The following is a 115,480-nucleotide window of genomic DNA, read 5'->3' on the forward strand; positions in this document are numbered from 1 at the left end:
CAAATTTCTTTATTTAAAATATTTCGAATTATTAAAGTATTTCGTAAAAATGAAAACAATTTCTTGAATGTTTCACAATGTTCCATGGATTTCTTTTTTTTTTTTTCAGTTTCAGCAATCGAAATTAATGTTATAATTATTTATTTTATAAAATATTTTTATTCGAGTAAAGAAAAATACTTAAGAAATAATATACGCTCCCTAAAAAAATTTCTTATTTTATTAAATCTTACGTCAAGAAAACTAGTAATTAACTTTTATGCATTACACGAAGAAAGTGACTGAATAATTAAAATGTCGACTCATGTTTTTTCACAGCAGATGTTGCCATCTCAAAAACAAAATTCTTAAGCTGTACAAATCGTTTGCATATTATTTTCTACATAAAACAGCATCCATAAACTTCTGGATATGTAGAAACGCTGCAATAAAAAGAATCAAACTTCAGCGCTAAGTAATAAAATTTATTTTTTATAGATCACAATCTAAACCTCAGATGTTTGCATACAATTAGCGTTGTGGATAAATGAATTTTATTGCCGAATCTCAGAAGTTTCGTAAAAGTAATATGTGGCCTACCTAAGAAATGATTTTCTCTCTTAAATCACAGAAGACATTTTTAAGCTGACGGTGACTTAAGCTTAAGGTGACTACAATATGATCATGTATATAACTAATGAAAAAATACCAGATGATATAACGCGTAAGTCAATATTTTACTAATATTTCATTCCGCGTTTTACTGATATATTTCAATAAGATGTATTTTACCACATATTTTTGTTTTCAGTTCAGTTGGAACAGAAAAAAAAGCTATTAGTTTGATTTTTACATATTTATTATACATAACTTTTACAATGGGGAAAAAAACTGGCAAAAGATTGGTAAAATATAATTTCAAATTAAGTAAAATTTTTATTAAATGACATTTTTCTTCTCATTGAGTAATGTTATGACTTCACAACTTATTCTTTAGTCCAGTAGTTCCTAATTTGTTTGGACTATGGAACCCTAAATGATCGATCATCTTTTGACGGAAGCCCGAAACTTAATTAATAAATTTATAAATGAATACAAATAGTTGATTATTGAATAAAATAAAAAAAATTCATCGCGTCGTTTTATCAATACTATTATGTCAGACAATTAAATTTACAGGTCTGGAGCGGCATATAATTCAAATTAGATTTTAGTGCATGCATAAACTGAATATACATGAGCTAAAACTTGGTTCTTACTGAAATAAAGAAGAATAAGCATCGAAATAAACATTGAGAATGATTATTAGAGAGACATATTTCTTCATTGTTGAATTTTGTAATTTTTATTCCATGCAAAAATACTAATGCATTTTTCCATAAAGGTGTCCTTTTCATTATTCATTCAATATATTATCATAATTTTTTTTTAATTTTGCTTTTCTTTCTTCACAAGCATTTTAATTAAATAATTTCGTAAAAATAATGAAAATATTTTTTTAAAAAATGATAGATAATTAATAGGATATAAACTCAATTACAGGTTTCGAAAATCATTACAGGTAAAAAAAAAAATTTTAACTCTCGGAACCCCTGTGATCCTTTCACGGAACCTTTGGGTTCCGCATAACACCATTTGGGAACAACTTCAGTCATTGAAAAAGGAATTTTTGTAAGCTGCAGAAAGTTTTTTCGGTGTACATGTTTATTTTAAGGTTTTTAAATCGGATATACGCATACCTTAACGCAAATTAGTCCAATTTCATGAACAATTATTGGCATGGAGAAGTTATACGTCACTATATAACAGACCTAAGTTTTAAGTATACTGTTTTGCAAGCGTAGCTTTAATTTATATTTTTAGAGAGAGTCCTTGTACGAAATTAAATCAAAAAATTTATTAGAGTTCACAAATTGATAAGTAAGAGGGGCAGAGTGAAAACTTTTCTTCACTCAGATCTAATTTTAATTAAGGTAGAAAAAAGCAAAAAAGGGATTAAAATCATCAAAAACCAGCCTATTTGCAGTGACATAGAGGGGGTAGACATAAAGAGAGGACATATGTCCCTAGGCGCAAACTTGGTGCAGCGCCAAATTCATGAAAAATAAAAGGATAAGTCTTTAACAATTCAGGGAAATATTGATTGAAAAATTTTCTTAGAAGAAAAGCTTATCATTTAATCATCAAAAACAATAAGAAATTATATTAACATATACTGTTAAATTGTAAATATTTCGAAATATAGTATATAGTTAAATTATATAGTTTTTAGTTGTATAAATTATATAGTTTAAATAGTTTTGTTTCATAGTTTATTTTTTTCTCAGCTGAAGAAACCTACTCAAGATATACTAATTTGACTGTAAGTCGAGCATAAACCTGCACTTCCTCAGAATAAACAAACCTTTTTAATTTTTTCCCCAAGGTGAATTTGAATGTTTGGGCGCTTCAATGTTATTTTAACTTTTTGCATTTTCCCCTATTATTGTAAATAATGTAAACAATTATAAAACTCATTCACCTTAAGATAATTTAATGCAGAAACTGTATTTTGATAGTTACTTTTTTATTATATTATTTCGCAATGATCAAGAAAGTTTTGAGCTATTAGGTATGCCAATTTTTGCACAATCAATATTAAATGTCCCAGTTAAGAGTTTAAAAAATCAGACAAATAATGCTAGAGATAGAAAAAGATAAGATCTAATCTCTTTCACATATTTTTTACTTTATTTTGTATAAACAATTTTTTGTAATTTTTGACAAGGTCAAGCAGGAACAGCTAAAATAAAAATCTCGAAAGAAAGGAATTTTTTCATAATAATGGATAAGTAATCATTAATTAAAGCAAAAAAAGTGGAAAAAATAACAAACTTTACTGCACTAATGTAACTAAACTTACTAAATAACTAAAAACTAAATTTACTTAACTGCAATAACTTTCGAACAAATTGAAATTTCGAAAAAAAACTGCTAATAAATGAAAATGGCTCTTTCAGCACGTCAAATTCCAACTCTGCAGTTGCTTTTTAGTGAGGTACAGATCTACCAAAAAGGTTTTGCTCTTTTTACTACATGTTTAACAGTTAGTAATTCTGGAACAAATCGCTCATGTGCTGCAATAGTAGCACAACTCAAAAAACACTCGTTTTGGACTAAGAGCAGGTGTAAATATGAAAATACACATTCTTTCAGTAGTAATGCTTGCACAAAGTCATAATTCAACTTGAAGGTAAACTTCGTTTAAGCAAACGAAAGCATTTCCTATGCATTTTGCTTAGCAATGAAAACTTTAAACCCACTTATCTCAAAACTTGATTTTTTTTAGTTGTGCCTCTATTGCAGTAATAATCAAACTTTTAATTTTTTTTAAAATTCTTTTCTGCTCCTTATAATTTTTTTTAACAAACATTCACAATTTCAAGTTTTTAGCCTTAGATTTTATGCATCAAAACAAAATGTAGAAAAAGAGTAAAAAAATCGCAAAGGAAACGCACTTAAAAATGCAATAACTTTCAAACAAATAAAAATTTCCAAAAAAAGCTCAAATTACGTACATAAATAAAAATGGCCTTTCCAGCATGTCAAATTATAATTCCGTAGTTGCACTCTCAACGGTCAGTAGAATGGTTCGGGTAGTATTTTTCAATACACTTGTTTAACAGTTCTTGAACATCTTCGAACTAATTATTGAATTTAAAAAAATTTTTACTATATTATAAGCCTTGTCCATTTTTCTAGAAATTTTCGTAATTTCAAGTTTCTAAGACTTAATAGTTTTTGGGCAGCAAAACAAAATGTAACGTTAAGCACCCAAAATAGCGGAAACCATTACGATTTTTTAAAGTAGAAAACAATGTCAGTTATTTTTCACAGAATGATAGATTTTTTTAACTTTTATTGCTCAGTAATTATTGGACCCATTTATTTCAAACTTTGGATATCTAATAAAACAAAAAATTATATTTCATAATTTAAAATTTTTGATTTGCATCAAATTATTTTTTTTTTGGCAAGCAAACTTTATAATTGAGAGAACTTTTTTGTTTCTTCGATATAGTTTTAGTCATGACGGAAAATTCTGTAGATAAAATTAGTAAGGCCCATAGACTTTTTAATCATGTCTTCTTTTCCCCTCCTCTCAAATTTAAATGGTAAAAAACATAAATCCATGGAAAATATATAGATTCCTTCAGAGAAAGAACCTTTTTCGCAGCTAACTTTGTTACTTAATTAATCATTCCGCCATTCCTACTCACATATGTAAAGAGACCTCTTCATATAATTAAAATTGCATTTAGCAAGTGAAAAATCCAAACATTGAAATAAAAGCTACTCAGGGTATAACGTTTTATCAACATAGGGTTTATGAATTCTTATATTTTTCGTTAACGAATGTTATAAAAACAGCATTGCTACAAAAAGTTTTTTTTTAATTTAAAAAGAAATAAAAGCAGGTAACATCTATAAACAAAAATTTTAAATAACTTGGTAGACTCAAAGAAAAGTTCCTTAAGAGTATAAAAAGATAAAAATCTGTACTATTCAATACAAATCGTCATACAAAATTTGCACTATTCATTATGTTAATAAAAACATTTTATACCTTCAACTATAAAAAGTTATTGTGAATTTGAAAAAAGTTTAGTTTATGTAGATCTGGACATTTTTCATTATATAGACTATGAGGATGATTTGTTATTGATGGTAATCACTTGAGGGGTTGTTGAAAAGTATATCTTGTTTTGTAGGTTATGAGGAAGAAAGTTTTTGTGTATTAAGGGAAATACTGTTCTTTTTTAAGACAGCAAAATCCAATATTTGCAATTGATATATCTTACATTATTATACTATAAAATATAAAGTCTAGATATTTACTAGTAAATAAAATCTTACAAGCTTATTTTTTTTATTATTTTACTTAAAAATCTTAAAATATGCGTTCCATTTTTAACCATAACTGGTAAGCTTTATAGTTTGGCTCACAAAAAAAAGTTGAAACAATTGTCACTGGTGCAATATGATTCAAATGTTATAAACTTGTTTTTTGTTAAGTTCATTCAAATTTCAAGCTCTAAGAATTTAAACTAAGAATTGTTCTTAGACAATTGGTAATAAATAAAATCTCAATTAAAATTTATTACACAGAATTTAAATTATTAAAAATTATGCACTTTTTTGTACACAAATTAGCATAGACAAAACAAAAACAAATTTTTTTATTGAAAAATTTTTTGAATAAAAAAGTAAAAATGCAAAGGTAAAAATCAAAAATTTTAAAATTGCACAAAATAAGGGTGTGATAAAAAAAAACAACCAATAAATCTTGCTCATACTAAAATTTTCTGACAGCTAACGCAATATTAACGCGATTTAAATTTAAAGCTTCAATGCAACTTAATGTACTTGTGGCTTAAATGTACGTAAATTTTACCTATATGAAAAGCAAAAAAATATAATTGCAATTAAGGTATGATCATGAATCCATTAATATTCATTTTTTATAACAATTCCAATAATTATTGCTTGATTCGTAGAGTAAATAAAAAAAAATTTACATAGAAATTATGGGCGTAGTTCAGAACATAGTTGGGATTTCATACAAACAGAGCCTTTTCAACCAGGACAATGTAAAAAATTGTTCAAAATTGAAGAAACTAAAAATGACTAATATACTGTTTTGGTAAGTATTATAAGATAGTATGAATTTAAACAAATTAAATTCTAGGTAATTCCAGTTATAAGTTTTTGGCATTTACTATTTTTTAAAAAAAGATAACCATTTTTATATTATTTATTATAGTCTTATACAGAATTTTAAAATCTATATAACAACTATTATAATGATTTTTAAACACGATTTATGCTATACCTATCCTTCTAAAAAAATACTAGGTATAGATATGCGCATATATTGATTAATTATGTATACTTGCATTAGTTTAAGTAAACATTGTTTTTGAAAAAAATAATAAATTGTAATAATAGCACACAAACAGACATATAAAAAAATATTTTCTTTAAAATAAAGCCATTTAGATAAGAATTTTCTAAAGTGGTTACTTCTTTTTCAAATATTTTTAATTTTTTTTTAATATTTTTCAGGATTTCGATGTAGATTCACGATTGTTTTTATAACCTTGCATAATAAAATGTACATTATTAATTCTAATAGATTGAGATTGTTATTAAATGGATATTGATAGATTCAAATTGTGCTTAAAAAAATTAATGTAAAATTTCCTTTTTTTTGTTTTGGAAAGAAAAAAAAAAAGGTCTTTTGTATTTCTTCCACTTTGGTCAGAAGAAACCTGTTTCTTCTGGTACAGCTTTTTTTACAATAGAAGAGGCTTCTCATTCCCTCACTTGGAAAAACACTCTTTAAAGATCATTACATAGCACAAGGAATTTTATGAAGGTTATAAAAAACATGAAAATTAAAACTACAATTAAAGCACAATCATGTCCAAAAAATATATTAAAAATAATTATTAAAGATAACAAAAAGAGTCCTGGCATTAGCCTTAAGAAGAATATTTTCCTATATTTAGGGTATAATCTTAAAATGTGTACTGTTTTTTACGACAGCTTAAAAATTATGTTTGATCAAAAAAAAAATTTCTCCATTTTCTTACTGGTGCTTGAACTAGAGCCCCTATATCTAAACAAAATTTAGAGAGTTGCAACAAATGCTTAATAATCTGTGATTTGCTGATAACCAAAATTTACAGTCAAGAACTAAAATACAATTTTTTTTCTCTATAGAGTTTACATTGAACACATCAACATTGTAGCTTTAATAAGTCAATTACAGATTTGTATTTTTTTTCTTATTTTTAAAAGTATTCATAGCTATCTTAAATATCTATTAAATGCAAAATCATATATTTTGCATTTAATGCAATCAATGAATCATATATTTTGTGAAATAATTAACTTTCAATAACTATGGTAGCTATAATTATCAGGATATTTATGTTATCACATGGCCGATAATTTTTTTTTCATAAAATATTAGTTTTCTTGCCAAGCAATTTCTAGTAGAAATTTTTTTAAATAAACTAAAAAGGAAGGGTTTTTTTATTTTCAAAGAACTGAACCTATTTATTAAAAATTTAGGCAATTAATGGTATAATTATGTTTCCTTTTTTGGAGGGGAGCGTTCTGCTACTGGGTTCATAACTATTAAAAAATTTCATTAAAAATTCAAATTTTTAAAAGAAAAACCTTTTGCAACTATATAATAAATAAATGGCAATACACTTTATTAAGTACATAAATTTATTTCTATAAACAATAAAAAAACATACAGATGACTTAACTTGAGATGCGCTATGAATAATTTTCTGCCCTATTTACAATTTTTAATAAAGATTTTAATGTGTAAAATTTTTTGGCACTTTTCAATTGAACAAAATGTAAGAGAGTCTAGTTTTGTACACAGCTTTGCTTAATCTGTTTGGTGTGCTTTGTCGGGATAGATTACTGACAGCCCTATTTGTGATATCTGTGATATGAGAAGTGCGAGAAGAATCTGAGGTGGGTGATTGAGTTATCCAAGTAAACCACAGTTCACGAGTAGATTTTTGACGAAATACCTGAAAAATGAAACACCTAATACAGATCTTTGTAAAAATGATTTATTTAAGTAATTAAAAGTGTTAGTTGGATCTAATTTATGCTCAAGCATTTAAGATTATAACAAGTTAGTTTTTGTCAATTTGCACACAAATTCATTAAAAATTAATGTTTTGATTTTTTTTTTCTTTTTTTGAAAAAATATGTAAATAAAGCAAAATGTAAATATTACAGAATTGTTTGCGTCTCTTCAAATTTAACACTAAATATACATAAAATACTCATTACTATAATACATTAACAAATAAGAAAAATGATGCATGTGTGATTCTTAAATTTATGTTGGATTTTTTTTAACAATTTAGTTTAAAAATAAATTCCACAAAGTGGACTTGAAGAGTATATTCTATGATAAAGAATTTTTCAAGTTGCATTAAGATAATGAATTGAACTAGTAATGAAAATGAAGATTTGTAGATTGCATAAAACAACACTGTAAAAGCAATAGTGTTGAATTGAAAGGTTTATTGTGAGATTATAAATTTTTAAACACTGTGTAAAGATAATGAGTTAAATTTTGTTAGTTAAGATTGTTTAAACTGAGTTAAGATAAAGAAGCGAATTTTTAATGATAATGGATTTTTATACACTCTTTAAAACAATAGCGAATAAGAGGAAAGCAAAATTGTGGAATTGAAAGGTTTCTTCAGATTTAATAAACTCTTAAAACGTAAAGATAATGAATTGAATTTGTAATGAAAATGAATTTTTGTAACTGCTTAAAGAGTAAAATATAGTGTAACAAGAAAATAATTCAATCAATTTTTACAAGATGAGACCACACATTATTTAAAGAATGACAAGCCACATCATAATGGCTACAACAAGCAAAATTTGTATTCTGTACTTAATCAATTCTTTAAATTATGTTGGTTTAATTCTTTTCTCTTGTTCATTACCCCATCTATCTAAATGTGAACCAAATATGAATTTGAATAATTGATGTTCTATTGTAGCTATCTTGCTCAATGTCAATTTTACTAAGCATATGTAGTACCTGGACTACATATGCTTAGCAACTAAGTACCGGAGACAAAATTTAGCTGTCTTTTGTATCATAAATATATTCAACAGCTAATTAAACAAATAATGAATGAGAAATATCATATCCACCTTAGGCATCTGCAAACTTACCTAATAACACTCCTAAGATTTTGAAATAAAGATTAAGATAATGTGTAGAAACTTTATTATTAAATTTAAAAAAATTCAATAACAATAATTTTTCTCGATATTAAATTAATATTGATTGATCATAAAAAATGCATGTATCAATTTAATTCTAATGCTATTCATTTAAATTTAATGGCTATTGGTCCATATTAATTTCTTTTTTTTACGAAAAATTAAATGAATTGAAGAATTTAATTCTGAAATAAACCTTATTAGAGTTAAATTTTAAAAATAATAATTGCTAATTTCATAAAAGAAGTTTTTAAAAAAATTTAATTATTGCATAAAAAGCACAGTTAGTTTGATGTATTAAACTCGTAACTGTCAAAACCAGAGGGAAAACATACAGAAATGTTTCTTTTGTAAACACTTTATAAGTTGAAAAACACAGTTAAATCCAATTTGTAGCAAAGGAAAAGGTTTGGGTAACACACTCAAACTGTATTTTATGGTTTTAGATTAAAATAAATAGCAATGCAAATATTAAAGAGAAAAAAATAAATGGCAAACAGATAGATATCACAAATTAAAAAAAAATAAAATAAAAATAAGAGTAATTACACTTACAAAGAAGACACACATAAAGAATCCTTGTAAAGTAGTGAACAAGGCAAATAAATACTGAAATAATAGTTTAGCACCATCTACAGCCAAGAAACCAAAGATCCAAGACAAACCTAAAAATAAATTAATTTAAGTTTTCTCAAAATGAAAATGTATATTTAATACTGCAGTAATATTACAAAATAATCATGAACAGACCAAATATTTTTAGGCAATTTTTAATTATTTACCAGCAATACAAATATAAATGGCCTATAAATAATACTCATTAACTAGGTTATCTTATTTGATATTCTTAGACCTGTATAAACTTTATAATATTTTATATATAATTACAAATAATCTGTACCTTAAATATACATTTACATTTTTATTCAGAGCCCCAAAACTGCTAGTGGTTATTTTTAAACAATGAAAAAACAAAATTTATGCAAAATGGTTTGAAATAATATAGATCAAAAAAATTAAAAACATTCAACTGAGCAACTAAAAAAAGACAACAGTTAAAATGTTAATATGAATGTAAGAAAAACGTAATTCATTCTATGGTTTACTGTTTATAATATCTGACTACCGTATATTCCAGTGTATATGTCAACTTCCCAAAATTTAATGAAAATCAGGAAGTAATGCGATTACAGTCAGATTGGTCGATTATGAAATATCTATGCATTATAAACAATGAGATAGATATGAATTACTCTGTATTAATTTACTCTTTCAAAGACTATATACTACATTTTTAATGTTATATGCGATTAATTTTGCCTTTTCTCTCAACATATTTTCGATACACATAAAAAAAAAATTCTTTCAGAAACAATACTTTACATTGTGTTCAGGCAGTACCGTCTTCACACATGGGCACACACGGGCGCGACTTTACACATTGTCGACTCCCGGGCACTTCTTTGGCACCGTATTTTGAAATTCGCCAATCTTACATTCGCCAAGTCAGCTTTCAAATTTTCTCGCGAAAATCTTCGAATATTAATTCGCGCATGTTTCACTTGCGACATACGATTTAAAAAACGCATGAGTGAACATGAGGTGTGAATAAATTTAGCTGCTTTAAAAGTTTTTGTGTATTATCATTCTCTTTTTATTCGGACTTCCTGAAACACATATTTATTTCTTACTTTTTTATTTCCTTTTTAGGATAAAGTTTTGTTGTGGGTGTAGGATATATGAGAAGGGTATAGCTTTTTAATTATTTTTATAAATTTATTGCAAATAATTTATGGTGTCTTTGCCAAGTATGTGGACACAATATTCAATAATGCAGCAGGGTTTTGTACCTTATTGTTTAGTTTTTAAAACCTTTAATTTAAGTAACTACACAATTTATGAGTTTTAAGCATTTTCTTTTTATATACGTGTAATGAAGAGGAGATTGCTGCTGTCAGCTTTATGCATGAATTTATTCTTTTTTATTTTTCTGACATTGATATCTATGATTAAATTTGATGTCATGATTCCCATTTGCAGTGCCAATAATATTTGCGTCCAAACAATTGTACTTAGATTTGACACTTTTTTGTAAATGTTATGTCCCAAACGATAAATTCCTTCATACGTCCACAGCTTTGGTAGCCAAGACTTAAAAATTTGTGGCAGTTAAAGTATATTTATGAGGTGAACACAATTTTGATTAAAGAAAACTTTTTATGATTTGTAAAATAAGAATATAATGTAAACAGTAAGCATCAACTTTGACATTCTCATATCATAACTGTATAACAATTTAAGGACAATCTGTTTATTTATTTCTGTTTCATTAAAGACAAGATATTGAGTCAAATAAGAGAATCTTAACAATTTTTAAATTTAATAATTTACTTTAAATAAAGAAAGTAGTTTTAAAGCAATTGCGTTGAAAGGCTGAGGACTTACACTTTTCTCAAAAAAAATTAATCGATGTTATGATAAAAAAACAAAACTCTTGCGATCAGTTATCTCAGCAAAAGTAAGATTTTTATTATCAAATAAGAAACAATTATTACCATTCTGCAGGGAACAAATAAAATAAAATAGGTCATGCAGTTTTCAGACACACAGACTGCATGACAATCTCAGAATAAATATTTGAACTTTTAAAGCAAATTACATACAATAAAAGCTATTGTGTAAAAAAAAAAATTAAAAAACAAGTTGTTACAAATGAGACTATTATATGATTCCAGCAACTAAAAAATTCTTTTGGAATTTTAAAGACTAATGAATACTATTAAATAATAACAGAAAAATTTTCTGTGTCTCTTTTGTCTCATTTTTGAAGCAGAATATAAATTAAAATACACATCTCACTTTTTCTGATCCTGCTTTTCTCTGAATCGTTCTTATTAAAATAGATGAATGGTGTTAAATTATGTTACCTTAAGTTAGTAAATGTGTTTTCGCACTTAGGAAAAAAAGGCCTAATTTTAGATTGACAATAAATGTAATAATTTTAATAGTATTTTTTTCCATATCTTATTTAGAAGCCAAAAAATTGAATAAAAAAATTATTAAATATATAGACCAATTGTTGAGTTATAGAATCTAATAAGCTAAAGTTGTTATAAAATTATGAATAAAAAGTTACAAGATGGATAAGTTATGAAATTAATGAAGCATAGAATGAAAGGATAAATATATATAGCAAAGTATATGATAAAATTAATTAGGAAACAATTAAAACGAAGGTGTGTAATTTCAGATATATACAAATAATAGTGATAGAAGCAAGAAAAATGGAAAATATCGGAATTTTCCCTGACAAATTTAAGAAACACTAAAAAAAGTTAAGCAGCCACAACTTTAAGTTTTAATAAATATGATTTGATGTTATGAAAAATAAATTAACTATACGAAAATAGTAGTGAGTATGTCAGAGATTTGTTTCTTTATGTCATGGCTTTACTAAAAATGTTTTTTCTCCTTGTTTTCATAATAGCACGCATTTTACAGAAAATATTTGAACAAATTTAATGAAAATATTTTCAAATTTTTTTAAAGACTCTCTTATGAAGGAAATATTGTCAATCAAAAGTTGTTCAGTATAAAATATATGCAATTTTTTTAAGATATTGTAAGCATTTTGAAGAATACATATTTTTTCCAAAATAGAAACAATTGAAAAAACCTGGTAAAAATGAAGGAAATGAAAATAATTATTTTTCAAACTGCGTAAATTTTTTTTAATAGTTTTATCTTTAAAAATATGTACACTTAATAATGTGATGATTTATATAGGGGATTATTTTTTTAAACTTTGTTTATTAATTGAGATATTCAAAAGAAATTGATTATTCTGAAGATATAAATATTTTATTACTCCAGATTTTTATTTAATTTACAAGAATAGTTTCTATTTGAAAATTTTTTTAACCGAAATATGTATGCAATTAACTGAAATAATTGTGTGTATGTAAATTTTTCTTCCTCTTTCTTTATAGAAGGACGAAGTATTTTGTTCTCGATATTTGAATTTTTCTAGTCTTGAACGAGGATAAAATTTTAACTTAATTCAACAAGCAACTTTTAAAAATATCCATGAGCGTGAAGATTTGTGTAGGACTTTAGCGAGTGCTGTATTGAGGCGAGCGTAGGGTTGCCTCTCAGTGAGGGTTACTAGATAAGGCGGTGAAACAGTTGACAAATAAAACTGCGGCGAGTGGAGGTGCCCGGGAGTCGACAAAGTGTAAAGTCGCCACCCGGGCAGTGCCCGAGGGGCCCAGGCATTCAGGGAGCCCTTGAGACTCTTACTTTTTAAAAATTGTATTAATAAAAAAAATAAGACTAAACAAAATTACCTTATATATTTTTTAAAATAAATATATTATATTGTATAAAGTGTGTATTTTGTTTTTCTTTCTACAAATAGTGATTGATTATCTTGCAATCAACAATAATTTGAATAGTTTATCAACAGGGAAACTTAAAAAGGTAACGGAAATATTTTTTTCTATGTTCCAATGAAATTTTTACGTGAATTCAGTTTTTTTGGGTTTACTAAAAACAAATTTAAGTCAAAATGTATTTAAATTTGTTCAAATTATTGCATATGTTAAAAATGCTTTATTTTATGTATGTGAAGTTTTTTAGTTAAATTTTCAGCAGTATGACATGTTATAAGGACCCAAAAAATTTTTTCGTCCGGGAGCCCTGCATGCTATTAAAACGGCCCTGTGTTCAGGAAGAAAAAAAAGTTAAAATAATTTATTCAAGGGTATTTTGAAAAATACAATAACAATTAAACCTTTTAAACAGACCATAAAGCTACAAATTTAAAAATTCCAGGACATAATCTGTGACAGACATTAGCAGTGTCGTCATACGGATCTTACTCTACAATGGATTTTATTTCATCCTTGTCTACTGAGCACTACAAAAAACTCTCTTCCCCAACCATCCATAATAATTTGAAATTCCACCCTTTTTAAAAGATTTCATAATAAAATAGAAGTTTTCGTATTTGGTTTTTTTTTCAGTGGTTAGCTTCTGCACGAGAACATACCAGAAATTCACTAACTCGTAATCAAAAATAGGGAGTCTACTTATACACTGAGATATATGATATCTGGCACTGTATTCCACTTTTGTTTAAAATGCCACAATCATTTGAATTAAAATTAACAATGACTTCTCATACCTAGTAATACTGATACACAGAACATGGCTCTAGCAGTAGTGATTGCTTCTTTTCTTTCATCCCGATTACTTCTGAGACGCTTACTTGGTCTTCCACAAGTATTAGAATAAAGAATTATGATGAAGATGAGAAAATTTAAGATCAACATGGACAAAACTGGAGTAGCAACTGCATAGTAAAACATATCTCCTGACAGCCAACAACTGAAAGAAAAGTAAATAATGTACAAAAAAAGTAGAAGGTAAAGAAAAGTAGGGAAAAAAAGTTTAAAAAAAAGAAAAAGTACAGTTTATAAAAGCATTAACTAAAAGGAGGTAAAAACTTTTTATAACTGATTACATTTTCATAACATTTTCTATCAATAAAAGGTCTTCAAAACAAAATCACAAAATATTTGTGATTTTGTTTTGAAGACCTTTTATAGATCACAATCTTCAAAATAAAAATATTTGCATCAGTACAAATGAAATATTTATTTTCTTAAAAATTAAATATGATGCAACTTCATTTCAAACATTAAGTGAATTGATAAAATAAAAGTTATGTCTTTAGAAAATTATCAGAACTTTAACCAGTTTTTGCAAGGTATCTTTCAAAAAAAAATTAATGAACTTACATGAATTTACTCTGTTATTGGTAGAAATCTATATGGATGCTCTGAGATAGCATTGTCTTTTTAGATATGTTTTTTAAACTTTTAATTGGCTACATTCACTACATTACTAAATATTAAATCTGAAAAATCAGAATTTAGGCTATATGACTCTATAACTTTTTATTTTAGACTAGTAGTTTAACCAGGGATGAGATTAGCCAAAACGCAAAAAAGCTGAATTTCCACAATAGTAAATTTTACGCAAGAGCAACCCTTTAATAATAAATTCCAGACAATTTAAGGTAATAAATAATGTGTTGACATACAATTGTGTACTAATCTATTATTATAAAAACGATTACATTGATACTTAACATTCAGTGAAGAAAAAAAATTACCAATTGAAAAAATAAAGCTGGAAATTATATTTTTCCTCAGTTCACATAAGAGACAATTAGTACTACTTGAAAAACTACCTAGTTTAGCAAATTAAAACTACTGAGAATATATATTAATATTTCATTTCTTTTAATAAATACTGTTATGTGATTTATAGCAAATATATCAGTAATATTACTTTTTAAATCATATTGGGAAAAAAAACTTTAACAATGGACCGAATCATTATGTTCATATTATAGTCTAATCTAACTACAGCCCTCTGAAACATATCAATAACAGTGAAGTAGAAATATATAGTAACTCCTTAACATACAAAAATTGCTATTTTAGTTTGAAAAATTACATGACAATCAGCAACTGTTTAGATAATTGTTTTTTATTTGATAAGAATTTTGTATTTTATAGCATAAATAACAGCAATTATAAATAAAATCTTGATGATGAGTTAATCAACTCTTCCCCCCCCCAAATTTTTTTTTAATTAAATCCCTTTTTAAGTTATTGCTTTTGTTTGCTATATTTAGTCGTTAGTTCATCTTCAAACATCTTGCGACAAATTCTATTTTTTCTTCTTTGCAAGCAAAGAATGTAAGTTTTGAATATATTCCCTTCCAGTTTCTCTGATGTTGTAACACTCACATATACTAATAATTGTAGTTAGAAAAACAGTCACCTTTATAATAACTAATTTAAAAAAAATTTTACTTCTTACAAAAATCGCGATAGTTGATCTTAAAATTGCGTGAATATGAATAGTAATTATGGATTTTGAAATCACATGAATATGAAACTAGATATACGATTTTGAAAATGAGAAAATACAAACTGGGATATAGAATTTTTAAAACGTGTAAATACAAATCACGATTCATAATTTTTAGATTGCGTAAATACGAATCATGATGCGTAATTTTTAGATTGCATAAATAAGAATTATGATGCATAACTTTTAGAATGCGTGAATGCGAATCCCAATGCCTTATTTTAAAATCAAGTATAAATACGAAAATTAATGTTTGATATTATAAACCGCATGAGCAAATCAACACATCGAATTTGAAACTTGCTTGAATACGAATCGCTACATAGGTTTTTAAAAAGACGTAAATACGAATCACAATATCGGATTTTTAAATCTCGTAAATAAGAATCGCAACGTACAATATTCAAATCACGTGAATAAGAATCGCAACACGCAAATATGAAAAGCTATATTTGATATTACAATCGTGTGAATAAGAATCGAGATATTAGCAGATTCCAGGCTTGGGACCGTTTGAACTACGGTCCCAACAGCGTCGTTTGAACTACGAAAATCGGATCTATCTGGAGAGCGGGTAAAAAATTCAGAAAATCTTATCTGCTGAGTGTAAAGGGGGAGAAAATAGGTAAAATAAGTAAAAATGAGAAAGGATAGGTAGCTATGTAGTTTGAATTTTCTGTTTCTCTTTGAAAATCGGTGAATTTTCTGAAAAAGCGGAATACTTATAAAAAAAAAAAAATGAAATTTTTAGAAAATCTGAATTTTTGATAAAAAAGCTGAAATTTAAGAGATAAAAGTGAAAAAAGCGGAAATCCGCTAAAAAGCGGAAAAATCTCATCCCTGAGTTTAACCAAAGATTTCAATGCAATATAAATTACTCATTAAGCCTCTATCAATTATTAAATGTGCCAAAAGTTAAGTAATTTTGCATTTATAACAGTGAAAACAAATTTTTTGTGCCTCACCAAACACAACAAGAAATACTACTAAGAAATTCAAAACATTCTATTCCATAAATTTAATTTTGCAAGGAAACAGAACAGACTAAAATATATTTACATTTAACTTATATTTCAAAAAAATCATAAATATAAAAAGGCCTTAAAATTGAAACTAAAAAGCACAAATTAAAAATCAAACAACAAAAAATTCATCAAAAAAATTACCATAAGCATTTTGAGTTAGTCAATCAAATTACTTTTAAAATGTTGAACAAGAGATCAGCAAAATTTATTGCATTATTTGCAAAGAGCAATAATTAAAATAAATCACCATGGAAAGTGAACAAAAGTTTTTGATTATCAAATTTGACAAGTACCAAATTTTCAATCACTTTCATACAGAAGAACATCCTAATTAATTTAAACTAATTATAAATAACTGTATAAAATTTTAATCTTGTTTAAAAAATTAAATTCAAATCTAAAATTTGCTTAAAATTTCAGATTTAGATATAAGACATAATGCATATAAACATGAGGTGAAAACAGACCATAAAAAATTAGAAAAGATCAATTATATTGGTATCTAATATACAGTGATCTCTCACTTATGCACCTTTTTCATTTATACGACGATTTTTATAGGTCCCAGTACATTAGATAGGAAAATAATAATAAACATCCTTCGTTTATGCGTCGCTCTAAAAATAAATTTTTCAATTATGCGCCGAAATTTTAGGCTAGCATTTTAATTTTTTAATCCTTTAAATATTTTTACTTTGAAAAAAAAATGTTTTAAATTAAAAATGAAGCAAATGAGCAATCCTTGTTAGAGATAAAAAGAAATATATGTTGTTAGATCCTATTGAATTTGCTTCCCCCTGTAACCTTTTCATTTTTGCTGTTTCTGGAAAGACATTCTTTCTAAAATTTTGAATAGGGTGTCTTATCTTTTACACCAACAACAATGAAAGCCCATTCATCTTTCACAAAATGACCCCTCCTCTTGTCCAGAGGTTAGTTTTACTCCCATGCTGTTTACTAGAAAAAGAAGACACCTGGAATACAAAAGATGAAAGAGACCGCGATCACTTACTTGCAATCAGATGGACATAAAAGTAGGTGATCTGTTTAGTGAGGGAAATACTTGAACAACTTATTGTGCAGCATATTATGACGTCAAGTACTTTTCTTAGAGATTTATCATGTGATGTTTCACCTCCTCCCATAAAACTCACATTTTTTGTGAAGAACTGTTCATTTATATCTAACTCAAACTTGTGAATGATGAGAATGTGGTGGATGATACTGACGAGATGATAAAGTTCCTCCAAATCACACAGCAGTATTGAAAGCTTTAGACACTATTCCTGACTATTCACAATTTAATTTTGCTTCTGAAACTCCCCCTTATCCCATTTATATGAACTGGAAAAAACTGCTTTTGAATAACGTCGGCAAAAACAAATACAAACATGTATTAAGATTATTTTGTAAGAAAATAAATTGTCTTAAGGTATGTTAAATTTTTTCTTTGTATAATTATAGTTAATACCAAAACAGTATAAATATTAACATTTAATCTTTAGAAACATATTTATTCATATTGTCACTGCAATTTACGTTGCGTTTTAGAATTTTGAAGTTTTTCACTTATGCGCTTTTTTCTCTTGGCCCCTTACACCGGTGCATAAGTGAGAGTTCACTGTATTTTATAATTGAGAAATGAATGTCTCTGAAATAACAAGAAGGAACTATATTTATTAAAACAATTATTTGAAAGCACAAAACGATTCTTTAGTTTACAAATGAATAACTTAGAATATAGTTTTTATGAACACTAATCAGTACCAAGAATTAAGCACAAAATTGAAACATAACAGGTAACAAAACTTACTATTTATCTCTTGAAGTATAATACTCATAATTTATACTTGACACAGTTATTACAATAAGTAAGGGTGTACCTGCAATAAATAATTTAATACATAATTTAGTGAGTAATTTATGAAATATAATAAAACATTTTCGAAAATTACAGCTGAAATATACAGAAAAATATTATTGCAAATCATTTTAAAAATAAAAACAGTTAAGATTTTCAATAAAGTAACACAATATTACTGTTTCTTGAAAGCAAATATCAAATCCCATGAAAAGGTAATTTAGTTAATGATATTAGTTTAGAAGTCAGAAATAAGAAAATAACCTATTAACACACAGAGGAGTGCCTACAAAAATTTTTTTAAAGAAAATACAATAGAGAGAAAATTCCAAGAATATAATAAAACTATAAATGTTTTTGTTTTTAAAGAATTTTGATTGACATTCTTAGATGAATCCCTTTCTTAACTAAAATCAATTTCAATAATTTATTCAACTTTACTAAATCAGTGTTTTAAAGGACAAATTAAAATTTTTAACAACATATGAATTACATAAAAAAATTTTTTTTAAAAATCTCACTTTAACAATATTTAGACAATATTTGTAGCTTGTACTTTGAATTTCTTCTGCTTGTTGGAATATTATAAAACTTAATTATTCTTTAATTTGAAATTAACCGTCAAGTACTTAAGTATATCAAGTATGTATATTAAGTAAGCTTCCAAGAATGTTATGCTTTGTACTTGGTTTTTTAACACTTCATACAATAGAAAAAAGATAAAAAAAATTAATAGAGGTAGGAAAAAGCAGTAGCCAAGCAAACTTTATTTATTAAATTTAACATAGTAAATATCTAATTCCTGAAAGCTAAAAAATCCTTTAACAAAAAAATACAATAATGATCAAACATCTTCATCATGAAATAAGCAGCAATTAATCAGTACTGAATAACACTTCGTGCACAAAACTTTAAGACAAATACTGACACAAATAATAAGGCTAAAATAATTTCAAAGTTTTTTATATATTTATTATTATTTGTTGCTCTTTTTTTTTAGGTTTACCTTATTAGATTGGGAAAATCATGTAGTTAGTAGTTTATCCCATCAAAATAAGGATTAACTGTAATCAGTATCATCTGTCATAATGTTTCTTGCACTTATATCTTCGAGGGTTATATCTTCTTGCATAACTTATGCAATGCACTTATATCTTCTTGCACTAAAATCTTTCATAAAAATGTACAGTATTGGTGCAGCCATAATTAACACCAGATTTACTCATAAAATACTTTGTATTTATATAAAAGTATTTTTAGTACCAATTAAAACTACACCAATTACCATTATGCCAGTAGTGCCAATTAGAAAATAAAGCATCACTGCTGCAATAATAGTTTTGGTGACTCGTGGTCCTCATAACGAATAAGAACATTTTTAAGATTAATTTTGCTCTTTAGTTCATAGCTTATTTTTTTATTTCAATTAGTACACATTACCAAAATTAAATAAGCATCACTGAGGTTAATAACGATTTGCCAATTTTTTTATGCTCTCTTATGTTATTAGTAATATTTCTCCATTAATTTTGTCTTTTAGTACATAGCTTATTATTTTATTTAAATAAGTAAATATTATTTTTCATTTCCATTTCTGTTGTTTTTAATATTTAATTTTATAGTAACACATTTTAAAAGCACAACTATAAACAAAATAAACATGTGGCTTCAGATAACCTAAAAACAAAACTTTGATGACATTGTCCGCCTATGTTACCACAATAATGTTGGTCAGTCAGATGATCTGGCATAAAGAATAAAAAGTAATTAAGTATTAGAGAACGTGTAATAAGCAATTTTTTTATTAGAGCAAGTTAGCAAGCATCACTGATGTGATTTTTAAAACATTTGACAAAACTGAATCGTCTATGCTTAATTTGAAAACAACGGTGTCCACTAAGCCAATCAGAAAATTCCATTTTTTAACTTTCTTTGAATTAAATTTTTTACAGTTGAACTCATTTAACTTCATGCTGAATGTCATATATTTGGAGCTTACAGTATACCCATGATCCCGATATACAGACACATTGACAGGCATGCACGTAAATTCTTTATTTTATTACATGTTATAGATATTAAACATAAACTTACCCCAAGCAAAAGCCACAGCTTTTTGCATGAAGCATGGAATGTAAGTACCAATCACTTTCACAAAGCTAAGATACTGCACAAGAGCTTCAACAAGCATCCAAGCAAAGGATGCCAGCATGAAAAAATGCAGACAAATGGCAACTGCCAAACAAATAGATTGAGAGTTTTTACTTTCAATACCAGCTAAGAAAATGATGAGGAAACTTATAAGTGCTAAAGACAAATTAAATAAGGCCTTGTTTTTCAATTCCTTCCTCCATTTTCTGAAAAATATATAATTAATATTTTATTTTTATATACATAAATTTTTTATTATATATATTCTAAGCATTTTAAAATAACTTTTACAATTGATTTAAATAGAAATGTTAAGTCACACAAAAGTTTTTAATAAGTTATTCATATTTCAAACAATTTACTTATACAATACAAACTAAAAAAATATATGCAAATGAAAGCGTATATTAGGAAACAAAAGAAAATTAACAAAATTTTAATATATTTTAAAACTAATTTAAAAAATGAGCTTACTATAAAGTAGTGAGTCAAGCTTTTTTTGCAGATCCCTTAGAATTCTGCTAATCCTAACTAGTGGTTTCAAGGCAAACTTTGAGAAAAATATAATAATAAAGTCCCATTTGTTATTCCATAGATGCAATGTTATTTTAATGTCTATTCAAATGTCCACACTGAATCATTTATTCCAATTTACCACTGAGAACTCTGTTTTCAATCCATGGTGCTACCAATATTAATTACAGAAATTATACAGATATTAATCTGACTTCCATCTGTAGTTATCTCAACTTATTATGCCATCTAAAAAAAAACTCATTCTTTCCATTCATTCAGCTGACTCAAATTATTACTTTTGAATTTTTGGACATTTAGTTACCTAGTCATTTTGGCCTATTCAAATAGAATTTTGTATTCAGAAGATTGTAAATAAACTTGAACTACCTACCTAACATTTAATTTCATAGTAATATCCCCTTCTACCACCTTGGGTATGGCACGGTTATTTTATTAAAATTGAATTATCTACAAAACAAGTATCTATAAGTAACAATACTGGTCCACATTAAGTATTACTCCATAAATAAATTGGCTATAAAGTTAAGAGAAAGCCCAGATATAAGGATTATTTACAATTAAAAAAAAATTCCTATAAATAAGACAGATGGATTAACTCTAAAATTTCAGAGTACATGAACCAGATGTTGCTCTGCTATGTCTAATGTAAGCTAAAAAAAATTAAAACAAGTAAATTAGATAATAAAATCTCTCAGGGCCAGAAACCATATCAGACATAAAACTATGAACCAAATAAAAACAGAAGAAAGGTAATTAATGTGGATTTAGAGGGTTAGGGCAACCTTTCTGAGAAACAATTTATCATACATTTGAGGCAAATAAAATTCAGTTAATGCTAAAAAACTGAACTTCATCAGTTTTCCATTCACCTGCTTTCAAATTTTTTATTCCCTGAAATAAATCATATTTAATATTTTATTTTAAATTGAATCTTAAAAATTATGTTTTATGAAAATCTTAAATAAAGTAGTAAATATCACAAGAACAAGGGCTTGCCAAAATGACTTTATGTAAACATTGGAATAACTTACCTGAAAAGGACAAAAGTAAGAATTATTATCCCTAAACCCAAAATGGACAAAATGCATCCAATGTATGTTATAATACTTAAAGTCATTTCGTGACCAATTAACAATTGATCTCCAGGTTTTAGCTCCTGAAAAAAAAAATTTAAAAACATTAAAAATTATTTAAATTGTGAATGGTAGAAAAAAAGAATTATATATACAGTAAAACCTGTTTTTTGCGCGGTTCTTTTTTATGCGATTTTGTTTTTTTGCGATTTTTTTTGTGCGATTTATTTTTATGCGGTATATGAATCTTAGCGACTGTAGCACCAGTTTAATGTATTCTATCAATGTACACATACACGTTGTGAACGAACTCTGATTACGTGGTCTCCTTGACCAGTTGACCGTCATCACAAAAACTGATCACTGACTTTATGGTACCAAAAAACAAATCAATTCAAATCCTATCTTCAAGCGACGAAAGCGATTTCCAACCAATTCATCACAAGAAGATTTGCGTTTTGGATTACGACGAGTAGCAGCAAACTATTTAATGTATAATTTGAAAACTTCTCCATGTATATGTACAATGACGAATTAAATATTTTTACAATTTCTTTAGGTCTAATTTAATTATTTAACTTAATTGAAAGCATTCTCTCATCTATTTCATTAATCATTGATGTATTTTCTAAGCGTAAGTTTTTATAAAATTTTCGAGTATTTTTTTTTACTATTTCTTTCATGCTGTTCCTATCCACCGCATAAAAACAGGTTTTACTGTATATTTTAAGCAAATGCTGTTTCACTACTTAAGAATCAATCATTATCCTATCACCTTCCTTTATCTTTGCAAAGAAATGAGATAAAATGATACTGATCATGTGAAATAATTCAGGGTGGCATCTTTTGATCTTTTCATCTGGACAAAACAGGTTAGAAACCCCACAAATAGAAAAGATGCATTAAAAGCTCTCAATTCCCCTTACCCTCTGAAAATTTCTTTCTTTTTCATTTGATGGGTTTAAAAAAAGATAATAGAAATCTAGTCACTGAGGTCAGTTAATATAAATCAAACATTTATTCAGATTTTTGACAAATGACCGATTGAGAGTATTCCCGGTGCCTTACAAGTAGGTATTGCAACATTCTTTTTTTTCTATACATCATAGAAAGATTACCTTCAAGTAAGAATAGCCACATTTCCAGTCAAGCGTTGTTTCATCATATTTAGAGAACATTCTGAGCAAATTGAAACATTTTTACACACAATTCTAAAATTGGTTTATTAAAACATAATTCCCTGCTAAATATAACTCTAAGCACATTTTTATTATTTTATTTAATAGTAATTTAAAAAAATTAAATTGTAACATATACAAATTTTTATATCTTTTTAAGGAATGTAATTTTACATGGCAAAATACAAAATCTGAGTGAAATTGGTCTAATGGTTCCTGAGAAACCAAATTTTTAAAAAATTGCATTTTTAAAATTCAATTTCTCAGGAACAATTCGACCTACACCCAAATGTTATATTTTTTTATTCAAAATTACATTCTTTAAAATGTAAGAAATTATAAATCTTACAATTAAGAAAATTTTGTGACTATTATTAAATAAAATAATAAAAATATAGAATAATTACTAAAAGTTTTTTTTTTTTTTTTTGCATGATATTATCTTCGGATCCGAATCCATCAAAGAAAATGTATGTTTATTCAGAGAAAGTACGTTGTTACGTCTGATTTCATAATTTAAAATATCATCTGCACTAATTAATTAGTATATTTGAGGAACCATTAGGATTGAGTCCTAGAACAAGAAGATCCGATCATTAGAACAAAAGTTATTCAGGGTGGCCGATTTTTTATTTTGCGCACTGTACTATTAAATTAAAAGGTTTTCCAAAGTTAGTTTTTATAATTTTAAAACCTACAAAACCCAAAAAATTTCATTACATAAAACTACATCTTAAAGAACAGGGAACACAAGTTTCAGAACAATAAAACCAATAAATACTTCAAAGTAACATTGTGTGCGAAGTATGAAAATAGATAGGTTGATTAAGAAACATTCACAATCTTTTTTGTGATTTAACTATGTATTTGTTAGGCAAATAACGATCTTTTGATAGATAAGTTAGAGACCTCTCACATTTAATAACAACAAGTTAATTTTATTTCAAAAATTTAAAATAATATTTACAAAGCCCTAGACTTACTAGAATGACAGCAAAGCTGGTAAGATGATCACATAAACATTGCATTTGGTTGTCATGAATCAACTGAGAGAAACATCCTTTGTAAGACCACCCACCAAAGTTCTCATTTAATTGCTCATCCCAATAAGCACACTTATATTCTGATTCATTACCTGCATCAACTACCTGTTGAAAAACAAAAATTGCAAAAATAATCAACTTAATTGTATTCATTTTATTTTAAAGAATAAAACACATAGTTGAACTTGTTTATGAACAAAAAAAATAATAATATGGTGGATTTGGAGCACTACAAAGATCAGCCTCACTTCGTCAATAAGTGGCCTTTTTACATCAAGATACAACAAACATAAACATCAATTTGCCAGCATAAAAATTGTAATGCTTTTAGATATAGAGATATTCAAAATATTTATGTGAGATTCAAAGAGTTCTTTTTAACGATCTCTGAAAGAGATCTACAACATCATGTTGAAGTCAGAGTGCACTAAAGACGATGCTATCAATGATTTATTTTTAGAGAAGTTTAGTTAAATAAGAAAAAAAAGTTATTTTAGAAAAAACTAAGCATCTTAAATAAACAAACCTGTTAGCAGTTTTTAAAGCTAACTAATTTTTATGACATAAAATTAAAAGCAAACTTAAACAAAAAACATAATTGTAAATTTATTCAAAATAGTTCGATTATTCATAATAGGTAAATTTGTTTTTACTCATAATTACATCAATAGGAATAATTTTTATTGATGCTAAATTTAATTCACTGATCCGGTTTTCATGAAGCCAATACAAGTGACATTTCCACACCAAGGAAATGACACTAACTAAAATTAAAATCGTTTGTAAAAAATCATGCACCTTTGATAACATTTTAAAGTCAATGGAGGTAACCCTTAAGAACGACCAACCTCTATTAACGATCATTTTACAGGAAAATATTGTAGAACAAAAAGTAGTTGCTCCCTAAAGAATTCACTGTATCACCATATTAATAGATCATACACTAATCACTAAATATGAAGCATAAAAGAAATTTATTAAAAAGGCTCAAACACAGTTTTAATAAATATTCCCTAAAATATTTATTAGACACAATGTAATTAATATTTCATTATTTCATCATAGAAGTTCAATTAACGTTATTCAAGCAAATAATACTAACCTCGTGAATTTTAAAAATCATCTCGATAGGAGGATTAACATCATATATATGTCGATTTCCGAGAGAAACAGCGATCAATGGACTTACAACTGCAATATTTTTCACAAAATGAAAGCTCTGTTGTATAGTTACAGCTAGTTTGCTAGTATTTTCAGCATATTTTTCCACCACCAAGGAATCTGGTAAGACAATTCCAGCTTCAAAGTCTCCAAACACTTTATTCAATTGTCTTTCACTTCCATTATAGAGAGTAGTAATGTTCATATTCCAATCTTCCAGAATACCTCCTGTAGTAAATCTATATTCCGAAGTGTTCAAAGGAATTATGCTGAGAGCAATATTATTTCTAGCGAATTTGATTATTTGATCACCAGTTTCAATTCTGGAAACTATGCTGTCATATGAAGCAATTAATCTAAAATAAACATTTAAAAATATTAAGTTATAAAATATTAACTTTAAATACACAATTTCTTAAACTTTTACATCACAACACCAGAGTTTAATGAGCAATATTAAATTTTTAAAAAAATAACAACAAAAACAGTTTTGTTTTTTAGCATATTTTTTTTCCAGAAATTCATCTCAAACTCAGTAAGCCATTTTCAATTTAAGCGAGCCATTTTTTATTTGATATGAATGAATTATATCTTGTAATTAATTTCTTTTCCTATACATTTTTTTAACTTTAAAAATTTTATTTGTTGATTAAACAAATGAATATTTTTTTAAATAAAAAAAGATCCCACATCAGAGCTTAATTATCAGTCTAGATAGGCAATAATTTTTTCAGAAATTCAGTTATTTTAGTGAGTCTATTTTTATTTGATACAGATAAATTAAACCTTTATTTTGATATACATTTTTTTTAATTAAAAATTTTATTTGTTGGTCACATAATTAAGTATTTTTTAAATAAAAAGAAAACCCACATCAGCAGAGTTTAATCAGTAGTATCAAATTAAATAGGTGTAGCAATAAAAACAATTCAGTTAACCAAGATACTTTTGCCAGAAATTTATTTCTAATTCAGTGATATATATATATATATATATTGATTTAGTTAATTAAAACCATGTATACTTCAGTAGGGCAAGTTTTCTTAGTGAACTTCAATTTTGATCAAACATTTTCAAACTTGTTTGCAACATAATTAAAAAAAAAATTCTGAAGAATAAAAACAAATCCATACATTACTAGAGTTTAATCAGCAATATTTTTCAAAAAAAAAGTAACTTCATAATTATTTCAGTTTAACAAATATTTTTCATCAGAAATTTATTCCAAATTTAGTGTGATCAGAAATTCGTTAAAAATTTAATGCTTTTAATTGATATTGCTGACTTTTGACAGCACAGTGTTTTGTTTTTTTTAAAATTAAATCATAAAAAAAAAAATTTCGTTGGTCACAAAATTAAAAAATATTTTTTTTTTAATAAAACAAAACCCCACATTATGAGAGTTTAATTAGAAATATCAAGTAAAAACAGTAGCATCAAAACCATTTAATAATTTCCCATACATTTTTTTAAGAAATTCGAAATTTTTTTATAATTGCTAGACAATTGCACGATAGTTGCTAGACATTTTTACAATTGCTAGACAACGCTGAGTACTCGTAATGCATATTTTAAACAATTTATCAAATAAAAGTAGTTATTTGGTACTAATAATTCTGCTTAATATGTTGCTTTCTACTTAATTACTTAAACACAAAGATAACTCTTCTATCTATATCTTTACAGATACACAAAGGCTTAAAACTTATATTCAATAGCCTGCAAGTAAATAAAAAAAAATACAACACATAGGCAAAAAAAGTACTGTGAGTAAAACTATATTATTTAAAATTTTAGACATAACAAATTTAGAGTTACATATGAAACATCACAATTGTATGTATTTACGAAATTTATAAAATTTCTTTAACTGAAGAACTTTTTCATTTAAATTGGTTTATTTATTGAAGAGAAGATGAGGAAATAAATAAGCAACTATGTTACATTGATGAATAAATTGTATAATTAATATGTGCTTAATACAAATTTATTTGAATTACTTAAGAAAAAAGATAAGTAGTTTTAACTTAATAAGCATTAAAAAAAATACATATTCTTAATGTTCCATAATGTTACATTCCTTTTTAATTCATTAAAATAAATTAGAAAGAATTTAAAATAAGAGAAAAATGCATAATTTGTTTACATAAAAAAAATAATGAAAACGTAAGTATTGTAAGAAAAATAATAAAGTTATAGAGTTTAAAATCTTACTCATTAGAAACATTAGATGAAGATAAGCTGTTAGTTTGCATCACATTTGCAGCTTGAATAAGGTGATCTAAAGTTGAAACAATGTTATCCAACACCTATTAAATGAAAAACTCATTAGAATAGCAATCAACTAACTCAAAGTTGAGTATTAAATTTTGAGTAGAAAAATTGTCAGAACATTTACTTCCTCGTTAAATCAAATGAATAAGGCAATAAGTTCTGTTCTGCAAAATTCTGTTTTGAGAAAAGGCTTGCTAATAGTGTGCTAATTACACATTCATTCTATTGCATGAAATGAAAATACAAAAGCACTTTCATTTCATGCATGCATTTTGTCATTTGTGTGTGTTCCAGTTAACTCTTTAAAATATGTTTTTGAATATGAAAACTTTCAACTTACAAAAAAGAAAAAAAATTTCTAAATGATATTCCATCAAGATCTCTCAACAACAATATCAGTGCACAATCCACAAAAAAACTTCTATCTGGAAAACGGTCATGGCTGGACATTCAAGTCATAAACAAATTTTTACCCTCCTTTTAAAAATACATCCCACAATTAGCCCAAGCTCTAACTAAACCTTTGAGGAACCTAATAAAAAAATACTATTACTTGAAACCTAATAAAAAATACTATTATTTGAAAATAATAGTTGTCAAAAAATTACGTTATTTAAATTAAAATTCCAAAGGGGTAATGTATGCACTAAAGCTTGAGTTTGTGAGTGAAAGATTATACTTTAGAAAGTGTGGTTGCAGGATTGATAGAAATAGATTTCGCTAAATCAATTTCTTCCAGTCTTTTATGTTAACAATTACTGGTCTTTTAAAGTGGAATGATACTGTAAGGCTGCATATTGTGGTCAAGATCTCTCATTGTGGCACGGCACATTTCTTAACTTGTCCCACATGAACCAACACATTTTCATATCGTCCTTTTCAGTATATTTCTCTTATTTTCCCCTTCTAACCAAGTGTATAACAGGTGCAGAAAGATTGGAATGAGTGATGCAAAATACAGATATTAAATGAGAAAATAAATTATCATATTTTAAAGTGTAACTATGTAAAATAATTTTCTTTTTAAATGTATTACCTCTATAGCAATTGAAGAAACATCAGCCATATTTTTCAGAATTTGAGAAGCATAGTGGATATCAGCAGAATTCAAACTATTAGGATTAGTTGTCAGTTGCAGGAAACTAATTGATGAATTCAAAATATTCTCTTCTGTGATATTATTCTTGAAAAATATAAAGCAAAATTTATTTATAATAAGGAATGAAGTTTTAAAAAAAAATTCTTATTTATATTTTTTTACAATAACAATGAACAGATTTGACCTAAATTATTTTACCACATAAAAAATTATTTACTAACTGTAGCAACATTATTAAAATATGGGAAAGCTTTAGAGTACAAAACTTTCACAAATGTTTAATTTTAAGAATGTGGAATTATGTAAGAGATTCTCTTTGTAAATATGGCCAAACATTATAAATGCTTAATAAATAATGAATTCCTAACAATTATTTCTTTAGTAAATCGATTGCTAGCTAGTAAAAGTTGATTAAATTCAATTTAAAATTAAAATTAAACTCAAAAATGTTGAATGTTTCATGCATGACACACTGTAAAGTCAAAGCTCATACTTTAACTCAAGTATTAGTGATCATTGAAAATATCTCTTATGCCAAACCAAGACTTTTTTTATTATGAGAAGACTGAAAGAATTGCAAGCTAAATTAAAATTTGGTTTAAATTAAATACTTCAGACATATTTAAAATTAATGCTATTAATACCCCAAGAACCCAAAAGAACTCAAGCAAAAAGCTTGACACGAGTCTATCATAAAAAATCTCAAAAATATAAACAAAATAGCATAAATGTGTTTAAATTATCATTTTATACAAACACTACAATTTTTCAATAAATTAAGAAAGAGACGAAATAAAGGTTTAAGGCTGATAAAACAGCTCAATAAAAATTAACAAAACATGAAGCCTTTATATTATTGGACTCCAATTAATCAGCTGTTTATATTTGAAATCATCAAAGATAATTTTTAAATAGTGATGAATTTTAATTTTAATTTTTTTAGACATTACGTGTATTACAAGCATCTGTGTCATAAAATTATTTCAAAAATACAAGTGATGCTTAAAACTTAATGTATCAATCAGTAATAAAAAACTTAACATGAGCTTATTACTCAATAGGGAAAAAAATGGTAACTTCAAAAAGAATTCATTAATAAATACTCACTGATGCTAATCTATGTAAATGTATGGTGATATCTGAATGAACTGGAACGCAGTTTCCTTTAACTGGAGCCCAAAATGCTCCAACAGAAAAGTCTCCCATGCATTGTCTTTTGAGAGGAATACCTTCTTCTATTGTAAAATGGATTAATAAAGATTATAAAAAATTAAAATAACAAAATAATTTAAAAATTCTTACTTAATAATTCTAAAACAATATTTTAAAAAAAATTCCCGTCACTTTTCATTTTTTTTGGAATGTAACATTACTTAAGATAAGTAGATTGTGCAAAACATTATGTTAAAACTTATATTGGAAAAAATTTTTCACTTAAATTACAATTTCAAAATAAATTTAAACACTCAATAAGACGTAAACAAATGCCATATTTTTATCAGCATTTATTCTGTTATGTATTATCAGTATTGATATATTTTATTGTAAAATATACTAAATAAAAAAATTTATTTCATAAAGTATAAATTAAACTGATGAATAATTGCATTTTCTTTAATAAAAAATTTATTGCAAACATTTTTATAATTTAATTTAAGCAATTAAAACAAAAATATTAGCATAATAGAAAATAGTTACTTTGCAATTTAAGCCATTTTTATTACATTTTATATAAGGAAATGCAGTTTTATACTTATGAAAATAAACTTTTTCACTCATTCAAGTGTTTAAAACAAATTAAAAATGTTTTTAAGATAGTGAAATCTTTTATCTTAAGCCAGAAATAAAATATTTTAACTCAACATTATTTATAATTTCAGTTTCTTCCACATACCAAAAACATACGTTCAGATTAAGTTTACAAGTTCTTTTTTTTTTGTTACAGTCCAAAAAAAAATTTTTAAAACTAATTTTTGTTTAATTACAAAGATATTTATAAACCCACATAATAAGCTTTAATTTCAACCACAGATATTTCAATTATAATCTTAAAAAGATTAAAGGTATAACAAATAATAATCCATAAAAACTAAGAAATATAAAATATTAAAACAAAAATACGAGTTGAAAGTAGTTAATATCTGAAAAATGCCTAAATAAGAAGTTACCTGTTGTGCACATTTCTTTAGACACTGCAAATTGTTTTAAGGGTGTGGTAGGCCAGGTAATAACTTTTTCACTTACAAGAGTCTGTTCTTCAGAACATCTTACTGGAAATAATTATAAAATATTAAAATGTGGGTTTTAGAAAACATTCTAATGTTCAAGTTTCAAAAAAAAAATATTTTTTTAAATTTTATAAATTTGTAAAATTTTGAATTATAACCCAAAAAGTAAAATTTAACAGGATAAAAACAACAACAAAAAATCAATAACTTTTTTTAGTCTTATCAATTGTTAGGTTTTATCAAATTAATGCTCATTAAATTAAATAAATAAAATTTTGGAAATTATTATCAATTTTATTTTTAAAAAAAAATTCTAACAAGAGGTTTAATACAAACATATAATTGTAACAAGTGCTTCTGTAGCTGTATATTTCTGCGCGTCACTTTTGTAAAAAAATGGTAGTATTGTCTTACAATCCATTTAAAATTAGTACTTTGAACTTTCTTTAATCTTAAGTATAAAGTAATATTTGATTTTGATAAGATACAATTCAGCAAACAAATTGCAATATATTATGAGGAAATAATTGCAATATATTATGAGGAAACATACAATCACTGTACTTTTGAGTGAGCTATATTGGGCTAAATATAGTTTTAATTGCTAGAAAAAACTTTAAGAAATAAGGAACGGCTCTACATACTAAAAACAAATAATGCTATAGTAAATGAAATAGTTTAGTATAGCTCAAATATCATCCATAAATATCCCATAGATTGCGCTTTGAGTGGTCATCACTGTTAAAAGACAAAAATAAGAAATAAAATTCACTGTATTTTCCAAGTTTGTAAAGAGAAACCCGAAAATTCTCTGTTATTAATTCCCTGTATTTTCCAGGTTTTCCCTATTCTCCCTGTAGAGTGGCAGCTCTGTATTAGATTTGAGATTATCAGTATTCTACTCCATAGCCTTTTAATTTTGAACCCAACTTTGAAGAATTTCTGATCACTTTTCTTCTTAGAAAACATAAGGGAAGCACATAAAAAAATATTTTAATAATAAACAAAACTATATTTCATTAAATTATTTACAAATTCTTACTTACAACTATTTAAGAGATTTATAACATTATAAGCTTAATAATATGAGAAATATAAGCAATTTTACAAATAACAATTATAAAAACAATCAGTATAAGTTAATAAGTTATTTAAAAATAAGTTCATATATGATACATTTCAAAATAACAGACAAATGGGAACACACCTGTGCTTCTTAAAAGAAAACTGTTTGTGTTGAAATGTTTTTTCAGATAAGCATTGATAGCTGTTCTGTGTAAATAAAACGAAGTTTGAATATTTCTTAACATAATATTTTCATTTTTCACTGTGCCATTGAAATATAGATGTATGAACAAGTCTTTACTGAAAAAATAACAAACATAAAAAATTAAAATCATACAGCAGACTCAATATGCCACACATTAAAAATGGTAACATAGTAAGACAATAATTTAACCAATACATCTATAACAAAAAAAAGAAAAATATTAGTTTCATGAAAATTAAAGAAAAGATAAAGAAAACTAATTAAATAAAAATTAAAATCTTTGTGACTGCAATTCAAAACTAAGTCATAAAAAGGTACAAGTTTTATGATGTACTAGGTAACTAACTGATAATTAAATTATTACTTATCAGAAAATAATTTTTTGTATTGAAAACAATCATTCATTATAAAATAAGAGAACTAGTTAGTAAGATCATTATATAGAAAAACAAACTTTAAAATCAAAATATGAAATGACATTAAATAAAAAATTTATAGAAGTATTATACTGCAAATGAAACCGATTAATGAAGAAAATACGTAAAATATTTATTATTAGAAATTAAAATAAAATATTTATTAAAAAAAGCTACTTATAAAGAAAAACCATCTTCATTCCATTAAAGCTCGCAAAGCTACAAATTTGTAACGTCTTTAGAAAAGATTTTACAAGATGATAGCAAACCTGCATAATACACATGAACATGTGAATGCTGTTTGCAGAAAATTTATCATTATCACAGCAGACTTTTTTAGTATCTCATTATAAAATAAATTATTTAATGCAGCCAATATTTTTTCACACTATTATATATAGTAAAATGAGTAGCACAATTAATCAAGATTATTTAAGTGTAGACATTAAGAATTGAAAATAGTTTTTTATAGAAATATTTCTTAAATATTGCAATAAAATTTTTTTAGTGATTTAGATTTTGGATACACAAAGAAGGGTAAAACTAGGTAAGTCTTGGTCTTGGATCAAGTATTGGGAGAAATTTTGTCTTCATGGAGGACTTTTTGATGGAACTAACCTTTATTTGCGTTACATGAAGAGGAAGACCAAGAGAACCTCCCACGGTTAGCTTGATGGCAAAGGGATTCTAACACATGATTCGTCTACCACTGAGGATATTTCACGTCAGCACTGTGGTCGGTGTAAGCCGGATGCGTATTTGTATCGATCAGCCATCGGTGGGATTCGAACTTGGTTCACCTCATTGGAAGGCGAAATCTTTATCCCGAGCCATTACGGCTCAGCATACAAACCAGTGACATAAAATAATTACTCACTCTCAAAACAAGTTCATGGGTCTTAATTTGCTTTACAAATAAATAAATGAATAATAACACTTTAAAGGAAAAAAAGAATACAATATATTTTAAAATTAAAACTTTCAGAATCATTTACAAACTATCTTCCTTATTTTTGAATGAGATAAGAAATACTTTGGGTAATAAAATTGTTTTTACAGCAATTGTTTGTAAGTTTTGTCTGATCTATTAATGCTAATTTTAACATATTTCTTAGAAAAATATTAATGTACAGTTTATGTTTACTTTAACATTTCAGAATAAAAGCTTTGAAAAAAAAACATTTATTTTAGAAATTTATGAGTATTATGAAACTTAAATAAATTAAATACAACACAAAAAGCTCATATCAATACAGTTGAAAGAAAGCCATTTTAGTACCATACAAAAGAACCATCCTCTGTGGAAATACCCAAAATAAAAAGAAACACAGAAACTGTATTTGCATAAATAATATTAATTGTTCATCGGATCAAAAGTTCATCTGAAAACTCAATTTTAAACTTCATTTGAAAACTATTCCATCATATGAATTTAACCTCCCTTAGGGTAATATTATGCAACATAGAGCATCACTTCTAATTATACTCAAATGTATTTAATTTTATTTCTCAGAACATATTAATTTAGCACATACTTATCACAGGACTTGCTTCTTATTTGGGCATGCAAAAAGCTTTCTGGAAGTTCATCTTTAAAAAACTGCAAAAAATCAGGCGGAAGTTGTGTTTCTGTCCTAACTTTAAAACAAGAATGATGTTGTAGATCCTCATCCATATAAAGAGCCAAAATAAAAGTATGGACACCTGAAAATATTAAGGTTTCATTCATGTAATACTAAATACTGTTAGCTCTAAATTGTAGTATAATCATTTTAAACATGCAAATTAGTAAATTGTAATTTCATATCAGTAAAAGTGAAAAATATATTAATTGCATGAATTGTTTAATTAGAAAAAAGTGAAAAGTTATTAAATCTGAATAAATCACTTACACTTTATCAATTATAATGTGTGGCTAATACTTTGCTAGTTATATTTTTAAAATTTATTTTTGTTTATTTTATATCAATACACATTCCTAAATCATTTAAGTGTAGAAAAAATTCTGAAACTGACAGGAGAAGAAAAAAGTTAAGCTTTTAGAAAAGGAAAAGTTTTGTCGATTGCTCATAATTGAAACAATTTTTCATCTTATTTTGAATGAACTATTAAATTTAACTTAATATTTTGACTACAATAATAGAAAGTAAATTCTTAAAAAAATAAAACACCTATTGATACAAAGAAATTTTAAACCTATTGCTTACAAACTAACAAGTATAAAAATTGGTTAGATTATGCTAAATAATACCTTAATATAAAAATTAATTCTGCATAGATTATGCTTTAAAAAATAAGCATTTATTTTTAAATCTTGCTATTCATCCTTAATTTTCTTGAGTATAAAATAAAATATAGCATTTGATGGAAATAACCAAAATAATTTCAATTTTCCTTTAATTAAAGTGTTTTGAAAAGTCATTCTTAAAATTTTGTTTGCTAAAAAAAAAAAAGCAAAAACTATATTGCACAAAAAAAAAAAAAAAAAAATACAGCTTTAGAACAGTTACCATTTTTGAATCATATTCTTTTGAAGTTAAAGTGAAACTAAATTTTAATGAAATTACAAATGTTGAGGTAACAAAATTTGATACTGAAATAAAAAATATTACTTTAATGTTAAATGATGTGCTAGCTGGAACTAAGGTTAAAAATTTTAATTTCCCTTGAATATTGAATAAAAAAACATAACAACAAAATGAAATAGGTATACTTTTAAAACTCTTGATTTCTTGATTGATAATTTTTAATTAATTACAAGAATGTATAATTACTCAAATAATGAAAGTATTAAAATTTTAAAAAAGATTCTAAAAAATTTGCCTCTGTCAGCCTATTTAATTAAAATATTTTTTACAAAACGAACTTTTAATAATTTTTTAATCACATATTAAAAATTGTACCTTAATCTAACTTTATTATGCATACGAGAAATGATAAAACTTTTTCTCATAAAGAACAAATTGTAAAAAAGCAAAAAAAAAATATCCACTTTGTCATTAAACTGATTGACCGATATATAGTTAAACATATTTTTTGTTACAATTGAAATAAAATTTTAATCATCAAATTTGTCAAATGGAAATTTCTAAACTTGTCTTGTTAGAATAAAACCTAAAAAATCATATTTCTTTTCTTTTTTTTAAAAAAATTTCAAATACAATAATAAAGACTGACATCTCTTATGCTTATATATTTAAAACAGATTGGAAAAAAAAGAGATAGCAGGCTTCATCCTAAGCCAAAATAAATGCATCTTTAGTATTACTCTTCAATGCATAAAGCTTTATGTAATTTTATATTATACCAAATAAAATTTCAACAAAAAATTTTGAAAGAATTTTTTTTTTTTAAATTTTGTATTTTTCATAAAAATTCAATATTAGTGACATTAAAAGAAGCATATAATAACTGTTCTTACTAAATTTATTCAAAGATAAAAAATATAAAACTTTATTCATACAAACCCCAAATAAAGAAAAGCATATAAAATATATTTAATGAAGAACATGTGAAGGACTTGACACAATACAGTGATAAACAATACTGTATAAGGCGAGATATTTACATCAAGCTGTTTACTTAGTATTGTTTTCAGATAGGTATTTTACAAGATCTGCTACATAGCAGCACAATGAACAGAAACATTTTATTGCCTACATGAAAATTGTGATATTTATCACCAAAAACAATATACATACCTGGCATTCTGTACAGTACTTTTGGAGAATAAATTCTTTTTAAAGGAAACAATTGATCAACAGAACACCAATAATAGCCTTGGTATAAAAGTATGTGCTCTAAATTTGAGTGAGATTCAACAAATAAAGTTAATCGACTAGTATTAAAGCCAGGTGATAAATAATCACCATCTTTGTACCAAGAAATACTATTTAACAGAAACCAGCCACTAGGAACACAACGGAAATCAAATTTTGATATTGATTCTTCAAAATTGGTAGAAGAATGCAGAGGCAGTGTTCGATCTTCAATATAAGCATGTGTAGGACCTAAAATAAAATATAGGTCTCAAATAAACTCATACCAACTTATGCACATGAACTTAAAAAATAAATATTTTCAAGAATTTTAAAATAATATCTCTATTATAAAAATAATCAGAGTATTTTGCTTACATAAATATTTAAACAATTAGTAAAATAGTAATGTTCGAAATTTCAGTCAAAATTTAATACCAATAACATTCATAAATGTCTAATCTGATACTTCGGCCTTGAGCAATAGATTAAAAAAGTTTTTATTAAAAAAAAGAAAATTCTAATTCATTCTTTATTTTTATTTATTTTTGACTAGCTTGCACAAAAAAATAATAATTTTACATATAACCTTATGATTTACTATATTTAAAAACAATAATTTTTAAATAGGTAAAATGGCAGAACTTAAAGTTAAAATTCAAAAGACATATTCTATGAGATGCTAATGATGATTACCATTTATAACTAATAGTTCTTTCTTAAAAGAATTCTGTTGTTGTTGTTGTTGCTAATTCCCATCTGGTCTGACGGGGTCAGACCAGATCAATGAATCCGTTGATATTCAGAAAATCCGAAACCAGAATGGGAGAGGAATGAATGTCATTCCAGTCCAGCCCTAAACAGTTCAAGATGTGCTCAGGTGATGCCTGGTTTTGTTGGCATTTAGGGCAAAGAGGAAAGACTTTTTGATTTGCAGAAAATGTGAGACATTTCAGGTGTCCACTGGCCAGTCGGGATAAGCAGGTGTTGGTTCGCCTGTCACCAGGGAGAGATAAAGAGAGTCCTGGTCTTTTTGCTTTATACCAGTAGTGAATAGGTGGAAGCAGCCACTTTTGTTTGTTCTGGGCCTTTTGCCTTGCAAACAGTTCAAGGTATGTAAGCTCTGAGGTGGAGGGGACTGGATGGTCTAGTCCCTTCTTTGCAAGAGTGTCAGCCAACTCGTTGCCGTGGATATCGACGTGGGACGGGATCCATTGAAAGTGGACCTCATGCTGTTGGGAAATGAGCTTTACTTTTTGTAAGATCGAAAAACTGGTTTTATCTCCAATGAGGGCCCAATTTTTGAGGTGTTGAATTGAACTACGGCTGTCAGATAGTATCCAAGTATTTCCAAGGTGCCCTTCACTCAAGATTTTCTCTAGTCCCCTGTCGATTGCAATTAGTTCGCTTCGAAAGACGGAGCAGAAATCGGGGTTTCGTTGATGAAGAGTGTAGTTCTCTCGAGGTGTTTCAATAAATACCCCACTGCCAGTCTGTCTATCTATTTTACTGCCATCAGAGAATATTTTGATGTCGTTTGGAGGGATTTTATTGATGATTTCCAGGGACAATTGTCTGAGGAAGTCAGGCACACAGTCTTTCTTGTCAAGCATGATAGGGAGGCTTTCATGGAAACTAACATTGGAAAGATCCAAGCAAGTACTAAGATTGCTATGAAGATAAAGAGGTTCAATATTTTCAGCGATTAACAGTTGTGATTTAACATGACTAAAAGGGCTGTTTTTCTTTAGCCTTTGATTGCAGGTTCAATTATTTAGGTAAATAGCAGTTAAATTGCCTTGGTCTAAACTGGAAAGTTTATTGTAATATTTCACTAAAATAGCTTGCCTTCTGAAGTTAAGAGGTTGCAGATCTGCTTCGTAAAGAACGATCTCTGAAGGGCAGCTACGTTTCAGTCCAGTGATGATGCGAGCGGCGCTCAGTTGAACCTTTTCCAATTTGTTTAAGTTAGATTGAGAAGCACAGCAGTAGACAGGATAGCCATATTCAAGAATTGGTCTAACAAGAGCCTGGTAGGAAGTCCTAAGAGTAGTTGCATCTGCTCCCCAATCCCTACCAGCGATACACTTAATAATATTTAGGCGTTTCCTAGCCTTCGAGACAATATAATCAATATGTTTGTTACTTGTAAATTCGGGATCGAGAATGTATCCCAGGTATTTTGGGTGTTTCTCGTAGGAGAGCTTCTGGTGTTTGAGAAACAAGGATGGTTCATATTTATAAAGTCGTTTATTAGTAGTGAAGAAGGTGGTTATCGATTTGGTTGGGTTGAAGCTCAATTTGAATTCATCTGCGTACTTGGATAGGGCTTCTAATGAGTTGTTGAGTCTCGACTCAATCTCGGCAACGTCGTCACCGCTACCCCAAAGAGCAATATCATCAGCAAACATTCCGATGCGAGTCCCGAGAGAAACAGTTTTCTCAATTCCGGCCATGTACAGAGTGAATAGAGTTGGACTGAGGACAGTTCCCTGGGGTACACCCTGACTGAGGTGAACTGAATTTGAGAGAGTTCCATTAAACTTCACCCTGATATGTCTGTGATGAAGATAGTCTGAAATCCAAGCCAGTGTATTGCCTCGGATGTTGTAGGAATCGTGAAGTTTTATAACAAGTTTGTCCTTCCATACTCTGTCGAAAGCTTTCGTGAGGTCCAATAAAGCCGCAACGCTGTGATGGGTTGGCCTGTGGTTCTGCGCATCTCTGATAGTTTGGGCGAAGAAAAGAACTTGGTCCATGATGCTGTGTCCTCTTCGGAATCCGAATTGCTCTCTAGGGAGAGATTTACTCTTGTCAAGAAAGAAATGGAGTCTGAATAAGACCATTTTCTCCATTATTAAAAGAATTCTATTTATAGCTACTGATTGTATAGTGAGAAACAGACCCCATTTATTACACTCAATTTATTTAAGTAATTTTAACAGGTTAGTAAAAATTCTTTACATCAATTTGACAAATACAAAATCAATATATTCTAAATCTAAATTTATTTCATTATATTTTTGTAGACTAATATAAAAATGACATTACATAAACTAAATAAAATTATTATAAGAACAAAAATTTTATATAAAAAATTTTATCAATTGCACTAAAAATGTAATAACTCCTAACAATAGTAACAATTCTGTCAACCATACCAATTTGCTTACTTTAAATAATAACACGACTGCATGAAGTCCACCTCCAGTGGATCCCTTCTCACGTTGGGGTTCTGGGCAATGATATCGACGACACTCTGGCTAAGGAGGGGACAGGAAAAACTTTGATGAGTCCAAATTCACTCACCTTCATGGAACTAGCATCAAAAAAGAAAAAAGAAGACAATGTTTCCTGGCTCGTACCCCCCAAACATCACTGGTACCAGAGCACTCGTCCAGGAGGTGCACTCAACATTCGGTGCAACCTCAAGGATCAGACAGCGCTTACCAGGCTTACCAGCGGCCACCTAAGTCTCTTTCCTTCGAGGGTAGTGTTAAAATCTTCCCAAACTGCCCCAGGTTACCACAACATGCAGGCTTCTCCCCAACATATCCTGGACTGTCTTGGACTGGACAAGAGGAACATTCCAGAAAACCCACTTTTGGTGGCCGACTTCCTCCGGGTCATGAATTTCATGAACATTGTTTAGCCCTGCTAATTTTGGGGATTAGGAAGAAGAAGAAGAAGAAATAATAACACTAATATTAAATAAAACATTCCCACAACAGATTGTTGTGGGCCATGGAGTCATTAATGTTAAGGCTCCACAATTTTGTGACCAGTCGCATGATTGTTGGAATGTGGTCAGCTATGCACAAAACTTACTTCCATAACCACTGAGCCATTGTGTCTAAAAACAATATTAATAGGCATAAATAAGGTACTAACAAGGAAGTTTAAGAACCAATATGAAATGGGAGAAATTAAAACATGCATTCAAATATTTAATAAACGAATTGCAGAGATTCAAAATAATTTGTAGAATCTTATTTAATATTTATAATACTTAATATTTTCCAAATACGCAAACTGAAATATTTTCTTACCATTATCTTCTATCAATTCAGCAGTCCTCAATTCACATATTGATGACTCTTTAGAGGAAGGTTCCTTCAGTGTCCATTTCATTTTATTTCCATGCTTGGAATCTTGAGTTATAAGGCCAGCAGATTTAGACAAATTAAAATTAGTGCCTGCTTTCCAGTCTACAAATTCCATGTCATGTGATGATTGTAGCTCATTGCCTTCTTGGATTAAATCCATCCACCAAGAGGAAACTGTTAAAATATATGAAATAAATTTGTAATATTTATAAGTAATAATAAATATAATTTATGAAGAGTTTGAGGTATAATAATAAGTAGTGTTTTGCAGAGGGTTGTACAACAAAGGCATGTCCCATGGCATCTAAATAAAAGTGGACAGTAGACAACACACTCTAAAATCTATTACTATTATTATAAAACTGGTACACAATTACATAAAAACAATTTAATGGCCACACCAACAATTTTTTTGTATTTTCATAATAGTGTTACACATTTTGTTGAGAATTTTCCCCTTATTTAAAAGAAAGTTATAAATTATTTGCTTAAACATTCAATTTTAAAAGTACCTATCAATTTAAATTTCTTTATTTTCCATAAAAGAACAATGCAGATAACTGAAGTATAGATAATTGGAGATTTCTTGCATGTAAAATATGTATTAATTATAAAATTATTAATAATAAATGCGTAGTAGGATACCTTTATTTACTGGCGTAGCTTGCAAGAGGATCTTGAAAAAAGAATACTTGTGCCAACTATATATGCTTTGTAACAGACTTGTATTAAAAGGTAAACTTGAACAACTTTCATTTGCTTCTGACCAAGGTTTCTTTGTTGATTCTATATGATAACACGATTCTTCGCCAGCAATCTTATGCCACAGTTTCGTAAACATGAAAGCTGTAAAAAAATTTAACTTCAAAATAAATACCTCAATAAATTATATATACAGTGGAGCATCGTTTATACGACGCCGAAGGGACCACCGAAAAACGTCGTATAAACGATAGCGTCGTATAATCGATTTTTACTTCTAAAACTGAAACTAACTATGTTTTCAGTTAATTTTAATGTTTAACGTGTTGATTTACATAAGTTTCTAAATTAGACAAAGCAAAACAAACAAATAACCAAAGGAGAAAAATTGCAGTGAGCCATTTGAATGTATGTTACCTTTAATTATATTTTCTTGCTATTATTCTCTACAATGTTTTGAATAGCGAGTTGAAGTTACTGCTTTCTATGACGCAATTTTAAATTTCTAATCACGGCCAAATCTAATGGCTGAAGCGCACTTGTGCAATTTGCAGGAAAAAAGAGAGCTTTTACAATTTCCAAAATAATTAGTATCGATGGGTGAGCTGGACATTGGTCGATGAATAGCAACATTTTTCGTTTTTTCCTCTTCATAACATTGTCTAGTTTTTTCAGTCATCTAGTAAAAATTACGGTCGTCATCCAAGCATTCTTGTTGACACCCTTTTCTGTATCATTCATGTTGGCAAATTCCACCCTTTTTTAAAATACACAAGAAAAAATAAAAAATTAAATAAAAAACAAAATCTAAAAATCGACGTATAACCGATTCTGTGCGTCATATAAACGATATATTTTTACATTAAAATGAATAGGAATGATTTGGGACCACACTAAAACGTCGTATAAATGTAAACGTCGTATAAGTGATCGTCGTATAAACGATGCTCCACTGTATATTTTAATTACCTAGTAGCACTCAATAGACACAGTCATAACTCGATACAAAGACTCTTCAGATTATTTTTCCATTTATAATTTTAAAAAAATTATGTTTTAATTAAATTAAAGGAAAAATAAAAATTTATATAATAAAAAAACAAGAAAACCAAAACATCATAATAGTATAAAATTTAGTGTACTTTTAATAAATAATTACCTTCTAATACTTTCAAAGGATGATGAATACAAATAAATGGCATTTTTGCATCGCAGGAAGCTAAATCATATTGAATCACTTCATTTACAACTTTGGCCACAGCACAAACTATTTCATCATCCTTCAAAGAAGATGTCTGATTGTTTTCATAAATCCTGGATAAATGTCAGAAAAAATATGTAAGAAAATATTCTGAAGAAATAACTAATTAACAGTAATTTAATATGCAAACAGAATAATAAACTTTCATAACTTCAACTCCAATTTCTGGACAAAAATTAATAGATTCAAAAAGTATTAACTTTGTTAAAAGTCAACACTGATTTTTGTGGGTTTTTTATTACAATGACAAAAAAGTATTAAATTAGAGCAACAGAAAACTGTAAGTTGGAGTGGAACAATAATTTAGTAACTAATTTATAATATTTTAAAAATTGTAAGTGAAATATATGATTCGTATATGAACAAAAGTGTTAATTTTACGCCTTACTTTTTGATATTAAAATGTAACAGAATACTAAGGTGCAACAAATTGGATTAAAAAAACATTTTTTTTTTTTAAAGTTTATGTTCTAGTCACTTGTACAGTTCAGCTATGTTTCTTAAGCTGCAAAAGTCACAAAGTGAAAGTTTTTATTGTTTGTTTTTTTTTACCTAATAACAATAAAAATTAATTGCAAATTGTCCTTTATAAGTAATTTATTAATCAATCAATAATATAATTACAAAATAAATCAAAATAGTTTAATACATTAATTAAAGAAAGGAACAAGAAAATTAATAGTTATTTCTTATTTAATAAACTTAGCTTGTTTAAAGCACAAATTTGAAAGTTTTTTGTTAAAAATTGTTTGGAAAATTTAAATTAAGTAATAAGCAATAACATATAAATAAATAACAATATTTCATAATTAAAACTGAAAAATAAAAGTAAGGACAACAAATTAAAACAATTAAAATTATTTAAAATTATTCATAAGAATTTCAAAAAAAACTAGCTAATCAATAGCAAAAACTAGTAGTAAACTAGCAACAACAAAAAACTTAAGATTATATTATTCCTAGAAATTTCATAAATGTTCAATGACTGCAAAAACATTTTATAAATGGGAAATAAGATGTAAAAAAGTAGAAAAAAGGAAAAGAAATCTGTGAGACTCAAAGTTGATCTTTATTATTATTATATAGCATTATTGATCTTTCTCGCCTAATCTTTTAAGATTAATATTTATTATTCCAGATCACTTTAAAGAAGTCTAAAATCTTAAAATCACTCTAAAGCAAAATTAGTTTTGAAGTACTTTATACCCCATATAAAAAGTTCTGAAGTTAATTTTACAAAAATTATTATTTTAACTATAAAATATTTTTATAAAAATATTTCAAAGTATTATTATTTGAACATTCACAACATAAAATTTTATTAAAAGCAACAAAAAAGTGAAAAAAATAGAAGTTACCACTTATTTTCAGAATTCATACCAACAAATAAAGTTTCGTTAGGATAAATTTTTACAGGAAGCCAATATGAAGATGATTCTAAAAAAAAAAAAAAACAGTAAAAGACATAAGAAAAGATACATAAATATTTTGAAGATTTACTAAATCATAGAACCTAAATAAATTGACTAAAAATGATTAACACATCCAAATAAATTCATCTTGTTTGCAAATATACAATTTTAATTAAATTAAATAACATAAAATCAATAAGATACTAAAATGATATAGCAACAAGGTATAATAAAGAGGACAATACAAAAACAAGATCCTTAAAGTACTAAAATCTGTTGCTTAGAAATATCATAAAAATAAAAAAGAACTTTCCAGAATCCAAATTACATTATTAAGTAGAACATTCAAAAATACAATATGTTTATGTTATCCAAACAAAAAAAGGAGAGAACTGTGCATTAAAAAACAAATAAAAGGGAGGAAACTATTAAAAGACAATATGTTTGAATACAATAATTAGAAAATTTAATAGAAAAAATATCATAAATAATATTCTAGTAAACCTGCATAATTTAGAATAGATGAAAGAATCAAAAACTGCTTAAGAGACAAATTTTTCCTATTAAAACCAACTTATTTAAAACTTAGCAAAAATTATTGCTATGCACATAAACCTAAAAAATTAAGTATATTCAGAATGTATCTAATATGATTTTTCTTTCATTAAACTTTTCAATTGTAGTAAAGAAAACAACAACAAAAAAGGTACCTAATGAAGATGCTGAAGCAATCTCTCTGAAGGTATTAAAATCAATTAAATAACTTGAAACATTACTGCAGGCTTCCAAAGCTTCATCCCAAGATTGCAAACTATGATGCAATTTATAACACATTCCTTGATTTGAAGTTTTAAAATCACCAGAGCAACTGATTTCTACATCTAAAAAATTAAAATTTTAATAGATTACAGCAAAATAATATAGTACAGTTAAAAAGAGTAAAACAGACAGCTGAAACAATACATTGGACACAGATATTAAAAAGTAAAATGGAAAGGGGAAAAAACATAATTTCTTCAGTTTATTTTTGAATTTTTAGTCTGATAAGGTGGTTTTTTTTATCAAATCAAATAGCTATCGAAAATTAATTCTGATGACAGAATTTATGAAAACTTTGATTTAACAGCAGAATTGTATTTGATTGTTATGAAGAATTTATGTCTAACATAAAAATCAAATTTAACGAATTTTAATACTTAAGCTCATTTAAGTTATGACTCCATTTATGAAAGAGCACTATTCTTAATGATGATTTGCTATTTAGTAAGATTAACTAAGTAAGTTTAGTCAGTAAGTTAATACTGTGAGTAAATATAAGTAAAAAGAAACAGGAAAAGTAAAATTACAAACTGAAAAAAATATTTCAATATTTTTAATTTTAACCCTATTTAACCATAAAACTTTGAGGAAACAAGAGCCAGCATCGGCTATATTGATCCAAGGGGAAACTGCATTAAAAAGTAAGTCGATTAAATGGTACTAAAAAATGAAGAGGGAAAAAAAGGAAAGATAGCTTCTATGCCTCTGATTTGTGAGGAGTTCACCTCAGTCTAACTAATCTATTGAGATGTTGAATATTAAAGAATGTAAATTTTAATAAATACTTATTGATTTAAATGGGCTTGACTCATGTGATGAACAATTCATCTAGAGGAAATAAATTTAAATTTAAAGTGTAAACCAATTTTGTGATACAGTATTTTAACCTTCTCTCTTTATGGGCTACATACACTCAAGGCTATTTAATTATTTCTCATTACATTATGTACAACAAAAAGAACACAATGAAGTTTTTAAAAAATTTCAATAATAACAGAAATTATTTTCAACAAGCATAAATTCAAATAATAATAAAAAGTAATTAAAGATTTTTGCTCAATATGTAAAGCTATTACAAAGAAGATAAAAGACTGCATAGGGCAATTTACACCCACATCAAATAGTTTTAACTGTAACTCTAAATAACACTAAATAATGAGAAAAACAAAAAATACATATTTTATGAATTACCTTCAATTGAATGTTGAAATTTTGTGCAGGTGGAATAATTGAAAGGTAACCAATCAGCTCCTATGGTAAGGCTAGGTCTGCACACTCGAGTTTGCAGTTTCCAGTCTATAACAGAAATATATTGAATTACTTCTTTATATAATATTAAACAAAAACCAATGAAATGTAATTAATATAAAAGTAAATAATGCTTCACACAGAAAAAAAAAGATATTATTTTATTTTAACAAAGTGGCATGAAAATTTCAAAATGTTACTTTTGTTCATAACATACAATACTTCAAATATAAAATATTTATATATTACTTCAAATATTTGAAGTTATTATATTTGGATGAATAAAATTAAAAGTACATTTCTTGTGCATTGTAGGAATATTATTGAACATATAACTATTTATCTATACATGACTTTTAAATGCATAATACCATTCAAACATAATGGCTCAGACACTGCATGCTTGGTTTGAACGGTTCCTTTCCATTTCAAAACCTTCCCATAACCTGTCTCTGCACTCATAACATTTTCTTCAAAACAAAAATCTGAAATTCAAATACAGAAAAACCTCTAAAAAAACAATAATACAAATGAAATTTATAAATGTAACAGCTATAAAAAAGTAAACTTTTGACAGAAATTTAATATTAAACGAATTCCATTCACTAATTTAAGCTTAACTAATTTCACTTAAACAAAAACAACCAACAATACCTTCCTTATTTCTAGATATTAAACTCATTTCTAAAAAAAATAATTACGATAGGTTTTTTTTCTTTTCTTTTAAAAAGCAAGTTCTAAAAATTTTTAAAAAAAATTTAAATAAAAGCTAAGAGTTTTGAAGCTAAGAAACAGTGTTGCTTTTTTTAAAATGTTTATACTCAATAATTTTAAAATACCATTTTCACAAAAGTTACAGGAAAAAAGTTGAGCTTGCAAAAATGTCAAAGAAATAACTGACACAAAAAAATGTAATAAAATAAAAGGAGGTGCATTGGATCAGAATTTATCAAAGAGTTTAAAAAAGAATAATGTACTGGCAAAATAGCAAAAAATATGGTAGTGACAAAATACTGAAAAAGTTTATTTGGAAAAAATTGTTCTGATGCAATTTTGAAACTATATTTCTAAATGATGAACTTAAAAAATTGAGAATTTATATTGATACAAAAAATAATAAATAAAGCTTAACATTAAATTGTAAATTATAATGTAGTTGTCTAGTTTTGATATTATAGAGATAATTGTTAAATATCATAGAAGATTAAAAAATTTTATTATGAATCAATGTCTAATAATAATCGATCAAAGTTCAAAACAGAAATAAAATAATACCTTTAAATGTTATTATTAAAATAAAGTTATTAAAGCAAATTTTATGAGATTTTCAATTCAAAATCATATTTCACGTTTTTCGTTTTGCAACTTTTGAAATAGAAGTGGTGAATGAGAGCAAGGGAAAATACTGCTATTTTTTGTATTAGTTAACAGATCTTAGATTTTAAAAATTGAGAATGTTGGGTAAGAATTAATCACCCAACATGGATTTTCTCTATCCTTCATTCAATCAATTAGGTGGACTCATTTCTACACACAAACAGTAATTCTTAATTACAATCAATTACAGTCAATTTTTAAAAAGTGAAAAATAGTTTATTCATAAAAATCTATCGATTGCAACAGGCTTCTGATTTTATAAGTAAAACTTAAAACTAACAAAATAATTTTAAATGAGAGGATACAAAATAAAAAGAGATAAATAAAATGAAAAAAAATAACCTGTATACAACAGAAATATTTAATAAGATGCAAAAATGTATTTAGAAACAAAGACACTCATAGTTAGTTTTAACTAAATTATAAGAGAAACTAAATATATTTAACTAAAAAAATTTGTGCCATAATTTTAACACAAAATAAAGAATAAGCAAACTAGAGTAAAAATGTATAACAATTAATTAGTAGCCTTTGTAATGGGTACATATTTTATGCTATAAATTACAGCTTTTACTCTAGAATGCATACTCATAACAATATTGCTAAAATATTATGCCATAATAATTTTGTAACAAATTTAGCAAGTAAATAATACCTGCATTCTTGATTGTAAGAGAAACATCTTTCCATTCTTTCGTGGAATGTTTTATTTTATCTCTAGATGAAATCAACAAGTCATAAATATCCTTCTCACTTAATGAATTTTCAGATAAAGCAATGCTTCGATTCACATACAGTATAAATTTTACTTCCATCAAATTGTGAACCAAACTATATTTTTAGAAAAGAAAAATTGTGAAATATTATGACAATTGAAAACTGGGAAACATAATAGATTATTTAAAATAGTCTTATTTAATGTTAATAAACATTCAAATATTACAGAATGCACAGTTACCAAAATCATTTAACCTTCATAACTGATAATATATTAAAATTTGAGATTAATTTTAGATTAGTTCTTACATAAGTAATTTATAAAAATTTTTGAAATTAGCATTAGTAACTTCACTAATAGTTAGAGCAAATTAAAATATTTAAGGCTACAATATTTAATGCACTCAAATCATTAAAATTACCCAAAAAAAGGATTGAGTTGCTTGGGATTTTTTTAACACCTTTATTATAAAAAAAAAAAAAAAATTCTTAATGTTGTTAATATGCAAATAAAATCTCATTTTTCCTCTCCTTCTCAGTTAAGTTGCGCGAGTTGCGTGATGTAATACAACGACTTCCCGATAGGGGAAATAGATATATATTTGTTGAAGCTGGCTAGTTGTTGGTTGATTCAGATGTGTAGCACTGTGTGTGCAAACTATTGTTTCCTCATATTATGTTTTAATAAATACTTTATTTGCCGGAATTAGCCTCTGTGATATTCAACCAAACAACAGTGGTAGCAGAGCGTGGTTTACGATCATCATGGAGAAAGACTTAGCTTTCGGAATTCCGAAGTTGACTGGAACTAATTATCATCTTTGGGCCATGAAAATGGAAGCGGTTTTGAATCTCAAAAAACTAATGTCGGCATTGATAGAGGAAGCTCCAACTGACCCTGGTAAATTGCAAGTTTGGGAAACTACTAACCAAGATGCCGTATCATACTTGAAATTGTCTCTATCAGACGAACAGGCTTTGCAATATGCAGAAGAAAAGAATGCAAAAGCTTTGTGGACAAGAATTAAAACTACCTACACTGGACTTGAGGAAGATAGAAAGATTGATGCGGGTGCCGAACTTAAGAGCTTAGAAATGCTGGATTCAGAAGCCGTAAACGATTATATAGCTCGAACTAAAGGATTATCGACTAAGTGTGCTTCCTTGGGACTGAAACTATCTGACAGAGAACTAGTGTTCTACATGGTCAGAGGTCTAGCTGGAAAATATGAGCGCATAAAACAAGTTTTAAAAACGCAACGAGAAAAGTCGATAGAAGAAATACTTGAAGTCTTAAGGGAAGAAGAAAAAGATTTACTACAGAAATCCCGTGGACATAGAAATTTGGAATCCGCATATGCTACTCAGAAGAAGAGTTTATCTAGGAAAATTTGCTACGCCTGTAGACGACCGGGACATATAGCAAGGGATTGTTATTCGAAACATCAAGAAGTGGGAACAGATAGAGACTACAAAACATCGACCAGCAGAGCAAAAGGTCGCCGAAAACCACATTTTCAAGAGACATTGGTATCCGAAAGTGCTACTCCAGATGATTACGCCTTAGTTTCAGCTGAACAGAAAGGACAAGTGGACGAATGTTGGATCCTGGATAGCGGAGCCACGTCTCATATGTGCAAGGATGAACGCTGGTTCGAATCTATAGATGCTTGCGACAGTAAAATATACCAGGCAGGTAAGACTTTTACATTAGATACTAAAGGAACCGGAACTGTTAAAGCTATTTCACTAAGTAATAATGCAAAAATTATAATTAGTAATGTATTGTATGTACCAGAATTACGTCATAATTTACTGTCAGTTACATGTTTAATGGATTTGGGGTTTAATGTAAAATCACATTCAAACTCAGTCTTAATTATTGCTCCTAGTGGACGCGTAGTTTTGAAAGCTTTAAATGTGAATAAAAAATTGGAAGTTAAGCTAAAACCTAATGTTAATAACGAGGTATGTCTTTCTGAGTGTAACAAAGTTAAAAATAACGCTGAAATGAATGTAATTTGGCACAAAAGATTGTCATTTAAATGCTGATTATATGCGTAAAATGTGTAAAATGTTAAATTTAAAAATTTATAATGAATTGTCTTGTGAATCATGTGATATTTCTAAGATTACCAGAAAACCTCATTTTAGTATTTTAACTCCTCAAAGTTCAACAACTTTAGAATTAATACATGGTTATTTGTGTGGACCATTCCCAGTTAAGTCCTTAGGTAATTCAAGATATTTTTTCATATTAGTAGATGATTTTTCTGGCATGTATTTCACTTATTTTCTTAAGAACAAAACCGAAGTATTTGATAAAATTGTAAGTTTTAAGTTGAAATTTGAAAACTTAATAAATAAGAAAATTAAGAAATTCCGTAGTGATAATGGTCTTGAGTTTGTAAATAAAGATCTTGAGTTTTATTTCACTGAATGCGGAGTTACACATGAAAAATCTGTGCCGTACAACCCAGAAAGTTTGGGTAAAGCTGAACGAGCTAATAGAGTTTTGTTAGATAGAGCTAGAACATTAATCTATGATAGTAAACTTCCTTTAAATTTTTGGGCTGAAGCAATAGCCTATGCAACGCATGTTACTAACCTAACTCCTCGAAAAGGTAAAACTGAAGTTCCAAAAGAATTATTTTTTAATAAGAAGCAGAACTATAAATATCTACGTGTTTTTGGATCTACAGTATACTATCACGTTCCTAAAGCTTTAAGACACAAACTTTCTATTCCAGGTAAAAAGGGTATTATGTTGGGATATTCGAATGAAAGACGAGCTTATCGTATTTACGACCCTGAAGGAAATAAAGTAATCGAAGAGCGTTCAGTAAAATTTAATGAGAAATTATTAGGTAGTAGTAATTTGTTTAGTGAGGATAAATCTAATGACATCGATGAATTTTTTAATATCCAAACTAACGTAGAAGACCAAAATACAAGTTTTGAATTTCCACTGGATTTGAAAGATACCCGAGATCTAAGTGAAACTAAAACTCGCGGTCGTCCAGTAGGTGCAACAAAAGAAAAAATTAGGGAATTAAATGAACAACGAATAATTGAAGACGAAAACAGGTTACTAGAGCTAGGTGTACGTCGATCAGATAGAATAAAGGAAAAAGCAAGTTCAAACTTAGTAACTAATATTCCGGGTAATTTTGATGAAGCTAAACGTGATAAAAATTGGTTAAAATGGGAAAAAGCGATGAATGAAGAATTAAATTCTATTCACGAACACAATGTTTGGGATCTAGCAGATAAGCCTGAAAATGCAAAAATTGTTAAGAGTAAATGGGTTTTTACTATGAAAGAAAATAAACACAAAGCTAGGTTAGTAGCAGCAGGTTTTAATCAAGTAAAAAATCGTGATTATTTAGAGTCTTATTCACCCGTGTTAAGTACCGAATCTTTGCGTTTGTTGTTAGCATTATCTGCCAAATTAAATTTAGAAGTAAAATCTTTAGATATTAAAACTGCATATCTTTATAGTAATTTAGAAGAAACTGTATATATGACTATTCCCCCAGGTTTTAAACATTTGTATGGTGAAAATAAAGTATGCAAGTAAAAACGCAGTCTTTACGGATTACCCCAATCAGGTCGAAATTGGCATTTACACCTTAAACGGGAATTAGAAAAGCTTGGTTTAAAACAGCTAGCTTCGGATAATTGTATTTTCACTAGAATAGAGAATTCTAAGTATTTTTATATTGGAATATACGTAGACGACTTAATAGTTATTTATTCAGATTTGCAAATGTATACTGATATAGTGGGAAAATTATCTCGGATATTTGAAGTGAAAGAAAGTAAAGAGAATAAATTTCTAGGTATAGAAATAAATAAAAGTGAGAAAGGCGTAACTTTGTCTCAAACTGAATACATAAACTATTTACTGCAGAAACATGGTATGTTTGATTCTAAATGTGTAAAAACACCAATCGTAAGAGGTGAGGATAGGAGTTTTAATTGTTCAAACGAAATGGTTAACCAAACACAATATCAGGAATTAATAGGGGAACTTTTATATCTCTCGAACAGAACACGACCAGACTTAGCATTTGTCATGAGCTACTTATCTCAATTTAATCATAAACCTGAGAAACGACATTTTAATTTAGCTAAAAGAGTGTTAAAATATCTCAATGGTACAAAGGATAAAAAATTATTTTTTAGTAACAAATCAGGATTTTTGAATGCTCATGCCGATGCAAGCTGGGGAAATGCTGAAAATGGGAAATCATTTTCAGGAGAAATTGTAATGTTAGGTGATTCTTTAATTTAATGGAAGAGCAATAAACAAAAAACAGTTGCTCTATCTACTTGTGAAACGGAACTTGTTTCTTTAGGTCGTGTTTGTAGAGAACTAATGTGGATATTAAATTTATTGGAAGAATTGCATTGTTCTATATTTGTAAAGAAACCTGCGACCATTTCGTCTGACAATCAATCTGCAATTGATTGGTTGAATAGTGCAAAATCATCTTCTAGAACGAGACATATAAATTTGAAACTTCATTACGTAAAGGATATAATTGGCAAAATTATTAAAGTAGAGTATGTGCAAACGGACGAAATGATCGCAGATTTCCTAACTAAAGCTGTAACTTTTGACAAGCTCACTTGGACTGTGTCACAAATAAATTTAATTGATTAATTGTTAATAAGTTTAAGTTGTATGAGAAATTTAGTATATTTATGTTTTATATTTTGTGGAAAAATGTGTATTTATTCGCAGGGGGAGTGTTGTTAATATGCAAATAAAATCTCATTTTTCCTCTCCTTCTCAGTTAAGTTGCGCGAGTTGCGTGATGTAATACAACGACTTCCCGATAGGGGAAATAGATATATATTTGTTGAAGCTGGCTAGTTGTTGGTTGATTCAGATGTGTAGCACTGTGTGTGCGAACTATTGTTTCCTCATATTATGTTTTAATAAATACTTTATTTGCCGGAATTAGCCTCTGTGATATTCAACCAAACAACACTTAAAGTTTATTAAGTAAATTGATTATAAATTATAATGGAAGAGAAATATAATTACTGTAATTTAATCACAAGAAATCTCATTAAAATTAAAACTCAACATTTCATACAGAATATAGTAACAATGTAACTCACCTAATATTATGGAATTCCCAAAAAAAATTGGGTAATTTCCTTTTTACATCTGCAGTTACAGATGTCATAAATTTCTTAAATGTAGCTTTTGTTGTTATGAAATCTAATTGAGAATAGTCCCTATATTTTTCAGCTTTCATACCATACACAGTCATAACATAAGTAGAAACATCTGAAATTCATGACATTAATTACAAAAGCTATAATCAGTATGCAAAAATTATTTAAAACATAAAAGGTAAAAAGTTATGATTAATCAAATGAATCATTGTGAATATCTATTTGATGTATCATATATCTAGTATGTTACTAATTTCCAGATGTGAAAAAAATTATTTATATGATTTGCAAGATATGATAAAAACCCTTTGTAATGATTTATAGAACTAATTAGTGTATCAGAGGCTTGTCTGAATAAACAACAGCACTGATTGATGTATTAATAATTGCAAATTTAATATGTAAAAACTGAGTTTAATTTATAAAAATTAAAATGAGCAGCATGCTCTGTTGCTAAACTGATAAATAAAACCATGTTTAAAAGCTCGATACTGAAATAATATAGTTGTTTAGACTTTCTGTAAGAAATTTTAAAAAATTGCATGCATAATAAGAAAAAAATCTTACTTTGTGTATCATAGTTACAGAAGACGCTGATCGGTTTAATTCAATAAAGATGATTGATGTACCATGTATTTTTGAAATTAGCGACATTTTAAAAAATTCATAAAAGAAAAATGGAAAGTTTTAGAATTATACGATTCACTGGATTCAGAATAGAAAATCAGAAAAATTTATTCATATCAAATCTCAAAGTTAATAACAAAGTTTATTAACAGATTGCACTGCTGATCAAAAAATTATACGATATTTGTACTAAGATATTTGTTTGGGTGATTGTTAGTTTTGTCCTCAGACTGTACAACTTTGTGAATACAAAGGGTAGTTGTTCGAAAAAATTGTTTTATAGCGGGCCTCATCATAGAAATCATTATCTACAAATGATATAGCAATGTCATCTATAGATAAACTTTGTAATTAATTTTAAAGAGAATAAATTCTTGTTTCCTAAGTAGAATACAATAAAAGATACCATTTTATTAACTTATATTTTTTTAATTGATTTTGCATATGATTTGTTATTTATTCAACATCTAACAAATGTGAGGACACCTAGTGTATGTAAAATGCTTTAAAAAGTAAACATAGGATATCTTAATTGTTACTGTTTAAAATACTGTTATAAAGAGTTGTGATTGGTTAAAAGTTTCCCTTTTACTAACACTGACTTACAACTGTAATTCTCTACAAAAAATACATATATATATAACAATACACAAACGTATCTGTAATAATCAGGTCATACCTGAGTAGAAATAATTAGTGACTTCTGATTTAACTATATCGGAAGAGCCAAGAAGTTTTATCACACAGTGATAAACACCTTGTCGAATGATCAGGGAAGAACTTGTTTTTATCAAATCAGCATAGTACCGCAAATCTATCATACGTTTCTGTATGTTGATTGGCAATCCATTTTTGTACCATTGGTAAGAAACAAGATTTTCTTTATCAGTGATATTTCTACCACTAATGACAACATCGCAGGTCAAAATGCTATTATCCACATCGCTGCTAGGGAATGATTCTGGAATGTCAGGATGTATGAGAGCAACAGCATCTGTAAAGAAAAAATTTATTCTACTTCTAAAATCAGTAGTAAAAGCTGACATTTTTATAACTTGATACATTTGTTTTTTTTTTTAATTATCTGCATTAGAGAAATAAAAAAAAATGAAATGATAATTTTAAAAAAAATATGATCAACAAATTTCACAATGCAGAGAGAACAGTACTACAGAAGCCACCTTTTTTTATAACTGTAATTTCTATGGTGACTTAAAAAGGATTACTTAGAAATTCAATGTCTCTTAAATTTATCTTTGTGCATTTGTGGAGAAAATTTGCGTAGACTTTCTCCTTAATACACAACTTTAAGAATAACAAAGAGAAAAACTTCTTTATCAGCAAGAAAGAAAAAAAACAGATGAAAGGATGAAGTGCGCTTACAAGTGATAATTCTAACAAAACAGAGCTCTTGCTAAAATGTTTTAGTAAAACTTTTCATAGAAATCAGTATATACAACATTGTGATGAGATTAATCAAGATGGAACTCAATCTGAATAGTTCGCAAATAAAGATTATTTCTTTGGAAGAGAAATCAAAAAGATTTCCCAGCCAGATATCTATTTTGTGCTAATTTTTACAACATTAATTTCATTGAGAGATGTTTACTGCAGTGTTCAAATTAGTTGATAACTTTCTATCACTTAAATTCTTAAAAATTTCTTAACCACTTATTATTTATTTCCTTAATGTGATCCACAGAATTGAGGATTTGCATGGTAGGAGTTTCGATAATACTTAGATAGTTGAAAAATATTGTTTAAACAGTTATGATATTATATTGTTAAGACAGTTATAATATTAGATTAATTAGATAATATTTAGTTCTACTGAATTTTAAAAATTAGATGGGCATCATATCTCAATAGATTGCAACAATGGTATGTAGAACTTAATCCTCAATGTCTTTAAAAATCTTTAACCTCAATGTCTTTAAAAAACTTTCAATTTTATTAAAAAGCAATTAATTAAAAATTTATAAAAATTTTACTAGATTAGAATTAATTTTATTCACAGATATTAATATTGGCACATCCAATTATTTGAAAAGCAACCAAAATTTTTAAAAAATTATCCAATGAACATTAATTTCATTATGAGTCTTTATTGTAGTTTAAATTTTGAAAAATGTTTTTCATAAAATTGTAGACTTATATATTTAAAAGAAATAAATGTAATTTAAAAAAAAAAAACTAAATACAATATTACAAAAATATGTAAAAAAAAGTTTTCCACTTTTAATAATAAAATCTAGTTAGCAGAATCTTTTCTTTGTAAAATTAATCTCAAGGTATTTTTTTTTCACAAATTTATGCATTTTTCAATAAAATATTTTTGCCATTATATTTAAACAATGTTGTTTTCATTTGCATGAATTTCACTATAAAAATCTTACCAGTATGCTTGGTTCCTTTGACACAGATGAAAGGATGTTCAATTGTATCACAGGTATCAATCTGATTAGCACAAATTGCCGTTCCATTCTCTAACCAGAAACCTATGGTTATAAGAGAAATCATATCATAAATTGTCATATATCAATGTCACAAGAATAAAAACATATACAGTGGAACCACTATTTTACACTTTTCATTGAACAACATTAAAAACACACGAAGTGAGATAACCTAAAGGGGGGGTAGAAAAAATTAAAAGATTTTTTTTTTTTTACAAATCAACATTAACAAGATGAACGATTAGAAAAAAAACTTATAATTTTTGCTTGTTCTTTGTTTTTAGATACAATTTCAACGATATCCCTCTCAGTACTTGCTATATACGTTTTGGATTACAATCACAAATAAATATTGTTATAGAGTTTTTATGCTCTGAAATTTTCTTGATTAGTTTCGGATACATCCTCGGACATTTTTCAGCCATCTTCATTGATGAATAAAACTTAGCATCAATAAAAATAACTCCTAATTATGAGTAGAAACAAATTTACCAATTATAAATGATAGAACTATTTTAAATGAAAAACAATTATGTTTTTTATTTAAATTTGCATTTAATTTTGTATCAGAAAAATTAGGTTTAAAAAGTGAGTTAAGAAGTGTGTTTGCTTGAAATGCTGAGTTTCTTTTTTACTTTTTTCTTCTAAATAATAATAATTTAACTTTCACCTTAAATCATTGATAGCATCGTCTTTAATGCAGTTTGACGGCAATATGAGTTTGTCGATTTCTTTCAGAGATTGTCAAAAAGAGCACTCTAAATAAAAGCCTCACACAATATTTTAAATACATTTGCATCTACTTATTTGGTTTGTTAATAGTTTTTGTTTTGATAATTTTTCATGTTTCCTTATTTGATCTTTTCCACTTTTGGTGCAGAGGTTTGCCCGGCCCCTGGGTGAGGTTTTGATGGTCTTTCCTAAAAGTTTTCTTCAACACAAAGTCTATGGAAATAATTCCATACTTATACAGCTTGCACCCGTAAAGCAATTAAGAAGTTTAAAACTACTAATTTATAAAATAAAAATAAAAACTTGCAAAACTTATGTTCTAAATGAAAAGATTAATTCTAACAAATTGCAAACTTTATAGAGTGTAGGATCAATTTTTATACAAATAATGATAGATGCAATAAATAAGTATCAGATACCTCTCCAATTACAAAAAAAAAATCAGCAAAAAAAAGTCATAGATTTCCATTTTCTTCTAATAAACCAACTTTTTCTCTTTAAATAATAAAATATAAATATATACTTCAGATTATATATACATCATTCTTTAGTGAAACTTACCTTCGAAATTCCAATCGCTTTCATTGTTAATGAAAACTTGATAAACTTCTAAGGATGCTAAAGAGCCATTATCTGCCTCACATAACTGCTGAGCTTTATTATAGGAAGCAGCTTCAAAATAACGAACACAATTGTTTATATGGAATGGTAATTGATAGCTGAATAAATAATCTTCAGGACATACTAAACCTAAAATTAAAGAAGCACAAACATATTTAACAACGATATAATTTGTTATATACTTGTTTTTGTTCCATCTAAGCCCAATTTATTTAATGATTAAAAAATCACACTGATTGTTTCTTATTGACAGTTAAAACCAGAAATTTTAAAAGAAGCATGGAACAACTCAAAATTCAAATTAGAAATTAAAAGAATTCAAATTAGAAATTAAACAATATTTTAATTAGGAAGAATTTTCAGTAATGTAAGGCCAATGGTTACAGTAAACAGTTTATTCTAAATAAATTTCATAACTTTCTGAAGAAAATAGGTCCTTTAATTCAAAATTTGTATATTTTTATTCTAGACATTGTACATATCATGCAAGAATCCTCTATGAAACTAACATCAGATTACAATTGTTGTAGAACAACACAAACATTTTAAACCAAAGTTGAATTTAAATGGGACATAATTTGCTACATGAAACAAGAAATTTCTTGCATAATTACATGCTTCAAATAATTTACATTTGTTTGTTTTTTTTTTAATTTTTTAATTCTTGCTAATTTAATGTAAACTACAATCCTGAATTTTCAAAGAAAGAAAAAGAAGAAAAACATTTTTTGTCAATTTCTTAAAAACAAAAATATTGACTTTAAGCAGCAAAAAAATGATCATTTCAATATTAAGAAATTACATGGATATAAATTTATTAAACACTAATACACAGTTTCAGATCAATGCAAAGTTAAAATTTGTTTGTCTCTAAACATGTTCCAGAACAGATAAACTAAATCAGCTAAAATTATGCACAAAAATTCCCCTTACAATAAGCAGATAATTTGGGTTTTTTTTCCCCAATGATTATTGCAATTTCATATGCTTTAAAATAGTCTTGAACATAACCCATGAAGTATTAAATTAGAGAAATGAGATTTAAAAAAAAAAAAAAAAAAACGCTGTCAAAGAAAATATAACTTAAAGTAGAATAAAATTTGAAAAAAGTGCCAACTAATATAAATCTAAACAAACTTACTTTTTAATGGTTGAGATGGAAATAGATTGTTTAAGCATATAAATGGCAATGCCATAGAACAATCATATGTAAGCAAATGTCCCCGCGATATGTCAAGAGCAACACAATCATGCTGAGGTTCATCATATTTCCATCTTGCTCCCCACCTGTTTGATTCTCTGGAATAGTAATGTATCAGTTTGTAAGCAAAAATAACACATTAAGGTGATCAATTGTGACAATAGATTCAATGAATGAAATATATAGAGAGAAATGCATAACAGTGAAAGTTTTAAAAAAAATTATCAAATGTGATTTTAAAAATTCTAAATAAAATTATGTAGTATATAATTAATACTATCGTATACAGTAAATAAAATTGATTCAGCATGACCTAAAACTTAAAATGGTTAAGTTGAAAATAAAAAAATACTAATCATCAGACTATTCAGTGTTAATTATAGGGGAAAAATCAGTAATTAATTGAAAAGCATCAATAGAGCTTATCCAGGTCAGTTGATACTTCCAATTAATTGCTGATATTTCCTATGTACAATGTAGTATGTTTATACAATACATTTGAATAAAATGCAATAATTTAAGTACAACAGCCTTGTTATGAACAATAAATTTAGGTGATCATTTAAATAATTCACCTCATATTTTTGAAATAAAAACCATTAAAACAGATGCAAACTAGAAAAGAAGTCGAAATTCACTATTTAAAATCGAGGCTCTTTTATATGCATAATTTGTAATGCAAAACTTCAACCTTTTCGATTTTTAAATGTGATATCACAAAACATTTTAATGATATAATGAATTTCACATATTTTAACATATATTAGTAGCACATGTTATTTAAAATTGATTACAAAAATATGTATATATATACATTACAATTTATGTAACTCTAACAAATAAATAAGAAATCAAATGAAGGTTTTCCAAAACTCACTTAAATAAGCTTGGTGCAAAATCATGCACAACATAAAATCCTTCTTGTCTCTTAATTCCAAGCCAATACACATTGTTCTCATCTATATTTATTTTCAAATAAATATAATGATTAATATTATGGTTTAATACTCTATGTTAAGTACAATTGAAATAAATGCATAATTATAATGATACAGTTTGAGTTTCATGTTAAATAAGTGTAACATTAACATGCTATTACTGATATCAATAATGATTTGGCAATTTTTTGACAGCTCCTTTATTCATGACATAAAAGTTACAATTATGGTAATCTGTAACCTACTTACTCTGATTTGCAAGTGTTGTAAACAAAGTTGATGAAATATTAGACAGTGAATGTAAAAGATATGAGTGTTCTTTGGCACAAACTATATTAGCTTCATCCCATGTTTTAGCATCAAACTCTTTAAAGCAAACTGTTTGTCCATTTGTCAAGTTATATCTTTCATATGAGTCGTGACATTTACAAGTTTCATGAACATCACTACAAGCTGAAACAGCAGCACCTTAAAAAATAGTTTAAAATAATAAACATACTAATTTAATGGATGTCAGTCATGTTTAAAAAATAATAACTCTATTGATATAAGTTCCAAGAAGATTTTTAGCATTTATAATTAACAATTTTTTTAACAATAACAAGTAAAAACGGTACCTGGTTTAGAAGATCAAACACGGAACTTTACAAAGCATATAAAGAACCTGATGTCAATCAAAATTCAAAGGATTAAATGGGCAGGCCACATTATAAGAATAGAGGATAGCAGGACAACCCAAAAGGTTTTCTGTGCCAGGCCAACAGGTACAAGAAAAAGAGGACGACCAAACCTAAGATTTTTAGACTGACTTGAAAAGGACCTACAAATTTTAAGGATAATAAACTGGAGAACCTTGGCTAAGAGAAGGCTTGTCTTTGCATAGGCTTGTTGAGAAGGCCAAGGCCCATCCTGTTCTGTCGTGCCAATGAGAAGTCGTGACCTTCTCATGTCTCCCCAGCAGCCACATTAAGTGCCTACTATATTTTGAGGGCAGAAAGACCTACCCCACCTTGCCCTAAATGCCACTATTACGAGAACTTCACCTGAACACATCTTAGACTGCTCCGGACTTTGATGGAAAGACATCTATTCTTCCCCCCTACTGGTTATTGATTTGATTCATGTCAATGGATTCACAGACACTGAAGATTAGTAACAACAAGAACATTAGAATTACAATTCATTACAAATTGCAGAACCATATTATTGCTACATACCATATCTTGTTCTGCTACTAATCAAAATAATAAATTATTAAATATAACAAACTATACCTTCTCTAGCAAAAAATATACTATATGTCATACATATTTTATATAGTATACAACAGTCTTATGGGTAATGTTTAGAAACCAAAAAAGTAGAAAGCCAACTTTATTTTCTATTTTTTTTTAAACACAGGACAAAATGGGTGTTCACAAAAGAATTTTGGAAAAAGTAAAAACAAATTTTAAGAAATAGTTGGAATTCATTGTGCAAAACTTGCTGAAATTAACGCTTTATGCAATAGCTTTTCAAATCTAGGTAACTATAACAAGTTCTAAGTTTTCAACAATAAATATACAGAAAAAAAAATATTATGATTTTAAAAAATTGATAAAACTCAATTCAAATGTAAAATTTTACATTGATTTCCACACTTTTGAGACCATATTGTTTTAAATATTATTATAATGCATTCCACACTACTAAAGAAATAACAAACGACTTCAGTCCCAGTCTAAAAGTTAAGACTCAGGGGAGACTTCTGTATTGAACTGTGACAGAATAATAATCGCCAAGTCTTAGCAACTTCCGGGCAGCGGCCCGGATAAGAAAAAAAACACCACAGAAAAGGACTAACTCAAAAGGTATAACTAGTAGCCATCCTGGAGCAAACATTTACATGTTCTTTTTTTTCTTTTTTTTAAGAAAATTTTGAAAGTAAATCTATTTAGAACCTAATCGATTGTAAAAATTGTTATTTCAAAAAAGAAATGCGGTCCGCTGCCCAGAAGTTGCCAAGACTTGGCGATTATTCTGCAGCAGATCACAATACGGAAATCTTCTCAAAAAGTAAATAAAATTTAATTTAAGAGTAAAATTTCACATTGACTTCCAGACTTCTGAGACCTGATGTCATTATAATACTATCATAAAGTATGATCTATAACTTAAGTAATAATCAACCTAAGTCCCAGTCTAAAAGTTAAGATTTATAAGGCTAAAATGATAATATAAGCCTGAATTATGTGTTATCCTAGAAAGAATTCTTACATTTAAAGGTCTAAATTTTCCCATTGGTGTACTCTTTGTATTATAAAGAAACAATAGATAATACGAAAAGAAAAATTGAAGAGAACAAGAGATTTTTAAGTTTATTTTGATTTGAAGGTATCCGCTTTCTTATTTCTGTTGAAAGCAACTGAATTCACACTCAATTACTTAAAACCTAAATTTTAATTATTAAGAACGAAAGCGCTATCTCGTGGAAATTTTGTGAACTTTTAAGAAAGGTAGAAATTTTTTTTTATTTTATGTATTTGTTTATTATTATTTTCTACTTATTTAATTTATTTGTTTATGTAATTGGTTTGTTTATTTTTTTTAACATCTAAGCAAGCAGTTAAGCACTATAAAAATCATTTATTAAAAATTATAAATGCTATCAGAATAGTTTTACAATTTTAAGAGTATATCAATTAATTTATTTCATTCCAGGCACGATTTATTATATTTATTATAAACTTCACATTAAAAGGAAATCTTAACATTCGTTTTTGAGAGGAGCAAAAAAAGCAAATAGCTATTAGGATATTTTGACATTTTTGGATGATTTTAGAAGAGTATGTCAATTTATTTATTTTATTCCATCCACTGCAAAAAAAAAGAAGAAGTAGAAGAAAGCGGGTAGTACTGTAGGAAATTGATTGAACTGTACTGTATGAAGTGATTGACTGTAGGAAAGTAGCAGGAAGTGATTGAACTGTAGGAAATACCATCAAGGGGAAAATAGTGTAAGAGTACACTAAAATTTCTGCCTTTAGCTTTTTTTATTACTTAATTTTCAACTATTATTAATTAAAAAACGGTAATTATTAGTATTTACCACGCCAGTAAATCATAACCCTAATTTCATACATTACTGGTTTCCCTAATCTATCTTTAATATATCGTAAGAAAAAGAAAACTTATCCGAACTACAAAAAAATAATATAAAATGTTATGTTTTTATTATATTTGACATATAAATTATATTTCGAAACTTATTTTGAAGCCAAACTAATTTTTATGGCCAAATCTGAAATCATCACCTCAAACGAAAATGCTAAGCTAGTTGTTTTCCCTCAACTGGGAATCTAGTACATGAAAATTCCTATCCATTTTATATAACATTCAACAATCAAACAGAATTAATGGAGTGAGTTCAAGTTACTTACCAACAATTTCAAACAGTGTGTTAGGTAGTAATATCAAAAAGAATGTGGGAAAGAATCTTCTTCCGTCATACATTTGCAATCAGTACCTATATAGAGAAAAAACTTTCAAATTCATAGCCTTAAGAGAAAACAAATATTTATTTTTTCCAATACAAATTAGTCCAGTAACTGAATAAGCTCATTAATGTAAAAAAGAAGAAAAAAATACTTTGAGTCAATTATAAAAATTCTAACTATTTTCTACATTGACCCCCTTCTTTCAAATTTTAAAAGGAAAAAAAGACAAGACAATCTCAACTCAATATGCAAAGATCCTTCTTTTAGAAATCTCTTTATGAATGTTAGTTTGTCCTGTGTAATATTTCTCAGTTTTCTTAATTGAATTACAGATTACAAGGCTTATGATGGCAAATTTGTTGCCTATTGTAACAAAATAATACTTTTTAAAAGGTTAAACGCTTAAAAAAAAGACTTATTGTAGTAAATTGCAAATTAATCAAACGATCAATGAAGCAGGAGATAAAGAATATGATTGAAGCAGAGACGAAATACTCCAGTTTACTATTAAGAAATCTTTTTTATTTATTTGTGTTTACTATATTTTATATGCTCTCTATTTAACGATATTTCAACACAAATGATTTCCTAAGTGGTATATTTTAGAGTATTTTCTCATAGGGTGCAGACATGGAAAAAAAAATTTATTAGAAAATTTCGAGAATCATGTATGAATATTTATCCATATTTCTAAAAAAATATTTTAGCATGAGCATCAAAAATTTTCGGTAATTATTTCCATAATTTCAAAGTTTTTCAATAGTTTCAATCTCAAAAACTACTAAACTTACATTTTTTGACAAAAAATTAGCATTTTTACTACCATTTATGTCTTAAAACATAAAAAAATAAAAAAATCACTCTTTATTTGAATTTCTTAATTTTTTTTTTTAACATTTTATTTAAGTAATCAGCACTGAAAGCACAAAAAGAAAGAAGGGAATTTTAGTGGTCAATAGTTTTTTTTTTTTTTTTTCAAATTTATTATTAAATATTTCTGGTCATATCTTCCAATTAAAAAAAATTATTTAGTAAAGCATTAAAATTCAAACTTTGCACTCAGTTTATGAATTGGAATAGTTCAAGAAGTCACACATAATCTGTAATAAGTTAAAGTAAAAAAACTAATAACATTTAAAGTTCAAATATAATTTTTAATTTAATGGACTAAAAGGGGTGCAAAGCAAAGGCATCTTCTTAACCTCCTTTCTCCAGCCGGCGACTATGTGGAGTTAGCGAGGAATATGGCCCTACCTGAAGTGTAGGTGAAGAAAATTTTCTTGTAAAGATTATTAAAAATTAAGATTTTTCTTTTATGCACTCTCTCTATTTTTGCTCTTAAGATTTTTCGCACTTCATTTAGTATAACACAAATGTACCGATTTATGTGACATAAAATAAAATAGAAAATGGAAAAGTTCTAGTATTTTTAATATGTGAAAAATTTATTGTTAAGTTTAATTATTTTGGGCAGTTAATAAGCCTATAGCATCAGAAAAAGAAAAAAAAAATTATAGTTATTTTTGCTTTTTCGAATGTTGCGGCTTGGTAAATGTTTTGTTTATTTGTGAAAAAAAAGCATAAGATTAGCGTCTAAAATGAAAATGGATACAGAAAGAGAGAAAAATTGTGCTACATGGGTAAAAAAAAAACATAAGGAATAGAGAATAAAATGGAACGTAAGATGAAAACATCAAAAAAAAAATAAAACATATTTTTCAAAAAAAAAAAAACATCTAAAATAATGTAGTTATTATTTTTTTTCTATCTTAAAAAATTGTAGGTATTATCGGTAATCTTTCAATGAAAGAAACTCTTACAATACTCTTACTCTTACACAATCTTACAGACCATACGTCCCGATGACATGAATGTTATATCCACATTATCTAACAACGAAATTTAATTTTATGATTTAAATTCACCACTATAGCCTTATAAGAAAGTACTCGGTATAATGTGAAATTATAATCTTATAACTTTAAAAGAAGAATGTTTTGTTTCGAATAATTGGTTTATTAATAAACATTTTTGCTTTTTAATTAAAGACGCATTCATGATGTTTAAGTTAAGCATAGGTCTTTCAATATCACATGCTTCAACGTCTATAATATTTGGAATAAAATGAATATATAATTTTAACAATCACCTATGACATGCATTTATTAAAACAGTTAAGCTATCAAAATATCATTTAATATTTACCTGATAACGTTTAAAAATAATAAGAAATTGTTCACAATACATAGCCAAACAGAACAATGAGAAATTTTGGAATAAAATGAATTTTTTCACATCGCAAGCTTCAAAGCTACATTAAAAAAAAACAGGATAGAAGCATCAATCACTTCGTTCAGTGCGACAAACTAAATGATAATATTCTTGGAACGTTTTTTAGCTATGTCTCAGTGGCAAGAAAAGATTTTTTTTCATCCCCAACTCCTACGCTTTAGAAGATGAAAAAGAACGCGTCATCTTGCATACCCTTTGCCTCTGGGTTTCTTCAGCACGTACGCTTTATACTACAAACATTAATTTCCGTTAACCACACTTTAACGACTTGTTATCTTCTTAGAATTCTTAAATAAATGAGAGAAAAAGAAACATTGATGAAGAGATTTTGACGAGCATTGTGTTATGAACTCGTTAAATTCTGAAGCAGCCTTGCGGCATGACAGGAATACATATTTTTTGTTTTAATTTGGCGTGGCTCTTGTTATTTTTTATTTGATCAGCTGTCTTCTAAATTATATGCTCACAAAGGCAATTATAAGTTGCAGTATGGCTATCTCCTATTCATAAGAGTGAAGGAAATATTCACACTCGTAAAATCCTAGTTCGTTATAACATGTAACAGGTAAAATTGGGTTCAATAAAATTTAAATGATGCAAAGCGTTCTATTGTAGAGAATTTCGCAATTAGAATTTTGTCACACTTTGTTTTAGCATCAAAGTAATGTTTTATTTAAAAATACGTTAAATTCACAATTTATCTAAGAATAATAAAAATCCTCATTTAATGAATGCTGTGCTTATGAGTACGTAACATTAAAAGAAAAGTCGCAATGTAAAATTTTTATTTTTCAAGAATTATTAAACCAATTTTGTTATAATCACATACTTTGTTATTTAAAATTACATAATTTTAAAACATGCATAAATTTGTAAACCACGATTCAATTCAAAATTATTTCGATTATTATTAAGTAATAAAAAACGAATAATAAATTAGCAATAAAAGTTATTAATTTTATGGAGTTAAGCTACTAACTACTTTAATCCTGTGCAGATTTTTTTCGATTACTATAAAAAATTCCCGAAACGGAGAAATACGCAAAAAGTTCATAATGCGGTCTAAACTTGCGATTGCTTTCCTGTTTAAATCCATAAATTGTCCAGACTGAAGCTACTAACCCTCCCCCTAATTTAATAGACAATTTTAGGTAAGGTACCCCGCAATTTTGGTTTTTTGTATAGGATCAAAAATACAATTTGTCGAAAATCTATATCTGTCTCGTTTGTATCTGAATCGTAACTTAAGTAACAGTAAGAAGCAATTAATTTGTTAATTTGAGATTAACCCTTCGATCTATTAAATTGCAGTTCAGAGAGTAAAAATTCAATTAGTATTAAAGCAAAACTTATTCAAGCTATCTATTTAAGTTATGCTGTTTTTTTTTTGTTCACTATATAACTTTTTTAATGAAATATTGTGCCATAATTGTATAGTATATTTGACAAATTTTCATTTAATACGTCAGTTTTTAGCAATAGAAAGGCGTTTCTAAAAATTATTTATGAAGGTAAGCATTTTAGATAAATAAAAACTAAATATAATCTTTTTGTATGTATTTTCAGTAACAGACCGAAAAAAATATAGTATTGGTTATAAGTAACTATAAACAAATATAATTGCAAAAGATAACTAAGGACTTCGATAGTCAAAAGTTTAAAAAAATTAATTAGAAAAGAACGTTTCGTAGTTACATTCGTAGTTACATTACCCCCCTCCCCCGACTTTATTTTAATTGATTCCTGATTGACTGATTTAGCAAACTTCGATTTATGAAACGTTTCAGCGAATTCATACCTATAAGCAGAATTTATCAGCTGGGTAACGCAGCAATATTACACACACTGTATGGACTCAAACATAAACTTAGTTAGCAAAAAGAAGAAAAAAACACCAAATTTGGAAAATTGTTCTAAAAAATTGAGCATAAAAAAATTGCGTATTTATGTACAAAATGTCCCTGATGGGTGCATTTTTTAGACTATTTAAATTGTTACAGTTTTTTAAGAGAAAATAATTTGTCTACAATAGAAACATTGAATTAATAACAACTATTTTCTTTTAATATAATCTAAGTGCAATACATCAAATATCCCGATCAGTGAATAACAACTTTTTCTTTGATTTAGACAAGATTTTATAGCTATTTATGAAATTTCTTTTATTTTCATACTTATAATTAGGAACTACAGAAGAATTGTTAAGAAATTAAGTTAGTTGGTTGAGTTATCAATTGCCCAAAAAAAGATATTACACCAATGAAAAATAACGCAATTGATGACTACTATATCTGATTAATAGAATTAATAAATTATTTTTTTTAAGAAAAACATACATATTAATAGATTTTAATTTAAATTATTACTACATATTATTAAAATTTTTATTAATATGTATTATGTAATTACAATATTTTGATACAGAATATAAATATCATATTAAATTGAGTGTAAAATTAAAAAAAAAAAATCATTACCTTTAATGCAGCAAATAAAAATTATAAAACAATTTCATGAAAAGATTATCCAATGAATTTGATTCACATTTTCAAGAAACAAATGAGTAATAAATTAATTTTTCAAATTAATAGCAACAACGGGAGGAGAGAAAAAATAATAACAAATATATAAGATGACGTTTTGAACTTCATTTAATGGACACACTAATCATAACAGGAACTGGAAAATGTCAATCATTGACTCGCAAGCATGCCAGATGTGTGAAATTTATCGTCTGACTCATTTTCTTAAAAGCAATGATTATCAAAAAAAACAAGGACATAATTAATTGCGGTTTTGAGTTTTAAAAGCGATTTGCATTCGTCGACTTGCATGTTCGTTTCTTGAAATTATTTTAAGCCTCGGCGTAAATTGTTTATTATCGTTCCATGTTTATATTTGGGTATAGATTTTTACTTTGATTAAGATCGGTATTTCCACTGAGAATGAAAGAGTGAATCTTTATTTCCCCATCCCCCTTTCCGAAACTTAAAGCGGCAATCAGATTTAATCGCTTGAAAGAATGCTCAAAGATTAAGATGCTCAAAATGTTTAATTTTAGAACGTTAAGCAAAGAATAATAAATGTATAAAATACTATACTAATAATGTAAAAGAAATTAAAATTTAAGAATGAAATAAATATTTAACCGATTAAGAGCAAAACTAGTTATAGTTTCATCATTCTACTTTTTAAAGGAAAATATTTTTCTCTTTAAGACTACTTTCACCGTTACTTTGAAAATGGAATAGTCCCTTTAAAAAAAGGCATAAGGCTTTTAAGATAAGGGTTCGAGTGAATTTAAAAATATTGACAAAGTATAAACATTTTGGGTGAGGTTTTTAACACTATGATTTGGAGAAACATCAAAATGTTACAATGAATATTAAAATCGTAAAAATAAATAAACGATTATTTTTTTACTCCTAATGGATTTTTCTAAACTATTCAACTTTTTTCGAAATATAATCTAACTAGTAAATAATTTGAAGTATACCGGAAAAGATGGTTCGTCAGGAGGAGAGAAAAAATCATCAGTTAAAGGGGCTACAGCTCTAGGTATTTAGGGAAAAGAAGGCAAACAACCAGATGACTAAGGATACCAAAACTTTACATTTATAGCCTTTTTTTTTAATAAAACCAAATTTTTTATCGGATAAATGTTTATCTCAAACAAAATATTTCATGAAGAACAAAATGCATAATTTTTAGTTGTGATAAATTTAATAACGAAGCTCTAAAATCATTGCAACTTAATAATTTTTGCAATAAGAAAAAAAAAGCTATGACTATTTTCATAGAAATAATATTTTTTTTCCCTTTATGTTAGAATAATTTACCCTTACATAGACAGAAATTTAAACTATGGAATTATAGATTTTTCCAGTTTAATTGACTTTTTCTTTCAGGGCATCTAATATAATACTCTAATCGAAGAGTTAGCCTCGATCACCCAAACACCTCTGGGACGATAAAAGGAAAATTTTAAAGTCTAACCTACCCACCTAGATTTGGTAAATAAAAAACAAAAAAAACTAGCTGGAGTAAAATTGGTAAAAAATACTATTTGGTGCATTTAAGTTGTACTTTATGATAAATTTACAGTTCTTGTCTTTTCTTATTTCTTCGAAACGATGATTTAATTGGAAATAATATTTTTTTATGCATGGACAAGCTAACGAAAGTGTATGCTATTTTCACACCAATTAATAATAGAAATTTCGTGTTAAACCGACAAATGCCACGATATCACTTGCAAGAATCCAATTACATAGGTATGATTATAATAACGCTTTCCCTTTCACCGATTAACTAGTTGATTAGGAAGTTTTTTTTAATCCCTTCTACATAATTTGCGATCCCTAAAGCGTATGCTTTAACTATATCTTAAACAAGTATTCTAAAAATGTATAATAAGGGTGGTGATTGCGGAACACCTCGTAAAATGGATGGCGTAAATTTCTTTTGCGGCACTTCGCACTGATATTTGATTTAATTTATTCAACAATATACATGGCAGTCAAAATCATGACTTACACTCCAGTAAAATTAGATTATTTCTTTGAAAGGTTAAGTACTCCAAGATAATTTTTATAAAAAAAAAACTTACGTTATTATAAATGATACCTGAAATTGTCCCCTTTTTTGAGGAAAATGGTGGTGCCTTGAAAAATTGATTTCTTTTTTTAAATAGGCAATTGAAAAAATGCACCCGGTGTATTTTTTCACACGGAATCAAATGGGACCAATCCCGAGATAATCGCAATCGGACTAATATTTTAGAAGGTATAAACAGTTTATGTACAAAAGGTACATTTTTGTACCCGTTTACGCATCTGACATAACTATCTAATTAAGTTGAGGTGTTGTTTCCTATGAATTATTTTACGCTGAAAATGAGATTATACAAGTCAATAGAACACCTAGTTAAAAAAAAAACCGCTCGCATCTTTCGAACAATTCGTTTTTATTATTCGTGCAAAATCTTACTAGATTCAACGCAAAAATATATATATCTATAAATGAAACAAGAGTCTCACTTGTTTAGATAGCTTTGTCAGATGTGTAAATGGGCATAGTTACAAATTTATACATAAAACCCTTTTAATCCCCTGTCGCACGAATCCAGTTAGGGCAACTACTGCGTGCAGTATTTGTGATGCCCGAACCGACTTGAGGCAGGAACAAAAATCAACGTTTCTATTTTGTGAAGCCCGAGCTGATTCGTTTCTACTTGAGGATACTTAATTCACTATTTTTCTAATAGATGGCATTAGTAGTCCTAGTTTTTCACCGATTACTACTTCAGTCGAGGAAGGAAAAAGAAATGTAAAATTTATGCATTGAAAATCATATTGTTGTGTTTTACATTATACTAGTTATATTATATTTAGCTTCAAAATTTTGATTAATCTGCTCTATGTGAATAAGATGTGTATGTAAAAATTATAAATACAGTAGTAATTGCATGTAAAATTTTATTTTTGTAATAAAAAACCATTTTCTAACTTTTATAATAATTAAAAAGAACAAGATTAAACAGTCAAAAATTTAAGGTGTTAACTAATTAACTACCAAGATATTGGTTCGTTCGTTTTGGGAACGAGCCCATCCACTACGCGAGAGAAATACACCAGAAATAATGCCTCATTTGCCTGCAAAGAAATTCCTTTGTTCCTTAAATCACTCTCATTTTTCAAACAGAATGGGGAAACATATAGAGGAGAATTAACAATGTTTTTTGCCCAAACATATCCAAATTTTTTTCTATTACTTTATTTTTGTAATTATTTGCCAAAAACTATAAATGCAACCTAATTTTATCCTTTTGCACGTAAAGAAAACAATTTAACGTGAAACTGAAAAACTTCACACACAGCGATATTTACCATTTTAGTAAATTCGGTTCAACAATGAACCATATCTGGTAATCTAGTTTCAGAAGCGCGATAATAGTTCAAATTGGCATTGCATTAAGAAAATTTGGACATATTTGCTCGATGCGCATCAAAATTTCCTAAGGTCAAGTTGACTTTTGCAAAAATGTGAATTTTCTTATTTATAACTTCTCTTTAATCTCTTACGTTATTTGCAGGAAAATGAATGCATCTTGTTCTATCATCGTTTCCTGAACTTTCTCATCCGAAGGAAAAGGAAGTTTCCTAGCTTCCGTTTTTTTGGTTTCAGTTTTCTACAAAATATAATGTTCTTACATCCAGACAGATTGCGTAACATAATAAATTTCGTCAAGAAGCAATAACCTACCGATTATTATATATCGTAAAAACGATATAAATACTTATTATAAACTAAATTAAAAGTATTTCAAAAATATTATTTCAGCTAATCAGCTTCAAAAATACTATTTCAGCTATTGGAGAGAAAAAATATTTGTCCTCAAAAATAGATTTCCGTAGAGGGGCAAAGCATTTGCAAGGGGAATAGCTGATTGAATAATGCCCCCCCCCCCACACAAACAGAGAAATTCAGTTTTATAATTTCGCCAACGCAATCAAATACAGCAATGTTTTTTTTTAAATTAAAATAACCGTGATTCAACAAAACTGGAGACTTATTATGACATTTAATAATCGTAGGAGTTTGTGATTGGCTGACAGGAGATTGCCAAAAATATGTTTACATAGCATTTGTTGTTGTAGTTAATTTACGTCGCACTAGAGCTGCACAATGGGCTATTGGCGATGGTCTGGGAAACACCCCTGAGGATGATCCGAAGACTTGCCATCACAATTTTGATCCTCTGCAGAGGGGATGGCACCCCCGCTTTGGTAGCCCGACGACCTGCACGCGAAGTCGAGCACTTTAAGATAGAACAGTTTAACGAGGACCAATACCGCACACCCTCGGTCCCTACGCAGACTGATCCAAGTGGTCACCCACCCGCACACTGACTGTAGCCAGTGATGCTTGACTTCGGTGATCTGCTGGGAACCGTGTCTTAACGATCAGTCCACTGCGGGACACATAGCATTTGAAAGGCCCTTAAAAGTGCTGATTATCTTCAGAAAATTGTATCAAATACTATCAGGTAAAACAAAACTAAAAATTCTTTTAACGAGATCATTTAAAACGATTTTTTACTCTGGTACCTACATTCACGGACTCTCAGCGGAGTTGAATCAAGAATTCGATTTTGTGTAATAAAGGTAGACCTGTTTTGAAAGAGACTTTTAGAAAGATGTTAAGTAAAAGCAGGGGTAGCAGCAAAGTTTTTTAAAATTTTAGGAACTTTTTTCAAAAAATTTTAGGGGTAATATATGATTTTGCTAGGATAAAAACAGATCACACGGTAGTTTATTACATAACAGAAGATTATTACAATTCATCCACACATATCATAAATAATTGCAAGTCATAAAATAAAGCTCTGAAATTTATTAAGTCAAGAATGAAATCTCTAAAGTGTAAAAATGAAATTTCAACTTTTCATATTACCTATCAGAAATTAAGTGCATAATTCAGGAACAGACAAAAGTGAGAATAAATCAAGAGAAAAAATAAATTAACACCAACTTGGATTTTTTACCTTCTTAATCAAAACTTTATTATCACCCTTTACCTTACTTTATTTAGAAAAACTATTGTGTGATATTATTAGATTTCAAATCAGCAATTTATATTAGAAGTTAGAGAAAAACAAATTAATCATGATCATTTTTCTAATATATTCTTGATATGATTTGTGAGATTCTTTTACTTCCCTCAATAGTGTTGTGGTGATCTTCAACACTCCTTCATAATTTCGAATGGTATCTTTGATTAGTCTAAGAGACATATAGTATTCTCATGGTGACTCACATTAAGCATTGCTTTATTTATCGAAAAACCTTTCTCGGGGTCAGAATTCCCATGTGGCAAAATTAAAAGTTTTAATTAATGTAGCTAAATTCTTATATTTTAGATTATTGCTTTTTTTTATTTATATTTTAACAAACAATTTTATTTATATTTATTATAATATTATATTTATTAACAATTTTATTTATATTATTAACAAAATTTTATCAGATTTTTAGGAATTTTAGGGTCTGCACATAGTTGTAGGAATTTTAGGGGGAATGCGACCCCTGTAAAAGCAAAAGGTGCTACTAAAGCTTCTTTGCAAAAAAAAAAAAAAAAAAATTTAATTCTTTTTCCATAATTTCTATTGAGTTCATATATAGTGCATACTATTATAATGTAATTAAACTAATGGTAATATAAATCTTAAAATTTGATATATTTTCCTTTAATCAAGAATTAACAAATGAATATTGTGCAGAGGTGCCACATATCTGACAAGCTCAAGCAAGAAGAACAAATGAATATTGTACCCTCAAGTAGCTGGTCAAGTTCTTTTTATTTTTTCCCCCTTTTCGCGTTTAAAAAAAAAGGGGACTATTTTTTAAAATAAATTTATTAGTAATAAGTATGCAGTTGCGAATCTTCAGCATTTTTAACTAGAGGTTGGCAGCTATGTAGATGCCTTTTAGTTTTGAAAATCGGAAGATCGCTTTGGTTTAAACTTAATGCAAAAGACTACAAAACAACTGGTCCGTAGCACACATTTACAGGATATTAAGAGTTGGATTAGTTTATTAGAAGACATCAATTCTATTTCGAGCTTGAGCATTGAATTTATAATAAACTAGTTGTGTTTACAATGCCATTTGTTTTAAGAATAAATACATAAAGCTTTTCATTAATAACGATATTTAATATCAAAACCGAAGTGCTCTTTACATAATTTATTTTTTAGCCTTGGCTTTTCCATCTTTCTTCGTATCTTTTCCTGCTGCCTTTTTGGCAACTGGCTTGGCTTTTTTAGTTGCTGCAGTTGCACCCTTCTTTTTCTTCTTTTCTTCAGGTACTTCAATCTGAATTAAATTTAAAGGAAATATATATACTACAAATTCAGTTAGAGCAATTTTTTGCAGACATAAGTATGCATATTAAAAAAAAAAAAAAAATCAAATTTTTTAATTAAAAATAAGTGTAGGTTACATTTACTTTGATCAGTGTTACACTATCTTGTAAAACTTAGCTTTAGCTTGTAAAACTTATAAAAACTGCTATTTTTTTTTTTTTTAACTGAGGTAAAAGCTTTTAAAGTCAGCAAATAAGAAATTAGCAACTGGTTAAATTGCCCAGAAATATTAGAGAAACATAGGCAGATATAATTTACAAAGACAACTGGAGATTAAAGCACAGATGGATTATTCATGTAACTTCCAATAAATAAAGATAAAAAGCAAACAATAAGTCATAAGTTACAAGTACAATACTTCACTTTAAATCAAAGGATTGCTTTTAATCGGTAATAGAAACTATTTAAATACCATATGAACTTTCCTTAAAAAATGATAGGTATGAAAAAAAAAATGTTTTAATTAAAAATACCACAGATCAAGACCTTTAAAATAGTTTTTTCTCTACAAAATTGGATTTCTTGAGTACTGTTAATTCTTGATGCTAAATGAAAAAAGATGTAGTTTTTGTAAATCTGAAAATTTTAATTTTCAGTTAGCAGCCAGTGACAGTGAATTAGTAGACACTGTTTCCTCAAACCTAAGTAGATTGATGTCAATAGGTCCTTTTCATTTTATAACCTTTTTGTATTTTTTGTTGCTTGAATTAAATTATATTTTAAAATAAAAAAATAAATTAGAAATTATCTAAAGCTATAAAAAGTTCGTTCAACAATAAAAATATAAAACAAAATTTAGTAAAATATAGACTTTATGTAAAAATATGTGAATGAATTCTTTTATATCAATGTTTCCACCATAAATTAACGTACTCTGAAGGATCACAATTTTGAATGGAGATACAGTGAAACCTCTCGGTAAGGGCCACCTGTCGTTCCATTGAAAATTGGCCCTTATGAGGGGTGGCCCTTAAATGGGGGTGACCAAAAAATATAATGAAGAAATCAAAATTTATGTAGAAAAAAACTGTTTATTAACATTTTAGGTTTTTATACATGTTTAAAAAAATTTCAATTGAAGTTTGTTTACTTTTTACAACTTTTTCGCAAACAATTTTAGTTTCTAATGATTCCTTAACTCTATAGAACAAATTAGTTAAATTCGCATCATTTATTAATGCCTTGGATTGGGATATCAGTTTATTTACTTCTATTAGCGTTTCTTGGTTTGATAAATATGGCACGGGGGACTCATTCTCATTATCTGAATCAGACTGAACTCCTGAAAAAATTTAACAAATAAGTTTAAAAAAAAATATGTATTGTATTTTTTTAAAACTTAAAACAATATAATTTTTGAGAAATTTTTTTTAAAAATAAATGGCCTTTATTGGAGGTAGTCAGGAAAATGTGGCCCTCTAATGGGAGGAAAATTAACATTATGTCTATGGGGAAAATTTTCGTTCCTCAAAATATTGGCCCTTAATAGAGGTGGCCTTTAGGAGAAGTTTCACTGTATTTGACATTTTAATGAAAATTCTGCTTTCCCAAGTATCTCCTTCCTACATTGATGTACTTTTATAATTTAACATGTTTAAAAAAAGTGATGGAAAAAAACCGAATGGTTTACATATTTCATGTCACCAATTTATTTTGTTATCGAGGGGTCATCTTCAGGTCCAGATTATGTACAAATAAGGCAAAAGAAAAATAATTAAGTTCATCTTGATATTCCTTATGAATGCTATATCAACTTAAATATTAGATTTTGAGAGCAGCAACATACTGAATGAGGACGGGAAAAATGTCAGTTTTACTAAAATGTGTAATTTTTACAAATTTGTGATAGACAGAATTATTCTATTCGAATCTCAATAGTTGACTGATCACTGTTACTGACAATTCTAAGACTAGTTATTTTGCATACATGATATAGGAACAGGTATGATTTAGTTTTTTTTACAGCTTTTTGTGAGAAAAAAAAATAGCAGTATTATTTTAGCTTATTTCAATATTCTTAACAGATAGGACAGTCTATTCAAGAATTGTATAAAAAAAAAATTGAAATTTGAACTTTAATTGGATGCTAACCAGCTGTACTTTGAAGAGGCTATACTAAGGGAGAAATCCTTAAAATTATCTTTCATATCCATGGAACATTAAAATTTACAAGTATGGAAACAGAGCAACGCGAACAACAGAGAGGATCACACTCTGGGGATGTAAAATAATTTGCTTACACTTTCATGTTCTGAAAGCTTTATTATAATGTTAGCAACTTCATGTACTAAAGGTTTACCTGAAAGAACCAGAATAAATCTGAAGGGGAATGGAATGTACCTGCTGAATTGCACTTTCTTAACAGAAATTTTCAATTGTCCTTTTTTGGATGCTAACATAACAGATATGCAGCAAGCAAAAAAGATTTGCTGTATCCACATCTATGCACACTGCATAAAAATAAATATTCTATGCAGCCGGCTTAATCAGTGGAAATTGAGAATCGCGAACAATTCACTACACGAAAAGAAGAAAAAAAAAACAGAACACTTACTCCTCTTCTCTTCATCACTTTAATTTCTTTAGCTTTCTTTTTCTGCTGTTGATAGAGGTAAGTCTTTCGTCTCATAACCGCAGCAAATGGATTCAATTTCAGCATAACTCTAATGTTCTTCAATGGATTCTTCTTCAGGATGTAGCGCTGAACCTTATTGCTGAAGAAAATTATGGATTAAAAGATTGGTTAACACAAAATATATAATGCATAAAATAAATATATGCTAATAAATTGTCAAATCTCTAGGGGGAGAAAAAATTCACATTTTAATTTTTAGTATCCTCAAAACAAGCAATATTATGGAATTCAAAAAACAATGTTTAATTATCGGACTTGCTCCTTTGACAATTAAAACTTCCCAAAACAAACTTTGGTCATTCTCTAATTTTGCAGATACTTTAATATTTACTGTAATATAAAAGTGATCATGATTTCTGAAGGGTAGAAAAAGTAAGGGTTTAGCTGTATGTAAGCTTCTCCCAAAGAAAAAAGATATAACTGCCACTCTCAACCAAAGATTAGCGATCAAGACTACAATCATTTTTTTACATCTACAGCTATGTGGTATTGCTTTTATGATGTTTTGTTACTTTTATATTTGCTGCACTGCTCTGCTATAACTACTTTAAAGTTTTAGTTTCTCTTTCATAAGTTTTCACCTGCCTTTTTTCTGCCCTTAAAAATTCAGCCAAAAAGGTAGCAGCCAATAAGAGTTGTGTAGGCTTTGGGGGCTTGGTTAGTGGGAGTAAGACAAAAAGGCAAGGGCACACATGGTTTTGGAGAGCTGGGGAATAGATACTAAAAGATGAGGAACCTCAACAGCTAAGTTATCTTATAAAATTTTCTATCATCCCCATGATTTTTTTCTTTTTTAATTTATTAGCAGTGGAGCTTCAGATTGTATAATGTCATATTTATTTTTATGTATTAATTGGAGTGAATGCCTTCCTGGTACAAAATTTGTTAACTCTTAAATATCTTTGTCAATCTAAACTAAATAAACAATTTTAACACCATGCAAATAGAGATCATTCTAATGATCTTGTTCTCTTTCTTAAGAATATATTATTTTTAATTGTTATTCGATTTTTGTTCTTATCTTAATGTGTGTGGTGATGAACTGGACATGGCCACTTGTCTAAGACTAATATTTAGTTAAATTTCCTCTATACGACTATTCCTTTTCATCTGAACATCACCACAGTTAAAGGTTTTTTTTTTTAACAATGAAAATAGTCCATTGGAAACAGTAGGAAATCTTTTAATTAACTTCCATTCGGTGCAAAATTAATCTCTTAACTTAAAATGTACTTAAAGTACTTTTGATCAAGAATAAATAGTTAACCGTTTTAGTATATTCAAAAAAATTGCTCCTTTATCAAAAACTTTTGGATTGTGCGAGCAGATGCTTTATGTTTTTATCTTACTATGTTATTACATACTTACAATGAAGAATTTTCATACCAAAAAAGGTATTCATAAAACAAACACTACAATATTACAAGCTTTAGTTAATTAATATTTTCTTAATCTCTACTTTAGGAAAACAAATTACTTTAAAAAGGTCACCATAATCTAGTTAAATTCAATTTGTTTTTAAATTTTCAAAAACAAACATCTTTTACATACTTTGGTGGTCTGATAGCCTTTCTAATTTCTTGACTTTTAAGCATCCTGGCCAAATCAGCATTAGTCATCTTGTGCATGGGTAAACTGAAGAGAGAAAATACATAAGTACACAGGACACTAAATAAGACACTTAATATGTACAAACTGAAGGAAGAATTACTTGTAATTCTTCTTAGTGGTTGAGTTCTTCTTATAGGTTCCATAAATAGCATCCAATCTACGGAAAGCAGATTCAGTCCAAATGACAAAACGACCGACGTGTCCACCAGGAGCTAAGCGCAAAAGGTTGAGTTTCTCTACATTGATAGTTTCAATACCTTTAAAGAAGAAAATAAATATAATTACCCATAAAAGCAAAAACTCTAAGCTGACATATAACATTTATACACACATGACATTTCACATAAATCTGTATCAACTCAATCAGTGTGCAAGACCATATTAAGTCTGACCATGGTTCAGAGTGATCATAATCTAGCACAAGTTTGTCACCTGCTATAACATAAAAGTTAGAGCAGACAAAGATTTGTGCAAATAAAAAAATATGCATATCCTTTTACCAAAATCTTATTTTATTGTGGAATTTTAGAAATACACAAATTTAAGAGTTAACATTGTATGAAAAGGTAAGAACAATAGTAAAATATTGAGCAGTGAGGCTACTCAATTTAACTTATAGATTTCCTTTAAAGATAATAAGTAACATGAATTTACAGGAAGAATAAGTCATTATGAAATTGAAAGCTAACAAAAAAATGAAATGGCACTAAAAAAGTTTATTTTAAATCTCAAAAAAGAAAAAAAAAAAAAACAAAAACAGCAGATTTAAAAATAATGAACCCGAACCACACTAGTGAATTATATTAAAAAATTAGCAATAAAATTAGAATTAATAAGACATTTGAATTCAGATTTTTGTCATAGATGTCTTACCGGGTATATTTCTAAAAGCCCTTGTAAGACCCTGATCTTTTCTATAAACAATAACAGGTCCCAATCTTTGAATTCTTCTACGGTTTCTCATTTTACCTTTGCCAGCTCTGAATCGCTTGGAATTGTAAACCTTAAAAAAATAAATAAATAAAATAATATTACTATATAAACACAAAACAAACACTCATTCAACATATAGAAGAATAAAAATCTATTTTCATTATAAATAACAGAAAATTCTGTTCCATAATAAAAGTGTTCCTGTACCTTCTTAGGAGGAGAGAGCTAAGCTCCCTTCATTCCCAGAAGTGTTTATTTAGCATTATGTCTGATCACTAATAGCAAAAAGTCTACTAATGAAATTCAATAATGCAAAAAATAAAAGCCAATCAATTAATTAAAAAGTCCACGAGTCAGATTAATTTATTAGCTTGATATCCAATCATATTCTAATGTGCGTTCTTAAACTATGAAGATGGAATGAAGTCCAAATTAAACCCTCAAGAACTTATTATTGCCTTTAACTTTAAAACAAAGTCTTGGGCAACAATTTTATTTACCAAAAGAGTTAACACAAAGTACTTAAGCCAGTACTCTGCTGACAATCTTGGATTACTAAGCAAGTTAAATTGTCGAACATGGAATTATTAATGTACTTGTTTGTGGCAAATTATTCAATATCATATTGTTAAAAATTATTCTGGTGATCGAAAAGCCACATAAAATTATTATTATTAGCACATACAATTATTATTATTAGTATTAGCAACTAACACTCCTAATTTATAATACATTATTTACATTATCTAAAACAAAGCCTTGAGTACAAATTTATCAAACCTAAAAAATTTTAGTCAGTACAAATATAGTGCTCCTGCAATACAATTCTTATTGAATAATGCAAAGCTCTGACAATGTATTACTGTACCTTCTTAGGTAGAAAGAGCGAAGTTCTCTTCTTTCCCAGAAGTGCTTTTATTTAGCATTATGTCTGATCACTAATAGCAAAAAGTCTACCAATGAAATTCAATAATGCAAAAAGTAATAAACCAATAAATTAAAAATCTTCAGAGCCAGATTAGTTTGATATCCAATCATAATGCGTGTTCTTAGAACTATGGAGATTGAATAAAACTCAAATTAAACTAAAGAAGCACAGAGGTAAACCTGTTGGGAAGGATATTTAGTTTCATCTAATCAACCCACCCTAAAATTTAAAAAAAAAAAAAAAAAAAAAAAAAAAACTTGCCAAGACTTATGGATTTTACCTTGAACCAAGGGAGAGGAAGGGCAAAACTAAATACAAACACTATTCATAAATAATGAATAACCCCAAAAAATATTAAGACTAATGAAAAGTTTTTTTGTTTGCTCTTAAAATATGAAAATGGTACATAAACCAAGATCTATTATCAGGAGCTCGTTACTACTGACAACTTAAAAACTAAGTTTCAGATGATAACATTATTTACCAAAAGAGTTAACACAAAGCACTTAAACCAGTACTTAGCTGACAATCTTGGAGAAGTGAAACATCAACAATGAAGAATAGAATATCAAAACTAATCTGGTCTTTGACACTAAAATCTCTACAACCCACATTATTTTTATTAATGCACTAGTTTATCAAAAATTTACACTTAAACCTATGTTTTACTCATCTCAATGTTAGTTATAGCCACAGATATTCATACAGCTTTTTAAAATCTCTTTATTTAATGCTGCATTGCTTTGTAGATAATTTTAATCGTATTAGAAAAGGGACTTTGATGCATTTTATAAAAATGATTTTACTGTCCAGTTTTCTGAATCCAATTTTTAAGTTATTGCTATGGATTTCCAAGTGATTTTTAATTTTTTTGGGGGTCTCTATTTAAATATAGAGCAGCTAGGTAATCTCTAAGACAAGCTCAATTTGCAAGGAAATCATCGCCAGACAACGATTATTATGAAACATAAAAGAGCATTGCAAGATTTGAATCGTAGAGGACATATTTTTTTAAAAGCCGGCCAGGCGGCCGAGTGATTAGCGTGCCTGACTGCAAAGCCAATGGCAGAGGGTTCAAATCCTGCTCTGGGCATGGATGTCTCTCTCTCTCTTGTATTCTGATGTGTGAATGTGGCCCACCCTACGAACTGGTTTTTGTGGCAGTGTAATGTGGGTAAGGTTGCTTGTCTCCGCGACTTTGTTTCACAGGTGTCCATTGGGCAACGATAAATGAGCAACACTTCCGTCATCTTCTAAGACAATGAACGAAAGTTCAGTGCCTGCCGTTAAATTAAAAAAAAAAATTCAACACTATTTTCAATTCAACACTTTTATAATTCAACACTACTCAATAATTTTAATTATAAATAGCAATAGTCTGATTTTACATTAGTATAAAATAGTTGTAAAATATTGAACAGCATATAAAACATTATCAAAATATTTTAAGGAAATAAAAACAATTCTGAAAAATCAATAACTTTCTAATATTTCTCAGTTCAAATCTTCCTTTAGTATTAGAGTAAACAAATACATAGAAAAGAAATTACTGATTACTTCTCAATCATAAGAATGTTTCTAATGTAGATAAATAGAGTAGATAGCTATGAATTATACAAAAATAAAACATAACATATACCATTTTTGAAATCAAACCTAAAAATAATTCTAACACTGATATTAAGCAATCATCACTTTTCAATAATTGCAGATATGAATGACTTTTAAAAAATATAACCAATATAGGCTATTAAACAAAAAAATATAATACTTAGTAATAAGTAAAATTTCTGTTCCAACTCAATCAGTGTGCAAGACTATTATAATAAAGTCTGACCATGGTTCAGAGTGATTTTTTTATAGCACAAGTTTGTCATCTAGAAGAGCACATAATAGCTACAGCAGACAAAGATTTGTGCTTACATATAAAACAAGCTAGGTCTTTTTCTTAAATTCTTTTTTTTAAAAAAAAAAACTTTACTTTTTGAATATCAGCCCAGGCCTTGATTTTTCGTAAAAACTGAACAGCTTGCTTGGTTTTAGTATATTCTTGAACTTTATCATTCACAACTAAGGGAACTTCAGGAATCTGCTCAATCTTATGTCCTATAAAGCAAACAGTAATCAGAATAAAAACATCAAAAGCAAAAAAACGTTCAGAAGATTTGAGCAGAAAACAAAAGATTGTATCCAGTTTCTTTTTTATTTGAAAATAAAACCTGAATTTTGGTTAAAATTCATTTTATTAATTAAAAAAATAAATAAATAAAAAAAACTCTCGGGCACTTTATTTACAATATGTAAAATCAATTTTCCTTTACCACTTTAACTTCTTTTTCCCGGAGCACAAGATTGCAAGAAATAATTTTTAAGCCTTCTGTAATTAAATTTCATTTTTCAGCTTTATATGAAAAAAACCTACTAAAACTATTATAATCTAATAAAATAACATGTTACATAGGAAATTTATTCTTATAACCAAGCGTCAAAATTTAAAACTTTCCATTAACATTCAGTGGCAGGTAGATAACTTAGTGGACACTTTTTTTTTAATCAAACCTTATGAGTCTGACCAATATCAATATTACCTTTTATATCATATTTTTCTTCATAAAAAAAAACTTTCTTTAAAAATCTGCTTAATTGCTCGTAATATATTGACAACTTAATACACATGAAACAATATCATACCTTTAGACATGACCAGGGCTGGAACGCCAGTTGCTGCAATGGCAGAGCATACAGCATAACGACGTTGGTTAACATTTATTTTGCGATGCCATCTCCTCCATGTCTTAGTTGGTGCAAACATACGACCGCCACGACACATGTTACCGAAAGCACCTTGACCAGAACGGTGAGTTCCACCACCACGGACTCTAGGAATTCGAGCTACGGCTCGTCCAGTACCCCAAGATTCAGCAGAAGTTTGATGGCCTAAAAAGTAATACATAATTAGTTAAAACTTATATATCTTAATAGACTATTAAAACACTAACAATTAAATAAAATCAAAAATTTATTAAACAAAATAATTACTCTGGCCAGATATTTTACAGATTTCCATGCATTTCCTATTGTTTTTGACTGATTTACAGTCATCACGCACCAATTATTTGTTCAGGTCTATTTCTATCGCCCTGAAGGTTCCAATCAAAAAATTGTTTTACATTAAATTTTTCGTGTTTACACAGAACATGACAATTCATTTCTAAATCAATTGGTTTCCATTTTGCTTTTCTAAGGATTTTCGCATGACAAATTTTATGGAACCACTTGATAAGCAAGATTCTTCTTAAACAGTTGATAATGAAGTTTTTCCATGTTATCTTTAAAACAATGCCACGACTCATATTCACTTAGGACAGATCTAGCACTAAAATTCTAATTTTTGCCGTAGTCGTATTTAGTAGTAGTCTAATTCTTGTTAATTTGTTTTTCCAGAATTTATTGAGAAAAGCATAACTGTTTCAGGGTTTGCTTAATCTATTTAGTTATATATTTACCAGTTCTTCCTCTGTTCGTAACTTTACTGCCAAGATACACAAAAACTGCTTAACTTGTTTTAGTTTATTTCTTAACAATATCATTTAATTGTTTAGGATTAATATTTTAGTTTTATTTTAATTCTTAATAAGCTCCATTTTCCTTGCCTTATATATAAAATATTTGTGTTCGCTTGAAAGTCTTGTTGGCATTAAACATAAGCTGTCTACAAATAAGGCTTTTTTTATTACATCTGCCCTACCATCTATTTTTTTAAAATATTTAAAATGTAAAAGACTGAAACGGATTGTAAATTTAGGCTACAGACAATGTCACTGCCACCTATCTAAAGGTACCTCTTAATAGGATACTGTTGACATGTCATACTAGCTAGTGAATGGGGATTTAATAGTTGTACCAAGGATAGATACGCTAGTAATAGTCTAGCGTGGACATGCTTTAAAGTGTGTGATTGAGCTATAGAAGCAACAGTGAGAGGAAAACATTGCACATACAAATAGCAAGTCAACTGTTCAGTGCCGACTATCTGTCAAAAGAGGAATGTTCTAATCGACGTGGTCGTGACAAATGAGGTTAGGCATGGTCAGATCACTTCCGAGCCACCAACGTGGGGTCAGGCTACTAACAGTGCTGGCCGTCACTTATCTAAAGGTACCCTAAAATCGATCTTATATACTACACTGACAATTTTTTTAAAAATACCCTAAACAAATGTTTGCTTAATAAAGACATATCCCCCCCCCCAGTGCACGATAAAACAGTCAAATTTCTTAGAATAAATTAGTCATAAAATAAGCAGCAGAAATCATTAATAGATCTGACTTTGTATCAACTCAATCAGTGTGCAAGACTATATTAAGTCTGACCATGGTTCAGAGTGAATTTCATTTCGCACAAGATTGTCATCTGCAAAAGCATGATACCTACAGCAGACAAAGATTTGTGCTTAAAAATTTACTTATATTTTAATTTAAAAGTAACTTTTATTATTGAAAAACAACTTGATATAAAATTATCAGGGAAATTTTTTTTAATTTTATTAAAATACAATTTTAGGTTAATTTACATAGAAAACCAAAATAAAAAATTTTCTTCAAAAAATAAATTTATATCTAATAAAAATAAATGATACATAAGAAATTGCAGTGCAAGATACTAATAGATGCAGGAGAGTAACTGAACTGTAACTTTTTTTTATTCTTAACTTATCTTTAATGTCAAAAATTGTTTTCTATAAATAGTAATACATTATCTTAACACTTTACATGGTTAAATTAAAATTAGTAAATAACCTGCTAAATTTTCACTTATTCCTAATTCAATACAATTATCACATAAACAAATATATAAAAATGACAGATGAAAAATTTATTTTAATCATGTATAAAAATGGATTAAAAATCCATCCAATTAAAAAAATTCAATAATTTTTTATTAAATATTCTTAATACCATTTGTTTTTAAACCAAATGGTTAAGAAATTGAACTTTTTAAAAGCACTAATTTAATTCAAATAAGATTTGTTGCTGTTATACATTAGACATGAATTCTAAAGCACGTATTTTACTGGTTAAAAGGAGCCTAATTTCAAATATCATCTGAAACTGTAACATTCATTAGTCTGGGAAATAGTATATTTAAAAAAATAATTTTTGTACTTCATTACATTGTGAATTAGTATCTAAAACTTTTGACTGCAATTTCTTGTGCTTTTCAGAAATTTAATTAAAAAGAACCAGTGTTTTCATCTCAGAAAAAAAATGGGTGAGAATTTCTCACCCTTTCTCAAAAACAGGGTGAGATTTCAAAAAGTTAAGTGAGACTTCAAAAATTAAAAAAAAAAAAAAAAAAACACCAAGAGACTTGAAAAAAAAATCATTTCTTTAATCATAATGCATTTTTAATATCTTCTAATTTTTAAAGCATTGAATATTTTTGCAGCATCATCAAATGGAAAATGTTCTACATCTACTTTTTCATCAGCTATTCTCATTAGGTTGCTCAAATGCGTATTTGTTTCGTTTTGATCGTTTCTACCCACATTTGTTTCATTTTCATTTGTCCGTTTCGGAGTAGAAGATATTGGCTTTACAAGGTATTTGTCCATCTTACATTAACGAGCAAAAAATTTGAACATCTTACATGAAGAAACTTTACCTACGGTAAACACGTGGTTGCAGAGAAATGCGTTCTGAAAGAGGTTCCGTGGTTCGGAAGGATGGTGCTCTGTTGTTCTTAAAGGTTCTGAACAATACTGGTAAATAGGGAAGCTAGATAATGGGGCAGATTTTGAAAATAATAAAAGATCCAGGAAGAAAAGTGAAACGGATTTTATTCTAAATGGCGCAAATGAGAAATTTTTTTCAAAATGCGAGAAATTCGCGAATTTTGAAATAGGTTTATAGAATGCGCGAATTTCTCGCGGTTATCATTTTTTAATGCGAGAATATAAAAAAAATATGCGAGATTCTCGCGCTGTAGTGAAAACACTGAGAACACAGAACTACAGAACACAGAAGTAATGGATATGTAAATACATCAATCTGTATAGTTAGTATTTGTTTCAAACTTAACATCTTGAGCTGATCTATTAATTATATATGCACTTAAAAAAGAATCTCAAAATTACACTAAGTGATTGTCTGTTTGGAAATTTGTTTTATGATTTTTAATATTATTTATTAGCATATTTGCAAACTAAAGTGTGAAATGTACTTTTTTGGAATATAAGGTTAAAAATTTCTAGGGTTTGAGTCAGATTAACTTTTACTTGAATCTCAATTACTCTAAAAATTTCTGGTACTGATGATGTAATATAAAATAATAAGAACGTATATAAAAGTGAAAATAAAAGATTGAGGAGCAATTATAAAGATATACTCACCAGCTTCTTTTGAAACAGCATATGGATGTCTTCGATTTTTTGCCATGTTCATATGAACAAAATTAACTATGTCTGGACGTATTGGAGCCCTAAAGACGACAGGGAGGGCCACACCAGTGGTGCCAGGCTCATTATTTTCATTATATACAGTAACTACTGGTCTATGAGCAGCAACTGCCTATAAAGAAAATTTACAACTTTAGCATTAATTGAAAGAAAGAGGCCCCATGTTGTGAAATTGACTTCTAAGACTGACACAGCTAATCTATTCAATTAATGTGTTAGAAATGGGGAATATTACTGTATCCTGATCTGTAGCAGAATAATTGCTAAATCTTGGCAACTTCCAAGCAGCAGCTGTGAGAAAGTAAAATAAGACCACAAAAGTGGATCAAATCAAAGAGCATAAATCTCTAGCCAACTATAGGCATAGGGTTGTGTTCTACATGCTTTTTTTTTTAAAAAAAATATCAATGCAAGTTTAAAATCTTTCCAATTTGGTACACTAGCACAACAGATTATGTTTGGTACTGAAATATCCCCTGACAATTGAAAAAAAAAATATAAAGAAAATAAGCCAGTCACAATAGAAAGCCTTAATTAAGTGATTTAAGTAACATATAGGCCTAAAAATTAATATTTCCTGTAATACACTGCATACAGTTGCAAAATCAATCACTACAATTTAAAAGAATTGTGAATTCTAAACCTTATAGCTATTTTTTGTCTAACGAACTAGAAGTCTAACGAACAATCTAAAAGAAATTAATTTCATAAAATTAAGGAATAAATATAAATTTGGAACATTAAACTTTAATAGGACACACATGGTGTGAGAGACGAGATCCTACGGCTTACGCATAGCCTCTATTTCTCTATCAGATATCATTAATCTAATTATAATGAGTTATACAAATAACTCATTATAATATAAATCTATGAATTTGAGTATCAAATTAATCACATACTTAAGCTTTGAATAATAACATTACCATCTTAACATGCTTTTAGGCTTAACAGTTTAAAACAAACAGGATGTTAAAATGAAAGTAGAAAGCATTGTATAGCTAAAGATCTGCACAAATAATTAAATTAAAGTTAAGATAATTAAATTAAAACACTAATAAAAACTATACCATTTTGCCGCAATCTTAACTCTTTTTGTCGTTAGATTTATGATTTCACGTTGTAATTTGTCCACAGACCACGTCGCTCCTGTCGGTGCATGCAATGTTAAGGCGTTGAGATGTCTTGTCCTGCAAAAAATTACTATCAAATAACTTCTGATTTTATCCAATCAAACAAAAGCATCGCCTCTATCACCCAATCAGAGCTTAATAAATACAGGCTTCAAAACTTCATGAGGAGAGTTTAAAAGTTTCTGGAGTATGAAATTATCAAATTTATTAAGTTTTAATGGATAATTGTAATCTTATTGCCTAATTTCCTAATTAGTTATATTAATAATATTTATAAAAATAAAAATACATTTTTGTTATATTTCTTTCCGTTCGTGGCGCTCCGGTATATCCATCATGACATTGATATTTAAGTTTTTGACATTTGTTTTGATTTGAGTTTTATCGGTTTTATCAATCAGATTTAGTCATGGAAGGAGTTACGAAGGAGTAAAAAGTTCCATAGCTCACGAAATGGACTGCAAACATTCGCGGTGAGAGCACGCGGTAAAATTGAAACAATTGTTGTTCTCTAATGAATATTTGAAGAAATATTCATTGAAGGAAGCAGTTTGAAAAACAGTGTTTAACTCGGAGGCTGTTTGACTGTAATTTTTTTTAAATTTCATTTATTTGGCAGTAATTTAGTAAAATTAATTTTACTTAAAACAGTATTGGCAACAACATATATGTGAATAATAGTTTTCGCTGTCACCGGTCCTGTAAGACAGCTTAGATTATAGTTCTTGTTTTGGAAAGGAGAATGATAAATATCTCTGTATTATACTGATATCACTACTTAGCTAAAATGTCAGAGATGGAAAAGCGCAAACTTCCTCAATTGAATGGAATAGTCCAACCTCTTTTAACAGACTTATATCAAATAACCATGGCTTATGCTTACTGGAAAAGTGATAAATGCGGGGATAATGCTGTATTTGATTTATTTTTTCGAAAAAATCCTTTTCATGGAGAATTTACTGTATTCGCCGGACTGGAGGAGTGCCTTAAATTTTTAGAAAATTTTCGTTATTCAGAGAGTGATATAGATTATTTGAAAAGTGTTCTTCCAGCTACTGTGGAGCCTTCTTTTTATAAGTTTCTTGCTGACCTTACAGCAAAAGATGTAAAGCTCTATGCAATTCCTGAAGGTACTGTAGTATTTCCTCGTGTACCTCTAATTAAAGTTGAAGGCCCTTTGCCTGTAGTTCAATTGTTGGAAACTTCATTTCTTACTCTAGTCAACTTTGCTAGTTTAGTTGCTACTAATGCTGCACGTTACAGAATTGCTGCAGGGTCTGATTTGCAATTGCTTGAATATGGTCTAAGAAGAGCGCAAGGACCGGATGGAGGGTTGTCAGCCTCAAAATACGTTTATGTTGGTGGCTTTGATGGTACCAGCAATCTCTTGGCAGGAAAAATGTATGATATTCCTGTCAAAGGGACTCATGCCCATGCCTTTGTTATGTCCTATTCATCACTAAAGGATTGTAGGTTGAAGACATTGAAAAGTAACAAAGATGGTCAGGAGGTAGATTTAATTGATCTTTCTACAATGTATCGATCTCAGATAATTACTGTCTTGAAAAGCTTGAGTGGTGAAACGAGTGATGGTGAATTGGCGGCTTTCATTGCTTATGCTATATCTTTTCCCAATAGCTTTTTAGCTCTAGTTGATACATATGATGTGAAAAAGAGTGGTTTATTGAATTTCTGTGCAGTGGCTTTAGCGCTTAACGATCTTGGTTACCAAGCGATTGGTGTCCGAATTGACAGTGGAGATTTGGCTTATTTGTCTAATATTGCCTTTGATATGTTTTGTAAATTAGGAGAACACTTTAAAGTTCCATGGTTCAAGCATATGAGCATTGTTGCAAGTAATGATATCAATGAAGAGACCATCATATCTCTTAATGAACAAGGCCACAAAATTAAGTGCTTTGGTATCGGCACCCACTTAGTGACGTGTCAAAAGCAACCTGCTTTGGGTTGCGTCTACAAGCTTGTTGAAGTTAATTCAAAACCCTGCATCAAGTTGAGTTTAGATGTAGAAAAAGTTACAATTCCAGCCTCAAAGACTGTTTATAGATTGTTCGGTAAAGATGGTCATGCGCTTGTCGACTTGCTGCAAATGAAAGATGAACCTGCACCTCGGGTCGGTGATAAAGTTCTCGTTCGTCATCCATTTCAGGAATCCAAGCGAGCTTATGTCCAGCCAGAGAATGTGTTAAACTTGTATGAACTTTGTTTTAGTGAAGGCAAGATTTGTACTTATCTACCTGTTCTGTCTGAAATCCGGCAACGAGTTCAAGATTCATTAGCTACACTACGTTCAGACATTAAAAGAAACTTAAACCCAACTCCATATAAGGTATCTGTCTCTGATGACCTCTATCGTTTCATGCACAAATTATGGCTTGAAAATGCTCCCATTGGAGAACTATCCTAATTGATATGTTGTTATATAGTCTTCAAAAATCTTTATTGCACCATTTCTGTATTCTACGGGACACCAATAGGCTTATTGACCAGCATATTCTTTAACTGCAATTTTTTCCTTAATTTTCAATCGTATAATGTTTATAGATAAACATAACTGATTTTCATAAGCATAATGTAATGTAAGCAACTTATTTAAAATTGCCAGATTATAAATAGTAATTTATTTATTCATTGTTAATTTTTAACTTTATGATTTTGATTTTAAAAAAAAGGTTTATGCTATATTTCTCTCAATGCCTATTGTGCTTGGCACTATTTCTTGGGTTCCTTTATTCCAGAGGTACTGCTTTCTTTTAAAAGTAGGCTGTTTTGATCCTATAATGTTGATTGTAAATTCATGTTATGGGAAATATGTTCTTGTTAACTAGTGTTTACTTGTTAAATTAAATTTGAATTCTTAGATTACATTAAAGAAACTTTATTACAAATTTTTTATGATCAAGAAATATTGATAAAGGAAAACAAATTATAATTCAATGCATAATGATTTCAAAATCTGATTTGTTTATTAGCTTAAAAAGATATCAGTATTCATGTTATTTTTCTTTTTCTGTTCTTTTCTTATTGTTTGTTTTTGAACTTCATCAAGAGTATTAACTGACATCTGTTAAAAAATTATTGTTTATGAATATTTTTGTATTAATATTGATGTATTGGTAAAAAATATTTTACATATATGAGTGAAAACAGTGATGTTACCTTTCAAAAATATCTAGTTTTAAGATTGTTCATAAGAATCACTTCCTCAAGATGTTTACTTTTTTAATGCCAGTTTTTTTTTTTTTTTTTTAATTGCTGTTTATTAGAGTACCTTTAATTGTGTGTAGCTGTTCCCTGCTTTTGTGTTATTAAATAAGTATTTCAACTTAATATTGAATCTGAATTTTTCTAAATTAAATATCATTGATTTGCTTGTATAATTGAATTAGTCATTATTAGTTTTTCAATGTGAAGAAATATTGATAATTTTCAAAGTAAAAATGTGTTTAAAAATTTTTTTTTTTATAACTGAGAACATGTTTCATTTGCTTTATAATATTACAGAAAAAAAATCCATGCCGTGTATTGTAAAGTTTTCGAAAATTTATTGAGCATATGTAAAATAATTTTTTAACATTTTTTAGTATTTTATCAAATATTAAATTATTTGAATGTAATGTTTATATATAATTTTTTCCTATAAATTTTATTGTATCATTTAATGTTTTAAAGTCATTTAAGTACCTCAAAACAGTGTATATTTGATTTAAATTTTATTCATCAAAGTAACATTTCCATATTGTTAGTCTCATTTGTAAACTCCTTAGTTGGTGTTTTGTTTGTACTGAAAAAGTGATATTTTTTTTAGCTTGTATTGTATATATATTTTTTTATTTACTATTTTGCATTGCTAGTGATCTCGCATGTTTCCCTTTTATTGATTTTATGTGATATTCTTGTGTTGTTTTAATCAACCTATTTGAATGCATATTTTTATCAAGCACTTAAATTATTTAATTTTAATGTTTTTTTTTTTCATTTTCGAAGACTTGTAAGTATATATATATACTCACAAATTTTAATTGTAAGTATATATATACTTACAATATTTATAAGTAAGTATATATCTCAATTATGAAAAAAGAAAGAAAATTCCTTTTAATTCTTTATTTTCAATACTTTAAAATGAAAAAGGTTCTGAATAGATTTAAAACCAAATATAAGTTAGGAATTATGTTTGTAAATTTTAAAAAATAAATTATTGTTTTAGTGTTTTAATTAATGTATAAAAAAATAAATTAATATCTGATTAAAAAATGAATTAATGCTTTAGTAACTTTAGTTTAGATTAGAAACAATTTTCAAAATGTCTTATTTATTATACTGTTTAAGCTCTCTTATTACTATTTATTTATTATCAAACTGTTTAGGGAATTATACTTTGTTTTGTATCATTTATGTTTAAAAATATTCTATGAAAATATATCTGATCAATCACTGCCATAATTAATGTATGTATGGATACAACTAAAAACATAAATAATATTAAAAACTGGTGTTTATAGTTCAGCCATGTTTAATCTATAAATGCTTAGATTTTTTTATTATTTTAATCTTAATTAAATTTCTAGGCATTCCTCAAAATTGCAAGCTTTGGAAACATAGTCAACACTGGATAATTATGCATTGCTGAAATCTTTATTTTATTAGCAAAATAATTTTTATACTCATTGCTGTTATGAAATTCTTCACCTTGCATGAGTATTATAGATTTACTGGCCATTCCTATTAAAGTTTTATTCATAAAGGTTTAAAGTGTTTAAAACAATTTAAAATAGTGGAAAGAAATTTCAACTATCTAAGATGTAGCAACAAAAAAAAAATCTAGTTTAAGATTTTGTTAAAATAAATCACATTTAACAATTTCAACAATCATTATAATTTCAAAGACATTATTTTTACAACGCAATTTAATTTTTTGAGCATGAATTTTTATATAAATCATTGTATACGTATTTAATGTTTTCTATGAAAAAAATAGTTCATATTTACCATCTGCCATTTTTTTATAGATATCTTGAATAAAATTATTGGCAATCACATTTATAGTATTAAATAAATATACTATATGAGCTTTTGCAGTTTTTAATGTGTTTTTGGCTCGATGGTTTAAACTGTGGTTAAAACTGTCTTATTGTCAAAAATTATCACAATTCAAAAAGCTATCACTATTTATCTTCTGAGCTATAGTCCCAAGTTTTTTTTTTCGAATTTTCAGATGTAGGCTTTTTCTGCGGTTAAAAACAGACTTCTCCTTGTCATTGAATGGAAAAATAGTGCATGGCAGGAAAATTTCTGTACAATTTTACCCGGGGCAACACTTGGAGGGTTAATATTTTGTGCTGGAACATGATTGTCGTGATGTATAACATCCTCAAGATAAATACTTGTATGTGGATTGGGTACACTTTAACTCTTATTGTTGCTTATTTTGATGTACCTAATGTACTCTTTAATATTGTATTATCTAGCGCTTAAAAATATTTGTTTAGTAATGGTGTGATTTTATTACTTATAATATAGATAATTTATTATAAAAATAGTATAATTATAAAAATAGTTTTTTATTCAAGAAGTTTTCTGAAACATAGAAATGCTAGATGATATTGTTACATATTATTTTTTGAAATACAGCATACAATAATTTATTGCCTTGCTATAATGCAATCTTGAATTGTAAACAATATTTAGCTAGATGTTTTAATTGATTAGTTTTCTTTGTTAGATCTCATACATTAAAATTATTGGTGTGCACAACTTTTTTATTTGCCATATTATTCATGTATTTTCTTATATAAAATTCATATACTTTGTTAAAAGTTATATAGAAAATTTTATCATTAATATGAAATGTTTTGAGGGAAAAAAATACAGTTTTCAATAACTTGGGAACAGAATTCTTACATTGAATTGAAATATTTTAATTAAAAGAAAAAAAGCGATAGGTTTTAAAATAATATTTGTTCTTTAGACTAAGCTTTGCAAAGTCAAACATGTTTAATTTTTTCCCTTTTTTTATGCTTATTAATATATAAATTGAAGTTTTATTAGAAATTTCTATTTACTTCTAATAGAGTTTTATGTGTTTACAAAATGGTGCTCATTATTTATTGTAAATTGAAATGCTCACAATTTGTTTTATTTTTAAACCAATTTTTATATTTTATTTTATAAAAAGAAAAGTATTTTATTTCTATGTTAGCGTTATTTTTGCATAAATTTTATTTCCACAATTTACAAATAAGTTTATGAATATAAGAATTAAAGGAAATGCTTATAGTGCTTATTTTTAAGAAAATAATGGCTCGTAGATTTAATTATGTCTGTTACTAATATATATCTTTGTTGAATAAAAAATGTTTCAATAGATGTGTATCTTTAATCCTTAACGTGTTTACTACAAGTCAAATGAACCAATTTTTAACTCTTGCAAATGAAGACGAAATTTAAAAAAAAGAAAAAAATTATATACAGATAACTAGAATTGAATTTGAATAAAGTTACGAAATTCGGTACTGAAACGTACTTTCTCTGGATAACGTACTAAATCTATTTTTTCTAAATTTTAATTAAAAACCTGCGTTTTCCCTATCGAAATTCTTCCTGCTTAATTTTTGGGACATCTATGACATTTTTAATATTCAAATTATAGATTAACAAGCAAAACAACTAAAACTAGGTTCTATAAAGTATTTTAATGAAAAATAATTTTTAGCACAAATTATTTGTCATTAAAAAGTTTAAATTAACATCATGAGGCAAACGTTTACGCGAAATATACAGATCCTTACCATACCTGTATTACCATGAATAAATGAACCACCCTGAATAACTAATGATCGGATCTTTATGTTCTAGAACTCAAACCTAATTGCTCAAGGAGGTAACAAGATATTAAATAGTGCAGACGATATTTTAAGTTACGAAATCAGACACAAGAACATACTTTCTCTACATAAACATGTCTTTTTCCCCCTACTGATTCGGATTTCTGACGCCCACATTATTAGGGGTAGCCGCAATCTGGAAAAAAATGATCACAATAGTTTGGTCAGTAGAGAGATGACTTTTAGAACAGTAGTGGATAACTTTTTAAGCAAATTTAAACATGTTTGCATACAATTATAAAAAAAAATTCGTTTAGCTAAGGCAAATTGAATGTAAAATATAACTTTGTCAATATTTATTATTGATTTTATTAATATTCAAAAATATTTTAAATTGAGAGGTATACAATTTTTACATTGTTTTGAATAATGTATTTTCATGTCAAAATACAAAATTTGAGCGAAATCGGTTGTATAGTTCCAGCAAAATTGAATTTAAAAAATACGACTTTTACGAAATTTGATTGAACTTTTCAACCGATTTCGCTCAAATTCCTTTTTTTGTCATTTAAAAATACATTCTCTAAAAAGATATAAAAAATTGTATAACTTACAATTCAAAAAATTTTTGACTCATAATGACTATTATGAAACAAAATAAAATAAATATTTAATAAAAGTTATTTTTGTAACATGAATTTATCTTAGAATAAACGAATTTTATAATTGTGAGCAAAAATTTTTCAATTCGTTTAAAAAGTTTCGAGGGTTTTAAAAAGTTTAACATTAAGGGGTTCATGGCCGCTACTCCCTGTGCCAAAGAATATATAGGGGAGAATATATTATCCTATATATTCTTTGCCTGTACTTTGGGAGTCATAAATCCGAATCGGTCGGAAAAAAAGGTATGTTTTTACAGAGAAAGTGCGTTTTTGTGTCTGATTCCGTAACTTAAAATGTCGTCTGCTCTAATTAACGTATTTGAAGTCACTCCCTTGAACCATTCATTATGATTGACTTCTCGAACGCGAAGATCCGATCATTAGATCAAAAGTTATTTAAGGTGGTCCTTTTATTTTTTGCACACTGTTCATGCTGATAAGTTTGTGTGCTTTGGTATCTATAAATATATTTCATACAGTATACATTTTTGACGAGACCTCATGGAACAGACGTACACTTTATCAAATGTATCAATTATGTGTGATTTAAACAGACATTTCAGTTTATGTCCGGCCAAAAATGCTACTAATGCGGTCATACCTCAATCAATGAAACTAGCAGATAATTTAAATTTTATAACCGTCATTTAATAGCCGACCCAATTTTGAGTTAGCGACTTTGCCAATGTTTACCTTTGTAATTTTGTACCCAATCCAGAAGACAAAGTAACTCCTGGCTCAAGTATTGATCGAAAGTAGTCTTCATGGAGGACTTTTTGATGGAACAAACCCGCATTTGCATTGCATGGAGAGGAAAACTTCCCACGGTTAGTCTGATGGCAAGGAGACTCTACCCCTTGATTCGTCTACCACTGAAGATATTTTACGTCATTGTGGTCAGTGCGAGCCGGATGCGGAATTCGTATCGACAAGCCATAGCTGAGATTCAAACCTGGGTCACCTCATTGGGAAAATTATTTGACCCTTAGCCTATACGGCTTCCGATTAGCCAAGATTGTAAATGTTGACTCTTTAAAAAAAAAAAAAAAAATTTCTCCTTTTCCTACTTTTTGTGCAGTAAGTGTAGACTAAAATATCGGCAGGCTGTACTTGAAAGATATATGGTGGTGAATTCTATGTTAAAATTGGAATACTATTATTCGATAATTCGCTAATGATTAACACGAAAACTGTGTTATTATGAGGAAGAAAAAAGTTTGGAACTTAGCTAACTTTCTTTATTTCATATGTGCTTTGTCACATCAAACTTAAAAAGAATTTTTGAAATTTCTGTATTTTTGTACCATACTAAAGAACTTAAGTTACGGCAGTTTTAAGTACTTATACTTGCGTCAAACCTAACTTTAAAGCATACTTTGTAGTACTGCCAGAAAAGAGTAGTTTGCATTAATATTTTTATTCTTGTTAAAACAGGAGGCAGCAACCAAATACTGACTGTATTGATAAGAATAGTTGTAAATAAGAATTAAATCAGAAAGCAAAGTATCTCTTCCTCTTTCAGAAGTGGAATTTAATTTATTATTGCTCAAAAACGGTTGAAATAAAATATTTATTTTAGAATAAATTTAGAAACAAAATTGACGTTCAAACAATATTTATCTTTTTAGCGGATTACATCAAAATAAGAACCACAATAATATTACATTTTTGTATTAACACTAACAGCATAATAGTTAAGTGGCTTCTAAAAGTCAGTTCTATTACATAGCGTAATTACGTTTAGAAATGAAATATACGTTTTTAAAACTATGCTTTAAATAATAATTAGTATTTTCATGATTGTATTTACATAATGAAATTAATAATATATGAATTGTAATCTACATATGAACCATCAAAATTGAATTAACGTACAAAATAAGAAATGAATACCATTATATATTTTTAATTAATGATATTAGTTAAAAGTTCCATTATGGTTTTAAAAAACATTCTTTACTTGCGAGGCAAAGGCTCTAAAATAATAAACAAAGCACAATTTTTTTTAAAAATCAAATTCATTTTTGATCTAATGATCGCATTTTCACGTACAAAACTCTATTTTAAAATTTCGAGGAGTTAAACTTAATTATGCTAATGGTTGAGATGTGCTGACAATATTAAAGTTACTGTGTCAGATACAGAAGCGTGCTTTCGCGGAATAAACACACTTTTTTGTTGTTGTCAGTTTTGGATTCTTGACACTTAATAAATATGTTGCCCAATAGTTTAGGCAGGAGGGCGGTAGCGAGCTTTGCCCTCTTAAATATTAATTAATTTCTTTATTTTTTTTGTGTGTATTTTACCATACGTTTGTTGCTGTTTAAGGGAATCGTTTTCCACGCAATCGTAAAACTCGTTTACTTAAAGATAAATTCTCAATTAAAAAATAAAAATAATATTTTTATAATCATTTATTTATATTAATAATGATTAAGCAAAATTTGACTTATGTAAGGCAGTGTTCCCCGATCCGCGGACCGGTACTGGTCCGTGGATCAAATGGCAAAGATCCGCCCATTTCATTGAAACTGAATTTGAATTCCTAGGTTTATACCCCTAATTAAAATATCTGTATTCCATTAAAATTTTATTTATTTAAAAAAAATGGATCCCCGAAAGTAGTGACATACATTTTTTAATGATTGTAATGTATCATTGTCTCCGATTACCCCCAGATGGAGCCGTCTCATTGCAAAGAAACAAAGCTCAGGGTTCTCATAGTCCTAACGTTCTAGTAAGTTAAAATGTTAAATCACTTTATATTTATTTTTTGGTGTAACTGTATTTTATTTTGAAGACATGTTTGAGTACAATTAAATTAAAATTAATAAATCAAAATAATCTGAAATATAAACAATTAACGCCCCTCTCCCCAGCGGGCCGCGGTAAAATTATGAAACGTTGACAGTTCCGCGGTGATAAAAAGGTTGGGGAAAACTGATATAAGGCATATAAATTTGTACAGAATTTTTTACCTTGTAATTCTAAATGGAAAAAAAATCCTGAGCTTGAACGGAATGGACCAAATAACTATTGAGCAATGAAAATTCGAAAATACGACTTTTTTGAAATTTCATGACTCAGAAACTATTTAACCGATTTCGCTCATTTTTTTATATTCATTTAAAATTATGTACATAAAACCTTGTATATTTAACAATTAAAAAGATTTTTTTACCGTCATTAAGATTAAAGATTAAGAATTATAAAAAAAAAAAAATGCGTAGAAATATCATAGGATAAACTTGTTTTATAATTAGAAACGAAAGTATTTCGAGTTTATTGAATATTTCCAGAGATCTTTTAAAATACTTAAAAAGTAAAATTAACATTTAGGGGCACAAAGTTTGGATTTCTCTCCTTATGAAACTGTTGGGATGATATTTTCCATATTGAGGTTACCCTATATTTTAAGAGTTAAGAGTTCAAACCAATAAAAATAAGGTTATAAAAATGTGTTTATTCAGCGATTGTGTTTGATTCCTTTTACCATATTATTGTCTGTACAAAAATCACTAGCATATTTAAAGTTAGTCCCTAGACACTTCAAAACTATATCGTAGTATGTGACAATCCGCTAACGAGAACAAAAGTTATTACTATGATCCATGGGTAACGTAGGTGTCTAATTTTTAAAGGGAAATGAAATTGAAATACACAGTCACAATACTTTTCTAAACTTCATGCATAGGGAAATTTTTATATCTGTAAAAAGTGCAATTATTTGTGCAACTTTCTTTCGTTTACGAAGTTGAACGATGAGGATTTGTGAAATTTTCTTGATATACCTGAAATATTAGGCGAGACCATTTATTTTATTTTGTTTTAACAGCAGATCCAATACTGAGTTTACGACTAACAATGTTCAACCCCATAGTCTTTTAATTCTAAACCCAACCCTGAAGACTGGAGAACTCCTGGATCAAGCATTGGTGCAAACTAGTCGTCGAGGGAGACTTATTGATGAAGCTATCCCGCATTTGTGTTACCACGGAGAGAAAAATAACGAAAACTTCTCACGGTTAGCTCGAATTAAAGGGGATTCTCACCCAAGATCCGTTTACTACAGAGGATATTTTACGCCAGCACTGTGGTAGGTGCGAACTGGGAGCAGAATTCGTATTAATCAGCCACAGCAGGGATTCAAACCTGAGCCACCTCATTGGAAAGAGAACGTTCTATCCCCTGAGCCATTGTGGCTCAGGAGAGGGACCCCTTAAATTAGACATTAGGAAATTAGACTTAGGGAAATTTCGAATTATTGAGAGAGACTTTAACCACCCTTATACGATTTATTTTGCGATCTGAACAGCACTTCCGAGCAGAAAGATGACGTCATAGTTAAAACCGAATTTTTATAAGAGTTTCACTATTAAGTTTTGAAATGTAAGTATGATTAAAAATAAAAAGGACAAATGTTAAGGGAATGGAACATAGCATGCACTCACAACGCTTTTCGCTGAAACTAACTATTTTTTGTTTGAACATGAAATAGTGATACTTATTTCCTACATTAAAAATGTCTATAGTGCTTTGTCCTTAGATCGTCCTTTCCTGACAAACAGTTTAACAAATTATTTTGAACCAATCCCAATTTTTAGAGTGTTGAAGATCTATTATCTATAGAAAGTTTTGAAGAAAATTATCTTTTGATCGAAGTATATAGCAATTTTCCCCATCAAGAATAAGATCTTCAATATTTTCATTGTTATTCTCCTTAGAAACCATATGAAACAAAGGTGGATGAGAAAAATAGTGCGGTAAATCTTAACATCGACTTTTTCTTTTACTACATAAAAGATAGTAGAGAGCGTAATTAGTGTAATACTTTTTGATTAGTTTTCAAATTCCAGTTGTGAATTCTATGGAAACTACTTTTTGATTCTTTCTTTCGTATTGGATTTTGTGTCATCATTTTCGTAAGGAGAAATTTCTCAGATTCGATTTTTTTAATGGTAACCTATATCGTAGTTATATATATTAAGAATTTTTTTAGAACAATTTTCGATTTTATATAGTTATAAATGCAATTAGTTTTAATTATTATTCCATAGTTCTATTAGAAAATAAGGGAAAAAGAAATATGGTAATAAATGGCTGGCTACGAAATTAAATAAACAAATAGAAGTTAAAGAGAACAATCTATCGATTTCAATATTTATTTTACATTGCATTACTAAATCAATATTTATTTTACATTGCATTACTAAATCGATATTTATTTTTGCGTAAATTTTAAACAAAAATAACGCTGTTTTTGTTATTATTTGATTCAGGGCAATAAAGGAATGTATTATTACATCACTCTTACTTTACTTACATTACTTAAACTTTGATTACAATACTGCGTTACTGAAAAATATACAGATTGTACTTACACATTTTATAATATATAGGTTGTATATAGTACATTATATAAAGTATAATACATTAATACAGATTGAAGCATATAAAACTTGCCCTATTGAACCAAAATAAAGAACATGGTTATTCTATTCGATTAAAATTTGCAGTACACGCATAAAAAACAAAAATAGGAAATGAGTGCCACCCTTTTTAACTGTATTATCTTCAAAAATAAAATAAAATAATAGCAGTATCTTAAAAATAATTGCTGGTTGCCCACATTTTAACCTTTTATTTATTCTTTTTTTTAACCCCAAAATTTTTAGGGGGTAAAGGGGTTTGGAATTTTTCGTACTGTTTGTTTCGATTTAGAGTACCCTTGAAAAATGTTTCAATACAGAAAATTAAAACGATGTTGAAAAAATATAATCAAACGCTGTTATGGATTTTAAAAGTAATCCGGTAACTTAAAGGTTTGGTCCTATATACAAAAAAGAGAAAAGAATTTGTTGGTTTTATAAAAGTTATTAAGAAAAACATTTATAATTTGTGTGTGAACAAAATATTACTCTAATTAATATTGTGATAGATGCTTAAAGTATAACTTCAAATTTAATTTATAACGTTCTTGAGTCTATATGTTTGATTGAACTATTGGAAAAAAGTACATAAATTTTAGAAACAACTTTATTTTGTACAGTTGAAAAGTTTTTGAAAAGGTATAGAACTGAATTCTATGAACCATATTTGTAAAAATTTCCTAGCTTCAGAATATCCTCTAAAATTTTAAAAATATAAGAAACCTAGAATTTAGAGTCTAAAGAATCTTCTTGACATAAGACGCTTATAAATGTGCGAGTGTGCGTGTGAGATATTGCTAGCTCATTTCTTATAATGGTTTTGCGCAATGTTTCGGATATCCACGTTTCATTATTTATTGGTGTAATTATTATTTTAGAATGTAAAATATAATTTTAAATAAAAACTCTTAAAACAGTACCGTTTTTAAGCATGGTCACATCCGGGAAGTGCCCGAAGGCCCTAGGCACTCAGGAAGCTATTGAGAATCTTACTTTTTATGAATCGTATTAAAAAGAAACTAAGAATTAGCAACATTGTCTTATATAATTTTAAAATAAATAAAAAAATGCGTATTTTGTTTTTTTTTCCTACAAATAGTGATTGAATATCATGCAAACATCAATAATTTGAATAGTTTATCACCAAGAAAACTTAAAAAGGTAACCATCTATTTTTTATTTTTCGATTTGTGCCTGCAAGATACGTATGCACCTGTAAAATAAATCAATGTGGGCAAGTTTTATGTTAATTCATAATCTCACTAAAATAACTTGACAACTACTAACTTTGTTTAGAATTTAAAATAAGTTAAATATAGTAATAACTGAAAGAGTTTAGAATTACACAGCACTATGGTATAGCAATTTTTAACTGTTTATGGCTAATGTGCATTGAAAGATGTTTTAATAACTGCTAAGATTGACAAAATATTTCATGCCATTTGTTTTTCTTAATTTGCTATATTAAAAAAATAATAAAGATTTATTTCATTGTTTCCAAGGATATTGAGTGAGACAAAGCATTCACGAATCACGGTGCAGCATCTGAAATAATCTTAGCTTTTAGAATATGCCGAATAGCATCTAGAACGTATCATGAGTGCATCACTATCAATAAAGTGATAACATTATTTGTTAAATAATTACTACTCGGCACTCATTGTCTTAGCTAATATAAAATAGAGATAGATATTTTATCTTGAGATAATTTCAATCTAGTAATTATTTTATTGACGGTGCAAAAAACAAAAGTGTTCGAAATATAATTCTGATGTAAAATGCAGATAAATTTTTTTAAAGGTTGGAAGTATGAAGATTTTTTTGCCTTGTCTGCATCTTTAATTTTCCTTTCGATGATAATCTAATCAATGCAATGTTAATTGGAACAAAACAATATTTATAATTTTTTTCTCCTCCTCCCCAAATCTCCCTTACCACGGGCAGGTTTTTTTTTAATTTTTATTCTTTTTTTTTATATATTTGTTTTATTTTATTTATTTATTTATTTTTGAAAAAAAAACAATGATAAACTTTTAGAAAACTTAGGGGATCCAAACAGCCCATCATATAAGGTTTTATATAAAACATATACCTTTATTTAAAAAAAAAAATTGAGAATAAATGTAAAAACTAAATTTTTTAGAGACATATTTTAAATGTAAAACATTACAATTTTCCATCGTATTTTTCTGTTCATCAAAAATGCTAGTCAAATAATAGCAAATCGAATTATCATATCTTATTTTTAGCCAGTCGTTTTTTGTTGTCTTAGATTTGCCTTGAAATTGTACAATGAATCCCCTCCAAAAATAAATAAATAAATAAGTAAATAAATAAAAAAGTAAATAAAATTATTATCCTCAATAACTTTCGTTTTAATGTTCGGGTTACTAAGGACTAATGATTTGACATTAATTATTCTAACTAAAAAGGGTCAACTACGGAATAAACTGCGAAATATGCACAAAATCATTGATTTTTTATTTGAAAGATATGGATTTTCAACCATCAAAATGTAGGGGGGGGGGGTACCGACAAACAAGAAAATAAGGATCTTAAAGTTTCGTGGGGCAAATGGTCATAAGTTAGGGGCCATCACAATAAATTCATTTTTTGCATGTATTGCTACATCTAAAAAATTTTGTAAGAAAATCGAAACCTTTTCTAACACAATTATAAAACTGGTTTTCGTTTATCCAAATATAATTCCATGCTTAAAAAACATTTTGAATTCGAAGAAATTTGAATAGTAACTAAAAAATACAAGTTTTTATCATATTTTTAACAAAGTAATTTTAAAGAAAAAATACAAATTTGAACGAAATCAATCGAAAAGCTCTTACTTCCAGATTTATAAAATGTCAATAAAATCTTTCTTTCCCCCCCCTTTTTTAAATAAGATTTTCTCAAGAATTATTTGATCAATTTCGTTCAACATTTTTTGTCTCAAAAAATTATATAATTTAAAGTTAGAAATAAAATCTGAATATCTTACAATTCAAAATATTTTAATCATTATAAAATAAAATAATAAATAATTTTTAAAAATTATTAAAATGGACGCAAACTTTCGATTGTTCTGTTGACTAAGCTTTTTGGAGCATACTTTGCAGACTGCGATTTCTTGTTTCAGATTCTTATAGTCAAAAATCTAAATCTCTCGGAAAAAAAATATTGATTTAAATAAAGTACGTTTTTGTGTCTCTTCTCATACCTTACTGTTTGGTAATGGATTATTAACCAATTTAATGTTTGGCCCTCGAAACATATGAGTAAAAATGTTATTCAGGGTGGCTCACCGTACGATGTGCAAACTAAGAAACCGACCACTCTGAATAACTTTTGATATAATGATCAGATCTTCAAGCTCTAGGATCTTATGATCAGATCTTAAATATGATAATTAAATAGTGCAAACGATATTTTATGTTACGAAATCTGAGGCAAAAAGATCTTATGTTGAGATCTTAAATATGATAATTAAATAGTGCAAGCGATATTTTATGTTACGAAATCTGACACAAAAACGCGCTTTCTTTGAATATATATACTTTTTTTTTTCGGCAGGGGATACTTTTTTTCCCTGGTCAAATGGAGGTGATGTCGATGTTGAGGTGATTAACGCCTCAACTGCACTTGGAAAGAAAATACCTCGTTATGTTGATTCGAGGGAAGTTAGTTATGTTAGTGCTGGTTATGTTCATCGAAGTTTTTTGTGACTCCAAGACACCCTTAAGAGAGTGGTCCAAAGCGGTTTACTTTTTTCCTTATTTCGTCATATCTCAAGATGATATCTCGCTGATGAGCGAATTGAAAAATTTTTGCTCACAATTATAATGCCTTCGAATTTTGTAGTTTGCCATTAGAAATTTCATTATCTTAAATGACGTAAAAAATTGTAAATGACACGTCAGTTCAATGATTTTTCATTTATTATTAAATAAAATAATAAAACATAATATATATTTACTAAAAGTTATTTTTTACATGGACTTATCTTTGGATAAATGAATTTTATAATTGTATGCAAAATGTTTTCAATTCGACTGAAACGTTCTCGAGATATGGTGACGTACGCAAAAAGTAAAACTAATATTAAGGCGATCAAACTTTGGATCGCTCTCCTGTCGAAACTATTATTAAGACCATATTTCCCTAATTTCGGTTACCCCTTATATTTTGGAGGTCAGTAATCCAAATCCGTAGAAAAAGCGTACTTTTATTCAGAGAAAGTACGTTTTTATGTCTCATTTCGTAACTTAAAATATCGTCTGCACTAGTTAATTAGTATATTAGGTCACCCTCTCGAACCATTAAGATTGAGCCATAGAACGTAAAAATCCGATCATTAGATCAGAAATTATTCAAGCTGGCCAGCTTCTTCTTAAAATGTGTTTCCCACATACATGTAGGAGCATTAGAAAGTACAGGTATACTGGTATGGCTCTTTTTTACTTCTATTTTAATTTTTCACCTTTTCCGTTGAATGGATGTAGGAAATCATGGCCTACTGTTTTTCTCTTACATGCATACTAATTAGTTTATAAAAAATTTCTTTTATTTAAATTATTTGCTGTTATAAAGGGAAAATTTTTAATTTAAAATGTCCCGAAAACACTGCAATTAAAAAATTTGTCTTGGATATAGACTAATTTATAAACGCAATCACTATGGAATAATTGAATCCCTCATGAAAAAGTAAATTCAGTCTTAACTATACGTAACGAAAGAGAAACGAAATATTCTTAACTTTTCGAGTTTAAGGTTATAGTTTTATAGTGGCCCATGCCCGTCCCATGCCTCTATCACACAGTGGGCCTCTTTTTCTAAGTACAAAATATGATTTAAAAAAAATAATAGTAATAATTGTCAAGATATAGGTTCTTTGAAACAATTCATTATTGGTCTGAAAATTTCATTCAAAAGCGGAATTTTTTAATTTTTGATAAAGTCCTTATACAGGGCCCGCGCTAAGGATTTCAAATTATTAGGCAAATATGGAGAGTATTCGCCAATTTTCGGCAAATGCAAATCTTAACAGTTTTTTATGATTAAATTTCTTTTCCCTCAGAAAAGCTATTTTACGATAGTTTGCATCAGGCTTATATTATTGGGACCCAATTCTAATTGGTTATGAGGCGCATCTACCGAAAATTACTCCTATGGAATAAAAAATACTGATTTGTTTAGAAAAATTCATTTTGGCGTAATTTTAATTTCTTTCCAGTGGAAAAAATCATTCGCCAAGACTTTCGCCAAATTTACGATTGTATCGCATTTGGCGAGGTGGCAAATACTTTGTGCTTATAGTGTAACATTTAAATAATGCAAATATTTTATTAAAATGTGTTTGTGAAGACATGTTACGTGTTAAAAGATAGAATATATGATAGAATATTGTAATTTTCAATTTCTACGAAGAACAATAAGATTAAATTTACATTTTAGTTCTATTTTTATAGAACTCAATTTATTTTTCTTTATACTTCATAGGTTTCTAATATGCTGGAAAATATAATCATAACAAAAACTAAGAAATGCGTCACATTTATTAAAACCTTGTTGTGGTGAACCCGACATGATGAACATTGCTTTTAAGAACTTTTCTCTTTGAATGCAAAATATATATTAATTGCTTTTTGAGCTGACTCATTAAGAGATTGTAATTTTCTGTAACAGTAAAGTTCTATGTAAGTGAGAAAATTTTTCTTTTCTGAAAATGTTATTTCTACGAAATTTTTAAATCGGTTTTCTGACGTTTTGTGTAACTTAAAATTCTTAAAATAATGTCTCTCTATCTATAATTAAATAAAGTTAACCATAAAATATTTTCCAAATTGATTAACCATAGCTTTTTATCAGAATTTTGTTGTGAATCTGTGAGAATTTAATATGCCAAATAGTATATTAATGATCAAACTATATGATGAATTAAACGTTTCTTAGTGATGGTTGCATTTATAAGGAAACTAGAAATCATAGCATATACTTTTGCAATAAATTATAGGAAAAGAAAATATTTATGTCGAGATTTAATGAAATAATGTCTTCTTAACAATCGAAATAATGGTTTTCCCACTTTTGAAGGTTCTCAGAAATTACGAATTCACATATAAAACAACTTTTAGCTATTATACTAACTGGTTTTTAAAAAAACTAGCAGTGGTTGTGAATAGAATTAAAAGTTTATTGCAAAATGTAATTCAGAGAAAACTCAGTCAATGTAACTCATGAAAGCATGTAATTTATATATACTAAGAAATTAATAATATTTCTCTCTCTCCCTCTTTTTTTTTTGTTTTTCAAGGTTTCGGGAGGGAGGCGGCTTTTAAATAATCACATTATGTGATAATTTAAAGTATAAATTATTCTCGTAATTTGTCTTGTACATATTACTTCACTATTTCTTTAAATATTTTCTTTCATAATTTTTCAATAGCGATTTATTCAAATATGGACATCTTAAATTATGGTAACAGAAAATATTTTTTTGAAATTTACTACAAATATTTGAGAAGAAGCTAATTAAATTTTGAATATAAAAACTAAAATTAATTAAAATTAAAAAAAAAGAAAAAACAATTACAGATATCTCATCAAGAACAATATTTGATTGTGAAAGTTGACTTATAATATTAGATATTTCTTTTCAACAGTTATTTTCGATTAATTTTTCTGTAAAAAATAAACATTAGTGATAAATACATAAAGTATGTAAAATATTTCTTTCTTGTTTAATTTTACCTTGTTAAGGTTTCCTGTATAAAAATATAACTAAGAAAAGAATAGAAAATCACACGTTGATAACGTATGAAAGAAAATATCTCATGACTTTGCGTCATTTCTTCGTTAATTATGTTTCAGGTATTTATTGACGCACTTACTTATGAGATAAGCTTACAAATATACCTCTAACTGCTATTCAAAATTGTACTTATGTATTGTGATTTAACCCCCAGACTTAATTTATAAAATAAATAGTTTAAGGGTTTTTATAAATCTATTAACAATTTATTTTTAAACAATTGCTAAGGTAGATAAGAATTGCAGAAAAAAAAAATCCTCTCCTTTTTTTTGAAGCATTTAATTTTATTTAATTTCAATCAGCGTTCATAATGAGCGTGAGGTGGAAAATTGTTTAAGAAAACAATAATAAAGTAAATTAGTTTATAGAGAAAATAATTTCCGAAGTTCAACTTAGTAAATTTATAGTAGAATAATTACAGCAGCTATCGCGTCAAATTTGTTATCCTCAATAATTTCAAACTTCTGTGATATTTATGGTGAGAAAAAAATGATTAAGGTTTTTATTAGTTGTTTTTAAGCATTTAAAGGAAAAATGAGAATTTGCTTCTATAATGAAACAAAAAATTAAAATGAAAAAAATAATAATAAAAAAAAAAACTTTATAAATGGTTTAATAAGCAGCGTAAGTATAGCGTAAGAAATGACAAAAGTGGAATACCATTTATTTGAAAAAAGAAAATTGATTTCCTCCAGTTATTTTAAATCAAGAAAAAGGAATAATTTAAAACCTACCGCTATAATTGTAAATATGACTTTCTTACTAATTCATACTTTTCTTTTAGGTTCTAGTACTTCCCAGTTTCAACAGGGAGACAGAATCAATATGTAAAATAGTTTTTTTTCTTTGTTGTAAAAAAATGACATTTTAGTTTTAAATAAAAGTATTTTGAATGTCAGCTGACTAATTATCTAAATTTGCAGTTTTTATAGCTTTAAAAAATCAAGCATCTTAGACGTCTATCTTAGAAAAAAGTAAGTTCCCACAAATAATTTTTTTAAACAGTAGAATTCGGATAAGTGTCTTTTCAAGATGATTCAATTGAATCTATTAAAATTACAGGATAATTATGTATTAGAAACTTTGTTTTGTAGCTTAACAAAAAAAGTAATTACTGCAGAAGGTGTAATCTAAAAAACTTCAGGTTGTTAAATGAAGATCTTTACTATGAAAAAATGTAAAGATATGCACTATTCTTCATATAATATCTTTAATGGAGAGGTTAAACTAGGTGGATCGTATAACACCTCAAGTTTCTGAATTATTACCTTCGTATTAAAAAAATAAAAAATAAAAAAAAAATTTAAAAAAACGAAAAAAAAAAACAGCTTTAGGGTGAGCTTTATCGGCTGGAATAGAGTAGCAAAGATAGTGCAGCATCTTAGTGGAGGACTAGAACCAATTGCGTATCAGGATTTAGAATGTTTAATACGTAGTGTGGAAACATTAACATTACCCGTTTCCACCAAAGCTGAAAGCTTAACATAATTTTTTTAATCTCTAGAAAGTTCTTTCAAGAGCAAAAATGTGCCTGATAATTTAAAATTGGAAATATTAATTACTCTACTCGAAGAAAAAGCAAACAATGCTCTTTTTATACATCGCGGAGGAAGAATTGTAAGATTTCATTTAAGAGAAAATCAGCCTTTACCACAAGATATTTAAATAATTTTCGCTGCTCTCGTAGAAATTACGACGAAAATCACATTCAATTTACTACAAGACTCCGATCTATTTATGAGTATTACCTACGATTAAGAGAGGTTGATGACTTTAAATCAGTGTGCGATTTAATTATTTCAGATAATGTTTATGAACCTTTCGATTAAGATACTGCGCATCACGTCGGTTTGCGTCAATTAAATGGCTGGCTAAAACCCCTAGAACTTGCTAGTGAATGTGACATTTACTTTACGGTTAAAAATAAGCAATTCAATGACAAACAATATTCACATTATTTGAATTCTGCAGAATTTCAACATCGTAACAAAAATCCTATACATCCTACACAACAGGAAAATATCGCACACCTAATTATAAAAATGATAAACCAACTGGAAATCGCAATTGTTATACACGTGGATCAAGTTCTCATTTCACGCATATATGCAGTTTAAAATGGAAAATCAAAATTAAGCTACCTCTTCTCAAAATAAAGCTAACCCGATAAATCAAATTGCAAGTAAAAATACTCCTTTAGAGAATAAATATGTTAATGAATTGAAATATATAGATTTATATATTGATGGTAGTAAAATTAAATGCCTAATAGAGTGCGGATCAAAAATATATTGCATAAAAGATTCTTTCATAAAATTCGAAGACAAATTACCCTTTACTGTTCAATTAACCAGTTGTTTTGGTGAAAAAATTAATGCGATAGTGTTTCAACTTCCCGTCTCTTTCATTGACTCTTCTCTTGAATTGCAAATACCATTTGCCATATGTCAGAATCAATTAATTTCAAATGCAATTGTGGTTCCTAAAATTATGTGATATCTTCTTGAAGGTCTAAGTGCGATTTCAAACGAAAATTAATCCACGAAGTTTAGGAACGCGGATGTTGAAAATAATGATTCTTCTTTTTTTTTTTTTATCTAAGCACAACAATTTTGAGAGTGACGATAAATCTGGGTCTGATTCGGAAATTTTATGTGATCAGAAAGATCTTTATTTTTTGAATAGTGATGATGAAAATTTGTTCTTATATGACATTGATATTTTTGAATGTTCACATTTCGATAAAAATAATTTTTGTCATGTTGATTTATCTCATATGACAGATATACAAATAAGAAATGAAGTTTTTGAACATATTAATAATTATACTCCAAATAAAACAAAATCTACCAATTTAAAAATGAAAATAAACTTATTTGATGAATTACCTATTTATTTAAAACCGAGAAAGATTAACCTATTATAAAAAAGAAATGGTGGGTCAGCAAATTGATGCATGGTTAAATGAGGGAATCATTAAACACAGTAATTCAGATTATGCTTCCCCCGTATTTTTATGCAAAAAGAAAGATAATAAAATGCGTCTTTGTGGAAATTATAGAAAGATAAATAAAAAAAATGATTAAAGATCGTTATTCCTTTTACCTGTGATAGATGACGTGTTCGATCAACTGCAAGGTGATAAGGTTTTGAGTACGATTGATATGAAACAGGTTTTTTTTCATCTTTCCGTTCATTAAGACAGTCAAAAATATACTTCATTTGTCACCAGTACTGGACAATATGAGTTCACTAAGGTTCCTTTTTACTTAGCCAATAGTCCATTTCAGAGATTTATTTCTCATATTTTTCGTGATTTAATTAATGAGGGTATTGGAGTAATTTACATGGATGATATAAACATTCCCGCGTAAGATGAAAAGGAAGGAATTCAACGCTTACCTCGAGTTTTTAAAACTGCGTCAGATTACGGATTAAAAATTAATTTTAAAACCTCGAGTTACTTTCTTAAGACATATAATAAAAAATTGAACAATTACCCCTTCTGTAGAAAAACTGAAACCGTGAAGAAATTTCCAGAACCCGAAAACATTAAACAACTCCGAAGTTTTCTTGGACTTACTAGCTATTTCAGAAAATTTATTCAACACTATGCCAACATTGCAAAACCAATAATTCTACCTCAAGTGCATTTTTAACAGTTGGAAAGATCATTTTTTACTAGCGTGAGGCGCATTATGTTCTACCTCAGGTAATTATTTTTCAACCTGAAGTATAGATTTTTATGTTTGTAGAGGTATTTATTTATCAACCTATGGTGAGCCGTTTTATATTTCAGATTATTTTAAATCTACCTCAGGTGTAATTTTTGGCAGTTGAAAAGGTAATTTCTTACTAATGTGAGGTGTATAATGTTCTATCTCAGGTTATTATGTTTCTACATCAAGTATATATTTTTATGCTTGTACAGGTATTTATTTATCTGCCTAAGGTGTGCCATTTTGCATTTCCAGTTATTATATAAATACAACCTCAAATGTATTTTTTGACACTTGGAAAGGTTATTTTTTATTAACTTGAGGTGTTCCATGTTCTACCTTAGGTAATTATTTCGTAACATCAAGTATATATGTTTGTATTTTTAGAAGTATTAATTTATGAACCTAAGATGAGACATTTTACACTTCAGGCCTATATAGCTCACCCTAAAGCTATTCTTTTTAATACTTACGAAGGTAATAATTCATAAACGTAAGGTGTTATACGGTTCACTTAATTTATTAATTTTTAACCTCCCCATTATATAAAGATATTATATAAAAAATAATGCATGTTTACATTTTTTCACTAGTAAAAATCTTCATTTGTCAATCTGAAGTTTTTTAGATTACACCTTCAGCAGTAATTGCTTCTTTTGTTAAACTATAAAAGAAAGTTTCAAATACATAATTTTCCTGTAATTTAAATAGATTCAATTGAATCATCTTGAAATGACTTTTATCCGAATTCTACAGTTAAAAAAAATTATTTGCGAGAACTTATTTTTTTATAAGATAGATGTCTAAGGTGCTAAAACTGCAAATTTAAATAATTAATTAGCTGAAATTCAAAATATTTTTATTTAAAACTAAAATTTTTTTTTTTTTTTGCAAACCAATAAAATTATTTTACATGTTGATTCTTTCTTCCTGTTGAAACTTGGAAGTATTGAAACATGAAAGAAAAAAATATGAATTAATAAGAAAATCATATTTACAGTAATAGCGACAGGTTTTAAAATATTAGAAATTGCTTTTTTTCCCTCTCTTTTTTTTCTTTTATGATTTAAATTAACTTAATGGAATTAATTTTCTTTTTAGATTAATATTATCCCACTTCTGTCATTTCTCTTCAATCCTCGTTGCTAAAAGTGTGACCGGTACCACAGCCACAAAATAAAATATACTGAAAAAAGTATTAACATTAACACAACCTTTACTTTCAAGTATATTATTCCAATCTTATTTGGAAATTTTAGCAGTTTTTATTGTCTCATAATTGAATCTACATTATTTATAATGGCACTAGTAAGTTTGATAATTAGATTTTATTTATTTTCTTTTTTTTACAAAGCTTTAAATTTAATAAGACTAGTCTATATTTTTGAACTTTTTGTCAGACTTTATGAAACTAATAGTTTTTTTGAATAATTTTTTGACGCTGATTCTGAAAAGGATTTCCTTTATTGTCAATCACATCAGAGTTTCTTAAAAAATAGTTATTTTAATACAAGGTCCGGCTATTAATTTCCAGGACTGAGGTAACTGTAGGAGAAGGAAAAGCCGGAATATGGCGCTAATGATTGCATATTGAAGAGTGTTTCCTTGTGCATGTGCAGTGCTATCGGCGCCATTCTGAAGTGAGTGGTTCTCGTGGAAAGGCGCATTAAAACGGAGCTCTTAAATTCCTGTTGTAGAAGTAAAATGGATCAAAGAATTAACATTAAATTTTGCTTCAAATTGGGCAAGACAGCTGCAGAAACCTACAAATTGTTAAAACAAGTTTATGGCAAGGAAGCATTATTTCACTCAAGAACTTTTGAATGAATTAAACGCTTTTGAACGCGAAAGCGTGGAAGATGATCCGCACACAGTTCGGCCGCAGTTCGCACGCAAGTCGGAAGCAATTGAAAAAGTTCGCGTCCACACATTGCGTTTGCCTGTGAGGCGATTCTTAGCACAGCATGGTGTCGTTGAGTCGAAGCATCCACCATACTCGCCAGACCTAGTACACACTTTTTCCTGTTTCTTAAGCAGAAAAATTCACTAAAGGAAACAAGATTTCAGGATGTCGAAGCCTTCACGAAAACTGTAACGTCACTAATAAAGAGCATTCCAAAAGAGGACTTTAAAACTTCTTTCCGAAATTTGTACAGCCGAGCACAGACGTGTATTACGGCTAATGGGGATTACTTCGAATAATATTAAATGGCTATGTGTTTAACTTTTTTTTCCTCTGAGTTATTCCATGAGTCCTGGAAATTAATAGCCAGACCTTGTATTTTAATCAATATAATCAAGAATCAACAATTGTTTAATAGCATAAAATTTTAAAGTTATGTACCAATTATTATGCATTTTTTACATTCAATCGAATAAAACTAACCTTAAGCTGATAGGAGCATTTGGTTTAAAGTTGTGAACAATTTTAATGAGAGGAAAATGTCTAAGAGAGAGCGATTTGAAATAGTGCGTTTAAAAAAAGTTGAGTAAAATATTTCCTATGTAACTAATAATACCGAGCAGAATAAAACTAATTGTTAGTTGCTACAATTAATTATTTGTTTAAATATAAAAACATATCTCACAGGATGAAATTCAAAAAAATGCATATAACTTCCGAACAAGAAGTGCTTTTATTTGAAATTGATTTTTATTCAATTCTCTGATTTCAATGCATTCATCATATAAATTACATAATTCATCATATAAATTTCATAGGAAACAACACTGACTTGTTTCTAAAAAATTTAAGATTTCTAAAATTCGCTAATTTTTTAAGTTGTGAACCATAAGCAGCAACATAAAAATGCTCATAACCTTGAAACAAATTGTCATATAAACTTGAAATCGGGTTTTATTTAATTCTGCTTAATATTCTAATAAGTAATGATAATCTGCTTAGTAAATAATTAACATACGTAAATTGCGAAAAAATAACATGTTGGGAAAAATAACAGTTCTGTGATCAAACATGAAAGAGTGAGTTAGTACAGTTACTAATTTTCAATTATCAAATATCAGGCAAACTATTATCATCAACAATTTCAAAATTCAGTAGTTTATTATGTGAGATTACTTTTTCTTTTCGGCATAAATTCAGCCTACAACAATAGCCTCTAAGAATATCCTCCGACTTTAATTATTTAAGATCAGGAAGCGTCTTTAAAACAAAAATAATAAAATTTAAGTTTGAAAATTGAAGCATATTTGATTAAAAGTGATAAAACTAAATTAATAAATGCCAAACACACTTACCGAATTTTTAATAGACTTTGAGTATTGAGTTTAGTAAAGTGCGACGTGCTCTCTGCTTTCGCTTATAGCACTGCGTTTCAATAGGTAAGGCTTAATTTAGCCTATCAAGATTTATATGAGCCCTGAGGCTCTTCTTC

The 115,480-nt window shown here is 27.9% G+C and overlaps 4 protein-coding genes across 7 annotated transcripts; 1 reads left to right on the top strand and 3 right to left on the bottom strand.

Annotated features, from left to right (window-relative positions):
- Positions 1–7,242: 7,242 nt before the first annotated feature.
- On the bottom strand, positions 7,243–68,613 carry LOC107452101 (uncharacterized). Of its 4 annotated transcripts, none has more exons than XM_087165563.1 (32): positions 68,477–68,613; positions 63,651–63,736; positions 60,481–60,699; positions 60,171–60,252; positions 59,234–59,391; positions 58,033–58,221; positions 56,680–56,781; positions 54,963–55,277; positions 53,597–53,768; positions 48,402–48,577; positions 46,741–46,854; positions 46,313–46,417; positions 45,013–45,183; positions 44,249–44,327; positions 42,789–42,943; positions 41,573–41,773; positions 40,871–41,101; positions 36,765–37,073; positions 34,599–34,767; positions 32,585–32,742; positions 31,318–31,419; positions 30,257–30,384; positions 29,087–29,233; positions 27,991–28,085; positions 25,718–26,132; positions 24,556–24,720; positions 22,353–22,477; positions 20,728–20,990; positions 18,586–18,655; positions 13,988–14,190; positions 9,358–9,467; positions 7,243–7,577 (listed from the first exon to the last, which is right to left on the bottom strand). In XM_087165563.1, the coding sequence occupies exons 2-32, from the start codon at positions 63,721–63,723 to the stop codon at positions 7,383–7,385; spliced, it is 5,196 nt and encodes a 1,731-aa protein (XP_087021689.1). In that variant the 5' UTR covers positions 63,724–63,736; positions 68,477–68,613; the 3' UTR covers positions 7,243–7,382. The 4 variants fall into 4 exon arrangements, with proteins under 4 accessions (XP_087021689.1, XP_087021688.1, XP_087021690.1 ...); XM_087165562.1 differs by lacking the exon at positions 68,477–68,613 and adding an exon at positions 65,913–66,078; XM_087165564.1 differs by lacking the exons at positions 63,651–63,736; positions 68,477–68,613 and adding an exon at positions 62,488–62,618.
- LOC139425567 (uncharacterized) lies at positions 37,514–38,556 on the bottom strand. Its single transcript, XM_087165566.1, has one exon. The coding sequence runs from the start codon at positions 38,432–38,434 to the stop codon at positions 37,595–37,597; it is 840 nt and encodes a 279-aa protein (XP_087021692.1). The 5' UTR covers positions 38,435–38,556; the 3' UTR covers positions 37,514–37,594.
- Positions 68,614–74,694: 6,081 nt separating the features above from the next.
- On the bottom strand, positions 74,695–88,640 carry RpL4 (ribosomal protein L4). The gene is made up of 9 exons (XM_016068403.4): positions 88,560–88,640; positions 87,424–87,601; positions 83,724–83,969; positions 83,014–83,138; positions 80,045–80,174; positions 79,272–79,428; positions 79,112–79,195; positions 77,480–77,639; positions 74,695–74,875 (listed from the first exon to the last, which is right to left on the bottom strand). Exons 1-9 carry the CDS (start codon positions 88,560–88,562, stop codon positions 74,747–74,749), a joined length of 1,212 nt encoding a protein of 403 aa, XP_015923889.1. The 5' UTR covers positions 88,563–88,640; the 3' UTR covers positions 74,695–74,746.
- Positions 88,641–88,942: 302 nt separating this feature from the next.
- On the top strand, positions 88,943–92,334 carry Naprt (nicotinate phosphoribosyltransferase). Its single transcript, XM_016068402.5, has one exon. It carries the CDS (start codon positions 89,410–89,412, stop codon positions 91,048–91,050), a length of 1,641 nt encoding a protein of 546 aa, XP_015923888.1. The 5' UTR covers positions 88,943–89,409; the 3' UTR covers positions 91,051–92,334.
- Positions 92,335–115,480: the final 23,146 nt, after the last annotated feature.

This window comes from Parasteatoda tepidariorum, chromosome 6, assembly GCF_982258835.1.
Source record: "Parasteatoda tepidariorum strain Cologne lab strain chromosome 6, Ptep-v5.0, whole genome shotgun sequence".
Lineage (NCBI taxonomy): Eukaryota > Metazoa > Arthropoda > Arachnida > Araneae > Theridiidae > Parasteatoda > Parasteatoda tepidariorum.

What these genes read in the sequence shown, in the direction of transcription:
- LOC139425567 (XM_087165566.1), bottom strand. Translation starts at nt 38,434, where the DNA reads ATGCTTGACAAGAAAGACTGTGTGCCTGACTTCCTCAGACAATTGTCC.
- RpL4 (XM_016068403.4), bottom strand. An exon ending in CCTGGGCTGATATTCAAAAA is followed by an intron (nt 80,175 to 83,013) that starts GTAAAGTTTTTT and finishes TATTTTTTTAAG; the next exon opens with GTTTACAATTCCAAGCGATT. An exon ending in AAGGCTATCAGACCACCAAA is followed by an intron (nt 77,640 to 79,111) that starts GTATGTAAAAGA and finishes AATTTTCTTCAG; the next exon opens with CAATAAGGTTCAGCGCTACA.
- Naprt (XM_016068402.5), top strand. Translation starts at nt 89,410, where the DNA reads ATGTCAGAGATGGAAAAGCGCAAACTTCCTCAATTGAATGGAATAGTC.
- LOC107452101 (XM_087165563.1), bottom strand. Translation starts at nt 63,723, where the DNA reads ATGTATGACGGAAGAAGATTCTTTCCCACATTCTTTTTGATATTACTA. An exon ending in TACAACACTTGCAAATCAGA is followed by an intron (nt 60,253 to 60,480) that starts GTAAGTAGGTTA and finishes AAATAAATATAG; the next exon opens with ATGAGAACAATGTGTATTGG. An exon ending in TGAATTGATAGAAGATAATG is followed by an intron (nt 37,074 to 40,870) that starts GTAAGAAAATAT and finishes ATTTTATTTTAG; the next exon opens with GTCCTACACATGCTTATATT.